Here is a 144,179-nt window from a genome sequence, read left to right on the forward strand (position 1 = left end):
CAGCATATTAGTTCACTGATTAAAAAAGAGAGAGGAATTAAAAAAAGAGATACTTAGTGTGTATCTCTAATAGAGAAAGGCGTGTAAAAAACAACCACAATTGGGGCGCCTGGGTGGCTCAGTGGGTTAAAGCCTCTGCCTTTGGCTCAGGTCATGATCCCGGGGTCCTGGGATCGAGCCCCGCATCGGGCTCTCTGCTCAGCGGGGAGCCTGCTTCCTCCTCTTTCTCTGTCTGCCTCTCTGCCTACTTGTGTTCTCTCTCTGTCAAATAAATAAATAAAATCTTTAAAAAAAAAACAACCACAATATCATTATCATACTCAGAAAAATTAATAATAAATAATTCCTTAATGTTATCATAACACACAGTCTGTGTCATATTTCCCAGATTGATTCAAAAATTTACTTTTCAATTGGTTTGTTAGAATCAGGACTCAAACCAGGCTAACATGTTGCATTTGGTCGATATGTCCCTAAGTCCCTTACACTCTCTTATAATTACTGTTTCTTCATTCTCTCTCTGTGTTGTTATACCATCATTTTTGGTTGAAGAGAAGAAGTCATTTTCCCTGTAGAATTTTCCACGTGGTGGATTTGGTTGATTGCATCTTCAATGTGTCCTTGTAACATGTTTCTCTATCCTCTGTGCATCCCATTAACTGGTTGAGAGATCCAGAGCAGGGATTCTTTATCTTTTATTGGTCACGACCCCTTTGGAAATTTGACAATGTCCATCGATCCCCTCTTAGGATAATATATTGTTTTTAAGATTTTATTTATTTATTTGAGACAGAAGAGAGAGAAAGAGGGAGAGGGAGAGAGAGAGAGAGAGAAAACACGAACTGGGGGAGAGGGGCAGAGGGAGAGGAAGAGCGAGAAGCAGACTCCCCACTGAGAAGAGAGCCCAAGTCAGGGTCATGGCCCAAGCCAAAGGCAGATACTTAACCAACTGAGCCACCCAGGAATCCCTCTTAGGATAATATTTTTAAATACATAAAATAAAGTACATAAGATTACAAAGAAAACCATTTACATTGCACTATAATTCTCAAAATATTAACAAAACTAATTTGTGATATAATATCTTTTTGATTAATACATTAAATAATAAGACCTTGCAGCAGGTATACTAATTAGCATAAATTATGAAGTAGGTATAAACAAAACAATATTTTGAGGTATACACAATGATGGTAACCGGATAGGAAAGAATCTTTGACTTTACTGTCAACAAAGCCTTATGTACTAGTTTTATTGTACTTTTATTTTTTGTTTGCATTTGCCTGTATTCATAATTGAAGACAATGCTCAGTTTCAGTTAAAGGTTAAAGAAAATCAAGATGATAATTTGGTTCTTCTTCAGATTCACAGACCCAAACTTTACCCACGGATCCTTGGTTTAACACTTCTAATTTACATACCATCTTAGGTTCAGATTCAATTTTGGGAGACAAAAATTCTTCTCTGAGTTGCTGTGTTCTTCCTTTTGCAACACAGCAGGAGGCATATAATGTCTTGCTGTCCTAGTTTTAGTGATGTTAGTACTGACAAGTGGGGTTAAGAAGAAATAGCCAGATTCATCGTTTCTCCAGTGGTTTTACTACCACTGGTGATCACTGGTAGATGGGCTCCTACTGTTCAAATATGGGAACTTAGAGCCTTAAGAAGAAAGACAATTGTAATGATTAAAGTACATGAAATCTTTTTAGAAATTCATGAGAGTTCATGAAAAAAAAATTTGTTAGTTACTAGTGTACCAACTCTTTATTCTGAAAGCTGGTCAATAAAGGGGGAGAATAAGCATTTACTCTGCTTTTTCTATATGAAGGTTTTACAGGGCAACCAAATGATTGTAGATGGAAAGTTCTCTTTAAAAATTTTTTTTTAATTAACATATAATGTATTATTAGCCTCAGGGGTACAGCTCTGTGAATCGCCAGGTTTACACACTTCACAACACTCACCATAGCACATACCTTCCCCAATGTACATAACCCAAGCACCCTCTCCCTACCCCCCTCTCCCTGGCAACCCTCTGTTTGTTTTGTGAGATTAAGAGTCTCTTATGGTTTGTCTCCCTCCCAATTCCATCTTGCTTCATTTATTCTTTTCCTACCTCCCAACCCCTTCATGTTGCCTCTCAACTTCCTCATATCAGGGAGATCATATGATAATTGTCTTCTCTGATTGACTTATTTCGCTAAGCATAATACCCTCTAGTTCCATCCACGTTGTTGTAAATGACAAGATTTCATTTCTTTTGATGGCTGCATAATATATATATATATATATATATATATATATATATACCACATTTTCTTTATCCATTCATCTGTTGATGGACATCTTGATTCTTTACATAGTTTGGCTATTGTGGACATTGCTGCTTAAACATTCAGGTGCACGTGCCCCTTTGGATCACTACATTTGTATCTTTAGGGTAAATATCCAGTAGTGTGATTGCTAGGTCATAGGGTAGCTCTATTTTCAACTTTTTGAGGAACCTCCATGCAGTTTTCCAGAGTGGTTGCACCAGCTTGCATTCCCACCAACAGTGTAGGAGGGTTCCCCTTTCTTCGCATCCTCGCCAGCATCTGTCATTCCCTAACTTGTTAATTTTAGCCATTCTGACTGATGTGAGGTGGTATCTCATTGTGGTTTTGATTTGTATTTCCCTAATGCCAAGTGACGTGGAGCACTTTTTCATGTGTCTGTTGGCCATCTGGATGTTGTCTTTGCAGAAATGTCTGTTCATGTCCTCTGCCCATTTCTTGATTAGATTATTTGTTCTTTGGGTGTTGAGTTTAGTAAGTTCTTTTTTTGTTTAAGATTTTATTTATTTATTTGACAGACAGAGATCACAAGTAGGCAGAGAGGCAGGCAGAGTGAGAGGGGGGAAGCAGGCTCACCGCTGAGCAGAGAGCCCAATGTGGGGTTCGATCCCAGGACCCTGGGATCATGACCTGAGCCAAAGGCAGAGGCTTTAACCCACTGAGCCACCCAGGTGCCCTGGGTTTGGTAAGTTCTTTATAGATTTTGGATACTAGGCCTTTATCTGATATGTCATTTGCAAATATCTTCTCCCATTCTATCAGTTGTCTTTTGGTTTTGATGATTGTTTCCTTTGCCGTGCAGAAGCTTTTGATCTTGATGAAGTCCCAATAGTTCATTTTTGCCCTTGCTTCCCTTGCCTTTGGCGATGTTCCCAGGAAGAAGTTGCTGCGGCTGAGGTCAAAAAGGTTGCTGCCTCTGTTCTCTTAAAGGATTTTGATGGATTCCTGTCTCACGTTGAGGTCTTTCATCCATTTTGAGCCTATTTTCATGTGTGGTGTAAGGAAATGTTCCACCTTCATTTTTCTGCATGTGGCTGTTCAATTTTCCCAACACCATTTATTGAAGAGACTGTCTTTTTTCCATTGTACATTCTGTAAAGTTCTTTTTCACTGAAAAACTCTAGCTAATAAATGCAGAAAGAAGGATAGATTTAAAAAACATGACTTAAAAAATGTTTAAATTTCCCATGTGTGAACAATGGAACCATCTAGAAGTCAGTTTCTGGATTGTTCGACATAACCCCATTACCCTCTGGTAGCTTCTTTGCTTTCTGGAATAACAAAATTTCCCTGTCTCAACTTGTACTTCTCTGCCCGCAACATGGAATTAGTGATTTTTTTTTTTTAATGAGTCCTTGTTCCTTATGGAGAGGAAGGATATTTAGAGATCACCTTGTGGGTGCTGGAGTGCACACTATTATTCAATCCAGCAATACTGCATCACATCAAGGATGGATAGAATGAACAGAGTGAGGCAATAAATCACAAGTTCATAGTGATATTTCCAGTTCAGTTCTCAGATCACAGAAATTTTCCTTAGCTTTTTTGATTTTATATTTGTATTTCTTTGCTCTTACACTGGAAGTCTTGGTTCTGGAGAACATTTCATAATTAATTATTTGCTTATTCTAATTTATACACAGCCTGAGTAATAAAAATATCACCCAGTAACATTTTTAGATAAATGTTTTAAAAATATATCAATATTGGAACTTGAAATAATTTTTATGTGGTTGTGCTACCCACCTGATATACAGTAAAGTTCAGTTGCTCCAGTATGTTTTCAATTTTAAGAACTACTTTTCTTTTTAAGATTTTATTTATTTATTTGAGAGAGAGTGAGAGAGAGAGAGAGAGAGAGAGAGCATGAGAGGGGAGAAGGTCAGAGGGAGAAGCAGACTCCCTGTGGAGCTGGGAGCCCAAAGTGGGACTTGATCCTGGGACTCCAGGATCATGACCTGAGCTAAAGGCAGTTGCTTAACCAACTGAGCCACCCAGGCGCCCCAGAACTACTTTTTTAAAAAATCAGATTTAAGTTGGGGCACTTGAGTGGCTTAGTCAGTTAAGCATCCAACTCTTGATCTCAGTTCAGGTCTTGATCTCAGGGTGATGAGTTCAAGCCCTACTTTGGGTACCACATGGGGCATGGAGCCTACTTAAAAAATTAGATGTAAGTTTTCAATTATGTTAAATATTCACATGGCTTCAATGTCAAAACTGTAAGACAAGGAATATATGTTCTTATTTTAATTCCAGTTAGTTAACATACAATGTTATATCAGTATAACAAAGTATGCTATCAGAAATTAAAAAAAAAACAACTCATTAAGAAGAATCAGAAGACAAAGTTGAAGAAATCTTTTAGCAAAAAAGAAAAAGAAAACCAACTAAGTGATCTGAACATCAGGGAAACACATAGGAGCCAATCCTGGAAATTCAATTTTTGAATAACAGGATTTCCAAAAAAGAGAATGGAGAAAATGGAGCAGAAGAAACAATCAACAAAATTATTCAAGATCGTTTTTCAGAACGACATAGCTTGAGTGTCAAGAATGAAGGATCTCACCCAGTATATAGTGGAATAGATGAATAGACCCACATCAAAGTATATCATTGTGTAATTTCAGAACACGGGGGAGAAAAAGATTTTTCAGATTGCCAGAAGTTTAAAAGTGGTCACGTAAGGTGGGTAATTGGATATGTTCAGATTTTGAACAGTAGTACTAGAGTAATAGCTTCAAAATCCTGAAGGAAAATAATTTCCAACCTAGAATTTTATACCCAGTCAAACTACATCAAGGATGAATTTTTTTCAGACAAGCACAATCTAAAAAAGAATTACCTGATGATCCATAAGACTGGGGGCAGGGGCAGAACTACTCAACAAGAAGTAGCAGTGTTATTTAGAGGGTGGGAACAGAGCCAATAGAATCATTAGCTAACAGGAGTAAAATTGGTTGCCTCTGGAGAATAAATCAGGTGTGAGGGGGGACTGCTCTTTTAATTGTGAGAATGTATAATTTCGATAAAAATATGAAAAAATCAGAAAGAGAAGAAATGATTTTAAAAAGAAAGGTGACTGTTTTGAGGACTGTTTTGAGATGACGTGATTGTTTTGAGAACCATGATGAAAGATACCGAGGAAGAAGTAGGACAAAAAGATTCTAAGGTGCTTGAGAACACTGCCCAAGAGTGGAAAGTTTAAAGGCACCTTCTTAACCTACTGCACCCTCACCAACTTCTTGACTTGCTCTCCTTCATGGAACCACCTGGAAGTCTTCTGGAAGCAGAGACTCCTTGAAGTTGGATAAAAAGAAGAGCCACGCCAGAAGAGGTGGCATGGGCCTTTCCTAAATATAGAACTGCGAGATACTGAGAAAACAATTAGAGAAAGAGTGGGTCAAGTTTCAAAGTGAAAGGACCAATGATGTCTGGGAAATGGGAAGTGGCTCCAAGTATTTGGAGACTAGACGTATTTCCCAAACTTTGCTTTATCTTATCATCACCTGAGGAGCTTTCAAAGATCTGAGTGCGCATGTCACACCCCATATCAATTATATCAGACTATCTTGGAGTAGGAATCAGACATCAGGCTTTTTAAAAGACCTTGTGTGATGCCTATATGATTCCTACGTGCAGCCAGGTTTGGGAACCACTGGAGTAGTCTGTGTGTAAGGAAGCTAAGAGTGGAAGGGTAGGGCAAAATTGTGAAGAGTCTCAAATGCCCGACTACCCATCCTGATCTGTAGTAGGCAATGGGGGCGCCACTGAAGGATTTCGAACTGGAAATGATGCAATGTGACATTTGGGGATGATTAATGGACAGAAGAAATGGGAGGAACGAGACTCTAGAAGCAGAGAGACCACTAGGTAGACTGACAGGCCAGTTTTTGACTCAGAGTAAGCAGAGCAGAGAAGGACACAGGTTGTAGGCGTTTGGTGTTTCCATGTGTTGCCAATTCCTCCCTGCCTCATCGGAAGCTGCACTGCCCCCTCGGAAAGCTCTGTGGTGTTCTCCTCCCCGGCACGGAACTGCCCCATGTGGTGGCTCTCAATGGGTGAGAGAGTTGCCAGGAGGCAGTTTAGGCCAAAGCCTTGTCCCATGAGAGGAACCTGTGAGCTTTGCTCTCCGATTGGGTCAAATCCCCAGTGTATGGGAAAGTGATCCTGGTACCAGACAAGCTGGGGGCCAAACCCGAGTGGTAGATGAGAGGATGCACAGCCTGCGGAGGCGAAATGGCAGCCTGAGGTCCTCCTAACCGTCCCCAACTCTTTCAGTCTTCACTGCCCTTCCAGGAGCTTCCCTGGAATTCCACCCGTGGGGAGAGGCTCACTCCTCTGCGAGCACCTTGAACGTGGCTGTGAGCGTCAAGACGTCGGGGCCTCGCTGGCCTCTTCCACCTGAATGCCCAGTGTCCCCAGAACGGAGGCCCGAGCACACAGTAGGTGCTAGACGGCCAGGAAGTGACAGCCCGAGGCGACTGCGGAGTGGGGCACAGTACTGTTGACCACCGCAGGTGTCTCTAGTTTCTTTGCTGGAGGGACGGGAGGGAAGAGAAGAGGCAAGCCCGGGGCCCTCAGCTGACCTCAGTTCTCCCCACCATCGCGGTGGGCCCAGCCTATGAAACCTCAGGGACCCAAATGTGTCGCAGGGTCGTGTGTGTGCACTCGGTCCGTCGTGACAGTCGGCTCGACGAAGCACTCGTTTTTCAAAGGCGGCCGGGAGCCACCCCATTGGAGCACTCTCACGCATGATGGGAGACATCGAAACGCCTCTTTTGAACACGGTGACAAACACGCCCTCCCACCCAGCGGCGACGTGCACGTGACAGTTTTCGGGCTCTCGCAACTACGTGGAAACTTGGAATAGGGCTGCGACTGCACACAGCCGGGGCTCCGGGGTCCCCGCGCCCCCGCCCGCTCGGCACGGCCGGGGAGCCGCGCCAGCGCCAGCAGGGGCCCCGCGCGGCCGCATCTCCCGCCGCCCGCGCCCAGGGCCGCAGCTTTCGGGTTTCCGCGCCTCCCGCCGCGCCCTGCCCGGGGGAAGCAGCCCCTGAGGCGGCGGCTGCGGCGGCCCCGGCCATGTGGGACCCGCGGGCAGCTAGGTGCGTAGCGGCGCGGGAAACGCGGGGGACGCCTCCGGCCTGCGGGGCCCCGCGCCTCTTCCCGGCGGGAACCGGCGGCGCGAGGGGGCTGGCGACCCCCGAGGCGGAGGCCGAGCGATCGTCCCCGTGGGCCCTGCGGGCCCCGCGGTCATCCAAGGGCCGATCTGGGCCTGTTGCGCGGGGGCGCGCGCGGGGGGCGGCTCCGGCCTTTCCGGCCCCGGGGGACGAGGGCACGCGCTGCGACAGGACTGCGGTGGCGCGCGGCCTGCCTGGTCCCCACCCCTGCACCGAAGCTGCGGCTCCCGGGCCCACCTCCCACCTCCTGCGCGGGACCCCGGGGCCGCTAGCAGGTGGCGATGAGCGGGCCAGCGGACGCGCCCCCGGGGCACGCACTCGGGCTGGCAGGTCCCGGCTCGGGGCGGGATTTGCGGGAACTTGGGCAGAGCTGGCCGCTGCCGGGCAGGAGGAGGTTCGGGATTTCAGCCCTGGACAGGCCTCGTCCCCAGCCCGCGCGGTCGCGAGCTGGGCTTGCCAGAAAGGGGCTGTCCAGTCCTCGATACCCTGCTAAAGGAGTGTAGGGGCGGGGTAGCAGCGGGGCCCCGCGGCAGAGAAGTGGAGGGTTCTGCTTGCAAGCCTTTGCAGTCGTGGGCTCCGAGCGAGTAGGCGTGCGGCGCACTCCGCCCACCTCTCCGCGCGCCCCCCTGGGAGTCCCCAGCCGGGCTGAACAGCGCCGGCCAGCTCGGCTCCCAGCTGGAGGCGTTTCTGGGAGCCTGCAAGCTATCGTGCTTCCCAGCAACAATTTCTAGGGAGATATGCAGTGTGAAAAATAAAGAGAGAAATTTTGAAAAGATTGGGAGAGAAGGGGGCTCCAGAGGTCTCTAGTCCTCGGCCCAGTTGCTTTTGGCCTACGCAGTTCTTAGGCGGGGAGAAAGAGCTGGGAGCGAAGGATTCCCAGTGACCAGGTTTCTCCCCCCCTCCTCCCTCCGCCCCCCGCCCTTCCGCTGCCTGGTGCTGAGCCTCCCCCGTGCCAAGCACCTTTATGAGGCAAAGCTTTTACCCGGATGGCTTGGTCTTTGGTTGAGCATCCTGTTTTGTGCCTTAATGAAAGTCCTTCCTTGTAGGAGAGTCAGAAGTTTGTTTTCCACGCTGGTCTGTTTTGTAGACTTATAGGATTGGCTTTTGAGTTCTAAGTAACCTTTGCTGTTCTTGCGTCCTCCGCAAGGGCTGGAGGTAGGATAGGAGTGTGTGGTATTCACCCCCAGAATAGAATTCCACTGCCTCAGGAGGTGGGTTTCCTTGATTTGTCTTTTCTTCCTTCTTCTCCAACTCCTCCTCCAACTCCTCCTCCTCCTCCTCCTCCTCCTCCCCCTCCTCCTTTTCTCCTCCTCCTCCTCCTCCTCCTTCTCCTCCTCCTCCTCCTTCTTTCTTCTTCTCCTTCTCCTCCTCCTCCTCCTCCTTTCTTCTTCTTCTTCCTTCTTCTTTTAAACCAGACCCACAAGAGAGACCCACACCTACTCTCATAAGTATAAAATTGCAACAACGGCTTTAAAGTATTTATTCTCTCTACAGGATGAAGCACAATGATATTTTCTATTCTACTCTATTTTCTGTTGTTTAAAAAAACTAGTCATAATCCATGAACTTGATGTTGTGATCAACTAATCAGTTTTAGGTGGCAACTGCAAGCTTTCTTTGGGACACTCCAAGAGAGGCTGAGGAAAGCATCAGCATTTCACTGAGGATGCAACTTTGGAAGGGGGGAGTTGGTGTAAGAGAGATGAAGGAGGCTGAGATTCCTACCAGGTAAAGGAAATTCATGCTTGGGTAATGAGAGTACCATAAGAAACGACTGTGTGGTTCCCCCCAGTAGCATCTACAAAGGCAGACCAAGGGATGCTTCTAGTTAATCTAGGTCCATCTGCCTGTCCACACAGAGCTGGCCACCTGGTATGGACGCCAATGGGGCCTTGTAGAAGTTTTGGAGTGATAGGGACATAATGGCTCCTTGGCCTTAGGCCTTTTTTTAGGGTGCTGGAGGAAAAAAGGAGAGTGATGCCAGCTGCCACAAACTCTGGATTCATGAATTCAAAAGAGGTTTCTTAAAGTCTCTACTCAGAATTCCACAACTGTAGTGTTAGGAGCAGGGCCGTGAACGTTTTATAGATGGAGAAACTGAAGCCCATCACCCATAAGTCATTACAGCTAAATAAGGGTAGCTCTGGGATTAGACACCTGCTGTCTTGCTTTCCCAGCCCATGGCTCTCAGGGACCAAACAAAGACTTTGACCTTGCTGAATTATCAAACTTCTTTTTGCTGCTGAGTTCTGTTTTCCTGGGTTGCTGCCCAAGACCCATTTCTTTTTCTTTTCTTTCTTTCTTTTTTTTTTTTTTTTAAGATTTTATTTATTTATTTGTCAGAGAAAGAGAGACACAGAGAGAGAGAGCACAGGCAGGGGCAGAGCCAGGCAGAGGGAGAAGCAGGCTCCTTGCTGAGCAAAGAGCCCTATGTGGGACTTGATCCCAGACCCTGAGATCATGACCTGAGCCGAAGGCAGATGCTTAACCAACTGAGCCACCTAGGCATCCCCAAAGACCCATTTCTATGACACATACTGTCTTATTATTTTATTTTTGTTTCTTGGAATGATGGTCCCTCCCCCCTTCTTTTTGCTTAGATTCCCCCTGCATGTGCTAGGCTCCAGAAATGATTTACTGGCAGTAAATTGTGACAATTATAAGGTTCCCCCCTCATTTATTTTTTTACTTATTTGTGAAAGATTTGTTTATTTATTTGGGAGAGAGAGCACAGGGGGAAGGGGCCAAGGGAGAGAGAATCTCAAGCTGATTCCCTGCCAAGTTTGAGCTTGTCACAGGGCTCGATCTCACGACTCTGAGATCACGAAATCAAGAGTCTGAAGCTTAACTGGCTGAGCCACCCAGGCGCCCCCAAATTCCCCCTCATTTATTTCCCTTCTCTCAGGATCACTGCCCCTCCCCCTCTTTTTGGGTCTATAGCTGCTGAATTTATTTATTTATTTATTTTTTTATGTTGGGTTCACTTAAGGTATGGCCCCATCTTTCATCTCATAGACTTAGCTGTCACTAGGAAAATGTCACAGAGGAGTTTTCCGGACTATAGTACCACTTTCCTTTTATCCTCTCTAGCTACCAAAGACAAATGCTTTAAAAATCATTTTACACATATACTTTTTTTGTCAAAACATTTGGCGAATATCTGCCATATCCTAGTCACTATTTTAAGGGCTTTCCTTGTATTTTGGCATTTGTCATGTGCTACCTGTATAGCCTCACTAATTGTCAAATAAGGTTTGAAATTGTATTGAAGGTGGAGACCATGTCTTAGACACCTGTGAATCCTTTTCTGTTCATAGAATTGGTAACAGCATTTTGTACATATGCGTGTTAAGAGTTAATTGGATGATGGAAAACAAAAATAAATGAAAGTCTTTTCTCCAGAGTGAGGTATGCAAAGTCAGATCAGTTATGTTCTTTTTTGAATTTTCTATTTGATAAACAGAAACCATTTCTCCCATCCTCCTTACCCACCTCTGGCAACCTCCGATCTATTCTCTTTATCTATGAGATTTTTTTTTTTTAAAGATTCCACATGTAAGAGAGATCATACAGTACTGTAGATTTTTTTAGTAGCTAAAGTGGAGCCTGAAGGTTCTGTTTTTGAGGAAGGTAAAGTGACCCTCTGGATGTTTTTAAGAACCGGAGTGGAGGTTGGGGTGTGGGCCTCCGGCCATTGTCGAGAGTATGGCATTGTTTCATTTGACCTTGAGGACTAAGCTCTCCTTTGCCTTTCCAGTTGGGGAAGTGGAGCTGACACTGGCTTGCCTCTGGTTTTCCAGTCAGTGACACATGGGCTCATGGCTTTGGTAACAAGTTTCCTTGGGGGGCAGCCTGAAGTTCTTACGGCCATCAAATCCTTGTTATAACAAATCTTTACAAGAAAGAGGAACTTGGGGAAACGGACGGTTTCCTTAGCCAAGATGACACTTCAAGTTAAAACAGAGATTGATGATGGGGACAGTGGCAGTGGTGGGGGGAACGTTCAGGTTTAAACTTAAAATGATTGAACCAGGTAAACAGACATGTTGGGACCCCAAAATGTCACAGTGCCCAAACCAAGAGCAGTGTTCTTTTGGTCAGTGTGGTTTTCCATTCTGCCTGACCAGACATTTTTCTTGGTCTCAACATTCATATGTAAGCAGTGTCTTATTTCCTTGTTCTTGTTGAATATCTGGAAAGCTGAATGAGCCTTACCTGTGGTACCTTGGACCCAGTTTACCTGAACTGACTCCATCTTTTGCCTGGTCACTATCAGTGCCCACCTGCACTCACCATGACGTGTTTACCTGAACTTTTGTGAGCCTGGCAAGCTGATGGGACTCTCTGTCTTTCAGAAGCAGGCCACGTCTAAATTTGGCTCTGTCTGTGTTAAAGTTCTAACACCACTTAGACTGAGATGTGAGATGTTTTTATTTTGAAGCACTGGGTCCTCCTATCAATGGATAGCATTCAGAAAGGGAACAAGATTGCTAACCCTGGAAAATGCTGCTGATATTTTGGGGGAAGCCAGGCCAGCATGACACAACACAGAAAATACAGAGAATTAGTGTCATACTGGGCAGTTTCACTCCCTGTGACAGGAATACTTGGCTCACAGCCTTGAACGGGAATGAGCTTCATATTTAGCTGTGGCCTCCAGGGCTCCTCACCTTTGGGCCAGCTCATCTTCTGTCCTTTGGGGTCCACTCTCCCTGGAAGCTCAAAAGTTGGTAATTTTGAGGGCTCACTCACGTCTAAACTTATTGGCCAGGGACCAAGAGTCCTTATAGTCTGGCCCTCAGACTTTCTCTCTGATAGGCCCTTTCTTCTCCCCTCAGGGTCTTACCTATTCTCCCCTCTTTTTGCTCTTCACTGTCCAGTCAGTTCTCCTCATAGACTGAGGGCCCTCCGTTGGCCTCTGGAGGACATAAAGATATGAGCCGGAGGTGCATCTTGTGACACTAGAACAGAGTTCATGCCAGGCAGACCCGTGAGGAGGCATCCATGGAGATGTAGACAGACACACTATGACAGTTGCCAGCTCCTGAATCCTTCCCAGGAGGAAGTAGGGCAGGTTAGTGTTGAACCATGTCTGGGCAGATGAAGAGAACTTCCAGTGGGCAGACCAAGGGGTGCCAGGAGGGAAAGAGAGACAGTCCAGGTAAAAGAAACAGCTTCTTATCATGAATAACAGTAAGCAAAAGGGCTTAGACTCTAAAGATTGATATAATAATAGTAATAATAATAATAACAGTTGAAGTGGAGCCAGGATTTACATAGGGTATGTTTCAGATATTCTCTTTGGTGATTGTTGTGGAAGGACTATGAGCAATCCCCATTTTACAGACATCCCTGCACTGGAATGTAAGCTTCTGGGTAGCCGTGTTTTGGTCGGTTGCTCTCATTCATGCATCCCAGGCATCCTGCAGTGTTACAGTATGCATTAGGCAGCTCATGAGTGTTGATCAATGGAGGAAACAGAGAGTCCAGTCATAGAGGTGGTGCTGTCCCTGTTTTCCTAGGCTTATGTGGTACCGGGCCTCAAATAGGTAAAGTTTGACTCGATCTCACATTTTTGGCATTTCTCATACGAGGAGGACACACTCATATCTTTATATTCTCTTTCTGGCATTAGCTTCAGCACTGCAGAGGCATATGAGAGGGAGGGAGCCAGAAGAATTTAGGGTTATGTGGCTACAACATGGTAGGCGTATTAGGTTGGAGAATACTGGAAAGCTAAGATGAAGTGTGTGTGTGTGTGTGTGTGTGTGTGTGTGTGTGTGTGTGTGTGAGACTCTGTTTTATTTAGAAGGCTGAGACTGTGGATGAATAATTATTCAGGTTGGCCAAAGTTCATACTTTTTTCAAGGCCAAGTTCAAGTTCCCCATGTTTCAGGAATCTGTCAAAGGGTGTTAGAGGTGAGACTAGAACTCAGGTCCTCCTAGCACTGCTAAGGGACTTCCCTTCACCAGGTGTGCCTTTCAGGGTCCCTGCCTGGGGGAGACTGTTTTGTTTATGGGGAGCTCCTGGGCACCTCTGGGCCCTTCCCCAGGCTGTAGTGGATGGTGTTCTAACCCTCTGCTGGCTTTGTCTTGCCTTCCAGATTGAAGCAGAAGCAGACAACTGTGGTTTTGAAGGTGGGAGGTAGAATGGGGGCCATAAACTAGCATTTAAATGATTAAAGAGAGGCTTGGCGGTAGATCTGAAGGAGAAGATGACAGGGCTTCTTATAATCAAACTCCAAGTTCTCCTTTGAATGAGAAAGCACCATTTTCCAAGGGCTGTCATAGGAGGGCCCCGTGTCCTCACTGGGGGCTCCCTTGACTTCACAACCATCTCTAGCTCCCAGGGGCTCGAAGAGAGAGTGGGAAAGCTAACTGAGGGGAAATGTGGCAGTTGTTGGGGAGCCTGGATTTAGCACAGACCCTGAGTCAGAGTCAGGATTTGTGAGTGACCTGTGCTGGCTGATGCTTACCTTCCTCAGGCAGAGTGTGGAATGCTCACTTTTCAGTTTCCTTCAGGTTTGCTTTTATAGAGACTTTATTTATTTATTTTTTTAAGATTTTATTCTTAAGTAATCTGTATCCCAATGTGGGGCTCAAACTTGCAACTGAGATTAGGAGTCACCTGCTGTACTGACTGAGCCAGCCAGGTGTCCCTGAACTTGATTTTAATTTTGAAGGCCATCCCTTCTGTTTTCCTCCAATCACTCTCACCCTTTCTACATCCATCTTCTCTAAAGAGTTGTGAACACAGATTTTGGTATCAGACTTGCATTTGTACCTTGCTTGGAGAAGTCCCTTCCCCTTGATGAAAATGGTTTCCTGACCTGTACTACTGGGGTAAAAATCATACCTCCCTCACTAGCATTGTTAGGGATGTTCCATGAGAAAATGCCCAAGAAGGGCTTAGCACAGGGCCTGGCACATCATAAGTTCTCAGTAAATTTCAGCTGTAGTTACTCGGTTGCCTCAGATTACTCTCATGCAAATAGCAAAATGGAAGGGTGCTAGTCTGTGCACACACTGAGGAGAAGTCATGCCCATCACGGGCTCCCAGCTGGGAGGGAGGTCAAGTGATTGGGACCCCACTTCAGAACTAGGAGTTGTAATTGATCCATCTTTGCCCTTAGCAATATTTCTTGAGTACCTTCCAGGAACCTGATGTGATTTTAGGAATTTGGAATGTCTGCTCTCCAAGCTCATTCTATCTGCACACCATCCAAAGCTACAATGTACTGGAAGGCTCTTGGCTCATCCTTTTGCAAGAATGGCATTCTTTAGTCTGAGTTTATATTCTTTCTCCTTTTTGGGGGATGGCAATTAAAAAATCCCTTCTTTTGTGAAATTATGGGGGCAGTAGATGGTAAGCCTTTTAAAATTTTTTTTAAATTGGGGCACCTGGGTGGCTCAGGTAGTTGGGCGTCTGCCTTTGGCTCAGGTCATGATCGCCAGGTCCTGATCTCCAGGTCCTGGGATCCAGCCCCATGTCAGGCTCCCAGCTCAGTGGGGAGTCTGCTTCTTCCTCTCACTTTGACTCTTCTCCTGCTTGTGCTCTCTCTGTCTCGGCCTCTGTATTTCTCTCAAATGAATAAATAACAAAAATCTTAAAAAATTTTAAAATAAACTGTGCCCAATGTGGGGTTTGAAATCATGACTCTGAGATCAAGAGTCACATGCTCTAGTGACTGAGCCGGCCAGGAGTCCCCTGATGGTACGCTTTTAAAAAAATGTTCTTGGGGTCCCTGGGTGGCTCAGTTGTTAAGCTTCTGCCTTGGGCTCAAGTTCTGATCCCAGGGTCCTGGGATCGAGTCCCACATAGGGCTCCCTTCTGTTCAGCGGGAAGCTGCTTCTCCCTCTCACACTCCCCTGGCTTGTGTTCTCTCTCTCGCTGTCTCTCTCTGTCAAATAAATAAAATCTTCTAAAAAGTGTTCTTATTTGGTAAAATAAAGAGTTGGCAAGTCTATTTAGGTTCTCTTCACTTTCTTTCTCTCTCTCTCTCTCTTTTTTTTTTTTTTAGAGAGAGAGATTGTGTGTATGTGTGAGCTGGGGGGAAGGGCAGAGGAAAAGGGAGATTGAATCTCAAACTGAGCACAGAGCCTGGTGCTGGTCCCTATCTCGGGACCCTGAGATCATGACCTGAGCCAAAATCAAGAGTTGGAGACTTAACTGACTGAGCCACCCAGGCCCCTTGGGACCCTTCAGTTTCTTTTCTGTGTGCATAAATGTTTGTTTGTCAGTTCCAAAAGTCTAGGAACCACTGATCTATAGGATTTCTTTGCTTTCAGTATTTCTGAATTTCCAGGAATATAATTTCATATGGGAATATACGGCCCTGTGTTTTGTCTGTTGAATTTGCAGCAGATGCTTATAAATTTGTTTTCCCCAAGAAGCCAACAGCTTTGCAGATTTTGGTTGGACTTATCTGGTTGTCTCTTGTTTGTCCTTTAGGTGGTTGGCTTTTTATTAAATGTGTGTCCTTCTCCAAGGAACAGCTGACATTCTTGGCTTTCTAGGAGATGGTCAGAAATCTGAAACCAGGAGTGAAATTGTCTAGTTCAAATTAAACTCCAGAACCTTTCTTCCTTTCCCATTCCTCCAGCTTAATCTGATGAGTAAAGAAATAGCCAGAAAGTCATTTATTCATTTAACAATGCTAAGCCCTTGATTGCAGGCATAATAAGACTTGGTAAGACTTAGTTTCTGCCTGAAGAGTCTGGTCTGCAGGGGAAAGCAGAAAAACCTAGCACTGGGTGCGAAGCATAAAGGCTATGTGGGAGATGTATGTCGAGAGCAGTAGACCATAACTCACAGTGTTAAACCTTATAAAAGCTGCACACAGGGTCTGAAATCTTTGGGAACTTTCATGGGAATGATGCCCGAGAGGAGGTGGGATGGGAGCTCCTGGATGGATTTGGGGACCATCTCGCCAATGGTGGTGAGGAGGCTGAGCTGGAGCTGGGGGAGGCTGGGGGAAGATCACAAGGCAAACACTGTAGTAACCCAGACCAATGGGGAAGCTGTCTCTAGAGAGTGTGTGCAAATCAGACTTGGAGACGGCTGTTCTGGCGCCTCTGTGCTTCTTAGGGATGATGAAGCTGAAGGAGAGGTGGGGACCAGTTGCCTGGTCTTCAGCCTGTTGTTTCCTAGTTACCGCACTTCCGGGGTTTGTGTTTGGATGGACAAGTTGATTTTTAGCCCAAATCTTTGGTGTGCAACTTGGAATGGCACGTAGGATTCATTTAGGGCATGGATGTGAGCCACCTAGAGTGAATGCTCGGTGGAGGATTCTGAGGCCTTGTAAGGCCCTGCAGGAAGGATTACTCTGAGTGGAGATGTCTGGGGTGGGGCGGGCGCAGGACACCCCTGATATAGACCTTTGTCTAATGTGAACCTGCAGAGAAGGATGAAATGGGCAAGCCACTCTCATTTCCTTCTTTCCAGTCATGCAAATAAAAACTCAAATTGTTTAGGTAAAAGGAGGAAAGTTCTAGAAAGTTGCTGATATCTTTAGTAACTAGGGAAGGGATAGGGAAGTAGCTGGGGCTCAGAGGCGGGGGAATGTGGAGGGAATCCCTCTTCTGCTCTCTCTGGGTATAGGTATTATATGTTCTCAGTCCAGAGTGGCTTCTTCTGAGGGTGGGGGGTAAGGCTGTACCCCTCTGGAGCCTCTTACATTAGCTGCCACTACCAGAGGAGGCTCTTCCCAAAGTTCTGACTCAAAAGTCCCAGGGAAGTGTTCTGTCAGGAAACTCTGGCCCGCAGGTCTGGCACAGAGAGCATGTGGGGGGGCCCTGGGGCCTACCTCTGTGCACCTCACACCTCCCCTCAGGCCTCTGTGGAGAGCTGAGCAGCCGTCCCAGAGCGAGCTCACCCTGATGACTGCCCAGCTGATAAGGGTTTATGAGGGCCTGTAAGCAGGAGGCGGGCCCTCCTTTTCAAAGGAACCATCACAGTAGTGGAAGCTTGGGGCCATTTTCAGATGCTACAGTGCTGACCCTTTCCCACTTCTCATCCAAGGAAGGCCTGGAAGATCAGATTTTCTCAGCTGTAGCGGTTTAACTGACTGTTAATTTCAGGGAACCCCTGTCAAAACAGGCCAATACTAGGCCTGTGTTTTTGACCAAATATTTTCTCTTTGCTGGGTAAACAAAGCAAAGGTTCTGTAAATGTTGCAGGGATTACAGTCAAATTACCTACAGAGGTCGTCACGGCCAGTACCATTAACCAGAACCTTCGCAGACCAGGGGCAAGACCTGGCTTTTGGTTTCTGCTTTCCTGCCCATGAACAGTGCTGTGGACCGTGAGGCCAAGGCGGAGGCTGGGAAGTCAGCCTGGGTTTCAGCTCTGGTGCTCACTACAGTGGGACCGTGGTCAGGCCCCTGAACCTTTGAGCCTTGGCTTCCTTGCTCCAGAAATTTTAGTTCTTAATAAAGTGAGGTCTTTCTGATAATAAAGGCCTCACTTTATTAAGTCCTTTCTATGCATATGGTTCTCTGAACATATTCAGAGAGGTGTCACCTTCATTTCCTAGGGCTGCAAGAACAAATGACCATGTCCTGGGTGACTTACCTCAACAGAAGTTCATTCTGTCATTGTTGGGGAATGGGGAGACCTGCTCTCCCGCTCTTGTTTGCTTCTTAAGGCCTTCCAGAAATTCTTTCAGTAGGTCAAGTGTGTACACACATACACACACTCCCACACCCACCCACCCACCCACCCCCTTAAGCTCCCCAAGTACCTCTACAAATTGGTCTCCAGGTTGCTTTATCCACATTTGTTGCGCATCTTGACATGGTTTCCTCTTACTTCGATCAGCTTCATGGTTTTAACAACTGTATCGTGGTCTGCAGTCAGCCATACCTTTCTTTGTATAAAGTCTCCACTTATCAGACTTTTGGATCTGTATCGTAGTTCTGCTTTCACAAAGGGAAAGGCAGTTAATATCCTCAGGTACGTGAAAGAAACATGTTTGTAGAATACACACCCATTTAGTGAACTAGCTAGTGGGGAAGTATGTGCATTTTTTCCCCTAGACGACAACCCCCACTTTACCTGGTCATCGGCTCTATGTGTGACTCTCCACCCATCATCTCACTGACTCTGGGTGTTTTGGGGGCTTTTTGATGTACAAGAGCTTTTAATGTTTTTTTAAAGATTTTATTTATTTATTTGATAGACAGAGATCACAAGTAGGCAGAGAAGCACAGAGGGAGAGAGAGGAAGGGAAGCAGGCTCCCTGCGGCACAGAGAGCCCAATGCAGGGCTTGATCCCAGGATTCTGGGATCATGACCTGAGCCGAAGGCAGAGGCTTTAACCCACTGAGCCACCCAGGCGCCGGAGAGCTTTTAATTTTTAATGAATTCTTGTCTATGGTTTCTGCTTTTGCTATCATTAGAATGGCCTTCTTGAGTGTGACGATTACATACAGTGTTTTTCATTGCATTAAAACTTTTTTTAATTTATCAAATTCAAGAATCCAAAAATATAAAAGGTTTCCATGGAAAGGAGAGAGTAGGTCTCCCTACTCAGCCCTCTGCCCCATCTCCCAATAAAGGTAAATAATTTTATTTCTGGTGGATCCTTCCAGAACTTTTTTTCCTTCTGGAACTTCTTTATGCACATGTAGGCAAATGCGAATATAAATTCTTATTCAACTTTTCCCTCTATTTTTTTTAAACTTGTACAAAAGGTAAGGTGATATACATGCTATTCTGCATTTTTTTTTCAAATATATTTTGGAGATTATCCCAGATCAGTACATAGAAAGCATCTTCATTCTTTTTTTTTTTTTCTTTCTCACTTTTGTAAGACTTTGTTGTGGGGGCTACGCTACAATTTATGAAACCAATCTCCTGCTAATGGTCATTAATGTTGGTCCTAGTTTTTATAATTACAACTTGGCAAGTCAATAATCTTGTACATTTTCCCTTTCCGGTGTGTGCAATCCGTCTGTAAGATTGGTTTCCAGAAATGAAATTGCTGGGTCAGAGGCTGTATGTATGTGTCACTTGGTTCAGTATTCTCAAATTTCCTCCTAGAGCTGTTGCAGATGGTCTAAAATTTGTACCTACATTTTCTCTCACTGTCTTTATGGTTTCCTTCTCTCAATGGTTTTTAAAAAAGTGAGATATTTGCAAGTAATCAAAGGCACCGATTTTACGTGTACTGTTCAGTGCTTTAATATAGAACATTCTCATTCTCCATAAAAGTGCAATCGTGCCCCTTTCCAGTCAATAGCCTTCCCTCCCTAGGCAACACTGTTCTGCTTTCTGAGATTTGCCAGTTCTAGAACTTCATCCAAGCGGAACCACACAGTAGACATTCTTTGGAGTCTGGCTTCTTTTGCTCATCATACTATTTTTAAGTTTCTGTATGTTGCTGTGCTGTTTATTACACAATCTGTATTGGTTTTCTGTTGCTGCCATAACAAATGACCACAGTTTTGGTGGCCACATAAATGAATTGGGTCACAGTTGGGAGGTCAGAAGTCTGGGTTAACTGGGCAGGTTCCACAAGGCTGAAGTCAAGGTGTTGGCTGGCTGGGCTCTTCCTGGATGGATCTGCGAAGAAGTGCCTTCTAGGCTCATTCACCTTGCTGGCGGCACCCAGCTCCCCGCAGCAGTAGCGTTGAGGGCCCTGGGCCCTCATTGACTGTCACCCAGGGGCCTCTCTCAGGTTCCAGGGCCACCTGCCTTCCTCTTGAAATTGCCTCCTCTCCATCGTCGAGGCAGTCAGTGATGAGTCTGGAGGTTCTCGAGTTTCACATTTTCTGCTGCATCTCTCTTGCCTTCTTCCAGCATCTTCTTGACTCCAGCCAGAGAAGGTTGTCTGCTTTTCAGTGTTCATATGATCAGGCTGTGCTCTCCCAGGGAATCCAGGATGATATCCTTATCCAAAGGCCTGTAATCTTAATTACATCTACAGAGCCCCTTTTGCATTCACAGGTTCTGGGCTTTGGGGCACAGACATTTTTGCGAGGGGTGTGTGTGTTTCCTGTTTGGGCTACTACGTTCCAGATATATAGCCTGTTGTACCAAACCGATTCATTCTTTTCCTATCCATTAAAAAGTCATCTTTATCACATGTGGAATTTTTTCATAGAATATATTTGTTTCCAGGTATTCTGTTTTGTTCTGCTGGCCTGCCTGTAATCACATTAGTATCATCCTTTAAAAATTAGTAAGTTTTATAAAAACATTTTATTTATTTTTTTAAAATTTTATTTATTTATTAAAAGGAGAGAAAGAGCACGAACAGGGGGAGTGGCAGAAGGAGACGGAGAAGCAATCTCTCCACTGAGCAGGGAACCTGACTCGAGGCTCGATCCCAGGACTCTGGGATCCTAATCTGAGCCGAAGCAGATGCTTAACTGACTGAGCCACTCAGATGCCCATATATAAACATTTTAAAGTGGTAGAGAAAATTTTCTCTAGGTACTTCTTTTTTTCCACTACAGAATATATTTCTACGTGGTACAACCCTGATTGTCACAGATGACCCATCTTTAGGCTCTTGTGTATTTCCCTAAATTGTGTGCTTCACAGAGCAGGTACCATCTGATTCGGTGTCCTCAGAATGGCTCTCCTCAGGGGCTAGGCTGTGTGTGTGTAGAAGATAATTCAACATTACATGTATTTATGTTTGAAACCAGAGCTTCTATTTCTGTAATGCAAGGTCAGATTTGACTAAAACTTTGGTGTTGACGTTCCCGGTGATTTCCTCCCATGGAGTCTGTCTGCCTCCTGACTGTGTCTTACAGTGGCCCGTTTCTCTCCATCTTGCCTGCAGCCAGCATGAGGCAGTTAGTTTTTATTAATCCCCCGCTCACAACCCTCTACCTCTGTACTGTCCAGCATGGCAGCCACGGGTCACCTGTGTCTATATTCATTAAAGTTGGTGAAAATTAAATAAACAATTCAGTTCTTCAGTTGGACCAGCTACATTTCAAAGGTGTAATAGCCGCACGTGGCTAGTGGCTACTGTATTGGATAGTACAGAGCAGAAGATTCCTGTCATCATAGAAAGTTGTAATGGACAGTGCTGCTTTCCCAGTTGCATTTAAGATGAATTCTAAGCCCTCGCATGGCCTTCATGGTCCCAGGTTGTCCATCTCCTGGCAGCCATTACCGCCTCCCCAGTCTTACTTCTGTCCCCTACCCCGTGGCACTTCTTGAACTGTGAAGCTCAGGGACTTTGCATATACCGTTCCCCTTGCCCTACTCTTCACTGGGCCAACTACTCATTTTTTGGATCTTGGCTTAAATGTCACTTTCAAGAGAGACCTGTTTGCCCCCACGTTCTAAAGTTATATGCTCCTTTTGCGTGCTTTCTTATACCCTCTACTTTTTCTGCTCCAGAAGAAAATTCCATCAGCTATAATATTTGTGTGATTATTTATTTAATGTTCATCTCCCTCACAGACAATATACTTCTTGAGGGTGGGATAGTGGTGGTCCTTTCACCGCCAAACCCCCGATGCCCAGGACAGTGCCTAGCACAGGGTAAATTCTCTGTCACTATTAAAGTTGGAGTGTTTTGAAAGTTCTAGATCCTCTTGAGAGGCAGAAATATGTTGAGTGAGTAAGTGAAAATTTCATCAAAAGGGGCATAGATTTAAAAGCAATCAAGAGACCCTACATATTAGGAAGATAGTTACTTATGGTGTTTACTTTTTTTTGGGAGTATGGCTTTTAGGATATAAATTTTACAAGGGCAGTTTGGAGCTGGACTAGTCAACTGGTTTTCAGATCACCATCTTGACTTGGGTGTACATGTAGTTGGGGGTAAATGAGGCTATAAATTGAGGTGGAATAATTTAAAGTTGGTAGATTAAGGGGACTGGCTAGATTGGTACAACCCAGGGTTTATGGCAGGCCACTGAGCTGGGCTTTGGTGGGTTAGGGCAGGCTGGTGAGACAGCTGAGATTGGGGGAGGGGACGCAACATGATGGTCTGATCTTTCTTGTTCTATTTAAAACACCCAGGTAGGAAAAGCTTGGGCCCAACACTTCATACTTTTCCACAGGTCTTTTGAAAAAATGTGAGTTTCTTAAGAAAACCTCTACGCTTCTCCCACATTTACACCCATTCCCTCAGGAAAAAAGAAAGAAAGGCAAAGAAAACAATTTGGAGACCCCAGAATGAGTTCTGACTTTGGATTTCCCTTTCCTTTCCTTTCCTTTCCTTTCCTTTCCTTTTCCTTCCTTTTCCTTCCTTTTCTTTTCTTTTCTTTTTTTTCTTTTCTTTCTTTAAGTAGGCTCCCTGCTCAGCACAGAACCTGACATGGGGCTTGAACTCACAACCCTGAGATCAAGACCTAAGCTGAAACCGAGAGTCAAGTGCTTAACTGAGCCACCAGGTGCCTCCTGACTTTGGATTTTTATCCCATACCGTCTGTGGCTGCCTTCTCCCCTGTGGGGAGTAAGAAGGAGTCAGTTCTTAGAACTGTTCTCCCTGGTCTCAGTTTGGAACTATCTCTATCCTCAGGATTCCAGAGTTCATCTTAGATCATTGACAGCTTTTGGGTTCTTTTGAAAGGATTTTAATAAAAAAGGAGAAAAAAACCCCTCAAAACAAGGAAAGTGAATTTTCTATGAAGATTTCGAGTAGCACTCAGATCATGTATGAAGGTGAAGCCTCCCTTGTCCATTTTAGTGGCCTCAACCCCACCCCTGTTTGCAGGTTTCGCTCTTTTCCTGTAAGTCAGTTACAGAATCTCATGTGTTTATACACAAGCAATAAAAGCCACAACAATCTGAAATTGAACAACCTGAGTCTGCTCAGTTTGTGTCTCTTGTTTTGAAATCTAATGGGTGCATTTGTGTTTTTCTTGCTTCTGACTTCCTTGGGCATGAGGCCTCCCCCCAACCAGACCCCAAATTCTGATAGGGACACAGCGAAAGTGACTGAAAGCTAGCAACACAGCTGGAAAACCATGTCTACTCTTAGCTTTCATACCACCGACAAAACTGGAAGTGAGTGCTGGGTACCGGCCAAATCATCACATGCCTTGGGGACTGACTGGGTGCTGACCTGTGAGCCTCTGTCTTGGCCTTTCAGAGTATAGTTTGTTTGTTTATTTATTTATTTTTTTAAAAGATTTTATTTATTTGACAGAGAATGCGCGAGAGGCAACACAAGCAGGGAAATTGGGAGAGGGAGAAGCAGGCTTCCCACCGAGCAGGGAGCCTGAGAGCCCGATACGGGGCTCCATCCCAGGACCTGGGATCATGACCTGAGCCGAAGGCAGACGCATAACAGATGGAGCCACCCAAGTGCTCCCAGGGTATAGTTTAAAGTCATACCACCTGGGTTTGAATTTTAGCGCCACCGCCTTCTGTGGCAAGTAGCCCAAGTTTTCCTGTATGTCAAGAAGGGACAATCATGACTACTTCATGGGCTTTCTTGTAAGAAGAGAGTGGGATGATTGACGTAAAGCGCATAGTAGGTGCTCAGTACCTGTCAAGCACATTGTCATTACCACTTGTATTCAACAATTTCATCTTATAAATAGACGGACCAGTTGTTAAAAAAAGAAAAGTTTTGACAACTGAGTCCTCTGTGTTCTAAGGAAGAGATGTAAAGCATTCTTCCCTATAATGAGAATGTGACTGCCAATAATTCCTATTAAGAAACAAAAAGCCTTCTGGGTGGTTGGCAATCCCCCTGTTTCCTGTGACGTGATTTTACCAAGAAAAAGCAGAAACAAGTGAAGGAATGCCTTTGATGTTTGCTCACCTAACATTAAGAACTCACTCTTGGTGTCTAGAGGAGTATGAAAAAGCCCCAAATTCTGACTTGGATAGTTTTTATTGTATTTGTAAATACAGTGGAAATGTTTTGTGTTTGAGTTCTTCAGTTAAGCTCTTAAAGAGTTCTTCAATTGAGTTCTTCAATTGAGATCTTCAATTAAGCCCTCACTTTAATAACATTTATGTTCTGATTATTAATGTCATCCATTGTCGAACAGCTGAAAATTCAGAAAAGCATAAGAAAGAAAATTAAAAACCTGCCTAATCCCAATGGTGTGACTGTTAGTTAACATTTTGGCATATTTTCAATATATTATATGTGTTTAAAATTCAATTTGGGGGGTGCTTGGGTGGTTCAGTTGGTTAAGTGTCTGCCTTTGGCTCAGGTCATGATCTGGGGGTCCTGGGATCAAGCCCTGCATTGGGCTCCCTGCTCAGTGGGGAATCTGCTTTTCCCTCTCCCTCTGCCCCTGCTTGGGCTCTCTCTCTCTCATGTTCTCTCAACTAAATAAATAAAATCCTTAAAAAATTTCAATTTGGGATTATACACCTAATTATATACTTTTCATTTACTAACTTAGCCAATCATTAAATATTCTTTTACAACATGATTTTTGAAATAGCTCTGTGGTGTTCTACCACATGGCTATTCTATAACTGATTCAAATCCATTATGAGTTATAGGATATTTGGGGTTATTTCTGCTTTTTCACTGTGGCAAACATCCAGGAGTCTAAATCTATCCACGATGTGGTATATTTCCCCTGTAAGCAGCATATAACAGCCCCCAAAATTAGGGGTCATTTTTGGAAGTATTTTCCAGTGATACGTTGCTGTTGTAATTCTTCATTTCTTTGCTCACCAGTGAGGCAGACCCTGCTTATCCACTCTCCACATACTTAGAAATTACTTGTATTTCTGTGTGGATTTTGTGTTTAGGGCCTTACACATTTAGGACAAATTCAACCTTTTCTTGCAGTGGAAAAGTATTCCTGAAAGAGGCATATTGGGGTGTTAGGCTGCTTCAGATGGTAGAGTATGCAAATCTTGACCTTGGGCTCATGAGTTCGAGTTCTACCTTGAGCATAGAGATTACATCATAAAAAAATTAAAAGAGGCATATTATTTTTTAAAAGATTTTATTTATAAATTTATTTGAGAGAGAGAGGGAGGGAGAGAGTAGGAGAACACAAGATGGGGAAGTGGCAGAGGGAGAAGGAGAAGCAGGCTCCCCGCTGAGCAGGGAGCCCAAAAGAGGCACACTAATCTTTGTTAGTTGTTAATGGTGATTTCTTTTTCCTAATTGTTTGGTCATGGCCAGTGTAAAAAACTGGACAGACAGCTGACAACACTCAGAAGAGAAACATATTTTTATCTGTAGCCAATCAACTCTTGAACATTTTTTCATGTTCAACTCAGTCATCTTATGTAAATTCGAGTCATGCAATTGAGAGGTGATTTAATGGCAGGTATAGGTGGAATTTTATACTCTGACTTATTTAGGAACCATGAGCCTCATTCAGATTCAGTTCTGGCTGAGGGACGTAATGCCGTTCCAAAACCCCATCCTTGATAAGTTCATATGGGTTTAAAATAGGCCACCACTTACATCTCGTTGGATCTGCTTTTCCTGTCCCAAAACCCCTCACCAAGATTTAAAGTGATAAAAATAAAAAGAGTCATTACCTAAAGTCAATAATACCGCCCCTATAGATTGTAGGACCCCTCACTCCCAGGTATATGGCCTATGCAAACCCCTGAATTGTCCTCATTCATATTTCAGACTCCCCTTCCCCACTGCCCACCCTGGGAGGAGGAGATCCCAAGGGGCATCTCTTCTGAGTCCAGATTTTCTCTGCTTGGTGCTGCTTCTCAAGGCTTCCCTAGATACCCTCCTTTCTACTACTTTTGCCCAGCAAACACTCCTGGGCTCCATGGGCAGGTAGGGCCCTGGGCACTTGTCTCCAACTCCCCAGGCCATCCTAGAGAGAATCAGGAACAGTCAACCTTCTGGGTCCTGCCTTCACATCTGTTACGCCACAAATATTTTTTTTAAAAGATTTTATTTATTTATTTATTTATTTGACACAAAGAGAAATCACAAGTAGGCAGAAGTAGGCAGAGAGACAGGCAGATAGAGAGGGAGAAGCAGGCTCCCTGCTGAGCAGAGAGCCTGATGTGGGGCTCCATCCCAGGACCCTGGGATCATGGACCTGAGCCGAAGGCAGAGGCTTAATCCACTGAGCCACCCAGGCACCCCTGTTACGCCACAAATATTTAAGTGCCTGTTATATGCTAGTCTGTGAGGCTACAGAAAGAGTAAGACAAAAAGTCATGAACTGCAAGAAGCAATCTGAGGGACAAATACTCTGAGGCTTATTTTATAGTGTTTTAGGAAGGAAGGAGAACAGGAGAGACAGCGATTGTGTCCTAGCCTTGTGTCCTAGCCCCTCGTATATGGAGGTCTTTAGAACTGTCCTTCCCCTCTCTTTTCCCCTTCCCAAGAGAATGGAAGGACCACCCACTGAGTTTTGGTACTGGTGGGTGATGTGGTGCAGGTGTCACGAGCAGAAACTTGGACGCGTGGTCAGAACCGGGGAATGCCATTAGCAGACAGATGCTTGGGCAGAGTGACTACCCTCCGCGGGCCTCAGTTTCCTCATCTGAACCACGGGGACGAAGTCTCCTCCTGGCTGTATGGGTAAATGAGAAAGGAGCAATAGTGCCCTTTTGGGGGATGGCTGCCGCTTCTGGGGAGCACGCTACCTGCGAGGTGTGACTTGTCTCGTGCTTGGCAGCCTCCTCTCCCCTCAGGGCCTGGCTGATCATTAACACAGAGTCCACAGGACGGCTCTGGCTCCCAGGTCAGAAAAGAACTGAGGAAGAAATGGTCTCATGAGAAGCCCTGTCTGGTCCCCTGGTGGTGAGGGGCGTTGTCAGGATGTGCTCTCGGCAGGTGGGTGGGGCCAGAGCACACAGACTCCTAGCAATGCAGTTGTGAAGGGAGACGGCCCCAAGCCGGGCCAGGCAGTGAGACTTACCTCCGTCTCCTCGCAGGATGGACCCCACAGCTTACGCCCAGCTGCTGAAAGAGTCTGGCAACCAGGTCCTGAAGAACGGCAACTTCTCCCTGGCCATCAGAAAGTACGATGAAGCCATCCAGATCCTCCTACAGTTATACCAGTGGGGGTAAGTGCTGGGATTCACCCCCACCTTTGATTCTGGGTTTTGTTTGTGTTTTTTCAGTAAATGGAAACTCCCTCTGTCACTGAGGTTTTCTTCCCGTTCCTCATCACACCGCCTAGTTTCTGTTTTCTTCTTCCCCCTCCCCCTCCCACTTCCTATGTATCTGCTCCGTACTGGGAGCTCAGAAACTGCTCAGAGAATACTAAGTAATGGGGAAATAGAAAGTGAAACACAGGGGGCAGTTGCACAACTTCGCCTTTTGTCTGGTGATGGGAATCAGCATTCCTGGGATGATTCAAGGCCCCAACCTCCCCTTCTGTCATTTATTTTGTTTTCCTGGTTCTCTGGGCCATCCCCCCTCCCCCCCGACAGTGCATACCTCCGGGGAGCTCAGGCTCATCTCTTCCCCTGCCCTTCAGCTTCAAGTCGACCTGTACCCAAACATTTTAGTACCATGACATGCTTAACAATTATGGGGGACCCCTAAGACCTTTTGTTTATGTAAGCTGAAGCTATCAGTATAGCCTGGATTTGAACTTAAACCTGAGATAAGTTTAAAATATGTATTCAATCACCTACTTAAAATTTCAATAAGAAACTCATTTCATGTCAAACTCAGTCATGTATTTTGATGAAAAATAAGTAGGTTTTCCAAAACCAGAAGCTTTGTGAGAAGAGTGGCACATTTTTCCTTTTTGCCGAGCTCTTTCTCAATAGAAGCCATCTGACGTCTCCTATCTGCTTCACGTTCAGTTCTTTGGGATATCGCACATCGTGTAGCCCCTGGAAGATTCCTGGAATACATGCGAGAGAATGTGTGAAAAAGGCACATAATGTCTTTATTCATTGTTACCACTGTACCCAATTACTACAATGTAGTGGCTTAACATAGTATATATCTATTATCTTACAGTTTTGGAGGTTGAAAGTCTGAAATGAGTCTTGCAAAGCTAAAAGTGAGGTGTTGGCAGGGCTGGTCTTGTGCAGAGTAAAATCCATTTCCTTGCCTCTTTCTGCTTTGGGTGGCTGTCCGCACGCCTTGGCTTGTGGCACCTTCCTTCATGTTCAAAGTGCATCCTTCCAGTGCGCTTTTGTGTTGTATCATGGTCTCCTGTTCTGTATCATGTCTCCCCCTGTCTCGCTCTGACAGGGACCCTTGTGACTGAATCCTAACCCAGGATAGTCTCCCCCCAAGATCTAGAAATTGATCACATCTGCAAAGGGTTTTTGTTTTTGTTTTTGCCAATAAAAGGTAATAATATTTAGGAACCATGATTCAGCCTGTACTATGGTGAAAGTCTTTGACCTTGTAGACCACCTGAAATGGTCTTAGGAAACCCCAGAGGTTCCCACACCATGCTTTGGGAACAGCTGCAATAGCGGTTGTCATTTGTGGGGGGCATGCAGCCTGAACTTGTGCTAGGAAATGCCACTGAATGGAATCACAGAATCACTCCTACTTCTTACCTTCTATCACCTTGGTGTCTACACTCTAGCTGATGTGAGTTGAGTGTCTTGGTTTGGGTCTGTAATTCTGCCTCTCCTGGCTCAGATCAGAACTGTGTCAAGGCTGGGCCTAGAGTGCAAGGCATCTGACTTTCTTTCTTTCTTTCTTTTTTTTTTTTAAGAATTTATTTATTTGAGAGAGTGAGCGAAAGAGCACAAGTGGGGAGGGGTGGAGGGAGAAACAGATTCCTGTCTGAGCAGAGAACCCCACATGGGGCTTGATTCCAGGACCCCAGGATCATGACCTGAGCCAAAGGCAGATATTTAACCGATTGAGCCACCCAGGCGCCAATAGCATCTGCCTTCCTTAAAGAGGATATGCTGTGCAGTGGTTATGGCTCTGGACCGACCCCTCACTGTGGGGCCACTAATGGGACTTCTGTCTGGACCCTTGTATATTGTCTTTCATGACCTTCCTGACACAGCTGCTGTCTGCCTTCCTGCACCTGACAGATGACATAGGGATTTAGGTGCAAGTGCTCTCAGGAGGAGGGGACAGAGGGAAGCAGGATGGGGCCTGGGAAGGCTCCAGGTAGGGATGGTGTGTCACCTGGGGGCAGCTTCAGCCTGATGCCCTGCGGCATTCTGGAACATGAGCTGTACTGCATAACTGGTCCCACTTTGGGGCAAGAGAGCTGACCTTTTGTTTCTTATGTCAGTCAGCCATCTATTGTAGGCTGTCTGGCCCTTAGGAGTTGTCCTAAGGAGTGGAGTTGTATTAGTCATCTTATGCTGCCATAACAAAATGCCATTGACTGGGCAGAGTCAACAACAGGAAGTTATTTCTCGAAGTTCTGGAGGCTGGTAAGTCTGAAATCAAGGTGCCGGCCAATTGAGTTTCTGGTGAGAGCTCTCTTCCTGGCTTGCAGATGGCTACCTTCTCACTGTGTCCTCACAGGGTGGAGAGAGAGAGAGAGAGAGAAAGAGGGAGAGAGGAGGTTCTCTGGGGTCTCTTCATATAAGGGCACTAATATTATTACAAGGGCCCCTCTTCATGACCTCAGCTAAACGTAATTACCTCCCCAAAGGCCCCGTTTCCAAATACCATCACACTGGCGGGCAGGGCTTCAACATATGGATTGAGGGGTACAATTGAGTCCACAGCAGGGTCATAACTTCCTGGGGAGAGGGCAGCTCCCATTAAGCTGAGGGCAAATCTGGAGAACAGGGCACTGGGAGCCCCTAGTGGCAGACGGTGCTCACTGCAGCTGGGGACAGCAGTCGGGGCCTCAGGGTCTGTGGGCTGGACACCTGCAGGGATAGTTTCCTTGCCAGTCAGACCTGACTGCCCCACTGCTCCTTCCTGTGCTTATGGGCCCTCGTCCCTTCACCTGGAGGGAAAAATGGCTATTGATAGAAACTGGAAACGCAAGACACTGAAGGTGAGGCAGTAGTAGAGCTGATTTTTAGTTTGCTTTTTATTTATGCTTATCCGCATCACCTAACTTTTCTATAGTGATTTGTAGTGCTTTTGCAATTAAAATAGTCAATAAAAAAGAAGTGTAAACCTGTTTTTTTCCCACACACGTGGCTTGAATTCAATGACACCTGGGCTTTAACACAGCATGGTACTCTTTGCATTTGTCTTCAAATTTTGTTGTGGTTTGGCACCAACGTGATCATATTATGCCTAGACCCAGGCAAGAAGGACCTGCCATGATAATCTTTAGAGGGCCGTCCTGTGGCTCCCCTCCATCTGCGCCCACCACCTAGGCAGGAGTCTGTGGGGCCACGGGCTTTACCCACCCAGAGTCTTTCCCACCCCTTTGGTCCACTCCGTGGGTACCAGAACCCTGGAGTTCCTGCCCATGGACTCTGCTCCCAGGGCCTTCACAGACCTCCTACCTGCAGCCCATTCTTCTGAGGGCTGACCAAGTTCAGGGGTGCGGACTCGACTTGGAATCATGCCTCCTACGGCACGGGATGAATGCTGAGGTAGGAGTGGGCAGGGGTGCTGTCATGGCTCACTCTGCCTTGACACAATTCCTACAGTTCTAAATTTGAACCAGTTATTGTAGAGTAGGAAGATAGAACATATTTTATGGAACACTTTGGGAACTTGATTTATGACCTTCAAATACTTGGCTAGCCCCATCTGATAGGACCTTCTCTGATGATGAAGATGTTCTGTAATATAGAATGTGGCTATCAAGTACTTGGAATGTGGCTAATACAGCTAAAGGACTGAATTTTAAATTCCATTTAAATTAAATTAAATTAAACATGAATAGCTACACATGGTCAGTGGCTACCATATTGGACAGTACGGATTAGCCCCAGGGTGTAAGATCCCCTTTTGCACTCTGGCCCTTCACTACAATGGTTGCTCATCCTGCACCTGTCATGGTAGGTCCGTGTGGACGGTGCGGTCCCATGTTCTGAAAGGCCTTTCCCGTGAGAAGCTCTGCATCTATCCAGCATGGACATGCATGTGGAGGAGCTCACCCCACACTGCCCCAGTCAATGTCTGGACTCTGCTGATGCTCTGTGGGAACTCCCATCCTCTCCATTCTTAGGATGGTTCCTATTTTCATGATTTCTTCACCAAAGTGGTCTCTAAAACAATGAAAAAATCTGTGGAGATCAGGCAGAGGTAGAACCGAGGTGTTGAGAAAACATTTGTCCTGAAAAGGAGCAGAGGATGTGGGAGGGAGGAAGGATAGACTTACACTTTGCAAATGCCCTGGGTTTTCGAGGGGGCTGGGGGACCAGGCGTAGTAAGTGTAAATTGGGACATTAACTGGCGATGGTGACAGCCAGGCCCAGCATTGTGGCCTTCAAGGGTGGTTTTCTGTCTTTGCAGAAAGGTAGCTTTACTGACCACCCGTCTGTTCTTTCTGACAGGGTTCCCCCCAGGGAGCTGGCTGTGCTGCTTTGCAACAAATCCAATGCATTTTATAGCCTTGGGAAATGGAATGAGGCCTTTGTGGCAGCCAAGGAATGTCTCCAGTGGGATCCAACCTATGTGAAGGTATGGTGACAGCTGGGAGCCCTGCCTATCTTCCTCTCACCCACCTTCTCTCCTCCCTTCTTTTTCAAATGTGAACATGAGGGGCACCTGGGTGGCTCTGTTGTTAAGTGTCTGCCTTTGGCTCAGGTCCTGGTCCCAGGGTCCTGGGATGGAGCCCTGCTTCAGGGTCCCTGCTCAGCAGGAAGCCTGCTTCTCCCTCTCCCACTCCCCCTGCCTGTGTTCCCTCTCTCACTGTGTCTCTGTCAAACAAATATAAAAAAATCTTTAAAAAACAATAAAATAATAAAAAGGAAACGTGAGAAGAGCTTTGCATTCAACTCTTTGCACTGTAGACAGATGCCCATAGGGCATGGGAAGCCCATCTGGAGAAGACTAGCAATGCTGGTGGCCACGTGTGGAAATGCCCTTGTCGGGGAAGCTTGTGGTATTCTGATGTAGTTACATCATGGCTGGGAGGCTGAAGTGCTCTTCGATGTTTGCAAGTTTCGATTTAGCAATGCTTTGTTGCTGGGGGGACACAGCTTTCTGGATTCTTCAGGAAGAACTTCATGTGGAAATCAGCCCCGTTGGAGAGATCGAGGAGGTTTGGGAGGCCAGTCAGCCCCTCTGTGGTGTTAGTTAGCAAAGGTCAATGAATGACTATTTGATAGTTTGTTCTCAGCTGGAATGCTGGCCCTGCCCACTCTGCAAGGTACCTCCACGTTCTTTGCACCTTGAGGCAAACAAAAGGACAGGATGACACCATCCCAGTTCTTAAGTAACACTCACTTTCCAGTTGGGGAGAGGACGGAAAGCAGAATCAGAGACCATAACAGAGTTGTCATTCAGAAGCCGCTGGAGGCCCATACAACTAAATATCACATTAGTGATATAGAACATTTATAGTCAGGCCCCAAGGTGGGAAGAGCACAGCCCTTTCCCCTAGTGCTCTGCTGGGACTGGTTTCTGCAGCTGGGAGGAGCTCCTTTTCCCTCTTTGAGGCTTCTTTTTCCCAACTGTTGAGGGATATGCTACCTGAATCCTAGAGTTGCTTCAAGGATTAGGAGACCTTGGTTCAAGTTGTTGGCACTCAGTAAATAGGAGTTTGCATTATTTTCTCAGGGGTCTGCATTTTGTGAACTGTTGCTAGAAGCAGAACAGTGGGAAGTGGTGTGGGGCTTTGACCTACAGATTCTGGATTCTACATCCTCGAGGGAGGGATTTGTCTATTTTACCTTGAGCGTCTTCTATTGGAGGGTGGATACTTTAGGAATTATTGAGTAATTTTGAAAATGGGAAAGCATTCCTGAGGAAATCTCCCCAGAGGCGTTTTAGGATTTTCCCCATCCCCCAACTGGTTGGGGAGAAGAGTTGGGGCATGCGCACATCCCTCAAGCGGTGGACAGACTTCCTTGAGGGGCCAGACCTGCAGCAGTCCGCAGCAGCACAGTGACCAGGACCCACCCCCCCATTCTTACTCCTGCGTGTCTCCTTCTTTTCCCATTCTTTCCCACCTCCTGTCTTCCCCAAGATGTCCTCTGTAGGGGAGGAAGAGTGATTTCTGTCTATCTTCTTTTGATTCGGTGGCTGGGACCCTGCAAATATGACTGACAAGAGATAAATTAACAAGAGAAAAACATATAAATTTTATTTCCTGTTAATTTTTACATGACACAGGGGTCTTTCTAGGAAATACCCCAAGAGAAGCAGGTAGGCCTGAGAGCTCATATACATTTAAAAAAAAAAAGATTTTATTTATTTATTTTAGGGGTAAAGAGAGACAGAGAGGGACAGGGGGAGGGGAGGAGCAGAGAGAGAGGGACAAGCAGACTTGGCACTGACCGCGAAGCCCTACTAGAGGCTCGATCCCATGACCCTGAGTTAATGAGCTGAGCTGAAATCAAGAGTCAGGGGCTTAAAACTGACAGAGCTGTGCTCCTAGAGCTCTTTTACTAAAGAGCAAAAAAACTGTGGAGTTGGGTCGGACAAAGGAAAGGGGTTTAGACTTCTGGGGCTGTGGACTGTGGGAACACACCACATGGGGGAACCTAATGGGAGGGAGATCAGGGCTATCTTAGCACTTAGCTGTGCTGGTCCCGCTCAGTGCCAATTTCCATCTTCTTCATGGCCATAAAAATTTCCTGGGAGAGGGGATTTATGGCAATCCTTGTTTCTTAGACCTTCTGCTTTTAGTCAGATAAGGGAAGCTCCAGGAAGGCTTCTTTTTACATCTGTTGAATCTCAAATGCCCTGGGCTCAAGATAACCCTATGCCAAAGCGTCATATTTTGGGATGGCATATTCTGATCCCCTTCATCCCCCCACCAAAACAAAAGATGAAAGAAACTTAAATCTGAGGAGGGTAAGGAAGTGGGGAATTCTGTATCCAGCTTACCAGTTGGGGGAAAAAAGCCCCACCTTCTCCCACCCCTTGTTTCTGGTTGTTATCTAAGGTTTTAGACTTTCAAATGAAGGTGAAAGCAAATCGATAAATAATCAGAGATTTGGTGTCAAGTGAGGTTTTTAAGTGCTTGCTTTCTTTTAATGAAGCTGGTTGGTGAACACCTTTCGTTATCTTAGAATTTGTCTTGGTAGGTCCTGGTGTGGATTCCTTTAGAAAATCTAAGAGGGGAAAGGCAGTATCACTTTGTTCCTACTCGAAGTACTCAGTTGTATGAGGCAAAACTAAACTGTTTTCCTCTGTTAACTCATTGTAATTTTCCTCTCCAGAGAGAAAAAAATGTTTGCCTTTGGTGTACATTGCCTACAATGTGGAGCTCAACACATCTCAATGCTTGTCATTAGCATTTTCATTTTTTTCCCCCCCTGGCTACATACCCAGTGGAAATTGTGTTTACTTTGATTGAAAGGAGCAGGGAACAACTTCTGTGTTTACATGACAATCTCATTCTTTTCTGGAACACTATCATCACAGGATTTTTTTCATTCTCTTCTTGCCCGGGCTGCAATTTGAGGTATGAATACATAAGCCACACATGTAATTGGAACCAGGCCTGCTTCCTTCGCTCTGTGTCATGTATTAGATGCTGTATAAGTCATGGATTTGAAAGTCATTATTTTCTTGGCAGTTAAAAAATGACAGGAAAAATGTGGCACGCAACGTAACGTGGGAATGCTGTGTCTAGTGCTTGTTAGAAATCTGTGTTTACATAGAAGTGAAACCTCTACAGTCCATCTCCCCAGGTCATCAATCTTGCCTTTCCGTTTGGCAGCTGGTTGGAAGAGATGGGCAAGTTATGATTTTGCTTTTCTTCTATCCCAGGGATACTACCGAGCTGGTTACGCCTTGCTGCGTTTGCTCCAACCTTACGAAGCAGCTCGCATGTTTTTCGAGGGTCTGCGACTTCTGCAAGGCACCCCAGACCAGATTCAGGTTGCTGATTTCCTTGTGGGAGTCTTCACCACCATGGGCAGTAAGTCGGAACGGGGAAGAGTTTGTTTGTTCTTTCTTTCCTTTTTTTTTTTTTTTTTTTAAAGTCTTTGTTATTTTATTCGGATGGCTCCTGAGGAGATAATTCTAGGGTGTTTCTTTGTAGCTGATTTATGTCATTTGAATGGAACTGATTTTCACATTAGAAAACATTTTGGAAGCTTTCGTGGCTCATGTCCTTGTAAAAGCAGTAAAATCCTTTTGCAGAAACCACTTAAAGCGCTGCTGATCAGACCTCAGTTTTCCATATTGCTACTTACAGATCTTTCCCTCTCTACGCTACTGATTTCATGTGATTTGTGCTCTTTTCTGTGATATTTGCATGTGTTTCTCCAATACACCGAGAAATATTCCTCTTTGCTATAAAAATACCGTGGAAGAGCTGATGGAGTTATTTTCAGGAATTCTCTGCCTTTAGTGCTGCGGTTCTTGGTCACAACGCTTGGAAGAATGGAGACCAGACGAAGAGTGATGGGCAGCAGAGCAGAGTTCACTGAGCGATTGTACAAAGCTCCTTGGGGGGAGGGGCCCGAGTGGGTTGCTCTGGAGTTTCTAAGTTTAGGAGTTTTTATGAGCTCTTTTTTTTTCCACAAAAAGATAGTCCCACAAATCTTAAGCAATCAGGGTGTGCTGAGTTGTGCCGATCAGGACTTTGGTCATGTATCTACCTATTAAGTTAATATCAAGCACAGATGGTCTTTTTTTGCTGACATCTAAGGGCTTATGTTTTAACCGCTCCTTACCCGTGATAGTGACAAGTGCATTGCGGATAATTGTCTTCTTTTAGAACGTTTTGCAGAAGTCATTTCTGCAAAGGCTGCAAAGCAAGAATGTCACTGTGTCCTGTCTAAGCTGCAGAACAGGATGTCAGTGCTGTCCTGACTTCGTGTTGTCTTGTTAGGGACGCTGGCCCGGAATACCTCACTGTCCAACCAACTGCTAACAGAGGGTCCTGTGGAAGTGGATGTGGTGCTCAGGGTCTCACCTGCCATGCTCACGGCCATGGAGGACCTGGGCACTCAGTGTAGGACAGCTGCACTGGGGGCCTTTTGTGCCGCTGCCTTGAGTTATTACTCTAATGACCTGGTGGGTGAGCTGGCTTTGTCAGCGGGTTGGGTTAGGCAAAAACAGAAAACCATAGAACACAGTGTAATATACTCCTTGCCAGTGACAAAGGAGCTCTCTCCTGCTTATCTTTTCTGGTCTAAAGTCCTGCCAATGTAGGCCATTGTTTTCAAATATGGTGTTCGATTGTGTTTAAAATTGTACCAATGCCCACTGAGAGACAAAATCAATTGTCACACATGTCCCAGTTCTAGAGATATTAGAATGTGAAAAACAGTACATGTTAGAATTGCAGGAAAAATGGCCTTGGCTTTCAGAGGTGGGGAAATTGATTCAGCTGTTACAGATTCAACTGTTCCCACTGTGATTGTGGGAAAGCAACTATTGTGGTCTGTGGCCAGCATTCTACAAATTTGGGCAAGTTTGGGAGATGGGGTGGGGGGTGGTGAGAGCCGTATCAGGCAGGCAGTGGGAAGGGGTTGGAGGGCGGGCACAGCTGAGTCCCTTGGTCAGAGAAGTAGAAGATCCCGGACAAATGCTGATGGGTCCCAACTTTCCAGTCAGCTTTTTGCTGGCAGTGACCAAGCCTGCTTCCCTTTCCTCTGAGTCTGATGGATAGGCCTGTTCCCTACCATCCCTCATGTTTTCTCTGCATCTTTGTGAAGTCACTGCTTATTTCTGGGTGACTGCTCCCTTAAGAAATCTGGATAGTTTCCACTCTGCCACCATCTTGAGAAGGGGTACTTCATAGGACTTCTAAGTGTAATGCATCCCATACTTTTATACCAAAATATTACTATTTGGAATGTAAATGTATGCCCAATTTCTAAAGTTTGAAAAATATATTTATGGATATTCTGTATCCTTTTGTGTAACATCTATTTGTTTTGTTATTTACTTATTTTTGTTGATGATCCTAGAGGAGGTGCTGTGTTTTTCTGGCACCTGCCCTTGCTCCTTGGATGACCTCATTCATGAGTTTGAGAGATGTGTTTTAGGGGATCGTGAGATGCAATGGGCCACTAGGTTAGAAGAATGTGTATTGACTAAGAGAGTTGATAGATCTGGGTCCCCGTCTTTGTTTTTGTCATTAACTAGCTGTGTGATATGCCATGAAGCCTGACCTCATTTGTCATCATTTCTCATCGGTTGGGTGAAAATAATATTTATCACATCTTTCCTAAAGGACATGAGGTGTTTCATTTTTTTATTTTTTTAACTTCTTTGGAGTTTCTATTTCCTCACCTATAATCAGAGATCATAGGCCAATGCCTTGTTGGTTGTTTGAGGGATTAAATATTAACACATATCACTGGGCTTGATATATGGAAGAGCTAAGTGACTGTTAGTTAGCTCACATCACACTGCCTGACTCTTGGGGCATTGAGTTTATAGATGAACCTAAAGGGATTGCCACTTTGTTCCATTATAGAGGACTTTAACTTTGAAAATGCCTCTCTTTCTGATATTTTTAATTTTCTGTTTGTCTATCTGTGGTCTTAATTGGAGGACCTTTTCCCAAATGTTCTAGACTCTGCCAGGGTTAAAATTCCTAAACTATGGAATTTTCTTTCAGGTGACCCCATTGTTTTGCAAAGTTTCTTGCCCTGTTTTGATCATATATTTACTACTGGATTCTCAACACAAGTGTGGCAATCTGTAATAGAAAAGTTGGCAAAGAAAGGATTATGGCATGTAAGTAAAAGAAGATGGCTGTCTTGTGGGAAAAGTACATTCTTAGTTAAATGGATTCTTTCTGCCTGCATTGGGGAGGGGATTGTAATTTATTATCCATTTATTTTGATGCCAAAATAACTTTTAACTGCACCATCGTTAAAGATGGAAAGTCACTGAGAGATATTAATTAGCCAGTTTCTGTTTTTTTTTTTTTTTTTTTTTTTTTAATAGGAAACATATTCAGAACACCTAATGTTTATTGCCCTCACACCATGTTCTGTGACTTCACTGTCATCACAGAAGTGTCAAGTTCAGGTGCTAATGATAATGTGGAATAAGGAAAATGAACAATTTCCTTTTATCTGCATCATCTTTTTTATACCGCATTTGCTAGTGTTGGCCCAGAAGACCTGCCTGTGTTGCTCTGAGCACTTCTGTGTGGCTTTTTTTTCAATTAAAAATTTTTTTTAAAGATTTATTTATTTATTTGAGAGAGAGCATGTTCATGCATGAGAGCATGAGAGAGAGAGAGAGAGAGAGTGAGCACGCAGGAGCGTGTCTGAGTAGGGGGTGGGGTGGGGTGGGGGCGAGGAGGAGCAGAAGGAGAGGGAGAAGCAGGCTCCCAGCTGAGCAGAGAGCCCCATGTAGGGTTCAGTCCCAGGACCCTGGGATCATGACCTGAGTCGTAGAGAGGCGCTTAACTGACTGAGCCACCCAGGTGCCTTGCTTCTATGTACCTTTAAGGGACTGCTGCCCATAGATAACAGTGAGGCCACAGGAGCCAAACCAGGGCTGGGAATCCAGGGACTGGAGGAGCAGAGTGGACTGAAATCCTGGGCTTCAGTATCACACAGATGCCTCCTCAAATCATAATCTTCCACTTTCTATTTTGGGCTAATTACTTCCCCTCTGAGCCTCATTTCCTCATCTGTAACTTGCAAGATATAAACTTACTCCCTCAGGGTTTTGGTGAGGATGAGAACTAATGGACCAAGAACACCTAATAATAATATTAGCTAATGTTTATCAAGGGCTTACCCTGAGCCAGGCACTGAGCTAACGGAATGTTACGATAGCTGGCGTGTGCTCCATGCCCACTGAATAGTAGCTGTTGTGATGCTGGGCTCTCAGAGCGCATGGAAAGGGCTGGCCAAGCGAAGCAGTTCAGTCAGGAAAGGCCTGCTGGGCTTTCTGAAGCTGGGCAGTCCTGAAAAGTCACCAAAAGCAAGGGCAACCCAAAAGGCCTCTAGAGCCAGGCAGGGCAAAGGACTTTAGAATATAGAAGTCTTCACCTTTTAAAAAGCTCGTGGATTCCATTGCAAATCTAATGAAATCGATGGGGTTCTCTTCGCATGCACACATAGTTATGGGTAGAGTTTCGGGAGGTTCGTGGGAAATCCCCTAAAGTCCAACAATGAGTTCCCTGAAGCTCACTCCTATATTAAAAGGTCTAGAGAAGGCAGGCAGGCAAGGAGAGACCCAAGAATACAGCCCAGTGGCAGGTCCACTTGGCCCAGTATTCCAGCTGTGTGGCCCCGATCATTTTTTCACATACTGGAAATAGAGACATCTTATAACAACAACAACAACAACACAACAACAACAACAATAAAACAGGTCAGCAATCAGGATTGTCAGAACCCTGAGCATGTAATTTTTTTGAAAACATTTTATTTATTTGACAGAGAGAGAGAGTGAGAAAGGGAACACAAGCAGGGGGAGCAGGAGAGGGAGAAGCAGGCTTCCTGCTGAGCAGGGAGCCTGATGGGGGCCTTGTACCCAAGACCCTGGATCATGACCCGAGCCGAAGGCAGACTCTTAATGACTGAGCCACCCAGGAGCCCCAAGAGCACGTCCTTTTGATACTGTGGTCTACTCAGGGTGAGCAGTAAAGAGTGATCATCATGCTGAAAACCTGGAATCCAGATGTGGCCAAAGGCTCGGTTCCTGTGGTCCCACGTCCACTAGCAGGCACATACATGGCAGAGGCTGAGGCTGAGTCTGGGTCTCCCATCGTGGTCATACCAGAGTCTGGAGCCCTGAGACCTGTTGGCGCACCTGGATGATCTCAGTAGGACAGGCTGTCTGTGTGACTTGGAAAAATCACTTAGCCTTTGCGGGAGTCAGTTTCTTCAGTGATGTTAGATAGCGTCCGTGGTTTAACAACTGGCTTTCTGAGAGAAAAAAAAAAAAGTTTGTCAATTTCTGTAGTGTCAATACTGTCTCCATGACCAATTTGAAGTCACTAATAGAGCTACAGGTCCTAGCATTGGGAATTTTGAATTGCAATTGGCTCTCACGAGCGCATAGGAGTCTAATGGACCCCAAACCCTTGGTGCTTATGAGACACCAAAGTGCTGAAGAATCAGCTGGAATGAGCTACATGTAAAGGATTGGATTCTTCTGCTTGCTAAGTAAGCTTTAAGAACTTTGCAGGGAATCACTATTTTCTTTTTTAAACCCACTGTACTCTGAGCAATGCTGCACAACGTGCCATCCTCAGCAGGCTGTGAGGAAATGTGGAGAGAGCTGAGTTCTCAGAGGGAAGAGGGCATTGGCTGGGCAGAGGGACTTCGAGCATAGATCAGGCTGTAAAGCTTGGCAGGCAGCTTAAAAAGAGAGGTGGGGCGGGAGGGGATTTTGTTTTGTTTTTTTGGATTGTTTATTTTAACCCCAAAGATAACTTTTGCTCTAATAACCTATGTGGAGAACATGATTATTCCAGCTTTTTCTTTTTTCTCCCTTCTCATCAGTCATTCTTACTTTTGTCGGCGAGAAAAGACCGGCTACCAAGAAATATCCAGGTCCCAGATTTATCACTGAAGAGTCTCTTTGAGGTACGGTGGCTTCTGAAATTGTACGGCTTCAAGTCCGGCCACTCAGGCTCGTATTTGGGACCTCACCTTGTCTAAGGGGACCTCAGCTGTCTCACCACAAATTTATTATTTATAATCATCTCAGGCTTGGGTCTCGGCTACCCAGGTTTTACTGACCCTGAACTTTATGAATGAAGGAGTTTGACGTCTCATATTGACGGAGTGACTTCCAGGATTCTTCCTGTGTGTTTTTCTCCTCTAGAAATACGTCTTCATGGGACTTTATGAGAAGATGGAACAGGTGCCCAAGTTAGTACAGTGGCTTATCTGCATTGGTGCAAGTATTGAGACGATAGGACCATACCCTCTTCACGCCCTCATGAGACTCTGTATCCAAGCAAGTGAGTATTCTCCCAGTAATGCACTGCCCATGCCGCCCTCCCAGCCCTGAGCTCCTTTGCTCTGCTGAGCTCATGAGAAACCAGAATTCAGCCACCGGAAGGTGGAATATTCATATGATTTGAATACGCAAATAGTCTGATTATTCAAATGCATGAAGACAGCAGGGAAGCAGCATTATCTTTTTAAAATTTTTACTGTAGTTATGTTAGTCACCATAAAATGTACCATTAGTTTTTGATGCAGTGTTCCAAGATTCATTGTTTATGCACCACACCCAGTGCTCCATACAATCTGTGCCCTCCTTAATACCCACCACCAGGCTCACCTATCTCCTTGGCCCCTTCCCCTCTGAAACTCTCAGTTTGTTTCTCAGAGTTCATAGTCTCTCATGGTTCGTCTCCCCTTCCGATTTCCCCCAACTCACTTCTCTCCATCTCCCCATGTCCTCTGTGTTATTCCTTATACTCCACAAGTAAGTGAAACGGTATGATCATAGACTCCGCTTGACTTATTTCACTCAGCATAATCTCTTCCAGTCCCGTCCATGTTGATACAAAAGTTGGGTATTCATCCTTTCTGATGGAGGCATAATACTCCATTGTGTATACAGACCACATCTTCTTTATCCCTTCATCCATTGAAGGGTTTATTGCACTACTGGGTATTTACCCTAAAGATACAGATGTGGTGAAAAGAAGGGCCATATGTACATAGCAGCAATGTTCATAGCAGCAATGGCCACAATAACCAAACTGTGGAAAGAGCCAAGATGTCCTTCAACAACATTGTTTTTATTTTGTCTGGGACCTGGTAAGCTACAGGGCCCAAGTTGAAAGAATTCTGTATTCCTAGACAGATGCTGGCAGGAGACGAGCCCTGAGACCCAAGCAGGGGACTTGGGACAGACAGCCTTGGCTGGGCAGAGCTCCCTGAGGCTGTGGAGTTTCTTCCTGCTAATGAAGGCACAGGTGCTCCTTCCCGCTTGTTCAAGTTCATTTTCTCTCTAACCAGAAGGCTAACTGGTGTGGTGCTGGTGCTGGTGCTGGTGCTGATACCAAGGGAACCCCTGGTTCTTGCCAAGACATACTGCTTGTGGTTCTTCTAAAGGATGCTGATGTTCATAAAATTCTTTTTTCTTTTTTAAGGGTTCACCACCTGGCAATAAGATTTAAATTTTAAAATATTAAAATTTTTTCATTAACACATATGCATGTTAGGTAAAAAAAGCTTGTTTTTCTTTTCCAAGCATGTATGGCATAAGTGTTGGACATGTACCCATACTGTTTTAGAGCCAGAAGGGGCCAAGAGAATTTTCTAGACAGTCTTCCTCTTTTTTTTTTTTTAAATATTTTATTTATTTCTTTGACAGAGAGAGATCACAAGTAGGTAGAGAGGCAGGCAGAGAGAGAGGGGGAAGCAGGCTCCCTGCTGAGCGGAGAGCCCGATGCGGGGCTTGATCCCAGGACCCTGAGATCAATGGCCTGAGTTGAAGGCAGAGGCTTAACCCACTGAGCCACCCAGGCACCCCTAGACTGTCTTCCTCTTAACCATTGGGCTGGATTGCCTTCTCAGGAATGAAGGAGTGAGGGGCGTGGCCAGGGGCTTCAATCCTGGGCCGAGGCTTCACTTTAACCACATTTGTCCTGCTGTTATCCATTTCCTACTGGGGAGTCAATAAGACATTTTATTCTCACACAGGGATTGGTGGATCAAAGATTTAAAAGTAAAGTCTGATTAAAAGGAATCCGAGCCAATGCTCCCAGTTTTCAAGTAGGAATCATGAACCCAGAGCAGTGTGTCTCTAGTTGTGAAAGTCATGATTCCCTACTGTGTCTGCTCTTTACCTTAGCTCCGGGGGTACAGGCAGGAATCAGTGGGATCAGGTGTTTAACTTTATCCCTGATTTTTTTCTCAGAGGAAAATTCTGACATAGTGACAAATGGCATCCACAGAGTTGGCAGAAACATGACACTTTCCTTGAGCCCAGGACCGACAAGGAAGGAGCCTGGGAAAATAATTTATTTATTTATTTTTTATTTTTTTTATTTAACAAAAATTTTTTTTAAAGATTTTATTTATTTATCTGACAGACAGAGATCACAAGTAGGCAGAGAGGCAGGCAGAGAGAGAGGGGGAGGCAGGCTCCCTGCTGAGCAGAGAGCCCGATGCGGGGCTCGATCCCAGGACCCTGGGATCATGACCTGAGCTGAAGGCAGAGGCTTAACCTACTGAGCCACCCAGGCGCCCCTGAGAAAATAATTTTTAAATATATGTCCTATCGAGAGTAATGAGCAGGGTAATCTTTTCGGATATTGACCTGATTCCTGACATGGGTGCCGTTGGTGCCCGGCCTGGAGCCTCTTTACCACCAGTAACCACTCCCCACCTGCTGCTTCATAGCTACCTCCTTCCCCAGAGCACTGCTTTTTGCCAATAAGAACCACTTCCTTACAGAGGTTCTCCCTCAACCTCACCCCCCTCCTTAGAGGTGTTTGTAGCTCTTGACTGACTACCATGCAATACAAAAGGCCCTGCCTCATGGTGTGTCAACACTGTGGGTGGTTCATACTCCAGAGCTCCCTGTGGGATCAGGCTGAGGCCGACTCAGATGAGACCACATCTCTGCTTGCCTCCTTCCTCTGCCCTGTCCTGCTTCCCTCACTCTCTTTTTCCTGAGCTCCCTGTCAACAGTTCACATGTACAAGAATCCCTGCCTCAGGCTCTGCTCCTAGGGAACCTGACTAAAGTTAATTATGAATAACTTTCTATAACCCATCCTTTTAGTTTACAAACTCTGTGTCTCCAGAACCTATTTGTGGTGAGTGCCAAATGTGTGTGGGATTCTCCGTTTGGTTCCCTCAGGGTACTACACATCAATGTGCTTTACTGATTTTCTGTCTGCAGAAAATAACATCAGTCACTCATTTTAATTCCCTGCAGAGGAAAACCATCTTTTCAGGTGGTTAATGGACCACAAGCCCGAGTGGAAAGGCCGCATCAACCAGAAGGACGAGGATGGCTGCACAGTCCTCCACGTCGTTGCCGCGGCCCCCTACCCTGGATACCTCATCAAACGTAAGGAGCAGCCCCAAGCTGGAGGGTGTGTTGTGGGCTGGATGACCTCAGGCATTAGAGAGCCCACGCAATCGAGCACAGGTATTACCCATCCATCCTGGGACAGACTCAGGGCTAAACCTTACCTCGAACGAAGCATCACAGGGAGGGCAGGCTGTTTGCAGGAAGGATTGGGGACAAGAGAAGGAAGGATGGTGGGGTTCCACATGCTCTTTCCACTTCAGTGGCTTCCATGGGATTGGATGTCTCAAGGACAGGGGCTTCTGGCTGCACTTGTTCCCTTCCTCATCATGCAGCTACTAAGTGCTTTAGTTTAGGCCAGATCTGTGCTAGTTACCAGAGAGACACTGAACGAGACCACAGACGTGGTCCTGTTTCTTGGTCACGATAGAATCTAATACAAGGATTTCATCTTGCGTACTTATCAGGGCCAGGGAGGCCACGAGGAAGAGTGAAGCTGGCGCGTATGAGGACAAGCTGGTTCTTTTGACCCAGACATACCTTGCTAGCCTATGAAACAGGAAGGCTGTGTGTCCTCCCACCCACCAGGCTCTCTGATGCTTCTCACCTTTCTCGAAACCCGTGGAGATAGCACATTTTGTTGTATAAAAATGTTAGGGTAGCTGTGGTGATGATGAATGGTAGCGGACTCCCAGCCCCGGGGGAAGGGAGATAAAAAGGAGGGCTGGGGAGTTTGGCTCAGTATGGCCACAGCCTCCTGCCCATCATGGGAACTAGGCCTTGCCACCATCTTCTGATGGCAGAAGACGTTCGAAAGATGGATTTTTTAAAAAAAGAAGACAACTCATGATTATAAAATATCTGCCAAAATCAAACATGCTTGTGGACTAGACAGAGCCCAGAGGTGTCTGGTTGGGGTCCCCTGGCCTGCTGGTCCTGGGAACTTAGAGTTTTGTGTCCTCAGCATGTCCAGAGGAGTGCAGTGAGGTGTGTTTCTCTAATGTCATTCCCTACTGTACTGGGTCCCAGAATCCACATTTGGGCAAACAGAGAAAGGGTGAGCTACAGATACTGCTTTGAGATTTATTGAAATATAATTCGTATGCCATATAATTCACCCATTTAAAGCATCCAATTGCATGTTTTTAGTACATTTGTAGAGTTATGCAACCATCACCACAATCAATTTTTAAAACATTTTCATCATCTTCAAAAGAAACCTCGTCTCCACTAGCAGTCACTCCCCATTTCCCCCCTCTCTCCAGCCCTAAGCAACCACTAATCTGTCCTCTGTGTCCATGGACTTGCCTTTTCTGGACATTGCATATAAATGGAATCATACAGTCTTGTGACTGGCTTCTTTCACTGAGCATGCTTTCAAGTTTCAACCTCATTGTAGTGTGTGTCAGTACTTCCTTCCTTATTACTACCAAATAATATCCCAGTGTATAGATAAACCACATTTTATTTATCCATTCATCAGTGGGTGGACATTTGTTTAGCTATTAAGAATAGCACTGCTGTGAACTTTTGCATATATGAATATATTTTCATTTTTCTCAGGTAGATACTTAGGAGTGGTATTGCTGGATCTCATGGTAATTCTATATTTAAACTCTTGAGAAACAGCCAGACTGTTTTCCAAAGTGGCTGCACCATTTTATACTCCCACTGGCAAAACACAAAGGTTCTAATTTTCCTAAATCCTTGTCAACACTTGTTACTGTCTGTCTTTCTGGTATCCCTTGAATTTTAGTACCCTCTGAGAGACTGTGGTATCCTGGCAAATGTTTGACAATTGGGTCTTCAAAAAGCCCCAAAGTGTGAGGTTTCCCAGTTTCCTTCGTGTAAATACTCCCACCATGGTTGATTTCAAGCTATTAATGTGATGTCATTGAACATGGGGCTGGGACAGGTGCAGTAGCATAGCATTATATTGTATTTTTACCACACAGATCCATGTTAAAGTAGATGTAAAGAAACTTCATCATAGACAATAGCAAAGCATAATAAAATAATTAAGAAGTAATGAGTTTTGTTTTTAACGTGATTTGTTTCTTGTAAGTTTGAATAAGTTAGTTGTTAATAATGACAGTGTTTACCAACCATCTTGTAACATTTCTGGATATTTAACAGTTGGCCCTCATGGACTGGTGTGAGCCGGTTCCAGCACACCTCAGTGCTAAATGATAGTAGCTATCATTTAGCTATTGATAAAGCTATCATTGATAAAGCTATCATTGGCCTGGTAATTTATGGTTAAAATCTGTGCCTCCAATCACTGTGCTCTCCTTACACATCCCCAGCCCAAAAATGTCCAAGAAAAACAATTTCCAGACAAAACTCTTCAGTTTGCAAAGAAACACAATTCCAAGTCTCCTGAAATTCAGGTGGTTTGAGCAGTATTTGGTGTATAGTAGATGCATGCAAAGCCTTGGATTCTAAACCTACGCATCAATAACTTGGCAAGCATCCATTTCCTGGGACTTAAACAAGAGCTTTTCAGTACAAGTATCATGAGAGCAACATACAACACTTAAAATTTTCTGGTAGTCCTATGAAAAAGTAAAGCAAAATAGGTGAAATTAATTTTAGCAGTATATTTTATTTAACCCCTCTAGCCAACATATTATTATCATTGCCCTGTGTAATTAACGTAAAAAGTATGGAGACATTTTACATTCTGTGTTTTGGTTTTGTGCTCAATCTTTGAAATCCAGCATGTGTTATACTCTGCTAGCATATCTCCATGTGGACTAGTCACATCTCAAGTGCTCAGTAGCACCTCTGTGCCTCGTGGCTGCCATACCGGACAGCACACCTTAATACTGTTTCTTACAAATGTGGAAACCTTCCCAACTTTCTGAAACATGGGAGAATGAACCTGGGAAGTCAAGAGACGGCCCTTTCTTCATGCAGGTGTAACATGGGTTGCTCTCCTCCACCGCAGCTGCTGCCAGACGAGCCTTCTTATAGACCCTTATAGGCTGATTCCCCTCCTTTGAATTCCACCTCTCTCTCACTACCCACGTCCTCTGCCTCTCTTTCACCAGGGAAGATCACCTTTTTTTTTTTTTTAATCTTCGATTTGAACTAATTTTAGACATACAGAAAAGATGCAAAAATAGTTCAAAGAGTTTCTGTATATCCTCACCTGTCTCCCCTTAAAAAATCCAGAAATTAACATTGACAAAATGCTACCAATGAATACACAGACGTCTTGTGAATTTCGCCCTTGTTTTCACTAATGTTCTCTGTCGGTTAGGAGACCCACACAGCATTTACTTGTCAGGGCTCCCAAGTCCGCTCCAGTCTTTGACAGTTCCTCAGTTTTCCATACCTTTGACCCTTTTGAAGAGTATCAGTTTTTTGTAGGTGGCCCATCAATTTGAGTTTCTTTGATGCCTTTCTCGTGACTGGAATAAAATTAAGCATTTTTGCTAAGAATACAACCAAAATGAGTTTGTGGTCTTCTCCACATTATATTGAGGAGTTCATCATGCCAGTATGTCCTGTGACGTTAACCTTGATTAGTTGGTTGAGGTGGGATCTGTGGGATTTCTCTATTGTAAAGTTACCATCCTTCCCTTTCTAGTGGTTAATTATCTTGGAGGAGATACTTTGAGGCTATTTAAATACCCTGCTTCTCTTCAAATTTTTTGCACACTAATTTTATATTTATTGGTGGATCTTGTCAGCATCAGCTATCACCGTGATCTTTGATTAATGTTGATTTTTTATTTTCTCCTTTCCTTCTACATTTATTACTTGAAATTCGGTTGTAATGAAGAGCTATCCCTTCTCTGTATGTATGTATGTATGGACTCACAGATATGTATCCTATGGGATAAAATCTCTGGTTGCTGGAATTGCTCCATCTTTGGCCATTAGGCACTCTTTTCTTCTGACTGGCTCCTGTGATCCTTTGACAAGCCCCATTTTTTTTTTTTTTTTTTTTTTTTTTAGCACTTCCTTACTTTCAGACATCACAACTTGCTTCAGGCTCATCTTGAATTTTCTGTGTCCCTCTGGAATCAACCATTTCTCCAAGGACCCCCATTTCCTTTTGTTAGAGAATGGTGTAGAAAACAAGGTCTGCTACTTGGTGGGATCATTGTTACTGGAGTGTCATTATTTCTGTGCCTTCTCAGCAGATGGAGGTAGGAAATATATGTTCATATACTAACCCCTGGATACACACATTTTATTACTGTGTGTCTGTATTAAAAACCATGAGTTTATGCTGATACCTCTGATTCTGGTCTAACACCACGGTCATTTAGCCTTTTAGAATGTGTAACATCTGTCATCTATAATATATTTACTTCCTTGTTCAGTTTTATGAGTTTCAGACTTACTAACCCATGTCCCTTTGAGAAACACATCTACTAATTAGATGTATGTTTGTTTTATGTTCATTTTATGTTTGTTTGTGTTCAGTTCTTTTTGTCTTCAGTTTTATAGGATCTAGTCAAGACACTAAGTTCTTTTCCTCCCCACCCTATTTAATATGGTTATTTTGCTCATTTGTAGTACACTCAGGTATATTTTTTTCAGGTTTTGCATTCCATTTTAGAGTTCTCCTCACATCCTGTTTGGTTTTGTTTGTATTTTGGTATGTGAAAGGCACATATGTGAAACATTACATGGTTCTAGGGTTCTGAACTTTGCAGAAAGTTATACTCAGAGAAATGTCACTTCTTTCTCCTCCTTGACCCCCTGAGTTCCCATTTCCCATTTCCCCCCTTTTTTTTTGCCCCTTTCTCATTAATCCTCTGTAGGTGATCAGTTTCCTTCTTTCTTTTCTTTTCCTTTTTTTTTTTTTTAAAGATTTTATTTATTTATTTGACAGAGATCACAAGTAGGCAGAGAGGCAGGCAGAGAGAGAGGAAGAGAAGCAGGCTCCCTGCTGAGTAGAGAGCCCAATGAGGGGCTCAATCCCGGGACCCTGAGATCATGACCTGAGCCGAAGGCAGAGGCTTTAACCCACTGAGCCACCCTTTTTTAAGGCTTTTCTTCCTGGATTCCTTTTGTAGTAATGAGCAGACACATGTGTGTTTTCTTACACCTCCTTTTTTACGTGGAGGGTTCCATTCTATAGATTCTGCTTGACACAGAATCTTTTTCATTAACAGTGTGCTCTGGAAATCACTCGATATTAGTTCATATGCATGAATGCATATGTAGTTCTGTTAGATGTTGTCAAATCTTCATCCAGAAGGATGGTACCAATTTGTACAACCACCAGTAATATAGAAGAATGCCTCTTTGCCCACAGTGTCACCAACAGAATTTTGTTGTTATATTTCTAAGTTTGTTCTGGTCTGAGAGGTATGAATTGGTATCTCAAGGTTGTTTTAATTGCATTTCTCTAGTTACTTTATGTGTGAATTTGGCCTTTTAAAAATATATTTGAGAACCAATTTCAAATCTATTTTTTGCCAAGTTATTTGTTCATGTCTGTTCCTCATTTTTCTATAGAGTTTTTGATCGTTTGTCTTCAATTTTTAAGAATTCTTTGTTCATTAGCTCTTTGTCTGTGGTATAAGTCATGAATCTCTCCCCCACCCCGTTTATTCACTTGTCTTCTGACGTTGGGCTTTTTTGTCATGCAAATATTTTCTTTTTATGTAGTCAAATTTGTCAATCTATTGATTTATTGCTCCTGTATTTGGAGTCAGAGTTTAAAAAAACCTTCTGAACATCCAAGTTAAAGAGTTGTATTTTTTTTCTGGTGCTTATATAGGCACTTTCTGTTCTATTCTACTGGTCTCATTGTTTGTATAGGTTTTTTTTTTTTTTTTTAAAGATTTTACTTATTCATTTGAGAGAGAGGGAGGGAGCATAAGCAGGGAGAGTGGGAGAGAGAGAAGCAGGTTCCCTGCTGAGGTGGGAGCCTGATGCAGGGTTAGATCCCAGAACCCTAGGATCATGACCTGAGCCTAAGGCAGATGCTTAACTGACTGAGCCACTCAGGCACCCCTTCGTATAAATTTCTTTGAATCACTTTTCAAAAACTAGTTTAAAAATCAGAAATACACTCCACACCAAAATGGCTGAAATAAAAAAGAAAAGATGGACAGCAGCAAGTATTGACAAGGATGTGGAAAATTTGGGACCCATTGCTGGTGGGAATGAAAAAAATGGTGCATCTGTTTTGGAAAAAAGTCTGGCAGGAATTCAAATAGTTACCATACAATTCAGCAATGTTATCCTAGGTACATGCCTCACAGAAATGAAAACATACTCAATCAAAAACTTGTACATGAATGCTCATAGCAGTATTACTCATAACAACTAAAACCGTGCAGACAACCCAAATCTCCAGCTGCTGAATGGACAAACAAAACACGGGTCATCCAGATAATACAATATCATTCAGCCATAAAAAAGAACAAAATACTGACACACGCTACAACATGGATGCACCTTGAAGTGTTATGCTGAGGGAAAGAAACTGGTCACAAAGGTCACATATTGCACGATCTCATTTAGAGAATCAGATCACTGGTTGCCTTGGAGGTGGGGCAGGAGGAAATGTGGAGCGACTGCCAGTGCATATAAGGTTTCTTTTTGGAGTGATAAAATGTTCTGGAATTGGATAGTGGTGATGAGTACACAACTTCATAAATATACTGAAACCCACTAAATTGTACACTTTAAAAGAATGAATTTTATACATTTATGAATTTATTCTATCAAAAAAAATTTAAAGCCAAAAAAATAAAAAGAATTTGAAAGCCATGATCTTAGTAAAAAAGGAAAGTATTCAAACACTTTAAAAAGATACGTGATAAAAAGTAAATTCTCTTTTGTAAAGTCTACCAAACATTTTTTGGTGAGTCTTGCCAATTTTTCTATCCCTCTTTTAAATATGAATGTGCACATACTCCACATTCTATTCAGCAACTTGCTTTTCCCTTGAGCAATAATCTTGGCCATCTTTCCCTAATACTACCTGCATAACTATTTCATTTTTTTAAACAGCTCACAGTATTCTCTGACTTGACTATACCGCACTAATGGATGATTAAATGGTTTCAATTATTTTGCTACCAAAAACAATGCTCAGAGAATATTTTCCTATATACATCTTTGTGAACTGATGGGAATGTATCTATAGGATTATTTCCTTGTTGAGAGATTGCTTGTTCAAAAAATTACACATTTTATTTGTTTGGATAATCTCATTTTATTTAAAATTTAAACAGATTACATTCACAAAATCACAAATCACAAATTCACATACTCAAAAACTATACATTGAGAGTCTCTGTCCTTTAACCTGAGAAACCAATATTACCCATATCTTATGATTTTTTTCCCCACAAATATTCTATAATGTATAAGTAAAAATTTATGTACAGTTTTAGGATGTTGTTAGCATATTGGGACGTATTTGACTTTTGGAACTATTGTTAACTTGAACCCCATAAAAGTTGCCTCAACAGTGTATGAGATTATCGCCATCTTGAATACTTTTCTGATATATGGAGAGTCAGGAACTCTCCAGATACTCTAATGTGGCCCGAATTCCAAATCCATCATTTAAAATAATTGCAGCATCATAGAGCCTCTGAAATCATACATTCTGTCGGAGTTTTGGTGGGTGGAGTTTGTTATGATGGTCCTCCTGGTTCCGGATCCGTGTGCTTTGGGAGGCCCCGGGGTTCAGTCTTAGGGAATTACCAGAGCCCAGCAACAGGACCCAAAGCCTAGAAATAATCACCTTCTGGAACTGACATGAGGCCAGGTCGGTGGTTGCATCTAACTTGGTACAAGCGACAGACACTCAAACTGGTTTAAGCAAGATAGGGCATTTATTGGCTCATGTGACTCAATGGTCCAGAGTTTGCTCCAGGTGCTCTTGAGGCGTCTTCAAGAATCTGCCCTGTCTTCCAGCTCTGCTTTCTTCTGCGTTAGGTTCATTCTTAGGCAGGCTCTTTTGCAGTGGAAGCCATCTGATATTAGGTTTATCTTATGCCTGTTTGTCAGTCACGGCCAAAGAGAATATCTCTACTCAGTATTTCAGTTAAAGTCCTAGGAATGAGTCTCTGTGACTTGATTTTGGTCACGTGCCCTCAGTGAACCAATCAGTAACGCCAGAAGGATGGAATGATCTAATTGGCTAGATCCTGATCAGGTGCTCACCCCTGGATTTGGGGCTGGGGCAGAGCGAGAGAATGGAATGATCTGATTGGTCAGGTTCTGGTTAGATGTTTATCCCATCCCGGTTCCCCTGAGCTCTGGCTGGGACAGTGGTGGAGGATGCCATGGTGACTGAATGTGTTTCTGCCCATCAAATCAGGTAGGCTGGCAAGCGTGGGGCGGGGGGAAGGTGCTTTCTTAAAGGAAAACTGAGGTGTTGTCATCAGGAAAAGGCATAATGGATGCTAATAAATTAAAAAGAAAAGTCTAGTATGTTTTTCAATGTTGCTTCCTTATCTTCAAGAATTTTGAAAACCTATATACCTCTTTACATGTTTTAACATTGACATATAGAATTTTTTTTTATCTGTGAGTCAAAATATGTAAGAAAAGGTAATTTTCAGAATTGTGTACACAGATATTTTAAAATAAAACTATTATATCCTTTAGTGGCATATAATAGAAAACACATACTACAGCAACTTGATAATCTCTAACATCTATTTAAAAAACTATGGACGAGCTCTTTAATAGCCAAAAATATCAAATTGTACCTTGCTGTTTTGGGGATCTTATTTCTAGTTTACTTCTTAGAAAGAAGTTTACTCGCATAGTTTATGCTTGAAAGTCTTATTAGTCATCTAGTAAACTTCTTCTGGAACAAAAATGTTTGTATAGCTTTAAATTAAAAAAAATTCTGTGATTTAAGACTTTAGGGTTTAAATTTTTCTAGATTTAATTATTACAAAATTATTACTACAGGGGCGATGAAAATAATAATTTTGGAGGGCAGTGAAAGGAGGGTAGATTATAGTACCTTTGATTTTGTTGTTCTGTTTTTTAGAGTTTTATTTATTTGAGAGAGAGAGAGAGAGAGGAGAGCACTAGAGCAAGGGGAGGGGCAGAAGGAGAGGGAGAAGCATACTCCTTGCTGAGCAGGAAGCCTTGATCCCAAGACCCTGAGATCATGATCAGAACTGGAAATCAAGAGTTGAACGCTTAACTGATGGAGTCACCCAGGTGCCCCTGTAGTGCCTTTTAAAAGGGGCTTGGCAGGCACCTAATTTTCCCTTCAGTGGATACTCTGGAAGTCAGGAATTTCCACCACCTTTGGGGCAATACATTAATTAGTAATTAGTTCTCTGTGATCCTTAGCAAATAACCATAAACTTAGCGGCTCAAAACCACACCCATTTACCAGCTCACAGTTCTCTAGGTCAGTAGTCTGAAAGGATGTGACAGAGTTTTGTGCTCAGTGTCTCCTGTGGCTGAAATCAAAGGTCCTGACAGAGGCTGTGTTCTCATCTGGAGTGGTGGACCTTCTTTCAAGCTCACATGGTCGTGGCAAAATCTCGTTCCGTCCGATTGTAGGAATGAGGCCCTGGTTTCCTGCTGGCTGTCAGCCGGAGACTGCTCTCGGCTTCTCCAGGCCACACACATTCCTTGTCATGTGGCTCCCTCTCTCTTCAAAGCCAGCAGGGGAGAATTTCTTAGGCATCAATTCCCTCTCATATTTTAAATCTTTGCCCTCTTCCTGACCTCTCGACCTCTGACCTTTATGGCTCATGTGATGAGGTCAGGGGACTCTCCCTATCCTAAGGTCAACTGCTTAGGGACCTTGATTACATTTGCAAATTCTCATCACATTTAGATTCATATTTGATTGAGTAACTGGGGAAAAGGTGTTTGTGCACTAGGGGTTGGGAATCTTGGGGATTGCCTTAGAATTTTGCCTGCCTCAGCCAGATACTCTGTGGGTAAAAACTTTGACTTTCTGATTTTGTTTCGTTTTTTTAAAATGAGAGAAGGGCAGTTGTGACTAGGGAGATGGGAAAGGAGAGTGCCACGAACAGGATGATACCTGGAGTAGAGATGCGCCGTCTGGGCGGTGGATTTTAGGAAAGCATGGGTAAGAAGTTGGGGATCAGGCATTGATTTGCTGAACTCTCTGTGCCCATGTCAATCTTTGTACCCCCAGGGATACACCTGTTCCATGTGGAAGGCTGTTGCATCTGTGATCACGGAGACACCTTGATGCTTGGCAAATAGATCCATCAAAGCAGCAAATGGAGCTGGCAGCCAGAGGGTTGGGCCTGGGAGGGTACAAACAGTGACAACAAAAAGACCCTGATGCGAAAGCAATTGCCACTTTCTTCTCCGAGCCCCAGACAGGCTTTTTTTTTTTTTTTTTTTTTTTCTTCTGGAAGAATATTCTGTTTCCTCTCTAGGGAATAAAGAAATCTGAAGTCACAGCTTGCTGTTATCCTTACAGCTGTGACTGTTGCCTAGTAACTAGATTCCCCCTCTCCTTGCTTGTTGCCAGGGAGAGGGGAGAAAGGTAGAGAGGAGCGCACTTCTGAACCTCTTCAAAGCTATTGTCCTACCCACTCCACACAGGACTCCTTGCTTCCGGGAGTTGGGTGGGTTGCCCAAAACCAGCGGTTTAGATTCTACGAGCAGTGGAACACTGATTCCCTTGCCCCAGGCTGCTTGGGCAGGGAACTGGGAGGAAGAGCACTCATGGGGACGTCTCCTTATGAAAGGAACCATGACAGCCCCCCTTTCTCCTTCTGGCCCACTCTAGGACAAACAGAGGATGTGCAGATGCTTTTGCGCTTTGGGGCAGACCCTACCCTGCTGGATAGACAGTCCCGCTCTGCCATGGATGTCCTCAAGAGGAATAAGAACTTCAAGGCCATTGAGAAAATCAACAGTCACTTGGCAAAGCTGGCTGCATGTTCTAAGGACCTATCAGGTACAGCTTCTAGTGAAACAACTTTTTTTTTGGGGGGGTGGTAAAACGGTCCTGTGGCATTAGACACAAATCAGTTTATACTTTCTTAGTCTATGAGGATGGAGGTGAAATCCCCAGTCTTTGGAAAACTTGTTTGCTTTTTTTTTTTTTTTTTTTTTTTGAAAGACAAAGAAAACTCTTATTTAGAGAGTGTCTATGACATCCTGATAAAGTTGCTAGGTCTGCCTTTGGGCAGTTTCGGTGATTTTTTTTTCCATGCGTGCACATGGTTGGTGAAAAGAAAAAAGTCATATGGAAGAGGGGCTCACAAAAATCGAGCCTACTCCTCAAGAAGCAATTACAACCAATAATTTAAAATACATTCATATGTCTGGAATAGATATGGTTTATCAGTTTGGGATAGCATCTATTGACTGGCTCCTGTATAGGGTGAAATGCAACAAGTTCACGCCAATTGTTGGATTGTGCCCAGTAATGTCATTTGTGTCATTTACATTCTGTTTCTTAGCTCTAAGTTTTCTGGGCCTCATCCATAGATGAATTGTAGAAAGGAAAAACCAGTAAATGGTAGTTACGTGGCAGTGGTATAATTATGTAAATGGTTATGTAAATTGTGTTCTACAACTGGTAGCATAGCAGAACCCATAGGAAAGAACCAGCAGACGTCCTGCTAACTTTGCTATTTCAATGTGATACCATTTAAGCATCCCAGTTTAACGGACCATGTGTGTATACACGTATGTATGCATATATACTGTTTGGACCTTATTTAGACTTTTTATTTAGACTTCAGCCCCAGTGTTGTGTGTGTGTGTGTGTGTGTGTGTAAATGCTTCTTTTCGTTCTTGAACTCATGTAGGACTGTGCGGCTGGTGTTGTCTGTTCAGACTCTCTCTTGATCTGTTAGCATACCTACTCAAGAAAGTTTTTACTGGAAGAGGCATGGACTTAACGGAGTTTCCGAAGATGTCTTTACATTGTTCTTGAATAGAGGCATTTTATTTTCGAATATAGGCATTGTATTTCATTGATTCTAAATTGCAGTCTCTCCCCACATTTTCGCATGTTTAAAACTGGAATGTGTTTCACCATTGGTGATGGGTTACTTTGGTGCAGCCGTTCCTGATGTGTCAGACAATGTACGGGATCTTAGACTTATGAAATATGCTGTAAAGCCTCGTTCCTCACAACCATGAGGACACTGTATCTTTGTATTCTAACTTCCATTTGCTACTGGTTAGAAGTCTGATGTCAGTCTCATTTATTTTCCCTTCTAAGGTTTTCTCTGTCCTTCGAGCTTTGAAATGTCCCTGAGAAGTTTCTCGGTGTGGGTCCTTACACATTCTTCTCGCTTGGCTCTTCCTGTCCCCTCTCAATCTAACTTTCTTAGCTCAGGGAAATTTATCTCCTATCATTTTGTTCTCTTCCGCTGCAAGGATTAAATGGGAGAGCTTCCTGAATTTTTAACATGTCTCTCTATTTTCCCCTACTGTTTTCTAGGTTCTTTTTCTTTTCAGGTCTTTAACTTGGTCTACAGCTTTTCCTTTTACAACTCAGCTTGCCCATTGCATTTTTAAATTTGGAAACTCAGTTTTAATTTCTAAGAACTCTTGTTTTCTGATTTTTTTTCTAATCTATGGCAGCTTTTGCTTGTTTTATATTTGCCTCCTCTTCTTGAATGGCATTTAAGAATATTGAGTATTTTTTTTTCCTAAAAGAATGTTCTCCTCTCTTCCCTGAATTATTTTTTTCTTTGGGGGTGAGTAGTTTCGTTTTCTCTTTTGTACTATTGCTTTTCTTTAATTATCTTCTGACCTTCGGATGGTTTATGTGCATGTATGAAGGACTGGACTGATTAATACTTAATAGACGGTTAGGGTGTTTATTGAAGTTACTTGGATGCATTTCCCCAGAAACACTCCCCAGCCCCTGGAGTGGGTAAACCGGTGGCAAGGTGAAGGCAGCCCATTGGGTGTGTGTGTTGGAGTGGGAGGCAGTTGGACAGGTGGGGATCATCGCAGTTGCCTTGCTCAGGAGAGTTTCATATGGGGGAGATGCTGCTTTTCATTTAATGTCCCTGACCCCCTCATTGCCCCATCTATGTTTTTATTTTCATTTACTTATTTAAAATATTGTCTGTTGTTTCCATGAGATCACTGAAATGAGGGGAACAAAGTGTATTTGTAAAGTCCTCTGTTTTTCATGGATTTTTTTAAAAAGCCGTGACATATCATATTTAGTTTTTAAAGACCGGTATGTCAAGGACTTGCGATTTCTTCTGTGAGGTAGTATAATTAATAAATCACTGTGAAATGCTTTCTGAGAGTTTATGCCTATAATTTCAGCTTCAGATTGGGTTCTACTGTTTGAGAAATTGAAACTAACTGAACAGATTTCTTTGCCAGTGAATTTCCAGGTTTTAGTGTAACAACAAAAAAGGACCACCAGTTAATGGTGGGAAATGGCTGACTTGTTTGCAGGTTTTTCTCTTACATTTAATTTTTTTGTTTGCAATTAGTTCTAACCTTAATTCTTAGAATACTGTATATGTGTTTTGTGTATGCTATATCTAATGTTAATAGGCTTTAACATAAGTCATGCATTTCTGTTTAGTTTTTAAAGTTTTTCTTTATTTTTATTTTTTTGGGGGGGACATAATAGAATCTTTGGATATCTGCTAATCCTAAAAACAGCTCAGTTTCTGAGACAGGGTCCCACTCTCCTTTCCTCTCTCTCTACCTTCACTAACTATATTTGTGGTGAAACCAGAAGAAGAGACTCAGTAGAAAAGTAGCTGGTTCCCTTTCTCCTTACTAGAATTCAGTTATGCTCACTTGGGAAGAAAGGCACATTCAAGAGGAATGTGCCTCATTCCAAGCCTGTCTTTTGGCTCAATGGGTAGTTTGTGATGGCAGTGGATGCAGTGAAGCCCACAGCCCCTGATACTCATTGATAAGCTTATTGGAAATTTGATAAAAGTTTTCTGGACCATTGACTGTGAATTTTTCCTTGCCATGCTAGAAGAATATTGAAAGACTGTAGGGAAACACGGAGTCAAAAAAGGCAAAAGAAACTGATAAAAATTGGACAAGTGGAGGATGACCAGTTATCAGGCAGGGCTAGCGACTTGGCATCTTCCGGTAGTGCACTTCCCAAAGACTTCTAGTCATGGAACCCTTGTAGACACCAGTATTAGAATATGACATCTGTGCTTAATATCATGGTCACTTTGTGTATCCATACGGACATAGAATTGTATATGTACATTTTGTTTCTAAGATTTTTGCCAGTGGTACAAACATTAAAACATGAGATAGAGCTGGGGAATCTTTGTAAACGAGGACCATGCAATAAAATTTTCAGTATTGATGTAAATATTCTATATCTACTCTGTCTCATAGGATAGCCTTTGGTCACCTATTTTTGAGCACTTGAAAAGGGATAGACTCATGCAACAGGAGAATTGAAATTCTAATTTACTTAATTCATTTTAATTTTACATAATTAAGTTAGTGGCCACTGTAATGGATAGTGTAGTTTTAGACTTTAGCCCTAGCACGGTCCCTTTTTCTTTTTCTTTCTTTCTTTTTCTTTTTTTTAAGATTTTATTTATTTGACAGAGAGAGAGACAGCAAGAGAGGGAACACAAGCAGGGGGAGTGGGAGAGGAAGAAGCAGGTTTCCCGCCGAGCAGGGAGCCCTATGGGGGGCTCGATCCCAGGACCCTGGGATCATGACCTGAGCTGAAGGCACACACTTAACTGACTGAGCCACCCAGGAGCCACTAGCATGGTCTTTTTAACCAGTGTAGCAATTGAGAAGACAGGCAAAGGGAGGACCAGGAGCCATGGGCATAAAGATAGATTTCCAGTCATAAAAATGAAGATTTTACAGACTTTAATCCCTCCCCATCCTCACGCATTAATGGGCTTGATGGAAGCACACTGTCTTTGGGAAGAGTTAATACTGGGGAGTTGGGTACCCTTGTTCCTGACCTGAGTCCATGGACTGAAGGATTTTGTTTTTTACATCTGTGGCCCCAGGTAAAGCACCATAAGGATGTTAGCTTTTTTGTACCCAGATAAATAGCATTCTAACTTAAAGAGTAGGATAAAGGATGCTCTCACCCCTGGCTCATCCTGAGGGTTGCCATGCAACATTTTGATGATTATGGTGGCGATGACTTTGGAGAAGGTGGCTTTTGCACTGAAGTGAGAAATGGAGGGTCTTGCTGAAGATTTCCGCTGTTCTCTAAACCAGAACTTCCCAATGTTAACAGGAACCATTTGGGAGCCTGTTAAAATGGAGGTTTTGAGTTAGCAGGTTCAGGGCGGATCTGAGATTCTGCAGCTCTTGCAGAGTACCTGGGGAAGGCCGAGCCCACTTGAAGGAGCAAGGCTTTACCCCTGAGCAGCCAGGACTATATACAGCAGTCCCCCCTTATCTGCAGGGGATACTTCCAAGCCTCCCTGTGGATGCCTGAAACTGCAGATGATACCAAACCCTGTATGTACTGTTTTTCCTATGCATACATCCCATAAGTTTTGATTTATAAATTATGCCCAGTGGGAGATTAACAACAGTATAAATAATAGAATAAAATAGAACAATTATAACAATCTACAGTAATAAAAGTTATGTGAATATCATCTCTCTCTTTCTCAAAACACTTGGTTGTACTGTACTCACCCTTCTTGGTGAGGATATGGGATGAGAAAATGCCTCCCTGATAAGGTGAAATGAGAATGACATAAGATCTGTGATAGAGCATTAGGCTACTACTGACCATTTTTTTAAAAAAGATTTATTTATTTATTATTTTAGAGAGAGCATGGGGGGAGGGGTGGAGAGAGAGGGAGAGAGACTCTCAAGCAGATTCTGTGCTGAGTGCAGAGCCCGGCGCAGATCTTGATCCCACAACCCTGAGACCATGACCTGAGCTGAAACCAAGAGTTGGATGCTTAACCGGCTGAGCCACCAAGGTGTCCCTACTACTGACCTTCTGAGGATTTGTCATAAGGAGGATCATCTGCTTCTGGACTGCAGTTGGGTGGAAAGTGAAAACTCTTAGTGGCTTGTACCTGCTTCTCATGGCCACCACTAGGTGGCAGCATGTCCCCCTCTCTGGCTGCTGTTTCTCCGTTCTCAGGCTCAAGCACCGGATTGGAGCCTTCCTTCTCAGGGTTCATAATCTCTGATCACTCAGGGTGAGGACCATACCAGGCCTCTGAGGCCTTGTCTCTCAAGCTCCAGTGGGACCCAGCTGCTTTCTGCTTTGTACTCATGCAGGCACCTCAGACACAGCACTCGGAGGACACTGGCACCTTCTGTCTGTGTTGATTTTCTCCACAGACAGAGCCTGGGACTCAGAGGCCCTGATTTGTCATTTTACCATCCCTCAGCACCGAAACGGTGCCTTGTTTTCAGCAAATACAGGAGTCCAGAATCCACCTAAAGGATGCTCAGATACTTTTTCCTTATTATAAAAGCAACGTTTTCTTTAAAAAAATTACAAAATATAGGAAAGGAATATTATTGTAGAAAATTTGTAAAAGCATAGTTTTATGTAAAAACAAAAATTTATTGTAATTATACTTTAGCATATTTTATGCAGTCTTTTTGTTGGTGGTGTTTAGCACTTACATAATCCTCTTTTAAAAAGCAATCTGTGATTATAATATATAAGTGACTTTATATTCTGATGTTTCTTTTATTTATTTATTTGACACAGAGAGAGAGAGAGAGAGAGAGAAAGAGACAGAGAGCATGCAAGCACAGCAGGGGGAATGGGAGGCAGGGGAGAAGCAGGCCCCTCACTGAGCAAAGAACCTGATGCAGGGCTCCATCCCAGGACCCTGGGATCATGACCTGAGCTGAAGGCAGCCGCCTAACCAACTGAGCCACCCAGGCGCTTTTTTGTCTGACTGACTTTTTTTTGGTCTCTTACTAAGCTTATAGGAAACTTAGAAGAAAACCAGACAAACTCAGAGTAATAAATAAGTCGCCCACATCTACCGAGGGATACCATTGCCAGCACCTTTCCTTTTATATGTCTTTACATTGTTTATATCACTCTCTGGTTTCTTTCCTGACATGTGGAACTTTCTCTGACCCATTGCTTAACTATTCTGAACCACATAACCATGCGTTTATTATACAACTGCATATAATGATCTGCATTGGTCAGCTTAGTCTGTTTCTGTTCAGTGTCAAGTGACTTATAATTTTACTAGTTGAAGAATGATGTTCTAGAAAAGATTTTAATGGCATGAGGGTGGGGGACAAATAACACATGCTAGTGAAGGAAGTTGCTCCTTTTCCAAGGGTCGTATTTCTCTGTACTGTGAGTTTTCACCATTTCTGTGTGTTTGTAGGTATTTTAGGAAGAAGGTGGGAGGGCCGAGTCACTGTCAGAGCGCATAGACATTTTCCGGGCTTCAAGCTGAGGTGACGTAGGTCTTCTTTTGCTAAGTGGTTTCCCTTTCTTTTTCTCTGGAGGATGGTGCTAAAGTGGGTCTTGCTTCTCTCTGACACCTCAAGGTCTCTTGAGTAGAGGGCAATGAGCATTTGTCCCTGACGTCGGTGTGTGTGTGTGTGTGAGAGTCTGGTGTTCTGACTTGAATTGTTGAAAGGTGAGGCAGGTGTGTATGAGAAGGCACAGCAGATGATGTTGGAGCTCTGCTTGAATCCCCTAGATCCCTTTCACCACTGTTGTGTGTGCCCAACATGGGGGTGCCTTCACTTTGGGAAGCCAGCACCTAAGGCTTCCTCTCACAGGGAACAGCATATAGGGCCAGTTTTGCTGGGGACCTTCTAAGCTAGAAGCGCCTGAGAACTCACGTCCTCCAAGGATAGGCTGTAGCCAGTGATAGATCGAGAGTTTGAAAGTCCTTGGGTGGGGACAGCTGGGAGGGGCACGCTCTCCAGAGCTCCCCTGTGGGATCAGGTGAGGCCACCTGGCTTCCTCCCTTTCCCCCCAGTCTGCTTCCTACCTGTCACTTCCTCCGGGAACCACTTCCACACAATCACTGCTGGAAACCCCGATGAAGATAGGATGCTTTTCATTATTTCCTCATTTTCAAATAGTCCATCTCTTTTATTTTATTTATTTTTTATTTTATCTATTTTTTCAATTTTTGCTCCCCTATTGTGCTCAGTAAGATTTTGTTTTGAGCAACAGTGCTTTTTGAGTGTATCACCTGATACCAAAGAAAATATCTGCCCATTTCAACATTCTATAAGGTTTTTTTTTTTTTTTCTAATCATGACTACTTTCTCAAATTAACTGAACCAAGGGGATATTGTCTTCCCTTCTTCGGCCAGAGAGGTGGCTCTTTCCTCTTGGGTTTTCCTGCTAGCCCCTAGGACATATAGGTGGCTGGCATGTGGTTGGATGTCACTGTGGTGCTAAGCTCTCCTCTTGCTGTCACTTCCTTCAATGCTTCTGTCAGTTGTCTATTGCTGTATGACAGCCTGCTCCCAAAATTTAGTCACTTTAAACAACAAGCATTTCTTCCACTCCCGATCTGCAGACCAGCTATTTAGGCTGGGGTTTTCATAGCTTTAACTGAATTCCTCCCAGCGGCTGTGGTCTTGCTGATCTTGGCCAGGCTCTGTCATATCTATGCACCCTCAGTTTGGACAAGCGGACCAATTCCTGTTTGTTCTATGCTGTTTCTTGTCCCCCTGAAGTTGAGACTGGACCAGTGCACATGGCATAGGCCAGGGTCTCAAGAGAGTGAGTAGAACTAAGCCAGCCCTCTTGAGGTCCCACCTCAGAACAAGGACAGAAATCTCATGACTCTCTTCTATCCGTCATACCAAGTCTGGAAGCCGGGCCAGGGGGAGGAAGAAAATAGGTCTCACTTCTCAATGGAAGGAGACCCAAAGTCACTGGGCAAAGCAAGGGTATCCACAGAGAGGGTGGAGAATGAAGGTGATTTTTGCAATCTCCCACAGCTGTGGTCTTTGTCTTCAGAAGCATCACCTGCTTGCTTTGCAGGACTGAACAATGGTGATGGACCTGTTAGTGAGACCGACATTTTCCGGAAGGCCTCTGAGCAGCTGGTGAAGTACATGAACTCAGGAAACCGGCTACTGCATAAAAACTTTCTGAAGCAAGAAGTAGTTCAGAGGTTCTTGCGCCTTCTTTCTTCTCTGCAAGGTAACTTTCCTCCCAACATTCAGGTGTGCCGAAGATGATTTATGCCCATTAGAACCCTTTGCTAATATCTTGAAAAACAGTTAAACAAACAAGTAAAAGTGATGAGCTATGTGTAAAACATTCAACAGCACCAAACGTTATTCAGTGGAAAGTCTGGATCATCCACCCTGAACAGGAGTACCTAAATCCCACTCCTAGTGTCTGTCTCTGTGCCTGGTTTTTCATGTATTCTGCTAGAATTACTTTTGCACATACAGTCCTTTTTTAAATACCCTGGATGTTTCTCTCTTCCATAGATCCTGGTTAATGTTGGTATATGAAGTTCTTGTGGAACTGGATGTTAATTTTTTTTTCCACTATGGGGAAATGAGGAAAGTTATAGAAAAGAACTTAAGATGACACATTTTAGATAACACTTAGGGAAGATTCTAGAAACCCTAAGTAGATGAAATTTGGTATTTTGGTATTTTTAAATTGGCCATCAGTATGGGCTGTAAAGTACTCACTGGGACCATTCAAAGAGCTGAGATTTCTTGATTTTCCAGAGAATGCTGGAAGGAGTGGCCAGCGGGACAAAAGTGCTCTTCAGGGGATGCAGCAGATCTTAGTGTTTAAGGCTTGGAGTTTTACATTTTCATCTTAATTCTACCACTTAGCAGATCTGGGACGATGGGCCAATTATTTAACTTCTTAAGCTTTAGTTCCTTCACTCTTGCATTAGCTAGGGTACTTATCTGCTGAGATGTTGGGTGTGGAGCACTTAATCCAGGGTCCTTCACACAAAATTGTTTTTCTGGTTTTCACATTAAATATTAAACATCAAAATGAATATTCCTGTTAGAAATCCTAGAACATGGTGGAAAGCAAAAACCAGCAAATGCAAATAAAATTGCTCTTATATAGATTAACTCTTGATTTCTTCCCTTCTCTTCCTTCCCGCTTTCTTACTGGTAGGGTTGCCAGACAAATTATAGAATGCTGGTTGCATTATAACTTCGAATAAACAGTGAATATAGTATAAGTATGTCCCAATTATTGCATGAGCTATACTAAAATTTTATTTGTTGTTTACGTGAAATTCAAATTTAACTGACATCTATTTTTATTTGCCAAATCTGGCAATTTACTTACTGAGGACCTCTTCTAGAAGTTTTTCATCTATAGGATATACCAGCATCATGAACAGGGATAACGATGATCCTATCTGCGTACATTAGATATCAGATGGAAATACTTAGCATATTATGATATGAACTTAAGAATTAGGATTAGACCATCCTCTCACCACTACCTGATGACTCTCAACTTTTTAATTATTCTATAATGTCTCCCTGTATTTCAGTGCATACTCTCCGTTAGTATTATGCAAAACTTAAGCCAGGTTCTTGTCTTTCTGATCTCAGTAGAATGCTCTGAACTCACGTATTCTTCCAAGACATAGTCAATTCTGCTCTTTTCCTGGGCCAGTCTCTACTCTCCTTAAGTATTTCTGACCCTCCCAGAAGGTCACATGGCCAGAGCTTATACTGACATTTACGAGAGGTTGAGTAGCTGTCCAAAGTACTTACTTGCTTGTATTTTCCCCAGAGGTTTAACATACTGACCGACAATTCTTGTTAATTATGCCTAAAGGTGTTGGGTGTTATCTGGGGACAGGAATCATATGAACCTTTTTGGGAGTGTGGTGTATTCTTATTTTTAAAAGAAATTCCTCCTGACCTGGTCTGTGACATTAACCGTGATTGCGCCAACACCTTCATCAAGTTTTTACTGGAGAAACAGAAATGGCCAGAAGTGCTTCTGTTGCTGACCCGCAAAGTAAGTGGGGAGCCACCGCAGGGAGACTGCCTCATCAAAGGCTGCAACTTCTCAGACCTTGACCTCTGCACTGTCATCCCCCGCCTCAGCACCTGGGACCCTCGGAGGATGCAGCTCCTGGGCTGCCTCATTGACAGTGGAGGTGAGAATGCTCACAGTGAGCCCTGGAGACTTGTCCCTTGGGTGCCACTGGTCCTGGGTCTTTCACTTGACTTTGGAGGCTGCTTTAAATTCTGGCCCATTGTCTTCTTCCACAGCTTCTCATTTTGCACAGCGACCAGGTTAGTGCCCTGTCAGTGGGTGCTGGCCTTGTAGCTCTGCGTCCTTGGAAACTCTAGTCACCATTGTTGTCTTTTCTTCTGCCTTGTGTGAGAAACCTCAGGTGTGTGTGTGGGGGGTGGCCCTTGGCCCTGGGTGTGGCACACAGGATCCTTTCCTCCCAACTGTGACTGCCAGCTAGACTTTTCCCTATACTCAGTATGCTTCGTGTGTCCCTATTAACTCTCCAGCATTCTTTTCTAATCAGCGGATTAGGATTTGAGGTGCTTCTTTGTAAAGAAACAGCTAAATAATTGGTGGGCGGAAACATTTGCCGCTGTGATCAGCACAATCACATTTGGCTGGAGGTATGTCTGGAAAGAGCCAGCGCCTTGCCCGATTGGGTATTATTTATTTATTTTTTTAAAAATTAGTTTGTAAATATTTTATTTACTTGTTTGAGAGAGACAGAGAGAGATCATGAGAGGAGGGAAGGGCAGAGGGAGAGGGGGAAGCATACTCCTGTGGGGGAGCCCCATGCGGGACTCGATCCCAGGATCGCAAGATCATGACCTGAGCTGAGGGCAGATGCTTAACCGACTGAGCCACCCAGGTGCCCTGGACTGGGTTTTATTTTATAACTGATTTGGAAACCCCAACTACCTCCTGCCCCCATTTCCCACCCCCCTACTCATGCCGCTACTAGTTGTGTGGTCTCAGCCATCTCCTTGTTTATAAAATGGGAATAACAGTCCATCTCTCTCAGGGATGTTTTGAATGTTAAATGAGCTCATGCATGCAGGTTCTTGGAAGAGCACTGTGGCGGTGTGGTTTTCTGCTTGTTCGGCTGTTTAAGAGGGAATGCCCTTTCTTGGTCCTTAGCTCTCAAAGGGCCATACAAAGCCTTTGGGCATTGACTGTTCCCACAGGTTCCAAGAGGTAGATGGAATGCCTCCTGTAGTATATTTCTTCAAAACCATTCCTCAAGGGAAATGTTACTACCTTTGGCTGGAAACTGTGGCTGTCATGGACTTCCTGTTTTATTGCTGAGTCAGCTGGCACTTATGAAGTGCCTGCCTGCAGTCGGGTGCCGGGGACCAGGGACAGAGTGAATGTGTGGCTGCTGTGCGGGGGTGTGTGGATTGCAGAGGTGCAGGTCTGGGACACTGCAGCGTAGAGGGGAGGCATGGACTGGGCTAAAGGGAAGCTGATGTTGGGGGTGGAGAGGTGTCAGGGAAGATGCCATTTGAGGGTAAGTGGGCTTCCTCAGGAAGAAGCGTCTAGAAGCAAAGGATGTAGGAAGCCATGCTTATATCCTGATCACTCACTATGTGTCTGGTAGGGTGTTGGACAGGGACTGGGGTTTCTATTATTCCCGGGCCCTGTCCCCACTCCCGGGCAGTGCTGAAGATGGGGTCTGGGGACACAGAGGGGAGCAGGAGAGTGGAAAAGCCCGGCCCATGAACGGGACACCGGAAACAGTTGGGCTTTCACTCTGAGGGCTCTAGGAAGCCTTCACCTCGGAAGTCGGGTCAGCATCAGCTCTTCTCTCAGAGCACATGGCAGAAGCCATCCTCTCTTCCTCAGGTGAGCCAGACAGTCCCTTGTCACAGGGTACATCCCTCACGGGGTTGTGCCCTTTTCCTCTGTCTTCTCAGCCTTGCCTGAGGGTCTCCACGACAGTCAGGAGACGCCACTTGTCACGTGCCTGAAACATGAAGACTTCGAGTTGGCTTTTCTTCTCTTGACCAAGGGTGCAGACCCCCGCAGAATCTCCCTCACAGAAGGTGATACTCCTTTGCATGCAGCACTCCACATCTTTTTGGACATTAAAGGTAAGCCTTTATTTTTTAAGCAGTCTGTTCCTTGAAGAGGAAGCTGGATAGTAGAACCAATGCTACGCTTTTTCATCTTTCTTATTGGGAAAACCAACGATCTGAAAAAGGGCTGTTTCTTGGTCAGGCCCACCCATTATCCCGTGGCCTCCGACCCGTAGCTGGGTGAGAAGGAGCAGCCATCACAGTGAATGGTCTGGGTGGGTTGACTGAGGAGGAGTCTTAAGTTTCAAAGTTGGCTGTCCCCCAGATGTGGCCACATACCCCTTGGGAGCAAATTGTCCCTGATTTTCAACCACAGGGTTATCGAGTACTTGGGGAGGTGTGGTGTTCTGAGATGCCCCTGGCTGGCATCTCTCCAAACCCAGAGGTCTCTGTTCCCTGGAAAGAGCGGCTTAGGACTCACAGTGTTTTGTTTGTGTCTTCCAGCTGACATTGGTTTTAACTTCCTCAGCCACCTGTTGGATCTCTTCTGGTCCAACCCCACTGAATTTTGCTACCTCAACCCCAACAGCCAGGACAGCAATGGGAACACGCTGATGCACATCATCTTCCAGAAGGGCATGCTGAAGCGCATGAAGAAGCTGATAGACCTGCTGGTGAAGTTCGACATCAACTTCAACTTGAAGAACAAAGAAGGCAAAGACGCAAGGCACCGGATCAAGAAGAATGACGCTCTGCTCTTGGCCTGGAACAAAGCTCTGATGGAGAGCAAACGGAGGAACCGGCAGGACCCTGCTGCCCACCCAGGGAAGCTCCCGAGGCCCACTGCCCCTGGCCACACGTCTCAGCTCAAGTCCCAGGGTTCATCCAAGTCACTGCCGTGCAGCATCCCTGCCAGGGCCCTGCCTGAAGGAGCCGTGGTCCCCGACAGCTGGGAGGCTCTCCCGGATGTGCAGGAGATGAGGGAGGAGCCTGGAGCTGTCAGGCCCTGCTCTCTGAGAGACCGCCTGGTACAGGACATCACGGATTTAATTCAGCAGGTTGAATTGGATATATCCCTCCCCGAGGACTGTCCTCAGGACTCTGAGCCTCTTCAGATGGGTGTTGGAACCGAAGTAAAGAAAGATGAGCTCCAGCGAGCCCTGGGGGCTCAAGGCTCTGACTCAAGTGGGAACCAGAACAGTGTCCTTGAGGCAGGGGGGGCACGTGTGCAGGCAGGCCTCGAGGCCTCACAGCTCATTCCTGCTGGCCACAGAGGGAGCGAGGGCAGAGATGATCCGGACAGCTGGAACACGCAGGATATCGAGGCCTGCCTCCAGGACTTCGAGAACATGACGTGGGAGATTGAGTGCACCTCAGAAATGCTGAAAAAGCTGTCTAGTAAGGTCATGACAAAGGTCATGAAGAAAAAAATCATCCTAACTATCCAGCAGCTGGGGAATGGCGAGTGGACGCAGGGGCTGCAGAAGCGACTGAAGCACCTGAAGGGAAGCATCCAGCTCTTCGAGGCCAAGCTGGACAAGGGGGCCCGCATGCTGTGGGAGCTGGCCATTGACTTCTCCCCTCGGTGCAGTGAGAACCCGGAGAAGATCATCGCTGCCGCAGAGCGGAACCTGCACAGCCCAGAGAAGTCGGGTCGGGTCTACACAGAAATCATCCGGATCTGGGACATCGTCTTGGACCACTGCAAGCTGTCGGACTCCATCAGGGCCATCTGTAGTGCCTACAACCGGGGCCTGTCCTGTGTCCTGCGGAAGAAGCTGAAGGGCATCCACCAAGGCCAGCTGTCAACCAACGTGAAGATCCAAAAGCGCATACCTCGCTTCTACGTGGAGGACACGGAGGCCGAGAAGAACCGGGAGCACGCGAACCCGGAGTATTTCCCTCCGGCCAGCGCCGTGGAGACGGAGTACAACATCATGAAGTTCCACAGCTTCAGTAATAGCATGGCCTCCAACATCCTCAACGACACAACAGCGACGGTGGAGTACCCCTTCAGGGTGGGTGAGCTAGAGTATGCCGTGATTGACCTCAACCCCAGGCCGCTGGAGCCCATCATCCTCATTGGGCGGAGTGGCACTGGGAAGACCACCTGCTGCTTGTACAGGCTGTGGAAGAAATTCCACAGTTACTGGGAGAAGGCCGAGCAGGCAGGAAGCCCGCTGCTGGCCAAGCAGATATGGCTGAAGAGAAGGCTGGAAGTGGAGTCCGGAAAGGAAGGTCCCCGTATGGAAGAAGTGGACAAGGAGGAGGAAGTGGAGGAGGAGGAAGAGGAAGGTTCCATGGAAGTAGAAACAGTGGACAGCATAGATGAGGATCAGGATAGTGAAGCCTGTGCAGGGGGACCCAGTGGAGAGCCGGGGGAGCCCGGGCAGGCAGCCGAAGTGTGTGCTACGGAGCAACCCCACCAGCTGGAGCATTTACATCAGATCTTCGTGACCAAGAACCACGTCCTGTGTCAGGAGGTGCAGAGGAATTTCATCGAGCTTTCCAAGTCTACCAAGGCCACCAGTCACTACAAACCACTGGAACCCAATGTCCACAAACTTCAGGACTTAAGGGACGAGAACTTTCCTCTCTTTGTCACTTCCAAGCAGCTGCTTCTCCTGCTTGACGCTTCTCTGCCCAAACCATTTTTTCTGAGAAATGAAGATGGCAGCTTGAAAAGAGCCATCGTGGGGTGGTCCACACAGGAAGAGTTGACCATTCCCAATTGGCAGGAGGATGAGGAGGAAACCGAGGCTGACGGGGACAATGGCGAGGAGGATAAAGCTCCAGAAACACGTATGTGTGAGAGTGACCCCCGGGTGTATGTGACATTTGAGGTATTCGCCAATGAAATATGGCCGAAAATGATCAAAGGGAAAACCTCCTACAACCCTGCGCTGATTTGGAAAGAAATAAAATCTTTTCTGAAGGGGTCTTTTGAGGCCCTCAGCTGCCCCCAGGGGTGGCTCACAGAAGAAGCGTATAAGAAATTAGGGAGGAAGCGGTCCCCCAATTTCAAGGAAGACCGGAGCGAGATCTACAGTCTCTTCTGCCTGTACCAGCAGATCAGGTCTCAGAAAGGTTATTTTGATGAAGAAGATGTTCTGTATAACCTGTCCCGGAGGCTTTCGAAGCTCAAGGTGCTCCCGTGGTCCATCCATGAACTCTATGGCGATGAGATTCAGGACTTTACCCAAGCCGAGCTGACACTGCTAATGAAATGTATCAATGATCCCAATGCCATGTTCCTCACGGGAGACACGGCCCAGAGCATCATGAAGGGCGTGGCCTTCCGCTTCAGTGACCTGCGCTCTCTGTTCCACTACGCCAGCCGAAACACCGTGGACAAGCAGTGTGCCGTCCGGAAGCCCAAGAAGATCCACCAGCTGTACCAGAATTACAGGTCCCATTCGGGTATGTTCGGGCTTTGTGCTTCCCTGTGAGGAAGGTGCTTGGGCACCATCTGGGACTATTTTGTTAGGCTTTTGTAGCTGAAGTAAGGAGAATATCTCGGAGTTTGTGGGAAATTAACCCATGAACAAGAAGTCTTATGGTTTCTGCTGCTCCTCATTCGGAGGTTGATAATTCAAGCTGTGGTCAAGTGGAAATTACATCTTAGGGAGCTTGCTATGACATGAAAACATTACAGGGGAACATTTAAAGTTCTTGGGAACTTAGGTAAAGCACTTCGGAAGCACGGTCTTGTGGCACATAAAGCGATATGTTGATTAGATTAATTCCCAAAGCAGTTTTCTCCCAAGGAGAAGCCAAAAAAAGGGCTAGGGCATGGCAGGAGATGGCACATATGCAGAGGCTTTTAACATGAACCTCAGTTGTGCCCCTTCTCTGTGCCAGGCGTGATGCCAGGCAGCCTATGTAGACCCCCCCCCACTTCATCTTCACAATGACCCTGCTGGATAGGCAGCCTTCCCATTTTACAGAGGACACTGAGGCATGCAGTGTTTGAAAAACAGAACATCCATGCCAGAATCCTTCCTTTAGGTTTATAATGCTCACCCATTCACCTCCTGTGTCCTGCATGTGTCCATGAGCAATAAGAGTACTATTTTACATGCTTAGAAACTTTATTTAATGGGATCATGCCAGACATATCTTTCTGCCACTTTGTATTTTTGCTTCATGTTACATGTTGGGATTTCTGCATATTGATGATTTGGTACTCGAGACCCTGCATTTCTAACTAGCGTTAGCATTCCATCTTATGGCTGTACCAGTTTGTTACTCATTTTCCAGTAATGAAGGGTAGGCTCCCGACAGTTTTTCACTGTGACATATAATGCTGGAGCGAACCTTCCTGAGCAAATCTCTTCGGATCTATGTTATATCCTCTTACTTTGCTCTTGGGATGGGTGTGAAATGACATCTGGTATAGTTTGAATTTCCATTTTCTTGAGATGTGGTGTCTTTTTATGTGTTTACCGGTGATTCTGTATTCCGTGAATCGCCTGTTCTCCTTTGCCTACCTTTTTAATGAGTTGTTTTACTTACTGATTTTTTAAGAATTCCCTATGAATTTTTGCCTTCTTATCCTTTGTTGATTATAAAAATTGCAGGGCTTGTTTTTCTTTGTTAAAGTAAAATGGCATATACATAACGGTGTTCTTTAGTAGGAAGATACTTTAAATTTTAACTTACGAATGTTTACTTTTACGATTTGCTCTTTGGTGTCTTAAGAAATTTTTCTGATCTGGAGTTATTAAGAGAGTCTCCTTAATAATTTTCTAATGGTTTTCAGTTTTGCTTTTTATATATAGGCAGGTATTTAAACTTAGGTAAATTTAAATAACTAAATTTAATCTATTTAAAGTGTATGTGTGGTGTGACATTGTCTTTATTAAACTAACCCTTCTCAGATCTAATTTTACTTTTTTCCATATGGAGAATCAGTTGTGCTGATGCCATTCACTGCTTGGTGCATCCTTGCCTCTGATTTGTAAGGTGCGTTTCTTACATGTTTTGGACTCTGTTTCTGGGCTTACTTCTTCCTTTGATTTGTCTCATTTGTCTCTTCTTGCACTGTTCGCATGATGTCACATTTGCCATAGTTATCAGATTCTCTGACTCTTTGTACTTTTGATTGGAATTTCATTGAATTTATTGCTCTTTGGGAAGACTTCACATCTTTACATCTTTGGGATTTCTGAACCATGACGTTAGTGTATTTCTCTATTCAGGTCTTCTTTTAGTGCTTTCAGTACTATTTTATAATTTTCCCCAGACATTTTACACAGCTGTTATATTTGTACTGGGGATCTTATACTTTCTGTAACTATCATGGCTGCCCCCTCTCTTTTTTTACATTTTTAATCCGTTATTACTGGAATAGAGGAATGCTATTGGTTTTTATATGTTGATCTGGTCAATCTAACAATCATGTTGAACATTCTAACTTTTAGATTATGGCATTTTTCTGCAGATAGGGTCAGTCTTTATCTTCTTTTCTATATTTATCATTCATTGTTTCCTGTTCTATTTAATTTTCCGGGACCTTAAACACAAGCTTTAACAGGCATCTATGTGTTATTTCTGCAGTTAATGGGAAGATTTTTACCATTTTGCCATTTAAGTCTGATGTTTATTGTAGGTTTTTGATAGATGCTCTTTTTCTAGATACGGCTCATGTAGGCTTTGGTTTGGTGGAAAGAGAAAATACATGCATACCACCCTCTCCCCACACACATTGTAAAAGGAGATTAAAACTCTGATTTGTTTAGCTCAGGAGTCAGAAAATGATTAGAAGGCAGGTGGCCCCCCAGAGTGTAGCTGTATCATACAACTCAGCCCAGCTTTCCAGGTCTCTGGAATTCCTCACTGATGGTACATTTGAAAACAAAACAAAACAAAACAAAACCCCACAGGATCTCGCTGCATCTGAACAGTTCAACTTGTTGTTCTTCCGTGCTCTTATACATGGGACTTGGATTGTGTAGCAAGAGTTGGCACAAAGTAATGATTCTCTTAATAGGAAATAGAACCCTGGCCCTTGTTCATCTGTTAAGACGTTTATTGAGCTCCCTTGCCTGGCACTGTGTGTGCGCCGGGTAACTAAGGCACATAACTCACTCTTTCTGTCCTCAGGACGTGGCTCCAGTGGCACCCCCTTTTCTGTTGTTGGATCCAGTAGAAGGATTTGGCATGAGAAGTTGAATGAGCCCCTCATTCCGACTGACCCCTTGGTTCAGTGCCACTGGTCTGGGGCCAGCGGCCTTTCTGATAGGCAAGAAAGAGCATGGCAGAAAGAGTTGTTCCTGGGATTTGGGGATTTTTGATGTTTTTGCTAAGTAACCCATTAAGACAATGACTACATAAACCCCATCTTGGAATGGAGGGAAAACTATGTATATATACTTCTGTGTATAGAACCAGAAAAAGCCCAAATCGTATGTACTAGATTTTAGAGACTTCATAAAACACCTAAAGTGTTAAAAAAAAATGTACAAGCTACATGTAGGGCCATTTGCAGCTAACATTTTTTTTTTTCATTTCCTTTTGATCTTTTTTCTTTATATACATTAAATGCTTTTATCACACACATGTATTTATTGATTATGTAGTGAATATGTACTATGTTTAGGGAATATTTCCCCTTTTTTTCTTTTTTTAAAATTAAGATTCACATAACATAACAACTACCTGCTTAAAATATGCAGTTTAGTGGTTTTAATATGTTCACAAGGCTGTGCAACTGTTACCATTACCCAATTCCAGAATTTTCATCACTCCAAAAAGAAACCCTATACCATTAGCAGTCACTCCTCATTCCCCCTCATCCCCTACTTTCTGTCTCTGTGGATTTGCCCATTGTCATGAAATATAACATTTCATGTAACAGGAATCATATAATATGTGGCCTTTTGTGTCTGGCTAAGTGATTAACATAAAGTTTTTAGGGCTCCTCCACGTTGTAGGAGGCGTCAGAGTTTCAATCCTTTTTATGGTGGAACCATGTTTTATTCTTTGGGTAGGCTCATTTAAAAATTATTCATCTAGTTTCTCGGGAAGGGCATTTCTGTGGATTCCCATTCATCACTGTAGTCAATACTTCTGTGCCCCTTTCTGATTCTCCCACTAATGTATACCTCTGGCCTTTGCTAGCTTTTAAAGAGGAGGGAACCTCAGTGGCAGCTGATTTGCTTCAGTTAAGCAAATTCCACTTGTGCTCCCAACTGTATACATCTAATAATAATACTACTGGGAAGTAAAATTTCTCCTTATTGTTTGGTTATAGCAGTGGGGACACATAGGCCCATTTCATGGGGTTCTACCAAAAACACGATGTTCTACCTGCCATCATGCAAAGGGCACATGGCACAAAGTGAACCATGGAGAGAGACCCAGGATGCTCTGTGCTCAGTTCAACTTCAAATCCTATCACTTGCAGGTTTTTACTAACTTCTTAGATGTTGGAGTCTCTGCTTGTAAAGGTAGGATTGTCTGATCTATATCGCTGAGCAGTCCTGTTGATTAAATGGGATATTTTTATGAAGGTGCCTGTCTCATGGTGGTAGTGTTCAGTCTGTGTGACTGGCCACGTTACTCAGAGCTTAGATAAGCAACAGGATCTAGGGAGAAAACTCTTGACAAAATCCTTTCTCCAGCTCCACCATTTTTCTCAGGCTAGACCTCTCAGCTGCGTATAAACCCAGTGCGAGGATGATGGAAGCCTTGCCTTCGGCCCCCACCTAACATTCAGCACTGCTGTTACCATGGCAATGTCTCTCCGGCTCCAAGCTCCAACGAAAGGGTCCTAATAATTTTTGTTTTCTTACCATCTATGCCAGCCCCTTGTATTAGCATTCTAACAGCTCTCATTATTTAAATTATATTTCTACCTTGATTTTTCTTTATGAAGTAATTTTTTCTAAAATGAGTGTAGGTTGGGAACGAGGTCCAACAAAACCTTAGCAACATATCTCTGCCTTCATGCCCTGTACCTGGAGTAATACTAACCAGAGCCAAAGTGATAATCTAATGGGAACTAGAAACTGACTTGCAATTATCCATACTATCAGGACCAATATTGTTTCTCAAGAAAAAAAAAAAAAAGCCCAAATTAAAAAAAACCCACAAAAAAAAGCACAAAAGCACCCAGAAAACCCCCCAGCCATGTTGTCATCGTGTTGCTCCATATCTGACTTGTGTTCTCTGTTTTATCTCAGGAATCCTCAATCTGGCATCTGGGGTGGTGGATTTACTTCAGTTTTATTTCCCGGAATCTTTTGATCGCCTCCCCAGGGATTCTGGCCTCTTTGATGGTCCCAAACCAACAGTCCTGGAGTCTTGCAGTGTTAGTGACTTGGCAATTTTGCTACGAGGGAACAAAAGGAAAACCCAGCCTATTGAATTCGGAGCCCACCAGGTGAGCTTCTTGGGATTGCGTGTTGTGAAATAAAAGGCAGTTTGTGGTTGAAAAAAGACTTGGGAGGCTGAATTATTCTGCGGTGTAGAGTTCAGTAGGGCCTCTGCCAGAATGGGTAAATTTCAGCCCCAGGTGAGGGAACAATTGTTAATATTTCAGCTGGTGGACCAAATCCAGTCCAGCCACTTCTTTTTAAAGCTGTTACCTGGGGCGCTTGGGTGGCTCAGTGGGTTAAAGCCTCTGCCTTTGGCTCGGGTCATGATCCTGGAGTCCTGGATCCAGCCCCGTGCCGGACCCTCTGCTTGGTGGGGAGCCTGCCTCCCCCTCTCTCTCTGCCTGCCTTCTGCCTACTTGTGATCTCTGTCTGTCAAATAAATAAATAAAATCTTAAAAAAAAAAGATGTTACTTGCCTCCCACAGAAGTTGGCTGAGCTTTTCCAGATCCCTCGTTGTAGAACATGATGTTTTCTCTTTCCTACTTTCTTCTTTCTTTCCCCCCAGGTAATCCTTGTAGCTAATGAAATGGCAAAAGAGAAAATTCCAGAAGAGCTGGGGTTAGCCCTTGTGCTAACCGTGTATGAAGCAAAAGGTTTAGAATTTGACGATGTCCTCCTTTACAACTTTTTCACTGACTCTGAGGTATGTTATGCTGAATTCTTTTCCATGCTGTGCATGCATATATGTCTGAGCTACCCTTCCGCTCTGGGAAAGAGAACGTGGAGCTGAGTAGAAGTGAGTTTGTCACAGGTACCTGTTTACGTTCCGGAGCATCATCCATTCGGTGGGGGCTTTGTGTGCTTGGATATGGGTTTTGTCAGCGGCGGTGGGTGGTTTCCTAGTGTGTCATGGGCTGGTTCTCCCGTGCCCTGCCCTGCTCTCTCTTTCTTCTGAATGCCTGGTACCCGAGTGCCAGCTGCCAGTGTTCACTGCTCTGTTATCCTTGACTCCCAAGGATGCTCCAGTTGGAGTGAGCTCTAAGGAGAGCTTTGCAAATGAAGGCAAGGTTAGCAGTGTCCACCCTATGAGGACAGAACTGGGCAAGTTCAGTTCATAGAAAGAGAAAACTCCGGGAAGACAGATGAGGCTTGGTTCCTGGCCACTGGATCAGGTAATGTGGGGGATGAGGACAGCTGCCCCACCTGGGAGCTCCCTTCTGGCATGGCTTCACCACTGCTTGCGGCCCATGCAGACCATGGCAGTGAAAGCGTCCCTGGATCGACCCCCCAGGACCTCCGTGCCAGCCCACCGCTTTGACTTGGCTCCTGAGTCCTTGGGATGGTCTTTCTTCCCAAGCTCAGTACATTATGGATAGAGTCACCAACTCGAGCCACTGGTTCCTTTTTCACCACTGTCTTTCGGTGGGGGCTCAGGCTGGCTGCTGACTGTGCTGGGAGGTCTCCTCTGGGCACTTAGCTGACTGTGTCCTGGTTCCTGTTGCAGACTTCCCACTGCACATGGTGCATGCTTGAAGGGGCTGTGGTTCATACTTAGGTGAGAAGCACCGTTAGCTTTGACCCCTTAAAACCTGCCCAGAACTGACTATTTTAAATGGAGTCCTGATTTTTTTTTTCTGGTCTTTTAAAAAATAGGATTACCCTGATGATACCTCTGACTAGTATTCCTATGGGTACTTCATGGTTTATAAAGTCCTCTTCCAATGCTTTGTTTCCCTTCATCCTCTACTAACCCTCTGAGGTTGTATGTATTTCCATTACCCTCATTCTACAGATAAAGCTGAGGGTCATGGAAATTAAGTAATTTGCCCATAGTCATAGTGTAGATGCCAGAGCCTGGAGACCAACTCAGATGCTCTGATTTCTCAGTTTCGTGATCTTCCTTCTGTACTCATTTCCTTTTAAAGCCCCGCATGCAAATTGGCTTCCAGAACCTTCCACGATGAGTATATTATTGCCATACCTTAAGTGCATTCCTTTTCTATTGACTTTTGCTAATAAAATCAGATGCACTTTCATTAATCCTGGAACCATTTTTATTCTCTGAGAACTAACTCTTTTTTCTCATAATACATCCATTGGTCATGGTTGGACCGAGGCTGTGCTGAAAGAGGAAGGGGTAAGACTTTGTTGTTCCTGTCCTTTATTAACTGCCAGTTGTATGCTTGTGCCAGTAAGAAGCCCAAGGAACTCTGGACTTACGGATCTGTAACTTGTGATCGATTCTGTTTGTGAAAGAAAAATACAGTTATTTGTCTCACCCTGATCATGGAAATGGCGAAGACCCAGATATCTTGACCCTGTGCTCCCAACCAATGGCTCAGTTTGTTGCATAAAATTAAAATAATCACAAGTGGAATCTTTCAGTAACATCCACTTCATCCCATGTGCACAATAAGACTTCCAAAAAGACTCCTTGTGTGGTGCTTTTCGATTCCTGAGGAATGTCATTATGCATTTTCCCCGACACAAAGCACACCCTGCCTTTATCATCAACAGAGTCAAGACCAAAAAACATCTCATTTCTAAATGAGAGGAAGTGCTTTAATTAAAGCAGAGGAAAGACAGGGATCACCTAAGTCTTCAGTCACCTGAGGTCTAGCTCCTCATGTTGGGTTTCCTTTGGGGTGACTGGCTGTAGGCTGCTGTATAATAATTGTATTTGACACAGGGGACAGTGGAGATCTCTTCTCCCCACCCCTGGCCTCTTCTTCCACCCTCAGTTTATGTTTCTGGCAGACACTCTCTGTACATGTGTGTGGGGGTGTTCTTGTTGCCTTGGTGTGTGATTCTTCTCTTCAGAGGATTTGTTGCTCCCTTTTCAACTACATAGTTGCCAGGGCCATCTTCTGAGATGGGGAAGGGATCAAGGAATGGTTACACCAGATCCTTCTCTTCTAGGATTTGGCTTCATTTGGGGGAGCAGCAGTCTTTCTTCCAGTCACCCCCAAACACTCCTCCTGTGGGGACTTAGAAGGGTGCTTGCCATTTACACTCAGCCCCAGTGTAAGGACTCCCATGGGGAGTCCTTTCCTTCATACTCCTGTGTGAAATGGATAGGAGGGACTTGGAAAACCACAGCTTTTATGGGTTAATCACTTAGAAAACAGGCCCCACCAAGGTGACCTGCACAATGATCAGTCCCAGTAGAAACAGCTGGAAGACTTACATGCGTTTATTGTCAGGTGCCGTAGGCCTGTATTCTTGCTACAAATACACATACTCACTCCTCAGAGGCTCCGTCTTCAAAGTACAGTGTGTTTTATTCCTGGAAACAGGTTAGTCCTGGGCCGTACGAGTGGTTTTTCCTTCTCATTCAGCAGTTTTAAAATACATTGTGTGTGCTTTACTAGCCCTCCCAAGGTTGGCTGGTCTGCGCCTCATGCTGTCTGCCAGGAGAGCTTTGCAAATGTCAAAATGCTGTGTCTTTTGCCTGCCTTCCTTGGCCAGAAATTCAGGGTGTGAACGGCTTTATAAAGAGGGCAGTCATAAATGTGTCCTGAAAGCTTTTTTTTTTTTTTAAACTCCCAACTACTTCAATGAGTACATGATTCCCATCTCTTTTCAGAATACGGTGATTAATTCCATAATTGGTTAGTAGCATAACCATCCTTATTTAATAGACAGTGTTTATATTTCTAATATCAAAATAATTTTAACGTAATAATAATTTTATTAATATTAAACAAATTAGTGCTTAAAGCATTTAACCTGATACTTATTAGTTTAAGTTATGGGGTGACTTAAAGGAGGTCATGAACTGTATTCACTCCATGTTTTCATTATTCTTGAGAAGATACATGGGTGGCAAGGAGCACCATTTTATACGTGGAAAAGTAAAGGCTGAGGGGAGTTAACTAGCTACTGTCACAGGATACAGTTAAATATGAAATCTGAAATTTCATAGGAATTCTGCCTTCTAAATACTGCATGTTTTCTGAGCATTTTAGCTTTCCCAGGGTCTGCCAACCATGGTCCCGAGCCAAATCCAGCCCACTGCCTACTTTTGTATGGCCCGTGGGCTAACAGTGGTTTTTACATTTTTAAATGGTTAAAAAAAACTGAGGGAAAATAATGTTACACGACACATGAAAATTACATTAAATTCAGTTTTGGTGTTCAAAAATAACATTTTACTGGGACACACATGCCCATTCATCTACATAATTGACAATGGCTTCTTTTGCATGATAATAACAGAGTTGAGTAGTTGTGAGAGAGACCACATGGCCCACAAAACCTGAAATTTTTTTCCTCTGACCTTTTTGGAAAAAAAACTTGCTAACTTCTGGTCTACATAGTCACTGTAGTTTTGTGGTTAAGTTTAGATAAAGGGACACATGGCTAAAATACCAACTATTTGTCAAGGCTTATATTAGACACTTGACATTGATTATCTCCTTTTATTTCCAAATAAACTTGGATAGTTTTGTCATCCCCATTTTAGAGAGCAAGAAAAGGAGATGTGGAGGAAATAAATAAACAATTTGTTTGGGATCACATAGCTAAGGAGTGAAAGAACAGAGATAAAAATGTGTTCTGTCTGTTCTCAGTCTCCTATGCATACTGTACTTCATAGATCCTGAATTTTGTTCCATCCTTGAGTAAATAATTTAGTTAGAAAGTTTTGTCATATATGTCTTAACAGCTGACACTAAGTGGCATCTCTCACACATTGTGAAAAGGGGTGAAGGACACTGGGTTCCTCCCTCCATACTGCTTGCTGAAATTCTTTAAGCAAGAAACTTTCTGGGTGTTATAGCATTCCTCTTGGAAGTGGGTGTGTGTGCCCGGCTTCTCAGCCATCTTGGCCAAGTGTCTGGGAGAGTTTCCGTGTAGCTTCCCCTTTCCCTCCCTGTGCCACCTGAGGTCCCCTCAACTGAGGCTATAGGATGTCCCCCTCCTTACAGCTGGGCTGGGGACCCCCAAGCCAGGAAAAGGAGCTTAATTCACCATGAGGCTGTGTGTACAGCTGAAGGGCATATTCTATTGGTTTTTAATTTGTCATTGTTGTTCAGGCTTACAAGGAGTGGAAGATCATTTCTTCTTTTACGCCTTCATCATCTGACTCCAGACAGGAAAACCGACCACTGATTGAAGTGCCCTTGGATAAACCCAGCTCCTCCCAGGGTCGGTCTCTCATGGTGAATCCAGAAATGTACAAGGTGATTTTCTGCCATTTGTCTATGTGCTTATTTGACAGGGTTGTTGGGGTGGGAGGGTGGTCAGAAAACAAGGTTTGGATGAGAAAATGAGGTTAAAAATAGAGCCCGGTACTTGCCTGGCTTTCTTGTGCATCAGCACCAGGGAGTGGAGGATGGTAGTAGGCATGGCAGGGATCTCAGTCTCTGTTTTCTCAGCAGATTGGGGCTTGATGGGTGGGGCACTGTCTGAAAGTGAAAGACGGAGGGTTGTACCTACTATTGACCTCTGGAACTCAACTCTCCAGAAATTTTGAAGTTGCTGACAGGGAACTCAGCTGTGAAATCCAGGATAGTAGTTCATGGAGACTTGTATACCAGGCTTGACTGTTGTTGGGGAGGAAAAAGTTTTTCTCTATCTTTTAAGATTCCTTTAGCTGGTCTGAAAATTAAATTGATATGAAACAGATTCACAGAAAGAAATAAAATTTAGGGGCACCTGGATGGCTCATTTGGTGAAACATCTGCCTTTGGCTCAGGTCATGTCTTGGGATCGAGCCCTGCATCTGGTTCCCTGCTCAGCGGGGAGTCTGCTTCTTTCTCCCTCTGCTGTGCCCACTGCTTCTGCTCTCTCACTCATGGTGTCTCTCTCTCAAATAAATACATAAAATCTTTTAAGAAGGTTAAAAAAGGAAAATGAAGTTTAATTATGTATGTACAGGGAATCAACATAAATATGAGATTCCAAAAACAGGCAAAATGAGGTATTTATGTCATCCCGAACCAAGGAGAAGGGGCCAGGGATCTAGGGCTTCAAAGGGAAAGAAAGAAATTCACAAGAATATGAAAAAGATGAATGTTTGGTAAGCAAATGTTTGCTGGGCCATCCAGAAACAATGGGACCCAGAGAGGAGTTCACACAAACAGATTTTGCTATGGTGCTTCCTGTTTAGTACCACTAGTTCATGCATACTATAGTTATCTAGGGTGATTGCTTCCTTACTGGAGCAGGTTCTCTGTCTAAATTCTCTTAGGCAGTAAGGGGGAAGGTCAGAGGTTCTTTGTGAACCTTTTGTTTCTTAAAAATAATCAGCCTAAGATAATCCGCATGCCAAAGAGATGGCAGTCCACATTTTGGGGTGACAGATTTTTCTTCACTACACTGTGAAGGGACCCAGCTTCCTTTTCCTTCACATCGCAGCTGTCTCACTGAGAAGAAGGCCAAAACTGAGCAGTTCTTTAGAGTTCTTAACTGATGGAGGTTGATGGAACCTTGAGAGAGTGAAAACTGAACGAGTAAAATGAAAAACTTTGGGGAGAAATTACTGCCCTGGTTTTATGTCTTTTATAAAGTGCAAAACAAACAGAATAGCAGTTATCAGGTTATTTCAGTAAATGCCTAGAAGGCTCTACAGAAATAAAAGTTAAATCACTGCCTAGCTCTGCAAACCTCTAGGTAGCCACAAATCCACTGTTGTTTTGAAATGTGCATTATTTAATCGAGTAGGGCTTCCCCGTGTTCAAGTCATAACCTCCTGATATCTGCAGCCCTCAATCATGGCATAGGTCGTGAGTAATTTTGTACTAATGATAGTGGTCATAGAAGTATATGACTGGCTTAATTTGTAAAAATAAGTTACAGTAATTGTGTAAGATGTAGCCATTGGGATAAATTGAGTAAAAGGCACATGGGTCCATTCTATATTACCTTCCTATGAACCTATGATTATTTCAAAATATAAAATTACAGCAGATAAGGGCAGTCCTGTGCTAATGTTGTACTCCCTTGCTGGAGCTTTGCTTATCTTTGCTGTGGCCACAGTGAGCCTCCTGTCCCGCTCATGCTTCTGCTATACTTAAATGTGGTTTCTGTATTTCACCAAAATGAGTAAGCCCATTGAAGTGTATCACATTGAAGCTGTAGACAAATGCTCTCCGTCTTTGTCCTCAATTTAGCTCCTCAATGGAGAGCTGAAGCAGCTGTACACTGCTATTACACGGGCCCGGGTTAACCTCTGGATCTTTGATGAAAACCCAGAGAAGCGGGCTCCCGCTTTCAAATATTTCATGAGAAGAAATTTTGTCCAAGTTGTAAAGACAGATGAAAATAAAGGTAAGATCTCATTAAGCTATTCTGGATTTTGGATACACAGCATGTTACTCTCATTTAAATAATAACCGCCCCCACCCCCGACAAAATAAAACAAAACAAAATAAAACAAGACATGTTACTCTCAACTTCTTATGGCAAGGTATAAAGGATATAGGTTTTGGAAAGTGCTTTCTTTCCTTCCCACATTCTTTGGAGATATGAGAGCTTGTATTTATTGCTAAGGTGTGTGGGAAAGTGTGGCTGTAATGGGATGGGGGGGAGGTTAACTTCAGGGAAGATCTTTTATTGGCCTTTTAAAAATGAGGGTCATGGTGGGGGCCTGGCTGGCTTAGTCAGTAGTGCATCTTGACTCTTGATCTTAGGGTCATAAGTTCAAGCTCCATGTTGTATGTGGAGCCTCCTTAAAAAAAAAAAAAAAAAAAAAAAGTGAGGGTCCTGGACGAGGTTGAGAGGAAATAGGCTTTGCTGGGGGAACACAAATTGCTATAGTCTTTGGACAGTTGACTGGCAATATCTATCAAAGAAAATGTGCTGGGTTAAAAGTGACCCAGCAATTCCTGTTTCCAGGAACCTATCCTAGAGATGTTCTTGTGTAAAATCTCAAAGATACATGCACATTGAGTGTTCCTCACAGCCCTACTTGTAATTATAAGCAATTAAAACGACCTAAGTGTCCATTAGTGAGGAACTGTTCACGGTGGCTGCTCTGGTCCTAGGACTGGTGAGTGCGGGTTGTTGAGGATATAGGGACACTTTTACTTTTCCCCTTTTGCCCTTCTGTGCTATTTGCAATGTTTAAAAAGCCAAACCAATATTGTGTGTTGTGTTGATCACTTCCAGAGACTGGCTAATTAAAAAATGGAGTGAAGATCTCCTGATAGGATAACTCGCAGAGAAGTCATCAGCCCTTCATAAAGGAGAAAATTGTTGTCTTTGTGACTTAGCTGTTAAGTTGGCTCCTCCAGGCTGCACTTAATTTCTCTGTGGATGGAGGAAAGTGCAGGGCTCAGCCACTGTGCAGAGGTTTGCTGTTTTCCTGAGCATTTTCTGGCCAGTTTTATGGAGACTACTTCTGGTTGCAGCCAATGGCTCAGCCTGGGTCCAGGGTTAGCTGTTCTGTTCCTCGGCTCTGGAATGTAATGGGGAAATGGGTGTAATGGGAAATCTGAAGTCTTGGAATGAAGAAACCCTAGCTTCTCATTAGAACTTTCCACCTGTGCAGCCATGTGACCTTGTCCAGGCCTACTTCCTCACCCTGGGCCTTCACTTCTTCAACAAAAAGCTTTGGGGTGGAGGTGTGGTGCTGGCTTGCTGTGGTCATTCTTAATCTTCCCTGTGGTGCCTACTCCTTCCATCCCCAAAGTAGATTCTGGCACCTGTTATAAGAGATCATCAAAATAGACGATTTTCTTGCATTTAAAGATTCCGAATGAAACAAGGTCACAATTTATTTTCTGTCTTGGTAGTGTTAAGAACACCAGAAAAAGGACAGTCTTAAGTGGGTTATAAGTTGCACATGATAAAGTCTGTGAGAAAATCTGTTACCTCTGTGCAGGGGGAGCTGGGGAAGAGCATTGCAACTGTGTAACTTGGCTATCTTTATCATCATGCTGGTAGCATTCACCTACCCTATGCGGAGATACTGGGGAGCTCCCTGTGAGGACAGAATGTCACCAGAGCACAGATAGCATGCACAGAGTCAGGACAAGACGCTGCAAAGTCATCTTTGCACACAGTGCACGGCAGAGGGCTGACAAGGAGGGTTTTGCGCCCTCCAAAGGAAGCTGGCGTTTCTGCCTGGTTGCCTACCTTGATATCCATGGGCCGGGGTATCCTGGACTCCTTCAGCCCAGATTTGACTGAATTTCATGCTGGTAGTCAGATTTCCACGTCCTTCTTGCAGCCGAGGCTGAGAAACTGCAGAGAGGGCTGACCACGGCTTTAGATGCTCAGGGGAGCTGCAGGAGGGGTGACTGATCTAGTCGCCAACAGGCTAGTGGGACAACAGAAGGGCCTGACAGCTGGTGGTTGTGACAATCTGTGTCCACCAATGGGGACGTGTCACATTGCTTACCCTGAGGGCAAAGTCTGTACGTTTGAAAATACTGTGGAACCCTGTCACCTTGTTCCTTGCTAAAACCCCTGTGTGGGAGTTTGCTAAGAGCCACATGGCTTTGGATTTTCTAGGAGGAATTAGAATATTCTGTCTTCTAATCTGTCACCATAGGAGAGGAAGGTAGACAGAAGTTCAAAAACTGAGCAATGTCCTTTCTTATCCCTGACTCCTCCTTCCAAAGCCCACAGCGACCTGGCTTGGTAAGCTAAAATCCATCTTAAAATGAATCCTGGCAAGACAATACAGGTATTTGTTTGCCTGGGCTGCTGTAATAAAGCGTATTGTCTTACAGTACTGGAGGCAAGACGGCCACGATCAAGGTGTCAGCAAATTTGGTTTCTTCTGAGGCCCCTCTCCTTGGCTTGTAGATGGCTTTTCTTCCGTGTGAGCCCCTGGTGTTTCTTTCTGAGTGTGTTAATCTCTTCATCTCATAAGGACATAGATTGGACTAGGATTCGCTTGAATGGCTTTGTTATAACATCATCACAATTTTAAAGCCCCTGTCTCCAAACATTCTGAAACATTGAGGTGTAGGGCTTCAATGTACGCATTTTTTTGGTGGGGGAAGGGGGCAAACTTCAGTCCATAATGACAAGTTTAAGGGAATAAACACTCAGAGAAGCAAACCCACTCTTCTTTTTTCATTTTAGACTTGGATGACAGCATGTTTGTTAAGACCTCCACACCTGAGGAGTGGATCGCGCAAGGAGAGTATTACGCTAAGCACCAGTGCTGGAAGGTAAGGGAAGGGGGAATTCTTTGTGACTGGTGACCTCATCTGGCCTCACAGGCTGGTTTTCTACCATCATGCTTGTCACCAGGAGAGGGTGAAGGCTGTGGTGCTTGTGCTGCTTCTTCAGAAACATCAGGCCATCCTGTGATGAGGAGAGCTACCTGTCCAGCTCCTTCTGCAGGGCAAACGTGATAACCCTTCACTGTGGTGGAGCGCCAGCTGGACTGCCACGAAAATGGAGGGTCACGGCCCCTGGCCTGCTGACAGAGCAGAGCTGACAGAGCCTTCTGCTTATTTTCTTTCCCTCCTGTGCTCTGTGTTTAAATATTTTTGCTGCCATCCCACTGCATTTTAAAAATAGTCACAGATTGGTCCTTTGTTTTTCAAATTGATCCGACATGGACTTGACTCCCAAGCTGAGTCTGGTGAGCAGGGATTAAGCCTTAACTCTAGACTGAGTTGACCAGTCTCAGCCACAGGCCACCCTTCTTCTGGCCAGCGTTCCCTCTGCCGGTCCTCTGGAAATAGTGAAACCAGCGCAAAGAGCCCCACCCCTCTCCCAACCATCCGCATCCCTGCACATCCCACAGTTCCATGGCATGTGTGTTTCCCAGGACACGGTGGTGACGAAGTCTCCACCTGCCAGGCACAGACACTTCCAGGTCAACGAACTCATCATGGGCCCTGTCTCCTTCCAGTTCTTCCTTGTGTCACCTGCGGCTCGTCTGATAACCTAATGACTGACACAGTGCCAAGCTGCCCGTTCCCCTGGGCAGCATCCCAGGCAGGGCTTTTCTTCTCATAGGTCTCTTTTCTTGATCGTGAAGTCCCCTGTGGACTTCTCTTTACATCTCACTGCTTGGTACTAGGTCACATGCCATGCCTGTTGTGAGGCAGTCTGGGAGAGCAGTCCCATCCTGCAGTTTCAGCCCTTCATGGGAGGGAGGTCCTGCCATCATGCAAGGGAGGGAGAGGGGAGTGCTGCAGGTGGTTAACCAACAGCTGAGTTTAGGGGAATGGCTTCTGTAGTCTCAGCCAGGGGACTCATGTCTGAACTCTGTAACCAGTCAGCAAGCAGGTCTACTTCCGGGGCTTGGTGGGCTCTTGGCTCGGATGATGGGCTGATTCACGTGATTCCTCTTCTAGCGGGCGAGCCTGGGCTTGTTCTCCTGATGGCCCAGCAGCGTTCAAAGGGCAGAGGAGCACAGGGGGCCCCCTGACACCTGGCCTCGGAGCTGGCCCTGTGTCGCTTCTGCTACGTTCTGTTGGCCAGAGCAGGTCACAGCCCAGATCTGAAGGGAGGGGACATAGGCAGCAGTCTTGTTGGGAGAAGCTGCAGAATTACACAGTAAAGGGGTGTGGGTGGATACAGGGAGGACAGAAGGACTGTCGCCACCTTGCAACCAGTCCCAAGGGGTGAGAAAACAGAATGCACGTTGTTGTGTGTTTGGATGTGTCGGCAAATTATTTCCATAAGTCCGTAGTATTTACGGGCTGGAGGTTGACAGAGCTCTGAAACTTTATTCACTGCCCATCCTTGTTATAACTTGGCTGCTGTTATAAAACCAAGATCCTTTTTGGGGAGGGAAGGGGGGGATGGTATGGCAGCAGGTATGGATATGAAATTGGAAAACTAGATAGGCTTTCCCTTTATTCCCTTCAGAACACTGTTGGTGTTAACCCAGACATGTTGCATGGGTTTCCAATTCTTTATCTCTTTAAAAAAGCCTTTTGAACGTTTGAGTCTAAAATTTTTCTATGGGAGTTGGCTCAGATGAGAATGTTATAAAAAGACTTCTCCTCACCTGATTTTATTTTGATTCCAGTAAGGGACTTCAGGACTCAGGGGATTTATTGAGTTTTTGGCTGCCTGTCAGTGAACATTCCAGAACCACCATACAAATGGCAATCACTTGAGATTCATTCAATAAATTCCTGTTGAACTGTGGACCAAACATTGTGTTTAGGTTGCAGGGATGTGATGGTGAGCCAGACAGACACTCAGAAGGGTGTCCAGCTCTAGTTGTTGTAGGTATCACATGGGAGAGACTAGCTGCCTCTAGAACCACCTGTTCTGGACGGGGAGGCCAGGGAAGGCTGCTCTAAGTAGGAGCCTAGAACTGAGGCCTATAGGATGGATGAAGTTAACTGGGCAGAGAAGGGGTGGAAGAGCATTTCAGTCAGAAGGACTAGCATGTGCTAAGGTCCTGTGGTGGGGAAGAGTGTGGCACAGGTCATGGGAATGTAAGGAGGTCCATGAGGCTGGGGAAGCTGAAGCAAAGAGCCCAAGGGAACAACATGTCATATTCTCTACTTAATCTTTCCCCTACCCACACTGAGACCTAATCTTTACATGCTGGACCAAGTGTGACTTTCTGTCCTCCAGCCTGTGCTTTGAGAAATGGCGTCAGTATTCCTGCTTTAGAAGAGCAGCTTTCTGCTGGCAGGAATGGGGGTCCAGTCAACATTCCTGTGATGCCCGTCTGCCCACCTTCTACTTGCTCAACACAGACCTGCATGAGCCAGGGATCTAGCCAGTTATCTTCTGGAATGTGTGGTGACATCATCTCTGTCCCCATCTCTACCCCCATTTCTGTGCTGCGGCTGTTCTACCAACACGGTTGGTTAGCCATTGTAGTAACTGACTAGAGAAAACATGTGTGGGGCCCAGAAGAGCCACTGGGTGACTTTAGGCCCATGGCTCCATGTATACAATGAGAAGGATGAAACTTCTCACACATGGATACTGGAAGATTAAGTGAGGGTGTTAATTATGGCAGCTTATAAAAATATATCCCGTATTGCTTTTCCATGGATTCTGGGCACTTTCAAGATTTTATTTATCTGAGAGAGAGAGTGCACGCATGTGCACATGAGTGGGGATGGAGGGACAGAGGGAGGAAGAGAAGCAGGATTCCTGCTGAATAGGGAGATCAATGCCGGACTCCATCCCAGGACCCTGAGATCATGACCTGAGGCAAAGGCAGATGCTTAATCAACTGAGCCACCCAGACATCTCTCTGGGTGTGTTCAAAAGGAACCTTTGAGTGGAAAGTATTTGCTGGTAACATTACTGGGTTTTAGCCTGTGGGGCCTTTTTTTTTTTTTTTTTTTTTTTAAGCTCATCAGCACATTCCTGCTCCTTTGCCTCAGGCATGGCTGGAGTGAGACTCATTGCCTTGTCCACGCAAACATGGCACGTGTGCTTTAACCCTTGTTCTGTATGTCACCTCCATTTCCTTGCTGGGAATCAAGACTTTTTGCCTGTTTTAGGTCGCAGCCAAGTGTTACCAAAAAGGAGGTGCATTTGAGAAGGAGAAGCTGGCGCTGGCCCACAACACCGCCCTGAACATGAAATCCAAGAAAGTCAGCCCCAAGTAAGAGTCCCCGGGGGTCATCTCAGGGCTGCTCTGGTGAGATCAGCTGGTGGGATCTGTTGGGGCTAGGTCACCATGCGGTGGTACTCTGTTTTCTCTCCCTCCTTCAGGGAGAAGCAGGTGGAGTACTTGGAACTGGCCAAGACCTATCTGGAATGCAAGGAGCCAAAGCTGTCTCTTAAGTGCCTGAGCTACGCCAAGGAGTTCCAGCTGTCCGCCCAGCTGTGTGAGAGGCTGGGGAAGGTATGGACCCAGCCCGTGCTGCTGCTGGGAGAACTGGGCTCCCTCAGCCCCTGCTTGTGTCAGGGAAGGGCTCCAGGCCTCGCAAGAGGGAAAGGTCGCCTCTGAGGACTGTAGGGCAGCCATTCTCTCTCCACTTGCCGGAGCATTTACATAGCTCCAAAGATGTGTGTGTGCATGCATGTCCACACCTGTGTGGATGTTTCCACCTGACATTAATCACAGGGAGGCCAGCTCTGCAAACCAGAGGGGAGGTGGGTTTTGGGATATTCCTGCCTTCCTGTCCTCCACGTTCGGTCTGGAGTCTGCCTGCGTGAATGGCCTGGCATGGACATGGCGGTTTTTCCGTGTTCTCAGCAGTTGCTCTAGATCTGTGCCAACCAATCTGGCAGCCACTAGCCACGTGTCGCTATTTAATTTATAATTTAAGTTAATTAAAATGTAATAAAATTACAAATACAGTTCCTCAGTCTCACTAGCCATACTTCAAGTGCTCATTGTTACAGAATATTTCCATCATTGCAGAAAGCACAGTCTAAAACATAGCTACTCACGGAGTGGCTGGCAGGCTGGTGGCAGGCCACAAATTTTTATTTGTCTGCAATGAGATTAACACTGAAGATGAAAGTAACCAGTGAGAGACTGTTACAGCACTTTGGCATTGCCATAACGTGCAAGTGGTGATGATTTTTTTTAGCGATTCCTTTGTCTTTTTTATCGTTGAGCTATAATTAGCATGTAAAATGCTATCGGTGAGAGGGGTACAACACAATGATTTGATATGTGGATGTTTTGTGAGATGATCACTGTAGTAAGTTTCTTTAACATTCATCACTAAACAGAATTACAAAGTTTTTTTTTCTTGTGATGAGATCTTTTAAGATCTATTCTCTTAGTAACTTTCAAACAGACGAGACAGTGTTAACTATAGCCACCATGCTATACCCCACAGGATTCATTTCCAGTGTACTAGTTGTGAGGGACTGGAGGTGTAGAGCTTGGTGGCTTGAAAACCTGTGCTCTAGAAAGCCCAGCTGGGGCTGCTGCATCCCCCCACCCCCCTGCTGTAGGGGCTTTATGTCTCTCTAGGAGGGGGTAGGTTTCCACATCTCTCTGTGAAATGTATTAGCTCCTGGATCCTCAGAGCACCCTGGATACTGGGTGGAGTGGAGGTGGCACCTGCTGAGGACTTTGAAGTGTGGCCCCAAGTCTGTTTAAAGACCATAAGGCCCTCCTGGTACTGCCTGCCCTGCCCCATGTTTATAAGGGGATGTGACTTGTTAGGCTGTGGGAAATGGGGATGGGATATAGGGATTTCAGGGTGGGTGGGAGTTTGGGTCCCAAGATTCTAGAAACTAGGGTTGCCTCCAACCTTACCACATTCCCTGTCTGCCAACCCTTCCATCTCCCATGCCAGCACCTGGACCCTAAGTGGTGACAGCTACAAGGAAGCAGCCTAAGCCTTTTCTTCCCCTTTTTACCCACCAGCACCTGCCATGACTGAGTCAGAGATTTCCTCCTTACTCACACTGCCCACCTGCCTCCCCCAGCCTGGCAAGCTCTTCCTCAGAAAGTAGGAGGCATGGGGACCAAGAGGCCATAAGTACAGCTTATGTTCCTTTCCTAGGGACTTCGGTGCCTTCAAAATGTGGAGGCCATCCTGCTCCTGGAAACACAGCTTCCTTGTTTCCTTCCCCTTCCACGGGCTTAACCTCTGGTGGCAGGACTTCTCTTTCCTCTCCCCCATGGTTTTTTTTTTTTTTAATTTTATTTATTTATTTTTAAACATATATTTTTATCCCCAGGGGTACAGGTCTGTGAATCGCCAGGTTTACACATTTCACAGCACTCACCATAGCACATACCCTCCCCAATGTCCATAACCCCCCCCCAATCCCCCTCCCCCCATCAACCCACAGTTTGTTTTGTGAGATTAAGAGTCACTTATGGTTTGTCTCCCTCCCAATCCCAACTTGTTTCATTTACTCTTCTCCTACCCCATTAACCCCCCATGTTGCATCTCCTCTCCCTCATATGAGGGAGATCATATGATAATTGTCTTTCTCTGATTGACTTACTTCGCTAACCATGATACCCTCTAGTTCCATCCATGTCGTCGCAAATGGCAAGATTTCATTTCTTTTGATGGCTGCATAGTATTCCATTGTGTATATATACCACATCTTCTTTATCCATTCGTCTGTTGATGGACATCTAGGTTCTTTCCATAGTTTGGCTATTGTAGACATTGCTGCTATAAACATTCGGGTGCACGTGCCCCTTTGGATCACTACGTTTGTATCCTTAGCGTAATTACCCAGTAGTGCAATTGCTGGGTCATAGGGTAGTTCTATTTTCAACATTTTGAGGAACCTCCATGCTGTTTTTCAGAGTGGATGCACCAGCTTGCATTCCCACCAACAGTGTAGGAGGGTTCCCCTTTCTCCGCATCCTCGCCAGCATCTGTCATTTCCTGACTTGTTAATTTTAGCCATTCTGACTGGTGTGAGGTGATATCTCATTGTGGTTTTGATTTGTATTTCCCTGATGCCGAGTGATATGGAACACTTTTTCATGTGTCTGTTGGCCATCTGGATGTCTTCTTTGCAGAAATGTCTATTCATATCTTCTAGCCATTTCTTGATTGGATTATTTGTTCTTTGGGTGTTGAGTTTGCTAAGTTCTTTATAGATTCTGGACACTAGCCCTTTATCTGATATGTCGTTTGCAAATATCTTCTCCCATTCTGTCAGTTGTCTTTTGGTTTTGTTGACTGTTTCCTTTGCTGTGCAAAAGCTTTTGATCTTGATAAAATCCCAATAGTTCATTTTTGCCCTTGCTTCCCTTGCCTTTGGCGATGTTCCTAGGAAGATGTTGCTGCGGCTGAGGTTAAAGAGGTTGCTGCCTGTGTTCTCCTCAAGGATTTGGATGGATTCCTTTCTCACATTGAGGTCCTTCATCCATTTTGAGTCTATTTTCGTGTGTGGTGTAAGGAAATGATCCAATTTCATTTTTCTGCATGTGGCTGTCCAATTTTCCCAACACCATTTATTGAAGAGGATGTCTTTTTTCCATTGGACATTCTTTCCTGCTTTGTCGAAGATTAGTTGACCATAGAGTTGAGGGTCTATTTCTGGGCTCTCTATTCTGTTCCACTGATCTATGTATCTGTTTTTGTGCCAGTACCATGCTGTCTTGATGATGACAGCTTTGTAATAGAGCTTGAAGTCTGGGATTGTGATGCCACCAACTTTGGCTTTCTTTTTCAATATTCCTTTGGCTATTCGAGGTCTTTTCTGGTTCCATATAAATTTTAGGATTATTTGTTCCATTTCTTTGAAAAAAATGGATGATACTTTGATAAGAATTGCATTAAATGTGTAGATTGCTTTAGGTAGCATAGACATTTTCACAATATTTATTCTTCCAATCCAGGAGCATGGAACATTTTTCCATTTCTTTGTGTGTTCCTCAATTTCTTTCATGAGTACTTTATAGTTTTCTGAGTATAGATTCTTAGCCTCTTTGGTTAGGTTTATTCCTAGGTATCTTATTGATTTGGGGGCAATTGTAAATGGGATTGACTCCTTAATTTCTCTTTCTTCTGTCTTGTTGTTGGTGTAGAGAAATGCAACTGATTTCTGTGCATTGATTTTATATCCTGACACATTACTGAATTCCTGTACAAGTTCTAGCAGTTTTGGAGTGGAGTCTTTTGGGTTTTCCACATATAGTATCATATCATCTGCAAAGAGTGATAGTTTGACTTCTTCTTTGCCGATTTGGATGCCTTTAATTTCCTTTTGTTGTCTGATTGCTGAGGCTAGGACTTCTAGTACTATGTTGAATAGCAGTGGTGATAATGGACATCTCTGCCGTGTTCCTGACCTTAGCGGAAAAGCTTTCAGTTTTTCTCCATTGAGAATGATATTTGCGGTGGGTTTTTCATAGATGGCTTTGATAATATTGAGGTATGTGCCCTCTATCCCTACACTTTGAAGAGTTTTGATCAGGAAGGGATGCTGTACTTTGTCAAATGCTTTTTCAGCATCTATTGAGAGTATCATATGGTTCTTGTTCTTTCTTTTATTAATGTGTTGTATCACATAGATTGATTTGCGGATGTTGAACCAACCTTGCAGCCCTGGAATAAATCCCACTTGGTCGTGGTGAATAATCCTTTTAATGTACTGTTGAATCCTATTGGCTAGTATTTTGGTGAGAATTTTTGCATCTGTGTTCATCAAGGATATTGGTCTGTAGTTCTCTTTTTTGATGGGATCCTTGTCTGGTTTTAAAATCAAGGTGATGCTGGCCTCATAAAATGAGTTTGGAAGTTTTCCTTCCATTTCTATTTTTTGGAACAGTTTCAGGAGAATAGGAATTAATTCTTCTTTAAATGTTTGGTAGAATTCCCACGGGAAGCCGTCTAGCCCTGGGCTTTTGTTTGTTTGGAGATTTTTGATGACTGTTTCAATCGCCTTACTGGTTTTGGGTCTGTTCAGGCTTTCTATTTCTTTCTGGTTCAGTTGTGGTAGTTTATATGTCTCTAGGAATGCATCCATTTCTTCCAGATTGTCAAATTTGTTGGCGTAGAGTTGCTCATAGTATGTTCTTATAATTGTCTGTATTTCTTTGGTGTTCGTTGTGATCTCTCCTCTTTCATTCATGATTTTATTGATTTGGGTCCTTTCTCTTTTCTTTTTGATAAGTCTGGCCAGGGGTTTATCAATCTTATTAATTCTTTCAAAGAACCAGCTCCTAGTTTCGTTGATTTGTTCTATTGTTTTTTTGGTTTCTATTTCATTGATTTCTGCTCTGATCTTTATGATTTCTCTTCTCCTGCTGGGTTTAGGGTTTCTTTCTTGTTCTTTCTCCAGCTCCTTTAGGTGTAGGGTTAGGTTGTGTACCTGAGACCTTTCTTGTTTCTTGAGGAAGGCTTGTACCGCTATATATTTTCCTCTCAGGACTGCCTTTGTTGTGTCCCACAGATTTTGAACCGTTGTGTTTTCATTATCATTTGTTTCCATGAATTTTTTCAATTCTTCTTTAATTTCCTGGTTGACCCATTCATTCTTTAGAAGGATGCTGTTTAGTCTCCATGTATTTGGGTTCTTTCCAAATTTCCTCTTGTGATTGAGTTCTAGCTTCAGAGCATTGTGGTCTGAAAATAAGCAGGGAATGATCCCAATCTTTTGATACTGGTTGAGACCTGATTTAGGACCGAGGATGTGATCTATTCTGGAGAATGTTCCATGGGCACTAGAGAAGAATGTGTATTCTGTTTCTTTGGGATGAAATGTTCTGAATATATCTGTGATGTCCATCTGGTCCAATGTGTCATTTAAGGCCTTTATTTCCTTGTTGATCTTTTGCTTGGATGATCTGTCCATTTCAGTGAGGGGAGTGTTCAAGTCCCCTACTATTATTGTATTATTGTTGATGTGTTTCTTTGATTTTGTTATTAATTGGTTTATATAGTTGGCTGCTCCCACGTTAGGGGCATAGATATTTAAAATTGTTAGATCTTCTTGTTGGACCGATCCTTTGAGTATGATATAGTGTCCTTCCTCAACTCTTATTATAGTCTTTGGCTTAAAATCTAATTGATCTGATATAAGGATTGCCACTCCTGCTTTCTTCTGATGTCCATTAGCATGGTAAATTCTTTTCCACCCCCTCACTTTAAATCTGGAGGTGTCTTCGGGTTTAAAATGAGTTTCTTGTAGGCAACATATAATGGGTTTTGTTTTTTTATCCATTCTGATACCCTGTGTCTTTTGATTGGGGCATTTAGCCCATTAACATTCAGGGTAACTATTGAGAGATATGAATTTAGTGCCATTGTATTGCCTGTAAGGTGACTGTTATTGTATATTGTCTCTGTTCCTTTCTGATCTACTACTTTTAGGGTCTCTCTTTGCTTAGAGGACCCCTTTCAATATTTCCTGTAGAGCTGGCTTGGTGTTTGCAAATTCTTTCAGTTTTCGTTTGTCCTGGAAGCTTTTTATCTCTCCTTCTATTTTCAATGATAGCCTAGCTGGATATAGTATTCTTGGCTGCATGTTTTTCTTGTTCAGTGCTCTGAATATATCATGCCAGCTCTTTCTGGCCTGCCAGGTCTCTGTGGATAAGTCTGCTGCCAATCTAATGTTTTTACCATTGTATGTTACAGACTTCTTTTCCCGGGCTGCTTTCAGGATTTTCTCTTTGCCACTAAGACTTGTAAATTTGACTATTAGATGGCGGGCTGTGGACCTATTCTTATTGATTTTGAGGGGGGTTCTCTGAACCTCCTGGATTTTGATGCTTGTTCCCTTTGCCATATTGGGGAAATTCTCTCCAATAATTCTCTCCAATATACCTTCTGCTCCCCTCTCTCTTTCTTCTTCTTCTGGAATCCCAATTATTCTAATGTTGTTTCGTCTTATGGTGCCACTTATCTCTCGAATTCTCCCCTCGTGGTCCAGTAGCTGTTTGTCCCTCTTTTGCTCAGCTTCTTTATTCTCTGTCATTTAGTCTTCTATATCGCTAATTCTCTCTTCTGCCTCATTTATCCTAGCAGTGAGAGCCTCCATTTTTGATTGCACCTCATTAATAGCTTTTTTGATTTCAACTTGGTTAGATTTTAGTTCTTTTATTTCTCCAGAAAGGGCTTTTATATCTCCTGAGAGGGCTTCTCTAATATCTTCCATGCCTTTTTCGAGCCCAGCTAGAACCTTGAGAATTGTCATTCTGAACTCTAGATCTGACATATTACCAATGTCTGTATTGATATAGCCTTCAGTACTGCCTCTTGTTCTTTTTTTTGTGGTGAATTTTTTTGCCATGTCATTTTGTCCAGATAATAGTATATGAAGGAGCAATTAAAATACTAAAAGGGTGGCAACAACCTCAGGAAAATATGCTTTAACCAAATCAGAAGAGTTCCCAAATCGTGAGGGGGGAGAAAGGGGGATAAAAAGAGGTTCAGAAACAAAAAAAAAATTAAACAATTAAAAGAAGAAAACGAATAAAGAAAAAATATAAAAAGGAAAAAATATATATATATATTAGATAAACTAGTTACAAAACATTAAAAAAGAAAAGGTTAAAAGTTTAAAAAAATTTAGCAGAAGAAGAGAAAAAAAATTGAAAAAGAAAAAAAATTTAATTAACTGCAAGGCTAAGGAATCATGGGGAGAAAGCCATGAGTTCAGTGCTTTGCTTTCTCCTCCTCTGGAATTCCGCTGCTCTCCTTGGTATTGAAACTGCACTCCTTGGTAGGTGAACTTGGTCCTGGCTGGATTTCTTGCTGATCTTCTGGGGGAGGGGCCTGTTGTAGTGATTCTCAAGTGTCTTTGCCCCAGGCGGAATTGCACCGCCCTTACCAGGGGCCGGGCTGAGTAATCCGCTCGGGTTTGCTTTTGGGAGCTTTTGTTCCCTGAGCGCTTTCCGTAGAGTCCGGAGGACGGGAATGAAGATGGCGGCCTCCCAGTCTCCGGCCCGGAGGAGCCGAGAGCTCGGGGTCCCACTCCTCAGTGCGCCCTCAGAGAACAGCGCCCACTTGCTCCCGTCACCCTGGCCTCCGGCCACGCTCCGAGCTCACCGAGCCTGCGAGCGGTTCAAGGTAACTCCGAGCTTAGAGCTCACTCCTTGGCTGTCTCTGTAGCCGGCTTCCCTGTTCTAATACCTGTAAGCTCTGCGACAGACACCCCCGATCCTTCTGTAACCCTGCGGGACCTGAGGCCACGCTGACCCCGCGTGGGCTTCACCCCGGTTAAGCCTCTGGAGCAATGTCCCTCAGTGGAACAGACTTTTAAGAGTCCTGATTTTGTGCTCTGTTGCTCTGCCGCTTGCCGGGTGCCGGCCCCTCCCACCATGGTCTATCTTCCCGTTGCTTTGGATTCACTTTTCCGCCAGTCCTACCTTTCAGAAAGTGGTTGATTTTCTGTTTCTAGAATTGCTGTTCTTCTTCTTTTCGATCTCCCGTTGGATTTGTAGGTGTTTGCAATCTTTAGATAAGCTATCTAGCTGATCTCCCGCTACTTGAAGTAGTCTCAGCCTGCTACTTCTCCGCCATCTTGACTCTCCCCCATGTGTTTTAACAGCTTCAAGCCCCACCCAGGGGACGGTCTCATTCCTTTCTTTGCCTAGGCTCCTCCCTGGAAGGGGGTCCAACCTGGGCCAGCATCATGTGGTCCTCCCACCAAACTAACCAGCATGGTTCAAGTTGATCAGTTTGGCAGCAGCCTTTATCAACATCCTCAGACCAAATCTCCTCCGTATTCCCAGCTCCCACATGTGTGCTACCCCCACAAACAAATGTTTTGTGACGGGGCCCTGGAGGTGCAAGCCTTTTTTTTTCCCCCAGGGATTCCTTTGTGTCACCTGCTTCTTGCCTCTTTCCTGAGAGTAACATGGTTTCCCTGGAAACCTCCTAAGGTCCTTGCTCAGGATGGCAGGTGGGGACCCCTCCCGTCGGGAGCAGAGTGTGCAGAGCAGGGGAATTTCTTTGAGCCATCCCGCTGCTCTCTCTCTGGTTGGGCACATTCTTGGCACCTACAAGGGCGTGCATTCCCACTTGGAGTTTTCCTTCTGAGTAATCAGCATTGTCAGGAGAGGACGAGAGATGGGGTGGTAGGTGCTCTGGTTCTGGGATTGTTTTCTTGTGGCTGAGATGGGCCTAGATGCTCCCTGCTCTGTTAGGTCTCTGGACACAAAAGAACCTCATACCTGAATCTTCTTTGTATTTTGGCACTTGGTGTAGATTGTCTAGAAAAATAAAAGCCAGCTAAGATTTATTAAAGGGCCTGGTGTATGTGTTTTGTCTTGTTTCACTTGGATTTTATTTTCTCTTTGGATGTCAGGTACCGCTAGTTAGAATTATGAAATGAATATTCAACAAAGAGATGGGCCCTTACTGGGTGCCCGGCACTGTGGGTGCTCAGTGGCCAGCAGGTGGCAGCAGAGGGGCCTCTGCCTTGAGAGAGCTTCCCTTCCTTCCTGGAGGGGGAGAGGGATGACAGACTTGACAGACTAGCATAGGAGATGCTAGGGCTGATGAGGCTAGGTAACTAGGTGAGGGGACAGAGGTGTCAGGTGCTGCTGTTTTAGGCAGGGGGAGGGCAGAGAGCTGTCTTTTTTTGTTTGTTCTTTTTTTAAAATTTAAATTCTAGTTAGTTGACATGCAATTCAATATTGGTTTTAGGAGAAGAGTTCATTGGTTCGTTATTTATGTATAACACCCAGTGCCCATCATCACAAGTGCCCTCCTTAATACCCATCCCCCATCAAGCCCATCCCCACCAACCTCCTTCCAACAATCCTCAGTTTGTTCTCTGTAGTTAAGGGAGCTGCCTTTTGAGCAGAGACTGGGAGAACTGCTTCAGGGCATCGCAGGCCAAAGCATCCTTGCAGGCAAAAGCCCACCAAGGTGGGAGCATGTGGGAGAGCTTGAAGAACAGCAAGGAACAGCTGGTTGGGCTAGAGCAGAGTGAGTGGTTAGAAGTGGTAAAATGAGCCAGAGAGGGTGGCAGGAGCAAATCAGGTAGGGCCTCGACATCCGTGGTGGGGAGTGGATTTTGTTCATATGTCACAAGGAGCCAGTGGAAGGTTCTGACTGCAGGAGCAACATGGAACTCATTGTTTGGTTGCTCTGGGTAGAGGTCTGTAGGCAGCAAGAGTAGAAGTAGACAGGCCAGTGGGGAGCAGTGGCCGAGGCTGGATGATATGGCTTGGATTGCCATGATGGTGGTGGAGGTGATGGGAAGGGAATTTGGAGAAACATTGGGAGAGCCAAGCATAAAGGATTGTCCGAGGGGCTGATGGAGTTGTGGGAGGAAGAGTGGGATATAATTTTGTGTCCACAGCAAACCCACTCGTGGTTTTTTTCTGTTCATCCTCTTCCTCTTCATGGCTGGTGTCCGTTCCCATTCTCTCCTCACTGGCAGCCATTCCAGTGCATTTAATGTGGAACCCCCATTTGCATGCATAATTGAAGAGCAGAGAGTAATTTTTCTATACATACATATTTTAAGCTTGTTTAAATGGCATATTTTTCTGCTTTGTTTTGCTTTGTTTTGTTTTTTTTACATTTTCCATGCCCTACTTTAGTGTTAAGGTCTGGCCAGGTTTCGGAACCCTGATAGTTTTCTTCAGTGGGCATCCCTGCATTTGACTTATACATTTCCCTAGTGGTGAACTTCCAAGTTGCCACCAACTTCTGGCTGCCACATACAGCACTGCACCTCCTTCTGGTCCTGGGTACAGCTTGAATGGGCCTTGCTGGCCCTAGAATATGCATGTACTTAATTTCACTAAGTGAAGATGGAAGCCATTTTTCTTTCTAGAACAGCTGTGCCAGTTTGTGCATTGGGATTCCAGGACCACATTCAGTGGGTTCTGATTTTTCTAATTTTGGCAAACTTCATGGGTGGATCTCACTGTGGTTTCAATTTGCATTTCTTTATTAGTGTGGTTGAGCATCTTTATTGATCTGTTAGTCATTCAAGTTTCCCCCCACCATGACCTGCCACTTTATATCCTTTACCTAGTTTTCTTTTGGGTTTCCAGGAGTCTTTTTCTTGTGGTTGTAGGAATTCATTTAATGTTCTAGACCTGTCCAGTCTAATATAGTAGCCATTAGCCACAGGTGAAAAATAAGGTTAAAACTGATGAAAATGAAATGAAATAAAAAATTTGGTTCCTCAGTTATGCTATCCACATTTCATGTGCTCACTATTCACATGTGGCTAGTGGCTACCATATTGGCTCGCATAGTTGTAGAACATTTCCATCTTCATGGCAAGATTTATTTGACAATGCTGATCTAGGTATTGATGTTTGCCTTTTCTCTGTTAACTTTATTTCACATGCCCTTTGTTCAACAGTGGTGATGTAATTGAATCCATCAGTTTTTCCCCTGAAGTTTGAGTGTGTTGGGTTTTGTTGAAGACTTTCTTTACCTCAGGGTCACAAAGATATTCTCATACATTTTCTTCCAATAGCTCTCATATTTAGATCTTTGACCTATCGGAAGGTTAAATTTGTGTGTGGTGTGAGGTTGGGATTTAACTTTGTTTTTCTCTCTGTATCAGATTTGTTTTCCTAATATTATCTATGTCTTAGTGTTTTCGCTGGATCCTAACAAATAGCAGACATTATTATTCATGATGTTGGCTTATTTTTAAGATAAAAAGTTACGCTATGAATACTCTAAGAGTATATTTTACTCTGTCCTAGATAAGAGATGCTGCCTGCTTCTATAAGCGAAGCCAGTGCTACAAAGATGCTTTCAGATGCTTTGAGCAGATTCAGGAATTCGATCTAGCACTTAAAATGTACTGCCAAGAGGAGCTCTTTGAAGAAGCTGCTATCGCAGTGGAAAAGTAGGTAGTTTTATTCTCTTCCTTCCTCCACCCTGTCCCTCCCTCCCACCGCCCCACTGGGTCAGCCTGCCCTGGATGGTGTTGTCCTGCTCTTCTCAAGTGGCTTGCCAAAACCGTCCTTCTTCCACTTGAGTGGTGGCAGCAGTACTGGATGCTCCTTGGAGAGCCTCTCTCGGAGCTGGAGCTCCTTGAAGGCAAGAGCCAAGCCTAAAGGATTAACCGAGGAGCTGAATGGGAAGTGTGGGAGGAAAAAGAGTGGAATATAATCTTCTTTTCACAGCAAGCCCATCATTGGTTTTAGTTTGTTTATCCTCTTTCTCTTCGTGGCCCGTCTTCATTCTGGTTCTCTCCTCATTGACAGCCATTGCAGTGAATTTAGTATATGCACTCTTAGTATATGTATATTTCCTGGACTCTACTCTTTTCATAAGCTTTGACACTGTGTGATGAGGAGAGGGGGGTAGAAGAAGATGAACGGTTTGTTACAGGTGTGTACATAACACACATGGTGCTTAATGGTTGTTCTGTCCTCTCCGCCTTTACCTGCTGAGTTCACAGTTTTGCTGACTGGATAGATAAAGGTAAGAGCACTTGTGGGCCGTCAGGATTTTGTTTCACTACAATCTACTGGCAGATCCTCAGCCATGCACTCATACCTATGTGTATGAAATGTGTGAACACATACCCTCATAAGTTTTATACTTGACCCACTGGAGGCCTTCTTGAGCCTTTAGCCCAGTTCATATTCCAAAGGTGAAGTGGAGATGGTGGGGTTCATGGTTGACAAGGAATATAGAAACAGAATGCTGTTGATGCCCCCCAGGAGGTCTTCCTGGTGTATGGGATGGCCAGAATCAGAGTCTGCTAGTCTGGAGTTTGAGTCCTCTCTCAGCTCCTGGGAAAATAGGGTGTGGGTTGGTTCTTTTTTTTTTTTTTTGCTTTCTACTAAATTATACACATGACAAAATGAACATATCTGAACTAGATGTTCAAACTTCAGATTTTTATTTTCTAAGTCAGCTTTTATTAAAGTATAATATATATTCAAAAAGATACACATAATTCTCACAAAATTAATATACTTGTGCAACCAGTACCTCAATAAAGGTACTCAGTACCTTGAGGTTGTTTTTTTTTTAAATTTTTGGAAATGGAAAGTAGGCATTCAGGGCCATGGCTGGTAAATGAGCATATTATTCTATCCAGGTGTTTGGTACCATTATATATGGGATATATGTAATGGGTGTGTATTAGTCAGCTTAGGCTACTGTAATGAAAGGCCATACATTGGGTGGCTTAAACGACAGAAATTTATTTTCTCCTACTTTTGGAGGCTAGAAGTCTCAGATCAAGGCTCTGACCAGCTGGTCTACTGCTAAGGGCTCTTTCCATGGCTTGCAGATTGCTGACTTCTCCCTGTGTTCCCATGCAGCCTTTCCTTGGCTCTTGAAGATACGAGAACACAAGAGAACTCACTCTCTGGTATCGTCTTCTTTTAAAAAAATTAATTTATTTTTGTGTGCATGGATGAGGGGAGGGGCAGAGGGAGAGAGAGAATCCTCAAGCAGGCCCCCCTGCTGAGCACGGAGCCTGATGTGGGGCTGGCTCCCATGACCCTAAGATGACCCAAGCCTAAACCAAGAGTCAGATGCCCAAACAACTTAGCTACCCAGGTGACCCTCTCTGGAGTCTTCTCCTAAGGACACTACTTCTGTTGAATCAGGGCACCACCCCTGTAACCTCATATAACCTTAGCTACTTCCTTAGAGATCCTATCTCCAAATATAACCACACTGGGAGTTGGGGCCTGAATGTATGAATTTTAAGGGACACCAACTATCAGTCCATAATAGGATGCCAGCTGTGACATTTATTGGGTACCCAGTTATCAGGGTGCTATGCAGTGGTGGTGGGAGTAATTGACCAGGCCAGTTCCCTTGTGAGTTCATATGACATGACAAAACCGACTGAGAGCTTTTTTTTTTTTTAAAGCAAAAAGAAACTTTTAATTAGTTATTTAACCTTCTGTCCTCAGTTTTCCAGCAGAACATTAAATAGTCACAGATTTTCCCCAGAAACATCTTTTTTCTTTATTTTTTTTCAGCTTTATTGAGGTATACAACAGAGAGTTTCTAATGATGTGTTGAGTTGAGATCTAAGTGTAATCTGAGTATTAACTGAAGCCTCACACTAGATCTATTTGAGTGTCTTTTGAACACCATGCATACTGGGTGTAGAATTAAATTGCTACCTGGCCTGACTCAAAGTGCTTTAAGGACACTTTAAATTTGAAAAGAATATACCTGGGTAGTTCTTTATACTTGCTAAAACTACTCCTTACTCCATCAGCCAATGCTCACATGTGAAGTATACTCCCTTTCTTCATCTTTATTTACACCCCTCATGGGAAACCTGTTCTACTAGGAAATCTCATGTTTATAGCATAACTCTGGGGCATCATAAGGCACCCGGGCATTTTCCTGGTTGTGATGAGATAGATTTTATCCAATGAGAGTTCAAAAGCAAGCATGTTTTATTGGATTGTTCCAGTGCCTTGAAAACTGTGGGACTGTAGAGTGGGATATATTGACTTTGATCAGCAGACTAAAGGGGAGCATTCAGAGCCTCATTAATCTCACTCTAACTCAACCACATGCATACCTGTAGAAGAGAAAAATCACAGTTTGGGTAATAAGAGGAAGGTTAATGTGCTGCTGGAATGTGTACAGTCTCTGTCTTCATTCTTTCTCATTAGTCCTGTCTCAGACTCAATGGAATTTGTAGACCCAAAATGATTATCATGTTTTTATGAAAGTTTAAGGTTTTTTTTTTTTTTAGGGATAATTTTGATTATGCACAATTGTTGCCCCTCAAATTGACTTTGAGACCTAACTTCCATTTGCTTAGGTTGCAACTTTATTATGTTTCATTAATTAAGTATACTAACGCTTGGTTCCTTTGGAGAATAAAGAATTAATTCTATCTGTGTGAAATGAAGCTTTGTAAAGATGCTGTTTGGTTTAGATCCTATTTTGTAATTTATATCTATATGTGGGAATTGTAGTTAACCGACTCTATGCTGTATTTTGGAGAACACTTTCTATTGAGTGGTAATGAGTTGACATTTGTGTTGTCTGTCGTTGTAGGTATGAAGAAATGCTAAGGGCCAAGACCCTTCCCATATCCAAGCTGTCTTATTCTGCCAGTCAGTTTTACCTGGAAGCGGCAGCAAAGTACCTGAGTGCAAATAAGATCAAGGAGATGATGGCTGTCCTCTCGAAGCTAGACACAGAAGACCAGCTGGTGTTCCTGAAGTCTCGCGGACGGCTGGCAGAAGCTGCAGACTTGCTGAACAGGGAGGGTCGGAGAGAAGAGGCTGCCTTGCTGATGAAACAACATGGCTGCCTGTTGGAGGCCGCCAGGCTCACTGCCGACAAGGACTTCCAGGCCTCCTGTCTGCTGGGGGCTGCCCGCCTCAATGTGGCCAGGGATTCAGATGTAGAGCACACCAAGGCCATTCTGAGAGAAGCCCTCGACCTCTGCTATCAAACCAATCAGTTGTCTGGCATCGCTGAGGCCCAGTTCCTCCAGGGTGTAATCCTGAGAGACTTTCAAAAGCTCAAGGATGCCTTCTTCAAGTTTGACACACTCAATCACTCAGCTGGAGTGGTAGAGGCGCTCTACGAAGCTGCCAGCCAGTGTGAGGCCGAGGCTGAGAAGGTCCTGGCCCTGGCTCCGGGAGGCGTAGAAGTCCTCCTCAATCTTGTCAGGGCGCTCAAAAGAGTGACCAACAATGCTGAGAAGGAGATGGTCAAATCTTGCTTTGAGTTTTTTGGAATTTCTCAGGTGGATGCCAAGTATTGCCAGATAGCTCAGAACGACCCTGGACCCATATTAAAAATAATTTTTGACCTGGATTTGAACTTGAGGGAAAAGAAAACTAAAGACTATTTCTTGATAATGACTGACCAAGTGAAATTAGCCCTCAACAAACACCTTTTGGGCAGACTGTGTCAGATCACACAGAGCCTGCTTGGGAAGACCTACCCAGGGGTCTGCACGAGGTTTATTGTAGGCTTGAAATGTGAGGATGAAAACTGTAAAGATTTCCACAGGCCTCTGCGGCGTTGTGAGGCCAAGTGTTTGGTTCAGTCAAAAATGCACCTGGTGGCCATCAGTGGGTTGTTTTTGGAAGCCAAAAAAGTCTTCCCTAAAATCTTAGCAGAAGAACTTGAAGAAATTAGTTATATTTTGCCTACAGATATGTATGGCCTTTGTAAATCCTTCCTGAATGTCCTCTTCCCTAAACATTTCCATCAGAGAGTGTTGTCAGAAAACCCTATGGCATGCAAAGAAATCCTCAAACCAAATTACAAATCCTTTCGATCCTGCAGATCTGCTCTGAAAGAGTACATCCATTTCCTGTTTCAAAACGAAAGGGCACGAAGCCGCCGGGAGTCCACAGACTTGTGGCTGAGTGCTATGCAGGCTTTCCTTGTCTCCTCCAACTATCCGGAGGAGTTTGAAAAGCTTCTCCACCAGGAGGAGGACAACTACAACAGGGAACTCAAAGCTCTAGAGGCTGAAAAAGAGGAAAGGGGCAGGGGCAGAGGCAGCAAGATGAAGGGAATAGAAGGAAAATTCGGCATGTTGGCACCCAACAAGGACGATGAGAATACTGAGAAGACCCACCTTTGCTTCATCCGGCTGCTGGAGAACTGCATTGACCAGTTCTATGTATACAGGAACCCAGAAGACTACAAGAGGCTCTTTTTCCGCTTCATGAATGTCCTGGTCAAGAGGTGCAAAGAACCGCTCATCCCCAGCATCGGGAACACGGTGGCCCTGTTGGAGTTCCAATTTGTCCACTGTGCGGTGGTCCTGGCCCGCCTCTGGAAGAATGCCATCCTGTGCCTCCCCAAGAGCTACATTGCGCTCTTGCACTACTGGGAGTTCCTGTTCAGCAAGAAGGAAAGGGAGCTCGGGGACGTGTTCTCCATCATTCAGGAATACAAACCCAAGGACGTGACAAGAGCCATTCAGGATTTCCGGTTCCACCTCTCCTACCTTGTCAAGGTGCTCTGTGGCTATGAGAATGTGAACTTCAATGTCTTGCTCGATGCCTTTGGTGAGATAGACTATGTGGTGTCTGGAGAGGCAGAGCGGACCCTGGTGCTGTGCCTGGTGATGCTGGTGAATGCCGAGGAGCTTCTGCAGCCGTACTGCAAACCTCTTCTGTACCGCCACTTCCAGGAGATCCAGACGAAGCTGCAGCGGATGAGCATGGACCGCCCGGACCAGGTTCCCGAGAGGCTCCTGAAGGTGGTCAAGCGGGTGCTAACGGCGGTCAACGTGAAGTCTGTGGCTGAGGCGCTGCAGGACCTGCTCTCTGAACGGGACGAAGAGTACCTCATGGACTGCCACTGGCGGTGGGACAGCGTGCACGCCAAAGGGTCCGTGGTACGCGGCCTCTATCACGAGGAGGTGAAACTGAACCGCCTGCTCTGTGTGGACTCTGTGGACTACTTTGCTGAGCCAGAATGTGAGTTCGGTCAGGATGAGACAGATGAGCTGGCCTTGGAAGACCGGGACCACCTCCTTGCTGCCATCCTTTCCCAGAAGCAGCGGAAGGCTTCCATCCAGCGGAAGCTGAGGAGGGCCTGCCTGGTGGTGTCCCTGTGCATCAGCTGGAGGAGAAGGGTGAGTGCACAGACCGAATGCTTCCGGGAGGAGACCAGGGAGCCGGGGGCCGGGAACTTCAAGAAGGCCGACGTCGACAGGACCCAGTGCGACCTGTGTGGGGTCAAGTTCACCCGAGGTCCTGACAACTATTTCAGCCCTGGGAAGGCATTTGAGGGAGAGGCTTCAGAGGTGGTGGCCATTTCCGGGGCCGAGCTGGGAGACCCCGAGGGTCCGGAGAGGAATAGCGAGTCTTACGAGCAGCACATCCACCTAGAAGGTCATCAGAGGCAGCAGGTGGCCTACCAGAAGTACTCCGAATTTTTCCGGGAGAAGGTGGACCCGGCCATTGTTGAAGGCAAGCTGGTGGTACAGGACATTGAGCAGAGCATGTGGATCCGCAGTCACTTGGGCTCCAAAGAGCACAGCCACATGCTGCAGAGGAAGGTCCAGGAGAACATCAAGAAGGTTTCCGATACGGTGGAGGACCTCTACAGGCGCAAGGCCTGGGCTGGCGGTAAGGGGGTCTTCAGAAATGGGGGCCCAGGTGCTGGTAGAACCCAGGCTTTGAGAACACAGGTCAGAGTCAAGTCCTTTGTGGTGGCGAGGTCTGTTCCGGGGATGACAGAACTTGGCGTTGGCAGAGACACAAGTGAGGAACACGTGTTCTCAAATTACAGCAAAACCCCATTCTTTGAACCCCCGGGCCCCCAGTTAAAACACTGTGATTATCTTGGGCCAGGATGGGTTCCTCGGCACTACAGACAAGAAAAAGGGCTGGCTAACTAGTTCTGTGGCAAGGATATAGGGAGAGTGTTCAGTCTTGAGGAAACTCTGTAAGCTTCCGATCTGTTCATCAGTGACTGTTTCTTGAACACCTACTCTGTGCTGAACCCTTGACTAAGATCCGGAGGTGTGTAGCTGGTGTCTTCCTTTTAGGAAGGTTCTTAAACCATACCCAGGGTGAATCTTTAACAATAAGATTCTTGTGTGGCCTTTGAATCAGATTTCCTCTAACTTCCTTATTAGCTATTTCTTAGCAACACTGAGTGGAAGTCACGTTATGTGTGAAATTAGATGTTTAAAACTTATTCTATAATCCAGACACTCCAGTTTAAGGTTTAGTGACATGTTGAGCGAAGCCTCCTTAAGAGGTTTGCTCTTGGGAATCTCTATAGGCACAGGTGATGGTGTAGGCTAGCATTTAATTGTAGTTTATGTTTGTGCCGGCAGGAGGTGGCTGTGGGTCCTTATCCCATCGCGCCCCTCTGTGGAAACACAGAGACAGACCCTTGGGAGGTGGGGGCCTTGGCTCTAGTACTGAATAGTCTGGTCTCTACTGTAGCCCCGTCACTCAGAGCCCTTGTTCTTTGGTTCCTGTAGCAGAGGAAGTGATGGCTCGGCTGGTCAATGTTCTGATCCCTTCAGTCAGGGATGCACGGGAGTGGCTGATGAAGACAGAACTCCGCTTAAAGGAGGAAGGTAAGCAGCCCTTTATCCCAGGGTGATGCTCTGGGTGTTGTAATTCTTGATTCTGCTGACTCCTGGGTCAGTGTGCTATGGGCTTGCCTATGATGTCAGTGGTGGCCAGTCACTGTCCAGGAGCATTGCCCCCAGTCAGTCAGATTATTAGCAACATAGAATCTGAGTGTCCCCATCTGACTGTGAGGGCTCCCTTTAATTGCTTTTTCGACAACCTCTTGCCACTTGTGAGCTGTTATCGATGACATTCAGTCACTACTCACATGCAGTACAGTGACTCCCAAGGATAGACAAAGTATTGAAAAGCCTTCTCTTGGTACATATGCCTGCCTGTGTCAATCATTCATGTAGAACAGTGAATATTTATTGACTATCTAGTATGTATCAGCACTGTTTGGGGCTTGGGGATATAAAACAAATACATTTGTGAGCAAAGCAAACAAAATTATTAGAGAAATTTGCATTCATCTTCCCATAGAGGGTTAAGGGCTTATATAGAGTGAGTCAAGTTTCTCTCCTGACAGTGAGAATTATCTTGACAAATTCTTTATCAACTAGGGAGTCTTACCTCTTGCCCATCCCAATTGTTGCCTGCTCCTGGCTGGGTTTTATTTCTTCTTACTCTATGTATTTCATGTGTCCCAAAATTCTCTTCTCTGGGTCCTCCTAATCTGTTATACTACTGGAAAATCCTGACCCCAGAGCTGGGAAAGACTAGAAGAAGGGACTTAGCACAAATATCTATGGCAGTAAAAAATCTTTAGAATATAGTGCCTACCGGGACTATGATTTTTATGATTGTTCCTTTTTTTTTTTTTAAGATTTTATTTATTTATTTGACAGAGAGAGAGATCACAAGTAGGCAGAGATAGGCAGAGAGATGGTGGTGGGGGGGGAGCAGGCTCTCCCCTGAGCAGAGAGCCCGATGTAGGGCTTGATCCCAGGAACCTGAGTCAAAGGCAGAGGCCTGTCCTACTGAGCCACCCAGGCACCCTTTATGATTGTTTCATAAGGAAGATAACTGGTATAGCAACTCAAGTTTGTGGTTGTCTTTAGGTTTTGTTTGATTTCTTTGCCATTTAAAGGGTCTCTGAAGTGAGGGCAGAGGAACCAGCCTGTGTAAGAACTTAATTCTAGAGAAGGGTGTTCACTTGGGCTCTGAATCAGGCTTTTTTCCCACTTTAATTTTAAAACAATTACAGAGATGTCAGGTTTTCCTAGTATGTTATATTTAATAGTGGAGTGAAAAAATAAATCACTATTCTGTACTTTGTTTCCATTTTTTTTATGTTCAGTTAGCCAACATCATTAGTTTTTGATGTAGTGTTCAACGATTCATTAGTTGTGTATAACACTCAGTGCTCATCACAACACACATTTTTTCCTTTTGAAACAGGTATTGTTCAGGAAGATGATTATGAAAATGAAGTGGAAGACTTTGGTGAGCTCCGTCCTCGAAGGCGTCCGCGGAAATGTGGAAAGCAGAGAAAATACTAATGTCTGCACAGTTGCTGCCTCTTAAGCCTTCAGAACATTCCATCTTGACTTAGAATTCTGAGTGCTGGGGCAGATGAGAAAAGGAATGTAAATTAGTTTAAAAAAGTAGGGGAGTCTAGCAACACTTTTGATTTTTTGTTCTCGTTATTTCTCTCACTGGTGGCTTTTATCTGATCACTCTCTCTCCTGTAAGTCTGGCAGTGTTCTCCCTAGAATTTGTTCAGATGAGAGGAGTCATAGCGGAAATCACCTTGGGATGCCTCATCCCAAAGTTCTGAGGTTCTCTGGTGCATCACCATTGTGATGTGAGTCATCAGCAAGGGACACCCCTCACCTCAGAGTTGGTGCTGCTCTGGGCTGGGAGATCCCTCCTCGGATTCCCTCATCTCCTTTCACACAGCTGCAGCATCAAGTAGTTTAAGAGCTGCGTGTGCCCAGGGTCCCTGTGGGCCCAACGCTGGCCACTTGTGACCCCTGCCACACCCTCTGGTCATCTGTGAACCTACTTGTAGCAAGAGCAAGGTCCCTTCTGTTATGTGTATTAGCCCCTTCTGTCTGTGCGTCTTTTCTGCCCTCCTTCTCCCCATTTTTTTTGTGATCATTTTCAGCTCCCTGTGCAAGTCACGGTTAGACTACCTCAGAATGTAGTCCAGAGCTCCTCCCGCATTCTGAGGGCGAGAGCCTCGGGACTTCTGCCCTAGGAGGCAAGCCTGGGGAATGTTGCGGGGGGGTTCCCAGCCTGCCTCTCCAAGGTGGTCCTAACTCTGCCTTGGCTATGGTGCAGACATTCCAAAAAGTATTTGTATGTGGCCCTACGTGTGTCTCTTTTTCTTGACTGAAGGAGGCTACTGCTTCAGCCCCAGCCCCCACTGAGCCAGCGGCTGTCAGTGTGGTCCCATTCTGGAGGCCTTCATGCCTCTCCTGGTTACTGCCACCCCCTCCTCTGTCCCCCAGCTCAGCCTGCTGGGACAGCTTGGGTTATGTTGGTCCTTCATTGCTCTGTCTGCACAACGGAGCCAACCTTCTCCCCATATTGCTGCTGCTTTTGCTGCTTATTGTTTTCTCTTTATTGTCTTTCTAAATGACTCTATTTCCTTGTTTCTAATTTTTATTCCAGGTGTTTTTTATAAACTTCACTTGCCGGAAAAAAAAAGGAAAAAACCCCAATCAACTCTTACTGTATTATCACATTTTTATAAAGTTAAATTGTTTCTCTTACCTGGAGCCGTCCATTTACTTATTTCTAATCTCCACTTAGAGAGTGAAGGGTAAACCCTGGCACTGGTTCTCTCTGGTCAGCTGGTTGATGCCAAACCCCGTGGAAGCTTGCTGTGCCTTCTGAAATGCAGTCCCCTCTCTCCACGGGGACTCATGGCTGGTTTTGGTGTCTCTTGAGGGCTTGCCTGTGCCTCCTGAACATTTGGGGTGTGGACTCTAAGGAGTTTCTTCAGGGTTGCCTCTTGGGACTGCCACCAACAAGAACATAGCCCGGGGAGGCCGGAGGCCCAGAGCTGAATACTCTCCCACCCTTATTGAGCAGTGTAACCTGGGGTGGGTCAGATCACTGAGTGCCTATATGTGGGCTCAGAGTCTGCTGTGAGAGGGAGATGTAGACGTGGAAAAGCAGTCGTGATAGCAATGCCTATTGTATGGGGTGGCAGCTGCATTTATATAGCCCCGTGGGCCTCAGTTTCCCCTTTGGGGGAGTCAAATGGTCCAAGAGCCCTTTGTGTCCCAATGCCCAGTGGTTCTGTAGGTTGTTGCCATAGGTTTGCGCACCCTCAGGTCTTGGTTTTGTGATCTTGGGGTTTGCTTATGTTGGGTGAGCGGGACAGCCAAGTCTCAGGAAACAGTGTCCTCTGATCCTATACTTCAAGGTCCAAGAGGCTTATAACTGGGCCAGATAAGTCTGCTATCTTCTATACCAACACTGTCTGATAGAACTCCTTGGAGAGAACCACTTCTAAGAATCCATCTCCTCATTTCGTAGGGCAGCTTATCGTGTGGGTGTGGAGTTTGGGAGGAATGGGTTTCAGCAACAGGGTCATTAATTCCCACCAATGACCTCAATCTGCAGGCCGTCCCAGTAGCAGGGGCTTTGGTGTCCTGGCCTTGCCTGGAAATCCAGGACAGGGGCTGTATGACCCCCAAGACTACTTTCAGGTTTGGTAATTCTGAAGGAAGGCTCACAGGCCTCAGTATGGGGTTGTATTCATGGCTCTGATTTATTATAGCCAAAGCATGCCAAGCACCATCCGTAAAGGGAAAAGGCATGTGGGCCGAGTCTGGGGGCAGATACTAGGTACAGGCATCTGAGGGTCCTCTCCCAGTGGACTCACACAGGACACACTTAGTTCCTCCATCGATGAGTGTGACAATGCACATGAATTGTTTCCAATCAAAAATTATTAGAGACTCAGCGCTCAGGTTTTTAATGGGGGCTGGTCACGTAGGCATCTTCTGCGTAGAATATATCAGAGTCACAGCATCACAGAAGGAAAGCAGATGTTTGGCATAAACTACATTGTTTGTACAAACAGCATGAGTACTTTGAGCCATGGTTATTACTTCTGGAGATGGCAGGAACCCTCCAGAAATTCAAGTTCCCAGACACCAGCCAAGGGGCAGCTTCGTAAGGAGGCCTTTCATAAGAGAGCAGTCAGGCCAGCTGTGTTAACTCTCTCCTGCACGAGGAGTTCCCCCAGGCTGGAGCTTTGTCATGATCACCCCCACCGGCCTGCCTTGTGGTCCACCCTATCTACCACCCACCCCCGCCGCCAACACCCAGGTACCCAGCTGCTGGACAAGCATGTATGTAACTAGTGCCTCTCCCCCATCAAGAGGGTGAATTCTCAGGGAATTTCCACCTCCCAAAACCTCATTGTGAAGACTCAGCTTTCTGACCTGTGTCAGACATTAATTCCACTTCTTTGTAGGCAGCATTAACCATTCAGAATGGTATTTAGGGCCCTGGAGGACTGCTGAGGGAAGGGCTGGATGGCTCCTACCAACACACACAAGATTTGGCCTGACTGTTCTTAGCTGAGAGCCCTTGTTCTCCTCAGATTCTCTCTGGGGACATGGGTTCAGTTTTCCAATGGTTGGAAGAGGGAATGGCCCTGATATGGAAGCTGACAGCCCTATGCCCACACCTCAGATGGTTGGTGGAGAGACAGGTCCAGGTGATGTACCTTACCCCAGGTCACAGAGCCTGTCTGAGGCAGGGCTGAGACCTAGACTGGGTTTTTGGAGGCCAGCCAGCCATCTCTCCATGGAGGACTCAGGCACTGGGATCAACAGCAAACGTCAGCGGTTCTTTCTGGAGCCCATCACCCCTGCCCAGTATCAGGACATAGAGTGCTGATTGGCCCCTGGGCATTGACACAGCTCACCCACTTCAACTTCTCACTTGGTTTCTGGCACTGGGGTCTTCCTATAGGAAAGTGGTATGTCTGGCCAAGAAACCAATGTGTCTTCTCCTGCTGCCACTCAGGGAAGCCTGGCCTCTGACTGCTAAGAACAGGACAGAGCAGCTGCCCAAAGTCATTCCCAGAGGGTAGCAAAGCTCAGCACAGCCCCCAAAGCTGCTGGCTTTACTCTCTTCTGAGTGCACCTGTCCTTCACCCTGAGTACTGAAATTCATATACTGAATCCTATTTCATCCCCTACTTCCAAAGCAAGGACTATAGATATCGTGTCTACCTTTCCCTTGTTGGCCTGCCTCAGTTTCCTCAGAGTGGTCACTTGTAGCTCAAAATGAGCTCCAGGTTCGCTGAGCATTCTGGCCAGCACTGATCATAGCAAGAGCACCTGCTCATGGAACTTATGTAATTACTCATACAATTTACAGCTTATGTCACACCCGCTCTTAGCACAGGAGGAAGGCATAGTAGTGCTTAAGGTCCTGGCTGTCATTAAGGTCTCCTGCTAGCTGGAGTGTGTCAGCTGTTCATTTCTCTGATTTCATGACTTGAGGTCTCCGGTGCTTCTCTCAAGGGGTTGAGCCAGTGCTTGCCTGAAGGACACATGGCTTGTGGGGATGTGAGAGGGATGAGGCCAAGAGATAGACAAGTCTTATACTCTGCCCTCTCTCTGGAGCTCACAGAAAGGATTTTCCAGGCTTGGATGGGGAGATCACTCCCAGGACATAGGAAAATGACCAAGGCTATAAACACTCAATGTTAGAATCCTAGCAAAGCAACTTCCAGGTTTTATCCAATATGTATATGAGAGGTATTTCACTTGGATATTTGAATGCAAATGACATTGAACATGAGTCTCCTGTGTTTCCAACTGATTTTAGTATGGCTTTGGTAATCCTGGGATTTCATGATTTAGCAATAATGCAGTACACATGAATTTCAGTTATACAAGAAATGTCACATTTTATTTAAAGTAATTAAAATCCTACTCCGAGCCCTTTTTGGTGGGAAATTCAAACCAGCCATTACTGGGGGACCTTTTGCTTCCTTGAGGTCTCAAATCTTGGGAGGTCTACATGGCATGGGTGAAAGGATGAGAGCCCTTTCTCCTTCAGTTCATAGTGGCCACCACTGACACACTCTGTCCAAGCTGGCAGGGGGTCTGTGTTGATGGGTGACTTTTCTTCTTCCGAGCTGAGCTTGGTGAGGGTAGGAGCTCTGGGACATCTGGTCCAGGATCTGTAGATGAACTACTCAACCATCATACCTGAAGTTTTCCCACCTCCCCATTGTATTGTGATGAATGTGAGTACAGGTCCCTACTGGTAAAGGCATCCCCTGGCCCCTGTGTCACTCCTGAACTGAGGAGTCCTAGCTACTCCCTTGGAAAAGGGGGTGGAATATATGGAGAGAACAGTCACAAATTCACAGCTAAGAGTTGGGGAGTATGGTAGGTAGATTTCAAAGATGGCTATTGCCTATTTCTTCCTGTCCTTGCATGCATGTGTCATTCTGCCCATCAAGAGGTGGAGTCTGTTTCCCTTCCCCTTGTGACTTGCTTTGGCCAATAGATTACAGCAGAAGTGGCATTGTCTGATCTGGGTCTGGCCTTTAAGAGATCTGGCAGCCTCTGCTTTTCTCCTCATGCATCTGTCCTTGCAGGGTCCTTGCAGGATAGGAATCCAGGATCCACAGATTCTCCTGCCATAATAACTATCTTAATGCTTAACATCTCAATCTCTGTCTGTCTGTCTGTCTCTCTCTCACACACATACACATGCTCACACACACACACTGAATTATCCCTGGCCTTCTCCACCAGGCTGATCTGGGGCCTGGGGTGCCCTGACAGCCCTCCTGGATCAATACCGTTTAATTGCTAGACATCTGTGTCCTGGGGATCATCTTTAAGTTTATGATTCAGAGGATGGGTAAACCAAGGCAGCAGGTAGCTGCCCTTCCTTCCGCCACAAATATCTTTCCTGAGCAACTGAGGATGGCTTTGTCTGATCTTGTCATTCTAAATATGCTTTGGAGATTGGGACCATAGAGTGCAAGGTCAAGTGGGCAGCCAGAGGCCATCTCTGCACCTGGCAACCTCCATAACAGCTCAGAGGTTAAGAGCCCATGGGAAACTTTCCTGTTTAACCTGATAAACTTCCAGTCCTTACCACAGCAGAGAAGCCAGATCTGCCAACAAAAGTAGACAGCTGATCCTCACTCCCACCCACCACCTAGGAAAATGTGTCTCCCCACTTGCTAAGGGGGAGGGAGAAGCCATCAACAAGGTACCGGGCATTGTTTAGGTGGGTTGTTGTCTCAAAACGTCTCCTGGTGCTACAGAATTCTAGCCCTATTCAGAATTCTCTGTTTTCTTCCTAGGACACATCATCTGATCCTCTTCAGTGGTGATGGGACCTGAATACCTGATAGGACCTTTTAGGGGGGATTGGTTGCACTGGGGAAGCAGGGTATTGTTACTGCAGTATCTTTGAAGTGAGACACAAGATTGAAATTTGGCTTCTTATACTTGTTGTGGGAATTCAGACATGTTATTTAAAGTCTCTGAGCCCATTTGGGCATTTATAATATGGAAATAAGGACATGAGCTTGTAGCTTGTTTATAATTGCACTATCCTCCCTTGTTCCCTGTTTTTCTTCCATAGACGGACCAAGAATGGGAAAAGATTTTAGGCAGGGATTTGTGTCCAGGGCAGGAAGGGGTGGTCACGAGTAGAGACTAGCTCAAGGGACACAGGCGGGTCAGCTTTTGTGTGCCTTTTACGGAGGTGGGGACATTTCTAAGCGGGCTTTGTTTCCAGGGACTCAACCTTCTTTTAGAGACTGAGGCTATTTTTAACCCAAGTTTTAGTGATTCTGTGGGACAGCTGTTTCAGGAAAATATGTAGGCCAGTCTGTGATATTTGGAGTCATGATTTTAAGGTGAGGGAGTGGGATGGGATGGGGAAGAACTAGAATAACTCCGGAGTTTCCGGAGGCATCCAAAGAGATCTACACCTACCCTGTAGAACGCTGCAACCCAAATTTACTTTGTGGCCCCTCAAGTGTTGAGATGGGCTAAACAGAAGAACATTCTTTTGTTACACTTCAAGGGGAGTGTGAATTTATGCCCTCTTTCTGTCCCATCTGCCATTACCAAATCATGATGGAGAACAGATTGGCAATGCCTGTGTCAGAGAGATTGTGGGAGATGGGTCTCTCGCATGCTGCGGTGGAAATAAGACCAGTTCAGCCCTTCAAGAGGCACTTTGCTAATATCTATTTAAAATGACAACTGGAATCACCTTTAGACTTGGCATTCCCATTTTTTTTTGTGGGGGGATTTAAGAAATTATTTATTATTATTATTTTAATTGTGGTTAAGATATACCTAACATACAATTTCCAATCTTAAACCTTTGCGTGTACGGCTCAGTAGTGTTAAGTTATATTCACGTTGTTTTGTGACCAATCTTCAGAAATTTAACTGAAACTCTCTACCCATTGAACCATACTTCCCTATATCCCGTCTCCTCCGCCTCTGGCAGCCACCATTCCACTTCCCGTTTCTACAGTTTTGAGTACTTTAGGTGATGCATATAAGTGGATTCCTGTAATATTTGTCTTTTTGCAATCGGCTTGCTTCACTTCGAATCAAGTCCTCAAGCTTCACCCATGTCGTAGCATGTGTCTGAATTTCCTTCCTTCTTCAGATTGAAACATATTCAATTATATGTTTATTGCCAGCATTCCTCCTAACATCAGGAGCATCTGGGACAGTGCAAAATTGGAGACAACGCCAGTATTCAGCAGGAACATGGCTAAATACCATGAATATGTTTCAGTTTTTTAAAAAGGGCTAAATGGGCTGGCGTGGAAATACGGCAAAAATCAATTGCTCACTGAAAACTCAAGCTGAAAAGGAGGCTCTACTATTCAATCCACCTTTGTAAAAATAAATAAAAATTGAATTCCAAATTGGAGGAGGTGGAGGTGGTTTTGGTGACTCTGAGTACTCTGTAAGGGCCAGATTTAAAAAAAAAAATTAGTTTGGATTATATTTGTAGTCACAGAAAACAGTAAGGTTATTTTTAGAAATCAAAATGGATTAGTGCAGTGGACAAGTATTTGTTGCTCAAAGAGATGAACATGCTTCCCCCTCTCAGGTGTTTAGAAAGCAATACTGTCCTATGTCCCATGGTGGTGACAATCCAGTAGGAAAAGAGGCTCTTCTAGACACCCTAGAGATCCCACAGAGGTCTGGCTCTGTCCTGTGCCTCTCATCTTACCTGATCTCTATTCTGCTGAGTGGATGTGCAGCCAGCTGTGAATAGTAGAGACCCTTTAAGGTCACTCATGACAACTTAATCCGGAGGTGGCACCATCTGGTTTTGGTGGTCCTTCACAAAGTCTATTGTTTTGGTGAGAGTTAAGACGGTGAGCCCCAAGTCAAGGATTCTTTCCACCATGTTGACATTCTTGGAGTGGGACCCCTGGGACAACACAGGGCTCCGGCACATCTAAGGAAGGGGAAGAGTCCCTCACATGGAATGCTCCTGACTTCACAGGGGATGAAAGAGAACTACAGATTAGACTTTTTCAGCTTTTTAAAAGCTTTTTCAGAGCTTCTGGGTCAGAGCGAGGGGAAGAACACTTTAGCCCTTCCGGCAGGGCTCTGAGACTTCAAAAGAGCTACATGACATCCAGTTGGTCGTGCTGGATTTTGTGTGCCTGATGCCACAAAAAATCCTGAGTCCTCGGGGTTGTGACCCTCATCGTCACTTCACTTCCTGTGGCTCATTAAAACTCAATTCTTAAGAACCTAAATTGACTCAGAGTTTTCAGGGAGATCTGGGTTTGTAATTGTGGTGCTTTCCTCGAAGAACACTAATCTTCCTCCTATCAAGGGCTTTCCAATAAAAATGCTATTTACTTATTTATTTATTTATTTATTTTTTAAGATTTAACTTATTTATTTGTGAGAGAGAGAATGAGCAAGAGAGAGAGAGTCTGAGAGGAGGGAGAGTCGGTGGGGGGTGGGGAGAAGCAGACTCCCCCTTGAGCAGGGAGCCTGATGTGGGACTTGATCCTGGGACTCAAGGATCATGACCTGAGCTGAAGGCGGTCGCTTAACCAACTGTGTCCTCAAATTCCAACCAATTGTGTCCTCAAGTAAAAATTTTAAAGCAGCAGAAATCCAGTTAGAACTCAAGTCGACTCCAGAGATGCTCGGCTGTCAGGCTGTCTATGCTGAGGAGCAGGAATGTGGCCTGGGCCCCAGGCGCACAGCTTTTGGGCAGGTGGGACATTGGCCAGGAGAAAAGAATAGCATCTCTACCTGCATGCTTGCATGTGAGCACATGTGTGTGTGTGTGTGTGTGTGTGTGTGTGTGTGTAGGGGGACTGGGGCATAAAGGAGGAAGGTACATGTGGTTGAATTTCTCATCCCGTCTGTTCCTTTGCATTTAATTTAAAGGAGAAAAAAAAATGCACAGGCTGCGCAGAGTGGGGGTGGGTTGTCCAGGTGCAATTAAGCCCCAGCTGTGTAGTTCAAGTGGACTGCCATCTACAAATGTATCCGAGAAGGAGTCTTTGCCAAGGGAAAAACACTGCTCTGTCTACCCTTTCTACAGGAGACAGTTAAAATAATGAAGTGGGAGCCTGAGTGTGAAGGGCCTATGAATCCCTTTCTCCTCCTGCAGGGATGGGAGCAGGTGTGTGGGGGCGGGGAGAGCGGAGAATGCTGGAGGCAGCGGGGAAAGCTCTACATGTGGGAGGGAGCTGGCAGGAGGGGAAAAACCCCTGCACCCGAAGCAGATTAGGGCCAGGGTCACCATAACAAAGTGCCAGAGACTAGGGGGCTTAAAACAACAGAACGTGTTTTCTCACAGATCTGGAGGCTGGAAGTCTGAGATCCAGGTGCCAGGGGTTTGGTTTTTCCAAAAGACTCTCTCCGTGGCTCAGAAATGGCTGTTTTTTTTCTGTGTGTCTTCACAAGGTCTTCCCTCTTTGTGAGTCTGCGTCCAAATTTCTTCTTAAGGACACTGGTCATATCAGATGAGGGCCCACCTTAATAAACCCATTTAGCTTAATTACCGGTTTTAAAAAGGTCCTATCTCTACCTTCTCAGGTAAGGGGAGTTAGGACCTTGACCTATGAACTTTAGGGGATACAACTCAGCCTGTAGCAGCAGGTAAAGGTATCAGCTTTTCTGAGCAACACCTGAGGCATAATGCTCTTGGTTGGATCCGTGAGCCCCCGTTGCCCAGCGGCAGAGAGCAGAGCCTGCGATGGGGAAATGTAGGCTGAGCAGAGGGGACATCTGGTTGACCATAATGTTACTACTTTTGATCTTAGCCAAAAGGCTGAGAAACGATAGTTGACCTTAATGTTGAGAGTGAGGTGTGGACGACTGGCCGGCTGAAGGGTAGCCTAAATAAAGGCAGTCCTTTGAGGCTGTCTTCTGTTTCCCTTTTGTCTTTTCTGATACTACTGCTTGGATATCTCCATCATTCCTGCATCCTCAGTTTCCCTGGCTTGCTTATGGCTTCATAGCACGTCTTCCTGCCTCAACACCTCTTCCAAGGACGTGTCGACCTTTTCCACCTTGATGTCTCACTGGTACACTAAACTCCAGTGCCCCAAACAAAATGCTCTGCCCCCTTGGGCCACCTTTTGTCCTGATGTCTCAATTTCCATTAAGGGCCATCTTCCCCCTCAGTCATGAATCTCAGAAGAAGCTGGTTGCATCCTTCAACATGACTGTGACCTCCCTATGGGCAGGACTTAGGCTGATTCACTGCTGTACCTCCCGTGCCTCTGTGTGCAGCCATTAGTGGGCACACAGTAACTATCTGGAAACTGATGGAATGAATCTCTAACCTGGCTTTATCCCCAAAACTAAATTATAATCAATCACCCAGCCTGAGAGTTTGCTCAATCTTATCCATCTTTCTGCAAACATTTATTAAACATCTACTACGTGCTCTGACAGTCCATTTAAAAAAATTTATTTATCTGAGAGAGAAAACAGAGTGAGTGAGAGAGAACATGGGGTGGGGGCAGAGAGGCAGAGGGAGAGGGAGAAGCAGACTCCCTGCTGAGCAGGGAGTATGACGTGGGGTTCAATCCCAGGGATCATGACCTGAGCTGAAGGCAGACGCTTAACCCATTGAGCCACCCAGGTGCCCTTTGATAGTTCAATTTATGGACTGAAATGTAGCTGGGTGTTAGGGAGGCAGGACAGAGCAGGAGGCACTAGGAGTGTCATTGAAGGACAAGTTCACACTTCCCCACCCCCCAGCTGCATCCTCTGTCCTGACTCAGGTCTTTGTTCCCTCTCATTTGGACCATGGCACTCTCTTGGAGGAGGTCATAGAGAGGATGACCTGCCAGCACACCTGGGGAACTGGAGGCTCCTCACCCTTCTCCTGTCCTTGGAAAGTCTGTTCCAACCCCCTTTCCCATGGCGGGAGCTGTTTTCAAGGACACAGCCTTGAGGGAGAAATGTGTGGTTGAAATCCTCTGGACACTATACACGACTGAGCCCCTTTAAGGCCCCTACATAAGCTTCTAAGATTCTGGTGGCAGGTGTGGGATCAACTCATCTTGCAGCTGCCTAAGACAAGCCTGTAAGTAAGTTCTCTTCTTTGTGAAAACTGCCACCTGCCAATCTGGAGTGGCCCATCTCTTTGCTCAGTCTCTCCGTGCCTGCCCTCGGGTACTGGTGAGAGTTTGTGAACCCCGTCCCCCAGCCACACACACACCCAGGGCTGCTCATCTTTCCACCTCATTTGTGTCTTAGCCATACCACCTGCTTCCTAAAGCTCGTGATGACCACATTGTTCTCTTGCTCAGAGGTACCCAAACACTAGCCTGTCAATCAGGCTCTCACCACCCTGCTTTTCCAGCCTCCTTTGCCCCCAAGGAACTTTCTGTCTTTCCTAAATGTTCTGAGTGTATACCGCACTTCCCAGCACCTGCATTTTTGCCCAATGCTGGTTTCTCCTGCAAGTCCATTTCCCAGCCAGACTCACCTGTTGAAATTATGTTCCCTCCCTGAATCCTCTTCTCCCTGGCTGCCACCTCCAGGAAGACTTCCACAATGCCCATGTGGAAATTCACCTATTTTTCCAGGGGGTCTCTGCACTTCCACTGTGGCGTTTTAGCAGAGGTGCAATAGGGGTTTTGTGTACATTCCTGCCTCCTTCTAGTCTGCACTGTCCACCAGAGGTCACTGATCACATACGGTGATTTAAACTAAAATCGGACAAATTCAATATGACTGGAAGTTCTGTTCCTCAGTCACAGCAGCCACATTTCAAGTGCTCTGTAGCCACATGTGGCTGGTGGTTCTGTAGCGGACAGCACAGGTCTAAAACATTGCCATTGTCACAGAATGTTCTATTGGATGGTGCAGCTCTGGATCCTGAGAATCTAGATGCCTGTCCTAGGGGTAAACAAACACGTGCCTGGCCTGCGGTAAGGGCTCCATAAATGTTTGTTGAATTAAGTTGGACATATGCTTTGGAGGAAGTAAAAGAATCAGAAGACTATTTAAAAAAAAAAAAAGAGAGAGAGTCTTTGGAGTCCTTGAACCGGCTTTGTCGTCTTCCATAGTGAACTGAGAGTTGCCCCTGAGGGGCAGAAGGATGCGAGAACAGAAGGGAAGGCCTGGGAGCTGAGCACCTACTACTTGCCTAATATATAGCCCCAAAATTTGATGGGGCTGATGGTGTGTGTGTGTGTGTGTGTGTGTGTATGTATGGGTGTGTGGGTGCAGACAATTGCTATTCTAGATACATTTTCCCATCTGGATGAGACACATTTTTGGCTCACAGCTTAAAACAGAATCAGGGCCAAGAGTGTGCATTCGAGCGTACGTGTCTGGGACTGTCAGAATTTTCCAGGGCTGCCTCCTTTGTTCTCGGTCCCACTGTGCTGCCTTGTCCTGCACAGCCCAGCCAGCCAGGCAGGCTTGCCGAGGAGCCAGAGTATCCTGAGCCTAGCCTCTCCGAAGGGGCCTGGGACAGTAGAGAGTGCAGGGAGGCCCAAGCCCAGGGGGAAGAGCAAGGCTCCTGGATATCTTCCAGGCTGAATCTGGGGCTGTGTGTCAGTCTTAGCTTCAAACAGAGGCACTTCCCTTGCAGCCCAAAGGAAGCTGGTTTCTTTGGGAAACCCAGGCTGCAGGCCTTCCTGCTGTGAGTGGGCGGTTCTGAGCTCCATCAGGTACGAATCAAGAAAAGGGCCATCTCCTCTATCAAACTCGGTTGCCTTTCCTCTAAGTGCACCCAGGCATTAATCTCACAAGATCATGTTGACACCTGGGAATCAGTCTATTCCTGGTGAAGGAATTGCTACTTCAGTCATTTACCCTCAAGAGAGTTCATGAGCGATCCAAACAGAGCAATTGTGGTCTCTGCGCAGAGCAACCAGCGACTGGCAGGGATCTCATGGCTGTCAGTGGGCTTAGTCTTCCTGGTGACCTTGAAAATTAGGCAGGGTTGAAACACAGGTGTGAGGAGGGGAGGCTGCCTGCTGGCGCTTTTCCCTCACCCCCTCGCTGAGTGCGGCTCCACACCTTGCTAGTGCAGAATAACGTGAAGGACATTATGACTGTCCCTTCCGTGTCCTTGGCAGCAATTCCGTGTCCCTCTCCCGCCAGCCAGGCTGAGTCCTGCTCCGCATCCAGGACCCGATCAAGCATCAGGTACCTCTGAATCCCTCAATTCCTGTTAAAACATCAGCCCCCACCCTTTGCCCCCGCCCCCACTGCATCATTAGCTCAGATGCCTCTAAAGAAAGAGGACAGTGTCAGCCGGGACATGAAACCTGCTCGCTGCCCTACCATGTCTCCCACGGTTGCTTCCACCATGGCCGGGGGGCTGACTGCTTGCTTCCTCTCTTGGGCTCCGTGCAGCTCAGCTTCCTCATGCCCCTCCTCAAGTTCTCACCTAAGAGACACCCTCACCTTCTCTCTCCTGGACTCCTCTATTGTCTTTGACTTTTATCTCTCCACCCACCCCCATGGCAGATTACGTTTTCCAAAAACGGGCACAGAAGTATTTCTAGCCCATGTGCTCTACCAGCAGTTTGACATTCCTCACCAAGAGATGGTTCACTTTGGGGCACCTGGGTGGCTCGGGCAGTTACGTGTCTGCCTTCAGCTCATGTCATGATCCCAGAGTCCTGGGATGGAGCCCCATGTTGGGCTCCCTGCTCAGTGGGGAGCCTGCTTCTCCTTCTCCCTCTGCTGTTCCTCCTGCTTGTGCTCTCTCTCTCTCAAATGAATAGATAAAATCTTTAGAAAAAAGAGATGGTTGATTTCCCGTCCCCTTGAACTGGTGGGACTTCGTTACTACCTTAAGGAAAAGAATATGATAGAAAGAACCTGTTACTTCCAAGGCTAAGTCAAAAGAAGTGATACGGCTTCCTCCTGGCTCTCTTTCCCAGAGTCCAGCCACCATGCCGTAAGGAAGCTTAAGCAGCCATATAGAGATGCCATTTGTGGGTGTTCCAACCAACAGCCCAGGCTTAGGTCTCAGCCGACATGAGACACCCAGTCACTAGACAGGTAGATGATTCCAGCTCACAAACTTTGAGCTGCCCTACATGATGCCTAATGGAGTAGATAAGCTATCTCACTGAACCAAACTGCAGATCTGTAAGCAAAGTAAATGTTGTTTTAAGTCACCATGCTTTGGGGTAGTCTGTTCTGCAGCCATGGTAACTGGACTACTTCCAATGGGCTTTCAGTCCCAATAATTAACAATAATTGATGCAGCCTTTTTCTGATTCTTTTTCCTTTGGGATTGCTGCTTCTGACTGCTTCTTAGCACATATACTGCATGATAAAGTCCTTAAGATCACAGGGACTATGATGTTGGGCATTGTAGTTTCAAAAAATACTTCCCTGATCCAGTTTTGAGGTCCTAGCTAGAGACTGGTGAGTTTTCCTTCCTGATTAGTTAAGTCCACCCCCACTCTATCAGGATTTTACATCTGGATCACCATACACGTGGGCTACCACATAGCTGCCCTGATCGCCCAGGGCCAGGAACCAAACAGCCAAGGACAGCCTCGATGCTCCAGACATCATTCAAATTGGCCAGTCCTAAACCTGGTCATCCCGCCTGCCTATTCCTTCCCCTGGAAGCCACGGTAAAGGCACTTGCCTATAGTTTCCCTTTCTCCTTCTGCCTCCTGACCAACCTTCATGCTTCTCTGAGTGACCCTGTATGGTGTGTGGTCTTCTCCCAGAGAAACTGTGAGTAACAAAACCGTAAAAATCTTTTAAATTTCTCTCTCTCAATTTGCTTCTAGTCTCACCATATATCACCCAGGGTAATACTTACAACACCTTGACACCAGCCCTATTGGTTAGAAATCGTTGTGTAACAAACCACCTTAATATAGTATATTTAGGACATTTAGAGGTGCCTGGGTGGCTCACTGAGTTAAAGCCTTTAGCTCAGGTCATGATCCCTGGGTCCTGGGATCGGACCCCCCATAGGGTTTTCTGCTCAGCAGGGAGCCTGCTCCCCACCCGCCTGCCTCTCTGCCTACTTGCGATCTCTGCCGAATAAACAAAATCTTAAAAAAAAGAGAACATTTAGAATGACAATTATTTATTGTTAGAGCTCACAGGTCATGAGGCTGAGCTTGGCTGATCTTAGCTAGGCTTGTTCATGTGTCTGTGGGTCATCTGGGGTCTCTGTTCCACACTGAGCTTTAGGCGGTCTTAGCTGGAACAGTTATGCTCCATCTGTCTTTCATTCCCCTTCTGGGACCAGTGGGTGAGGCTGGGCATGTCCTTTTCACAAAGGCAGTGGAACAACAAGGAACAAACTGAAACACAAAGAGTCTCTTGAAGCCCAGGCTTGGAACTTACACCCATTCCTTCAGTGTCAATTTATTGGCCAAGACAAGTCACATGGATGTCAGGAGTGGGAAATTATGTCCTGCCTACAGTGAGAGATCCCTGAACAAGTTACCTAAGAAAGGCAAAGGGCGTGAATATAAGGAGGAGTGAAGAACTGGGGTCATTAATGAAAATCTACCGCAATTTCCCCTAAATAGTGCTACATCTGGATAGTTAGATTGGTTCTCATAAAACTCTTTTATTACTTAACATTAAATTGAATAAAGCTATTTTGGATAATATATTTTGAAATTAGTTAATTTTGACTGAGTTTTTACCTCTAAACATAACAATTATACACATAAGGTAAAACATTAAAACTGCACAAGATGATACTATGAATATTAAGTCTTCTTTCCTCCTAACATTTTAGTTTTTCTTCAAACACTATTGACCTTTCTCTTTTCACTTAATAACATACTTTATATATATTAGTACATAATAACATGTCTCTCTCTCTCCCCTCCTTTTTTTTTTTTTTAAAGAGGCTCTATGTCCAGCGTGGAGCCCAATGTGGGGCTTGAACTCACGACCCTGAGATCAAGACCTGGGCTGAGATCAAAGGACAGATTTTTTTTTTTTTAGATTTTATCCATTTATTTGACACAGAGAGAGAGATCACAAGTAGGCAGAGCAGCAGGCAGAGACAGAGGAGAAGCAGGCTCCCCACTGAACAGAGAGCCCGACGCGGGGCTCGATCCCAGCACCCCAAGATCATGACCTGAGCCGAAGGCAGAGGCTTTAACCCACTGAGCCACCCAGGCACCCCAAAGGTCAGATGTTTAACTGATTGAGCCACCCACGTGGCCCTCTTTTTAAATATTTTTAAAACAATTACCACATATATAACGTAACAAGTCTCATATCAATTAATGTTTAGATTGTTTCTGATCTCTTACCATGATAAGCAATGATGAAGTTGTCCGTTCATCTCTGCATACGATATGAGAGCATGTGTTTAGGATAGATTCTTAGAAACTATTGGTATTGGTGGGTTAAAGTGTGCATGCATTTGAGATTTTGCCAAATTGCCATAAACTAATGGTTAATTTATTCTTCGTTTTATAATGTCTGAGAAATATATTTTCCTATAAACTTACCAATGTGTTACTACACTTTTTGACCTTTGTCAATGGAATAGTTATATCCAGTAATCCAGTTATATCCAGTAATATTCATTCCTCATATTATTAGTGAGTTTATGAGAACTTTTCCAGACTTCTAAAATCCATTTGTGTTTACTTTTCAGTGAAGTGTCTATTCATACTGTAGTAACTTTGTATGGTGACCTATGGTAACTATACTCATTGTGGAGAGCATTTTGTAATGTATACAATTGTTAAATCAGTATGTTGTACCCCTGAAACTAGTATAATATTATGCATCAACAATATTTCAATTGAAAAAAAAGATGAAGTAATCGGGACTGGATTTACCTTTCTGCTTTAACAAGAGTAACAACAAATGGATAAAAAAAATGTTTCTTGACAAAAATAATACAGTTTATCTTACACTATCAAAAATGAAAAAAAATCCTTGGTATGAATTTAATAAAGCATGTGCCTGTTTAATATGTGGAAAATTATAAAATGCTGATGAAATAAATCAAAGTCAAAAAATAAATGACACAGTGGTACTTAAGACTCTGGCCATCAGGAAAGTGATCCTTGAGAGATGGGAAACAAATGGGAAACAAATGATGGCTACAGCTTACTTCCTGGAAGATGTTCCCAGGTCATGATGCATGAAAAGGGAACCTAGGCAGAGAGAAATAGTCTCCCCAAACTGGGATGGAGCTGGGAGTCTGGTGAAGTCAAAATGGCTAGAAGTCTCAGGGCACAGTGCCAGAGAGAAGTGAATTGCTCAGAGAGGGAACTCTTGGGATCTGCAGAGGGTGACCATCAAGTATTCAGCCTAGTACTGTATGTGAGGAGACTACTGGGGGCTAGAGGAAGAACCATTCAAAAGGATTAGAGGGGATGGTGCAGGAAGTTCACTCAGGGCTTGGAATAATGCCTGTTCTCAAAAACTGGAGTTTAAAAAAAACCCCAAAAAACTGGAGTTTTTGAATACCTCATAATTCATAAGGCAACCCAAAAGTACTAAGAAAGGTCTTGCCTCAGGAGTGAGATAAATTAATCCTAGACTGGATGAATCCAGTCCCACCTAACAAAGCTTAAAAGCAAACCATGAAAGGAACAAACTGTTTTCAGGTTACTTAACTGTGTCCCAAAACAGTGTTTGAGAGAATTTGTAAGAATGCAAAATATCCAACAGGTTAAATTCATAATATGTAGCATTCAATAAAAAAATTATCAAGGTGACAAAGAAAAAGGAAAATGCAGCCCATGTGGGAGAAAAATCAATCATTTCTGACCCAGAAATAACACAGATGACAGATGTAGTTGATGAGGACGTTAAAAGATGGTTTTGGGTATTCTCCATATGAACAGGAATCTAGAGGAAAGATTGAATATATTAAATAGAGACACAGAAAATATATTTTAAAAGATCTGAATTGAACTTCTAGAGATGAAAACTATATTGTGTGAGATGAAAAATGCACTGGATAGGATTAACAGCAGATTAGATACTGTAGAAGAAAAGATTAGTGAACCTGAAGGTGTAACTATCAAAACCATCTGAAATAAAATGCATAGAGGGGAAAAAGAATACCAAAAAACAAAGAATAGAGCACCAGTGAGTCCTCTATTGGCACAAATTCAACTAATCAAATGCATATCTTTCTGTCTATCTACCTACCTATCTATGTAGAACACCTGAAAGATTGTTCAAGTTGATGAAAATGATAAGTCCACAAATCCAAGAAGCTCAGTGCAGCTCAAGTAAACACACACACATACACTCACACCCCAAAATCAAACCAAATTAAACCGAAAACCGACTACAGCAACAATAACAACAACAACAACAACAACAACAATACACACACACACACACACACAGACACACACACACACACACAGAGAAAACTACACTAGGGCACATTATCATGAAATTTCTTAAAATCAGTGATAAAGAGAAACTCTGAAACATAACCGGGGTGGGGCGGGGAAGGCACGTTGTGAACAAAGGAACAAAGATAAGACTTATGACACATTTCTTGTTGGAAACAATGCAAGCTAGAAGACACATCTCTAATGTACTGGGAAAAAAAAACAGGATGGAATTCTACATGTTGCAAAAATGTCTGTCAAAAATGTAGTAAGGAAGTCAGCAAAATAGTGGAGTAAGGAACTCTACATTCCATCCTTTTATAAAAGCAACACAGAATGGGCAAAATCTGTGAGAATCAACATTTTTGAAACTGGAAATTAACCAAAGGCTTATAGCCTCTCAGAGAACAGTTATTCAAGGAAAACAGCTGATTCTTGGTAATAATAATGATCTTTTTGGTGTTTTAACTTATCTCAGCCCCATTCTTTACTTCCCATTCCAATAGTACCTATTCTTGGTACCAGAGGGAACAGAATCAGCCTCATTCACAAAGAATTGTAATTCATTATTTGCTCTGATTGTATGCTGGATTCCTGGAAGACTTGTTCAAAAGCTTGTTTTTCTTTTGCCTAACTTGGACCTGGCCCAGTGCTGAATTTGCTTCCCAAAGGGCATTTGTTGAAAACCTTTACAAGGTAACAGGCTAACATCTCAGTTGGTGCTGCTTGAGGTGATAGGTAACAGTTGGAGCCAACAATGGACTAGCCTAAAATCTTGGGAGGAAAGGCTAAGTAATGAAATATCTATCAGGACTGTGAAAAGTTGTGACATATTTCTGGAAGGATGGAAGTCCACATGCATGCTTAGGTGTGTGCACATGCTATTAGGAACCACTCAAGAGGGTCCTAAGGATTCACCTTCTTCTGACCTCAAGGCTCTGAAGAAGCAGGAAGTGAAGGTTAAGGTAGGGTTTTAAAGTGTGTGGTTGTGTTAAACATATACCTCAATACAGAGAGCTTCTCAGCAAAGACTAGAGACTTTGTGGTTCTGGGAATTTAAGGAAATTTGTCTCATCATTAGGTAACCACTAATGGACTACTGGAATGAAGAATTCAGGCCACACATGACAAATACTACAGACTATAAAATTAGTTCACTAAGTGAACAACTATAGTAAACAGCAGTAACAAAAAATATGGTGGAGGGGAGAGGATCAGATTTCCAGAGTTGCCAGTTATAATATTAAAAATGTATGGTTTTACATAAAAATTAAAAGACATGAAAAGAAGCTATTAAATGTGGTTTATTCATAGGAAAAGAGAAATTGATAGAAATTATCCCCAAAGAAACCCTGATATTGGAATTACCAGGCAAAGAATTTAAACCATCTGTCTTGAATATGCTTAAAGAGCTAAAAGAAACCATGGACAAAGATCTAAAGAAAAGCAGGAGAACAAGGTTTCATGACATAGAGAACATTGATAAAGAGACAGAACTTATAAAAAAGGAAATGAATAGGAATTTTGGAGTTGCAAAGCACAACTGAAAATGAAAAATCACACTTAGAAATGTCATATTCAAACTGTCAAAAGCCAAAAGCCAATGAGAGAATCTTGAAAACAGCAACAGAGAATTGGTCACATACAAGAGATCCTCAATAAGATTTAAGAGTAGATTTCTCATCACAAAGGGTGGATTGATCATCAGTAAGAAGAGATTCTCTGAGTAGAACGTTTGCACATTCTCCCACTGGGGCTAAAGAAATGTACCTAATGCTCATGGTTGGTGGGATGTCAGAATGGGGGCAGAAGAGGCATCCCTCCTGCTCAATACAGGTGTCCACACCTCAGAGCCATTTGGGCATCCAGGGACAGCCCCTGCTTCTAGGTGTCTCTCCTACTGAGTGTCAGTTTGCCAGATGTATGGTGGGGTCAGGGAGGGCAGCACAAGGTCAATCAGCTGAAAGGAGGAGAGGTATAATCAAAAGAGATGGGGGATGATCTTTTTGGCCAAGATTTACTTAGTCTACTGCTACAAATTGTTGCTGTTGACATTGTTCTTTTTGAAAAGATGTTTCAATCTTGCCTCTTCCATGAACCAAGAGTTGGGACCTCTGATTCTGCCCCCTCAAAATTGCTTTTCTTGCTCTCTCTCTTTCAAGGACTCATAGGACAAGGGCATCCAGATGCCAAGATGCTTTGGGTGAGAGCTTTCTTGCTTAGCAGAAGTTGACTTTGCTTACTTGGGTTCCAAACTCATGGCCAAGTTTGCCTGTGGCATGGCTGGGTTGCCTGGCAACAAGGGCTCAGATGCCAACAGTGTGCTGAAGTGACAGAGGGATCCACCCCCAGACCGCCCCCACTCCCCCAAGGTGCTTCTCTTCTTCCCTTGGAGGATGAGGACTGAAGCTTTCAGCAGCCACAAGCATACTAGCCCAGAAGCCACTGAGAGGCCCACCTTCCTTCAGTCATCGCTTTCTGCTTTACTAACCTTGTAGAATTTACCACAATTAGAATTTATCCTGTTATCTTCCTTGAGAGTTGGAATTATCTGCTTTATTCACTTTTATCTCTTCAGCACCATAGGCCCTAATACATATTTCTTGAAAGGATGAATGATTGAAGGTGCAAAGGTGGGGTGGGGTGATGGGCCTCCTGGGGCCTGTCTAGGCTTCCCTTCCTCCTTTTCCAAGGGTGGGGAGAGGCTGGGTTGTCAAGGCTACAAAACAAGAGAGGAGGAAGAGGAGGTAGGGCTGAAGAGTGCATCCCAGATCAGCCAAGTGGTCTGGATTGGCTGGGACGTGAGGACCATGAGGCACAAGGGTCACCCTCATGGCAGTTGACATTCACAGCAAATAATTCTGTGTCAACTGCTCAGAGAGCTTACTTTTCTAAAATCCCCAGTTATATTTTGTCCCTTCCTGCTTCTTGTAGTTGCTTTCCATGGGAATAGATTGAGCACAGACCCCAAGAACACACACATCTCTACATTTTTCCCGAACAAGTTCCCATAGAGAATTTAGTGCCTATAATTGGCACGCTGACCTTCCAAGCCCACTGGAATGGAACCCTTCAGGCAAGTCTAAAGGCATTTAGGGCTGTAGGTCTATCACAGCTTACCTGAGTGTGGCCCTACATATTAGCATGATTTCTCATGATCTTATCTAGGCAGTACCTGGCATTGTAGCTGTATCACACTTGAAGTGTCTGTAAGGCTCTTCTTCAAGATAGCCTTGTAGGCAGGCAGCCCACACAATTCCTTACATTTGGGAGAGAAAGGAGGAACATCCTTCCTCCAACTTATAGGTGTTCAAGGTTCTTTTATAAGCTCTGCTCCTCTGAGGGCTTGGAGTAGATCCTGCTTGACTAGTTCCATCAATATACAGTATACAGTTCTACCAGTATAAATTGCTTCTAGACTCGCCCCAGTTGGTCCAGCCCAATGCTGTACCTAACAAGAAAACTCACATGGCATTGCTGCTGTAGAAAAAGTGATTCAGTCTTATCTTCTTCCACCAACCACAAGTTAGGACTCTGTGCCTTCAAGCAAAATGAGACCAAGGTCCTGTACCCTGGCTGCAAGATTCCTCTAGGTATGCTCTAACAGAGTATGGCAATTTCAAAAGCAGGTAGGTAGGACATCTCCAAATCTTGAGTTTATGCAGATTCGTGCACAACAAAACCCCCAGATTCACCAAGATTTAACTTGTTATTTTAATACAAAAGCTTTTCACTTTATATTATTAGTCTCTTTTCCAAATAGCCCTGGCTATTTGTTTTAGAGTTCTTTCACATTCCACACACTAAGTCTCTGTAACATCATCTCAACACAGAACCCCCTAAATGTCCCCTGAAGCACAGACTCCATGGGAGCAACATTTAGGGGAGCATGAGCTCAAGTAAGCAGGTCAACAAAAGCCAGCTGAAAGGCATACATTAGGTAACTGCTTTGTTTGGTTGTTGTCATAGCAACTGTTTATAAGGCATTGCAGATAAATCCCCAGAGCTCCAGGAATGCCTTGCTTTGTCACTTTTGGAAGATGGTTTTTGGTTTAACGCCATGCCCACTGCAGTGCGATGGGGGAAAGAGTGAATCTTTTGTTGAGAGTTGAACAGTACCTGGAGAGACATCTCCAAAGGAACATCGTTTAACGCCATGCCCACTGCAGTGCGATGGGGGAAAGAGTGAATCTTTTGTTGAGAGTTGAACAGTACCTGGAGAGACATCTCCAAAGGAACATCGTTGCTCTGCTCAAATGCTTGCCACATCAGAGTGTTGATTCCAGGAGGGGCTGAGATTTTAGCATAAATATCGCTAGGGTCAGATAACATATGAAACATATTTTAATATATACTTGCAAATGCTTCAAATCACCTTCCTTTCTGGCTTTTTGCTTAGTCTCTCCTTGGCTCTTACTCCCTTTGGGAAGACTACATCATCTCCAAAGTCTGGATTTGAGCCCTTGTTTTATATGCCCATATAGTATGTTGCTATTGCCTTTTTACTTATCTGTAACCCCAGCTAACTCACTGGCTTCTGTAGATGGGGGACTGTGCCTATTTTGCTCACTCTTGTATCCCCAGGGCATAATGTTGACATAGAATATATTGAAACATAGTGTATATTTATTGTATGAATGAATTAATGTAATCTAAGTGGACATCTATTTTGGCCAAACCACTGAACACAGAGGTGGCCATGAGAGCAGATCTGGTTCCCCCTTTACTCTTTTGTAAGTCAGCATGCTAAGATTTTTTTCCCTAGCCTTCCTCACTCTGGCTTTATTTATAACATTTTTAAATTTTTAACAATTTTGAACTTATAGAAAAGTTATAATGGGGCCCAGGTCAGTCCCCCTCAAAATAGTCAAAGTGGAATATTGATTATTTTTAATTAAAGTTACTTAACAGAAAGAGGTGATGCAGGAAAAACACTCAGACCCTGTTTTGTCTTCCTGAAAGCAGGAGATGGGACTGAAAGCAGGAGCTAAGGAGACACCCTTATTGCCTGAGATGGGGAATTCAAGGCCAAGAAGGCATAAAACACAGCTAGTTACTTCTTTATTAATTTACTACCCCAAGCCCAAACTTCTTTGTCTTGTCAATTCTTCACAAATTTATTGTGTCATTGTCTAAAAAGTATAAAAGCTACCTACTTTGGTCACTTCTTTGGGTCACACTTATATGAGACATCTGTATGAATGCGTTTAGTTTTTTTCCTCCCATTAATCTGTCTCAGTAAATTTAATTATTAGACCAGAGAAAAGAACAAGGAAGGGTAGAAAAATTTCCCTTCCCTGACAGTTTAGGTGCAGGTGGCAGGACCAGATGCTGCATACTTCCAGGATTGCCACAGACAAAGAGATTCTGGGTCCTCTGAAACAAAGCTTCCAGAAGGTAAGAATTCTTGCTCCATCAGCCTCCTGGATCTCTGTCTAAAGGGTCTGATAGAACCAAAAGTGCAAGAGTCGTTTTTCTCTTTTTCTAAATTTAGATCAGCAGGAGAAAATATCTGTGGAACTAGATCCTTGGGTATAGGTACTCTGATGAAGATTTGGTGTGAGTACTCTTGGTTTTTACTGATCCGTTTCCTCCCAGAATTGGTTATTACTTTTCTTTGTCTGCTGTGTCATCTGTTATAAGGAAAAAAGAAAACCCAAAGCATAAGACACAGGTATAGGACCCATTGGCCTGTTGTTCAAGCCAGTCTACCAGACTAGTGAGTTCTTGGTTCTCATCAGAAGACATTTGTTTAGGCAAACTTTGTGGTGGGTCTCCCATGTAAAAACTGGATTGGGTTCTTCCTTTTGTCTTGTTCTATGTCCTGAGAGATCAGCTTTGTGACCAATGAGGATATTCTCTGTGGTCTCTGCCATTAGGAAGGCACACCTACAGGTGTGCACTGGTGGCCTGTCATGTAGACAAGGATTCTGAGATGGTCAGGTACAAACAGCATTCTCTCTGTGTGCCAGCTCTCAGGGGAGTTTGTCATAAGAGATCTCAGCCCATAAGGGACCCTTGTCACCTCAACTTTTGTGATATTATTAGTGCTGGAAATTTGCATTCTAGTAGTACTTGCCTGGTGTCACAGATTAGCGGGTCTGTGACTGAAGACCTCTTACACTCCCATCAGAGACTGGAGACGTGATTTTTCCCTACACAGTTCTTACCACCTGTGACAATGAAGGCCTTTGCTTGTTTAGGTTGACTTTGCATCTTTTGTACCCTCTTTTGGTTTGCCTCTCATGTCCATGGTTCAGCCTTAAAAAAGTCTGAGGCATGGTGGAAATTTGCAGGATGTAGGAAGCCCATCCTTTTGTGGGAAGGGTTAAGTTAGTTAAATAAGGTGGTAGTTTGGGTCACTGAACTGAGACACTTGTTGAGAATAATCAATATGGAAAAGTGGAGGTCCAATAGGAAAAAGGATGAGTGAAGAAACTGGAAGCATCCATGGGGACCATGCCTCTGGAAAAGGCCAAAAACCCTTTCACAACCCTGTGGGAACTTTCCAGGTGAAATCTGAAACCAGCAGAGGGCAGGGAGAGATGGAAGAAAGAGGCAGGCCCCTCCAGGTTGGCAGGTGCAGGTTTAACAAGGAAGGAAATTTATATACAAGGCTCGTCTTGGGCAGTTCAAGACAAATGTACCCCTGCACCTGCTGCCCAGAACCTTAGAAGTTCATAAAGAGGCCCTAACTGGGCTCCGTCACAGATGCTGTGCAGGTGTTCTCAACACCACATCACTATCTCAAGGCTGTGTCCTTGGAGTAGCCTCTGGGAGTGGGAAAGGCAAAGGGAACCCACATTCCAAGGATGAGGAGGGAGTAAGGAGCCTCTCTGAGTGCCTGGGTCCAGCTCATGGATCAACTGGTGGCCACATCTTTTTGATGACCTTTCTGAACACCCACTCTGTTTCTCATTTAAGTTTCCACTGCTCTAAGATTGTCCCAACCATTTGATACAGAAACATGTATGTTTAGGTTGTGATGCTGTGGTTTGATCTGAGGCTAGCAATTCAGGCTGGCACAGGGATGGAAGGATAGAATTCACCCTGATTATATCATGGGGTTCTGGAATCAGTGGGACCAGAAGAGCAAGTCTCCCCCACCTCCATCACCCAGCCATATACAGACTCTCATACAGCTGTGAGGATTTCAAGGGGAGTCACCAATAATTATCAGGAATAGTGGATGGAAGCAAGAGCAGGTTGTGTTAGCAGGGATACATCTGTGTGTGAGAGACAGCAAATCAGAACTTCTTGACTGCATCCATAAAGGTGAGGGACATTGGTAAGTGTGCTCTGCCACTCTCATATAACCTCTCTATATAAAACTGGGAATGGTCACAGGGTATGTTGTGCATGGAAGCTGTCAATCTTAGGGTCAGGGGAAAACTGAAAATTGTTGGTTTATGTTAACAATCCAGTTTACTAGGCTAAGAGGGATAGACATTTATGGCTCTAAACCCAGTTGGACCAATAAGAGGGGAATCTAGAAATTAGGGTGGGACTGTAAAAATCAGCATCAAAACTGGAAAAGATCTTTAGAGGCTCACTCCTCCCACCTCTCCTCCTCTCCTCTCTCTCTCTCTCTCTCTCTCTCACACACACACACACACACACACACACTTTTTGGCAGAGGATGTGAGGTCAGAAAAGGAAGAGCTGAGCAAGAACTAGAAAACTAGTTATCAGTTGTGGTATATTGTATCATTCTTGATTGTTAGCTCCTGTTCCTCACCAGGTTTATCATTTGGGTGCCCCTCTCTGGTGGGTGCTCCTGCATGTGGATGGACTACATTTCCACCAATGACATCAGACTTAGACATTTTGACTTATTTTTGCCAAAGTACTGTGCTCTTTGCCACATGTAAACGTAAGCTTTACAGGCATCAGAGTTCCACCATTGTCGTTTTCTCTGCCATGAGAGTGGTTTGCCATAAGGAAGGGCTGTTCCTTCAGCCAGGATCCCAGAATGAAGGGGGCATGTGTGGCTGTACTGATGTGGCCCACATGGAATATGAACAAATAATAATAATCCTTTGCTGTTGTATGCCATGGAGATCTTCAGGGAGTTGCTAGTGTTTTCCATAGCATAAGTTAACCTAAGTCGACTGGTACAGACATTGAGATGTGTATTTAAGAGGTGATCCCATTAAGAAGAATCACCTAGAATCTGATGTAGAGACTATTCTGAATTAGCTTTTGCTGCATAACAAACTGCCCCAAAATTTTATGGCTGAAAACAGCAATCCATTTATTTATTTATTTATTTATTTATTTATTTATAGTGGGTTCCACACCCAATGTAGGGCCTAATGTGGGATCTGAAATCATGACCCTGAGATCCAGACCTGAGATGAGATCAAGAGTTGTTTGCTTAACCAACTGAGCCACCAGGCACCCCAAAAATCCTTCATTTAAGTCATGGTTGTTTGGGTCCACAGTTTGGGCTGTGCTCAGCTGAGTGTCTGCATGCAGCTGGTGGGTTAGTTGAGGGCTGATTGGTCAAAGATAGCCTCACTCACATGTCTGGTGTTTGGTGGGTTGCTAGCTAAGGCAGGGATAACTGGGTTATTTACCTCTCGACTTCTAGTAAACATGCATAGGCTCATTCGCATGGTGGTCTCAAGGTTCTAATCCAAGTGCAGTAATAGGGCAAGCCCCAGTGGTCAAGTCATCTTGAAGCCTCTGCCTGTGTTTTGTTCACTAATGCCCCATTGGCCAAAGTAAGTCTCATGGCAAAGCCCAGATTCAGTGGGTGAAGAGTTAAACTTGTTCTTCAATGGAACATCTGTAGATCTAAAATATCCATTTGCAGGGCTGAAGATACAAGGAGGGGCAGTTTTCACAATCAGCAATAGTGAGATCTTGGACTTTGAGACTGGTGCTGTGATTGAAATGGGTTTCTGGCACGTTTGCTTTGTTTTTGTTTGTCTTTAAAATAATATATTAATAATATTAATAATGATAATAATATTAATAATAAACATATATGTTTTATATTTAAGTTTTATTTAAGTAATCTCTAAACCCAACATGGGGCTTGAACTTATAACCTTGAGACCAAGAGTCGCATGTTTTTCTAACGGAGTCAGCCAGGCACCATGGCATATTTATTCTGGATGTATGATGACAGGATTCAGATTGTGTAAGGCAGGGAAGAGAATATTTGTGACTAAAAAGGAAATCTACCATAGGATATATTATTGATCCCAATTATTTGTTGTCCTTCCTTACTGGTTGCCATGTGACTTGCAGTCTCCTCTGTGTAGGAGGAAAAGATTCTTTAACACCAACAACAAGTCTTGACCAATATGACTTCCTTTGGTCAACGAAATGTAAATGGAACAAATGAAAGCTGCTTGCTGTAGAAACTTTGGAAGCCATTGTTCTGTCTTGACATTGCTCTCATCTCTGCCATGAGAAGATTTGTCTTTTCAGCTATTGATCCAATTATGAAAAGGACAAAGAGAAGTTAAAGCCAAGCAGCAGAAGACATGTCTGATGCATGATAAATAAACCACTGATATAAGCCACCAGGATTTTGTTTGTTATCCCAGTGTATCCTAGTAAAAACTGACTGATGTACTAGAGACTCCTGCTTCCCAGCCTAGGTTTCCATTGAATTATTGCTGATAGGAGTCTGGAAGCTCCCTGAATCAGCATATTGGAGAAAGTTGTATAGATGGAACTCCATTTGGGCCATATGCAAGGATTCTGACCTAACATCTTTGAGGGTCTAGCAGAGGAGCACAGCTCCTTTTATACCCTTGAGCAAAGAACAGTCTTCTACTGGGGAAGGTTGTCTTCTTTGACCCAGTGTGCAGCTTTGGGAGGAACACATGTGGACCGATGAGGAGGGAAGGGGACATTCACCTAGCCAGCCAGATCAGCCAAATCAACTTTGGCGATTAATGGGTTGACAGATGTTACAGCCAGATTGACTCCACATCCCTGACATGGCATCTTGGAAGTGTCTTGCTAACTCACATGTAAGCTCTATTCACATTTAAAGCCAGGTCTGAGAGAGTTGGGGATAAGCAGAATGGATTTCAAAAGGCTTTAGCCGGAAAAGGGTAAATGTAGGAAAGCAATCAGAACTGAAGGGTCTAAGACAGCCAGTTTGCTGAGCAGAGATCATTTTGAGTGTGGCAGTTAACCAACCCATTTTGGTTTTGGCATATAGAATCAAGTATAATTCTGTGGTCACCAGGTGCCTCTAGGCTTTCATGCTTGTAGCAAAAGACAGAAGATCTGTCTTTGATCAAGTCCAGAACATAGCTGTCTTTAGCTCTACATGGCTAAATTAAATTTTTAGAATTCCCCTCCTAAAGAGAACTTCACATGGAACAGGCTGGAAGCTGGCTCCATCTGGGATCCACCAGACCCACAGCTGAAGAGCTGTCGAGGACCGTCAGCCAGTTTTTCACTGAAGTGCTCCCATGGCTTGTCTACAACTACCAACACCTCACAGCACCCCCTTCTAAACAACAGCTCAGCTCTCGGCAATGAACACCGGCTGCCCACTGGACTCCCTATCTAGGTGACTTCTAGCCACTTCAGACTTAACACCTCCAAATTCAAGTGTAATTCCTGACCCCATGTGGTCTTCCCTCATCCTCCAGACCCAGATTTGGTTGCTGGGATCACCATCTGCCCAGGCTGAAAGCTCAGTTCCTTACTGTGATTTTTCTTGTGAGAACTGAGACCACTTTCATCCATACAGCTTAACAATCAGGACAGAGAATTAGATCACTTGTCCAGTCCAGAAAATTCTTGTCTGGGAATTAAGGCTTTGTACCAGTAAATAGCATCCCTATTTGCTTCAGGGAATTCCTATGACCCGATTTGTTCAGTTTGCAAAGAGCTCCCTTCTCAGGACCGTATCTTGTTCATCAGGGCAAACACTCACTTATGAAGCTACTGTTTACTTAGCAAGATACTTTAAGACCCTCATCATGCTGTTTCCACTGAGGGAAGCAGAATAAGCCACACCAAAGTATGCTACATTGGTATAAGTCTTTCATCACTTGCCTTGTTGAAATATTACCCTAATTGCTAAATTGACTTTGAAAGGATTCTTGTTAAGATCAAGATAGGCAGGCCAAAGACGGGATCAAGGTCAATGTTGAGACCTAGTAGAAAAGAGGGCTCAGAGGGGCCTGACTGAAGTTTGGTTAAGGGCAATGTCTTCATCATTCTCTAACATAATGGCAAAAACAGTATAGACACTATTATTGCAGACATTGCTAATCAATTGTGGCACTTTTCCTCTTGAATCTAGACATCATTTCAGAATCCTTTTTTTTTTCAGAATCCTTTTTAGTGAGTTACATATTAATCAGTGTTTCAAATATGATTGAAACTATTTGTTAAGGGCATGGACTCTTGTCAGACTGCATGAGTTCCCATTTAGGCTTTACCACTAACTAGCTGTGTGAGTTTAGGAAAGTTGCTTAGCTTCTCTGTGTTTCTGGTTTCACATTTATAAAATGAGAATGGTACTAGTACCTACTTCCTTGTGTTGTTGTGAGAATTAAGTGAGTTAATATTGTGAGGGTGCAAGAGTTTCTGTCCCTTTCAAGGTCCTTCTGGCTAGATTAAGAATCAAATTGCTATAAAACAGATTAACAGGAGAAAATAAAATTTAATAGTATACGTACAGGGAATCCACAGACATGGAAATTCCAAAGAACATCAGGCAAAATAAGGTATATATGTCATTCTGAACTAAAGAGAAAGGAGTATGAGTCCAGATCTTTAAAGAATGAAGAATGAAAAAAAGTACATGTTTGGTAAATAAATGTTTGCTGGGCCATTCAGAAACAGTGGGACAAAGAAAGATTTTGATCAAACAGGACTTGCTAGGTTCCTTCCTGTCTACCAAACCTAGTTCATATCATAATGTAGTTATCTAGGCAATAGCTGCCTTCCTGGAGCAACTCCTCTATCTAAATTCTTCTAGGCAGTTCTGGGGGTAAAGAACTTTCCCCAAATTTGTTGGGTCTTGATTGCTTTTAACTCAAAATAATCTTTTTGCCAAAGTGGCTCATCTTGAAACAGCCTGTCCTTGGTCCCTACAATATAGATAAAGTTCTTAGAATAATGCCTGGTACAGACTAAAGGTTAGGTAACGTGATGCTGGTGATGGTGATGATGGTGATAATGATAGTGATGATGGTGGTGATGATGGTGATGATGGTGGTTGATAATGGTGGTGATTATGATGATGCTGGTGGTGATGATGGTGATGAGGATGTTGATGATGACGTTGATAATGATGGTGATGATGGTGATGATGATGATGATGGTGATGATGGTGATAGTGACAATGATAAATTAGAGACAAAGATCCTGAGACCAAGCCATTGGCAGAACCCGGCCTAGCTGAGTTGGGGCTCTTCCATCCCTCCCTACTCATCTTGTGAGCAAGTGTTGTTGGGCAAAGCCCAGGCAGTGAGGGAGAGGTGGACCCATGCTATGGTATGTCATAGCTGAGGACAGTTAATATGATCAGGGAATATGATATGTAGGGCTAAATAGAGTGAAATAATATCATTAAACCAGGTCAGGAAGAGATACCTAGAAAGAATCTTGCAGTTTTGTTAGCTTTGACCTCTACCTCTTCCAGAAGCTATCTTTACAGACTGAAGTCTCCTGACCCACTGTCATTACCTGTCACTTAATAATACAAGTGTAACCTCATTTCCTCATTCTCTGGCCCTGTGCACTACCCAGGCCCTGTATTAATCTCTTGATACCTGCTTTGCAGGCCTGCTCTGCCCCTTGGCTACTCAGGCTGAGTCTGCCTGTTACTCCCTTACTGGTGAGTTCACCAAAGACGCCTACAGCATAAGGGAATGACTCTTGGACAGAACAGTATGGAGTTCTTCCCGAGAGAGAAGAATCCCCTTGTGATCCAGGTGATAAAACAATGCAAGTGATGGAGGAACTGAGTCTGTAGGCATACTCTTCTGTAAGCTTTCTAGGCTTTAATTTGGAAACAATTGTCTGGGTCTGTGTGGGAGACATCTCTGACCCTGGGGTGGGGTGAGGTGGTGGTATTTGCTCTTACTTTTCTTTCTTTAACTCTACTCTTTTAGGAGTGGTAAATGTGGAAATGTAAAAATATGGAGGAAACTAATGGAAGATAAGGATTATTTAGTAAGATGTGTTTGCAGATTCAAATCCTCAATTTTTCTATTGGTAAGAGTTGGTTATTAAGAATCTAAGGCTATCCTCCTCTTCCTAGTATGGGAGGAGACACCTGTACAGAGAGAGATTTATGTTACTTTGACAAAGGAAAATTGAAGCCCTGCCTTTAGGCAGATGGGAGAAGGTAGAGAGCTTCCTTTGTGTTTGTTCCTTTTCAAATGCTTTCAACTGAAAATCATCCTTATGCCAGAGTGGCGTATTTTAGGATCGCATATTCTGATCCCCTTCGATATGATTTTATTTTCTACAAGATTATCTAATTGGTTTTGCTTGTGTAAGGTTTATCTATTGTAAATATATCATACAGAGAAATGGACATATCGTGGATTTCACCAACTGAGCACGTCCATGTAACTGGCACCCAGATCAAGAATCTGAACATGACCAGCAACCCCGTCAGTGTCTCCTTAAAGTCACAATTCCCTCTTATAACCATTATTGCCTTGACTTTTAACTTCCTATATTAATTTTGCCTGTTTTTATACCTCATATAAATGGAATGAGACAATGCATATCTGACTTCAGTTTTGTGTTTGTGAGATTCATACATATCGTTGCTTGTGGCTGTAAATCATACACTTTCATTGATTGTCGGGTACTTCAGGATATGAATATATCACGATCTAGTTAGTCTATTCTGTTATTAATGGGCATCTGCATAGTTTGTAGTTCATGAACTGTTGTGAATAACATTGCTTACAGACAGTTTTGCACATATCTTTTGGTGAACATGTGTACATATTTCTGTAAAGTATACACCTAGGAGCTGAGGTGTTAGTTACATCATTGGGTTTGCATATGTTCATTTTTAGTAGATACTCAACCAAAGTGATTGAATTGCTATTGATTTTTTCCCAACTTTAAAAAGTGTGGTAAAATTACACATACCATAAAATCGGCCACCATAACCTTTTTTTTTTTTTTAAAGATTTTATTTATTTGACAGACAGAGATCACGAGTAGGCAGAGAGGCAGGCAGAGAGAGGAGGAAGCAGGCTCCCTGCGAAGCAGAGAGCCCAATGTGGGGCTCGATGTGGGGCTCAATCCCAGGACTCTGGGATCATGACCTGAGCCGAAGGCAGAGGCTTTAACCCACTGAGCCACCCGACCACCATAACCTTTTTAAGTGTACAGCCCAGCGGTACTAAATATATTTGTAACCATCACCACCCTCTATCTCCAGAACTCTTCATCTTGTAAAACTGAAACTCTACACCCATTAAATAATATCTCCCTATTCTGTCTCTCCTATAAATGGTTTTTATGTATTAGCTGTTTCTGAAAACCATGATGAACTCTGATATTTATTTGAATTGTTGATTCTGTTATATTTTTATGCATAGAATCTTCTCCTTCACTGAAAAGTTTTTAGATCAGAACATTTTTGCATTCGTATACTACTTGGTGTGTCCGTTATATAATTTGGGTAAGAATTACCTCACTTTTTAGAGCTGCCCGCCAGTCTTTTAATTATCTCTAAATGAGTCAGACTTCAGATTTGTGTGAGAAAACAAACCACACTAGGGATATCTTTGCCTTATCAGTCTCAAATGTTGTATTTCCTTCAGGTTCTCTACCATTTTCAATTTCTTGTTTTGTTTTCTGATGTCCATAAGTGCTGTTATTTACTAGGTAGTTGACAAAAGAGGCTCTTGGTGGGGGGGTGGGGAGCTGGCATTTGTTAAATGCCAACTAAATATGAGGCACTATACGAGGCACATGACCAGTGTATCTGGTATGCAAAACCAACAGAGCTCACATTTTTACTGCCATTGTAAAGTTATGCAGCAGGCTTTGTTCTTCCCTATGTTGGTCCTTTACAGGTCAAGGAAAGTCTGAAGTCCAGTGTCACCAGTTACATAATCATAAAGTTTATTGAACTATCATTTAGATATGTTAAAATTTCCCCTTCCAGGTTTACAGTTCTACGTGTTTTGACAAATGTCTTCAGTTGTATAACCCACCACCACCACCACCACCACCACCACTAATGGTGTCAAGACACGGAATGTTTCCACCATCATGAAAAGTCCTCTCATACCCCTTTGGAGCCAATTCCGTCCTCCATTTCCCCTTTATGTTATTTCTGTTCCTACAGTTTTGCCCTTTTCCAAAATGTTATGGAAATGAAACCATACACTTGAAGTTTTTGTTGTTTGACTTCTTTCATTTAGCAAATGTGAGAATCATCCATGTGGCACCATTCCATTAGATGGATGGAACATAGTTAATTTCTCCATCCACCAGTTGGTGGTTTATGTGGCATGTTTCCAGGTTGGGATAATGACAAGTAAAATTGTAGTAAACATTCAAGTACAGGTCTTTGTAGTTTTCATTTCTCTTGGGTAAATACCTAAGCGCGGGAGGCCAGCTCCTAGAAGATGTGTATGTGGAACTTCGTAAGGAATTGTCAAATGCTTTTCCAAATCATTTTGCACTCATTAGCACAGCATGAAAATTCTAGATGTTCCCCATTCTTACCAGATATTATCAGGATTGTTTTTGTTTTGTTTTGTTTTTAATTTATGCTCATAGGTTTATGAGCATTTCTGCTCATATTTCTACTGCTCTCCTGCTTGGTAATATTGGTTTCTGGTCCTTCCAGGGTACAATAGGGGAAGAAAGCACAAAGAGGAACTAAGGTTATCATAAGATGTCTCTACAGCTCTGGATATGGCAGGCATAAGACGCTGATTCCTTTTCTGGCAGGGCTTTCTGGGTGAAGCCCCAACCTTGGGCAAACCCATGGTTCTAACAAGTTCAAGTTGTCATCTTCTTCTTCTTCTTTTCTTTTTTCTTTGACGATTTTATTTATTTATTTGAGACTAAGAGAGAAAGAGAGACTGAGAGAGTGTGAGAAGTGGAGGGTGGCAGAGGGAGAGGGATAAGCAGACTCCAAGCTGAGCATGGAGCCAGATGCAGGGCTTGATCCCATGATCCCAAGATCATGACCTGAGCAGAAATCAAGAATAGGACGTCCAATCAACTGAGCCATCCAGATCCCCCCAGGCCAGTTATTTATTGCTAACTCTTGGTTTCTCAATGTCTGCTAAGATAATGCAGGTCACATGGTTAGACCATCAGGCAGTATCCTCAGCCTCTCCAGAGCTAAATTCTATTTTTCTTTCTAGGTTGCCCTCCTAGACAATTCCTAAGGCAACTCACAGACTGGCTTTTTCTTGTGCATTCCCCAAATCCAGACTGTGGGAAATACTCTTCTGTTCTCTACCTAGACCCTCTTAAGGAGTACAGGATAATTCCACTACAGTGAAATCCCTCCTCCATCCACTTCATCCAGCCAGTTCTTGCCCTCTTGATT

General features: G+C 44.3%; 1 protein-coding gene and 1 long non-coding RNA gene across 4 annotated transcripts; one reads left to right on the forward strand and one right to left on the reverse strand.

Moving 5' to 3' along the window:
* Positions 1 to 18,137: 18,137 nt before the first annotated feature.
* On the reverse strand, positions 18,138 to 27,392 carry LOC116869772. The gene is made up of 3 exons (XR_004383102.1): positions 27,311 to 27,392; positions 18,256 to 18,430; positions 18,138 to 18,161 (listed from the first exon to the last, which is right to left on the reverse strand). It is a non-coding gene; the product is annotated as an uncharacterized LOC116869772 (long non-coding RNA).
* On the forward strand, positions 27,288 to 110,564 carry TRANK1 (tetratricopeptide repeat and ankyrin repeat containing 1). 3 transcript variants are annotated; one of them, XM_032861260.1, is made up of 24 exons: positions 27,288 to 27,458; positions 31,806 to 31,932; positions 35,194 to 35,344; positions 38,003 to 38,121; positions 40,857 to 40,940; positions 41,182 to 41,320; positions 44,262 to 44,396; positions 55,090 to 55,260; positions 63,262 to 63,423; positions 65,129 to 65,383; positions 67,158 to 67,334; positions 67,764 to 70,679; positions 75,446 to 75,645; positions 76,147 to 76,284; positions 80,618 to 80,764; positions 82,697 to 82,853; positions 85,620 to 85,708; positions 88,976 to 89,079; positions 89,190 to 89,322; positions 100,543 to 100,688; positions 103,835 to 106,388; positions 106,698 to 106,884; positions 107,751 to 107,849; positions 109,246 to 110,564. In XM_032861260.1, exons 1-24 carry the CDS (start codon positions 27,328 to 27,330, stop codon positions 109,344 to 109,346), a joined length of 8,622 nt encoding a protein of 2,873 aa, XP_032717151.1. In that variant the 5' UTR covers positions 27,288 to 27,327; the 3' UTR covers positions 109,347 to 110,564. The 3 variants fall into 3 exon arrangements, with proteins under 3 accessions (XP_032717151.1, XP_032717150.1, XP_032717149.1); XM_032861258.1 differs by having other exon boundaries at positions 27,289 to 27,458; positions 103,835 to 106,884; XM_032861259.1 differs by lacking the exons at positions 88,976 to 89,079; positions 89,190 to 89,322 and having other exon boundaries at positions 103,835 to 106,884.
* Positions 110,565 to 144,179: the final 33,615 nt, after the last annotated feature.

This window comes from Lontra canadensis, unplaced genomic scaffold (genome assembly GCF_010015895.1).
Source record: "Lontra canadensis isolate GAN:19392208 unplaced genomic scaffold, GSC_riverotter_1.0 scaffold20, whole genome shotgun sequence".
In the NCBI taxonomy this organism is placed as follows: Eukaryota; Metazoa; Chordata; class Mammalia; order Carnivora; family Mustelidae; genus Lontra; species Lontra canadensis.

Bases quoted from the DNA above. Each gene is read 5' to 3' on its own strand.
- TRANK1 (XM_032861258.1), top strand. From the start codon at position 27,328: ATGGACCCCACAGCTTACGCCCAGCTGCTGAAAGAGTCTGGCAACCAG. The intron at 65,384-67,157 runs GTGAGAATGCTC...CTGTCTTCTCAG, and splicing joins CTGCCTCATTGACAGTGGAG to CCTTGCCTGAGGGTCTCCAC. The intron at 70,680-75,445 runs GTATGTTCGGGC...GTTTTATCTCAG, and splicing joins GAATTACAGGTCCCATTCGG to GAATCCTCAATCTGGCATCT.